Below are 144179 nucleotides of genomic sequence, written 5' to 3'. Positions count from 1 at the left end.
AATAGTATTGCAGGCCTAGGGGGAAAATTTCACTTCCTTCTTGGCTTGAGTGAAAATTGCTGTTCTCTGTGTGTGGATTGCAATCAACCAATCTCCTACTATAATTTGAGGAATAGGAGTAAATCAAACTTTTTAAAGAGAGTGGTTTTTCTCTTGCCCTATGTCCTGTTTCCACTCTTACCAGAAATGGCTGGCCGTAGCACTGGCAATTCAAAGACTATACCCATTCGTGAAATGGTTTATATAGGTTGCCACTTGAAAGCTGCAGGTGAATTCAATCCTTTCCAGTTCTGATTTAATTTCTTTTCTATTTTATTTTAGTTATATATCTGTGGTATGCTATAAATTCCGTGTATTTATGAACCTCCACTTCCCGTTAAGCTACATTAAATTATTTATGAAACATTAGAATTAATATTTGCATAATCTTTTATAGTTGACAAAGTATTTTCACAATCACTGTGCTATCCAATCCTTGTAATACTCCAATTAGTTGGATAAGGAACAGTAATTTTATTACATTCATTTTATAGTTGAAGAAATTAAGGCTTCAATGGTTAAGTGACTTGCTCAAGGTCACACAGATAGAATGTAGCTGGGCTGAAATGAAAATCTTGTCTTTGGAGTATGATGACTGTGATTGTACTCTCTTGAAATTCATTTGCATTATTACTTTATATCAAGTTTTAACAACCTTTAAGTCACCGTGAGAAATATTTTTCGTATGTATTTGTCTTCATAAATATATAGATTCCAGAGAGAAGAGTTTGGGGGATAATCTGCTGTAATCTACAACCTCTGGGAAGGTGAATATTTGCAAGCCTGTCAAAGCGACTCATTTCCTTATTGAGGGTTTTAGGTATTGAGTTCTTGATTAACATATTTTAGTCATACCTTATTAAAAAGTTATTCTCTATGTAAAATAAAAATCCACTCTGATTTATGACTGTTTTCTCATGTTTGCACTTCTGATACAATGGAGAACCACAGTATCAATCTTTTCTATGTTTTGGAGGGGAAAAATAATTCTCCGTTTTCCTTCTTCTGTCTTCCTTCTCTTTATCTTCACGCCAGCTCGTTGCTGGCAGCATTTCCCATCATGCTTCTGTATGACCGCTGTGGCCTTCACTGCGTCACAAGTGGACTACATCATGCACAGCCTCTTAGCAGGTTTCTCTGATAAGGTGCAGGCTTTCCCTCTGCACATCGTAATCAAATTGCTTCAAACCTGTGGTATAGAGAACAATGTAGAAACACCCATGAGGGGAAAGGGGGCATATTATATGCAGAGAAACAAAGATAAGAACAGCTGACTTCCATCTGGAAAGAATGCAAGTGAGAAGGCAGTATGGTTGATCTTTATTGTACAAAGTGAAAATAGAACAAAGACTGGGAGGGAAGTGGGAGGATGCTTCCACTTCTAAGACTCTACATGAAATGGTGTTTACTTGAATGTTTACTCTGACAATTTAAATATAGGTACTAAAAAACCTAAAGCAACCAACTAAGAAAATAGCAAATAGTTGTAGCTAATAAGCCAATAAATGAGATAAGATAGAATCACAAAAAATTAATCCAAAGGAAAGTAAGAAAAGAGAGAAAAGGAGAAGAAACCAAAGGAGACAAAAAGAAATCAAATAACTTTGTGTTAGAATTAAAACCAACTATGTCAATAGTTACAGTAAATGTGAACGAACTAGACACCAGAGGTTCTCAGGTTGTATTAAAAAGCAAAACTCAACCATATGCTTCCTATAAGAAATCCTCTTTAGATATAAAGACATGACTAGATTAAAAGTAAAGGGATGTATAAAAATATATCTCACAAACTCTGCTCAAAAGAAACTGGAGTGGCTATAGTAACATAAGACAAAGATTTCAGAGCAAAGACTATTACTTGAGATGACAAGTTCCATTTCATAGTAAAAGAGTCAGTTTATCAAGAGGACATAAAAATGGTGAATATTTATGCACCTAATAACAGAGATTCAAAATGAATGAAGTAAAATGGGCCAAAGACCTGAATAGACACCTCCCAAAGAAGACATATAGATGGAAAATAAGCATAGGAAAACATGTTCCACATCATATGTCATCAGGGAAATGCAAATTATAACAAGAAGGAGATACCCCTATATGTCTGTTAGAATGGCCAAAATCTGGAACACTGACAGCATCAAATGCTGACAAGGATGCAGAGTGGCAACGACTCTCATTCATTGCTTGTGGGAATGCAAAATGGCACAGCCACTTTGGAAGACAATTTGGCAGTTTCTCCCAAAGCTAAACATACTCTTACCGTATGACTCAGCAGTCATGCTACTTGGTACTTATCGAAAGGAGTTGAAAACTTGTCTACAAGAAAACCTGCACATGGATGTGTATAGCAGCTTTACTCACAGTTGCCAAATCTTGGAAACCATGAAGATTGCCCTTCAGTAGGTGAATTGATAAACTGTGACACAACCAAACAATGGAATATTATTCATTGCTAAAAAGAAATGATCTATCAAGCTGCGAAAGGACATGGCGGAACCTTGATACTTTGTTTTAAGACTTATTGTAAAGCTACAGTCATCCAGAAAAAGGAGTATTGATGAAAGGATAAATAAATAGATCAATGAAACAGAGTCCAGAAATAAACCCACTTATGTATGGTCAATTGATTGTTGCCAAAAGTACAAACATAGTTCAATGGAAAAGGGGTAATCTTTTCTATAAATTGTAGTGGAACAATTGCTTATCCAAATGTAAAAAAAAAGAACTTAGATCCACATCTCATAACATATACAAAAATTAACTCAAACTGGATTATAGAACTAAATAAACAAATCTATAAAAACTTCTATAAGAAAACAAGAGAAAATCTTTGTGAACATTGATTAGGCAAAGATTTCTTATATATGACACCAAAAGCACAATTCATAAGAGAAAAAAATTGATACCTTAGGCTTCATAAAAATGAAAACCTCTTACTCTGTGAAAGATACTATTAAGAGAATAAAGAGACAAGCCACAATCTGAGAGCAAATAGTTACATATAAAATATTTGATAATGGCCTTGTGTTCAGAATGTATAAAGAAATTTTAAAACCCAGTAATAGGGAAAATAAAAACCATGGGCAAAAGAGTTGAACAAAATTTCACCACAAAAGATATGTGGATGGCAAAAAAGCACACGAAATGTGTTCAACATCATTAGTCACTTGGGAATTACAAATTAAAAGCACAGTGAGACCCCACTGCACATGTGTTAGAGCGGTTACAATTCTTAAAAACTGTCCATATCGGGGCCGGCTCGGTGGCGCAGCGGTTAAGTGCGCACGTTCCGCTTTGGCGGCCCAGGGTTTGCCAGTTTGAATCCTGGGTGTGGACATGGCACCACTTGGCAAGTCAAGCTGTGGTAGGTGTCCCACATATAAAGTAGAGGAAGATGGGCATGGATGTTAGCTCAGGGCCAGACTTCCTCAGCACAAAGAGGAGGATTGGCGGCAGATGTTAGCTCAGGGCTAATCTTCCTCAAAAAAAAAAATAACCTGTCCATATCATGTGTTCACAAGGAGTGGAAGAATGGGGATGTGGCTGATGGAAGCATAAAATCATACAACCACTTTGGAAAACAATTGGCAGTTTCTTAAAAAGTTAAACATAGCCCTATCATCTGTTCCACTCATTTCATTCTCAGGTACTTATTCAAGAGAAATAAAACTTATATCCAGACTAAGAGTTGTACATGAATATCTTCAGAGCAGCTTTATTTGTAATAGCCCCAAACTGGAAATAGCTCAAATGTCTTTCAACAGGTGAATGCATAAATGAATTTTGGTAAATCCGTACATTAGAATACTATGCAGCCATAAAAAGGAATGATACACGCAATGGATGAAACTCAAAATAAGTACGCCAAGTGAAAGAAGCCAGACAAAAAATGGTACATGTAATATGGTTTCATTTATATAAAAGTCTAGAAAATGCAAACTAATTCATAGTGACAGAAAGCAGATGGGTGTTTGCCGGAGTAGGTGGGGTGTGGGGAGGGGCTGAAGGGAGAAATTACAAAGGGGCACAAAGCAACTCAGATGGTTGATGGTTATGTTCATTGTCTTGCTTATAGTGATGGTTTGAGAGGTGTATATATAAGTCAAAACTTATCAAATTGTACACTAAATATGTACAATTTATTGTATGTCAAGTATGCCTCAACAAAGCTGTAAAGACAAACAAAACTAGGTTAGGTGGTGGCAAACAGACAAAAAGACACCAACAGTAACAACAAACATTATTAAAGGCAGACTGGCAGTGTCACAAAGAGGGGTCTGCAGCTCCCTCTCGTCACCTTGTTCCCTCCTCTGTGATGGAAGAAGTGACTCCTTCTCGTGCTCCGAGTCCCACCCTTTGACCTTTGTCAGCACTTGGCTTCTTAGCCTTCACTGCTTTTCTTGTCACCAAGCTTTTATTTTATTCCCACCAGAACACAAATATGCTCTTGTTATCTTTCATTTTAAAAACAAAATAAAAGCCTTCTTTAACTAAATATATCCCGCTAGCAACTGTCCCATAGACACACGTACACACACAGTCACCCAAATCTGATCACAACCCACTTTATATTTTCTCCAGATTTCGTGAGTCTGGACATGATACCTCTGCCATGCAGCTTATTAAACTAATGAACCGTGAGGAAAGTAAATATACAGTGGTTACTCTGGTATACACAATTGGGGTGGACTTAGAGATCAAATCGACCTAGTTTTGAATTCCAGCTCTGCTGCAGCCTAATAATGTGATTTTGAGTAGGTTGTTTAACTCCCTTAAGAATGGTGACTACCTGTAAAATGCCTTTATGAGAGCTGTTTGATCTATTTCAAAACATGATGCAAGGATTCAGTGAAATCATGCTTCTGTGTGTGCCAGCATCCTGCCAGGAATGCATCAGACTCAGTCGATATCCAATTGCTGCACTTCTGCCTGTGTTGGCTCCAGAGACCCACTCCTCCTCCAGTTTCTCTCTTCCCCTTTCTTCCAAGGGGTTAGTTTGCTCCAAGGTGAGATGAGTCAGCACAGCTCAGCACCTCACACAGAGAGCTCACCTCATTTTCCTTAAATCTGCCCATCTCTCTTCTGGGCAGCACCCTCACCCCACATCCTCCCCCAGAACACCCGCCAGGCACCAGGCATGGCAGCCCGGCTTACTGAGAGCTTTTAAATATTTTCTCATTTTCAAATCCCAACCCAATGTCTAATATCTTCCTAAAAGATTGATTTCTTTAAAGCAATTTAATCTCCACACGCTTTTTTTAAAACAACCTTCCCAGCAGCCAATCAATACATCAATAAAATACAATACAAATAAAGTTGAAAGCCCTACTCCTATCATACTTATTACGTGGACCTCACAGCAAGGCTACTATGTAAGTGTTCTCTTGTATTAATATCATTTGTTTTGTACTTAAGCTACATAGTCATTGAGGGTAAGAGCAGTTTTCTTCTGAATTATGTAAAATTTTTAAAACAGTGTTCAATTTATATTTGTTCCATTAATTTTGGTGGTATCCCCCAGAAGGTCATAGATACCCAGACTGCCTCCTGTTCCCCACCCCCGCAGGTTTCTTTACGTATAGATTTCTCCTCTCTCGGAGTTCCTTTCCTTCTCCTCTCGCTTCTGTTCCGGAAGGAGGAGGCTCAGTTTAGACGAACCTCCTCCATGAGACTTTCTCTTATTGCTTCAGCTCGAGTTACTCTCTCCCTCCCCTGTCTGCCCGTTGTTCTAGACTGGGATTTAAAAGACTCACACGTCAGTTGCTAGCTGTGGGAACATGGGCCAGACATTTAATCTCTCTGAGCCTTGGTTATCTCTAAAATGAGGATAATGACACCTATCTCATAGAGCCTAGTGAGGATCAAATGAGGGGATGTATGTGAAATTTCTTTGTAAACTGAGCTGGGATAAACAAATGAAAGGGGTAATTATCTCTATTATGGCTCTTATCTTGCTCTGCTTTGCATTGTAGTTACTTGTCCCTGGATCTGTGACCTGAACTGGTTTGAGAAATCTTGGGAGAGTAAAGATGGTTTTACTCATCTTTGTAACTCCCACTGCGCTGTGCGCACATAGGTGCACATTAGAATGTGTTGAACCAAATGTGCTGAAGGCGTATTGGAGCCAGGCCCTTCTTGCTACAGAGAAGCAAATGTCTATCACAGCATTTGTACTTCTATAGATAGCCAAAAAAGACAAAAAGAAAAAAACCCCACATTTGCCTTTTTTTATACACCAAAAGATGATTTTCAAAGGGGAAAGAGGGAGTCATTTCCCCTGATAAATGCCACATGTTCAAAGTCTGCACAGCAAGTAACTAACACAATTCATCAAATGAGATTATAGGAATTCAGGAAACAGCAAGTCCTAATTAAACCAAAACAACAATCTACACCAGATGCACGCTCTATTTTCAAGCTCTGATTTTATACTTTATTATCCCACAGGGTTTTGGAGTCAGAACTTGGAGCAGAGGGGCTGAGCTGGGAGCCAAGAGAGGATGACAGGCCAGCTCTTGTGGAGGAGTCTAAATTGGGATGTCAGATGTTTATATTAAAAGTCAGGGACATCTTCCAACCAAGGAGGGATGGTGCTCTTAATTGACCAATTGACTTCCTGGATCCAAAGATGGAGGAATAATGTTGAGAATTCTGCCGTAAATATTCTCCTTTTATATACCTTCTTTAGGTCTTATCTGACCCTCCTGGTAGGGTTGGGCACTGTCCCTCTGTGTTCCCATCATTCTGTGCTCATCTCTGCCTAGGACGTAACACACTGTTTGGGAACAAGAATAGTCACCTGATCCATGTCGGGCCAATCAGACTTTCAACAAGGCTTTGAACATTGAAACTGAACTAGTCAGGTAATGTTAAACTTGAAATCCCCATAATTTCTTCAAGAGGAAATGTTGACTAGACTACTGGATGAAAAGCGCTGTGGGCTAAAGATGTACATTTGTGAATTATCATCATATAGATAGTCAGCCACGTGGATGACATCTTCCAGGGTAAGAGATTACGGGGAGGAGAGAGGAGAAAAGAAGAGAAGACAGGAGAAGAGAAGAGAGGCAAGGGAAGCGAGGAGGGCTCAAACACAGATTTACTGTTTATTTACTTGGTGAGGGACTTCAGGCAAGGCCTTTGATCATCCTGAGTGACAATTTTACTTTCTGTGAAAAATTCACTCATTAATTCAGTTGAAAATAGTTTTTAAAATCCTTGCTATAAGCCAGACACTGTGCAAGATGTCGGGGATACAGTGGTAAACACGATGCAGATTTTGTCTTAAAATATAACTACAACCCAGAGTGAGAGAGAGATAGATGAATGCTGCGACAGGATGCTGCCAGGATGGTTTTGGTGCCCTTTTGAGAGGCCATGGCTCAAGTCCTGGAGGATCAGGAGAGTTCTCTGGAAGAATGACATCTAAGAGGAGACCTGAGGAATAAATTAGCAGTTATCCAGGTAAAGGTTAGGAAGTGGGAGGAAGCGAACAGGACAGAGGGGACAACAAAGGCAAAAGCTCACAGACAAGAGAGGAATTGGTGAAATTTGAGGAACTATAAGCATTTCCGTATGATTTAGAGACAGAGTATGCAATGAGGAGAGATGAGAGTCAGGCTGGGTCCAGATTATGAAGCTTCTTGTAGGTGGGCTGTAGGAGGCTGACTTTCATCTCAAAGAAAGTGAAAAACTATGGAGGGGTTTTAACCACAAGAATTTTAAAAATAGAATTGTGTTTTAGCAATAGAATTCTTGTTTCACTGTGGAAACTGGGTTGGAAGTAGGAAGGTCAGTTAGGAAGCTGTTGGAATAATCTAAATAAGGGATGAAGATGTCTTGAATCACAACGTTGGTTGTAGAGATGAAAACAAATTTGGATTCTAGTGGCCTTGAGAAAGTAGGGCACAGCAGCAGGTAGCTTTCCTGGGGTGAGCAGAAGTCAAGAAAAACTGGACTTCAGTAGTGTGATGGCATTTTTCTGTGGGCCTAGCAATGAGGAGCTAATTAACCCAACCACCACAACGACCTCTGACCCCTGTGAAGTTTTATATATGTATGAATGTGTGTGTATGTGTGTTTGCCTTAAGAAACCATCAATAAGAACACCCTCAATTTTCAACCATGAAGACTGCAAAGTTACCTACATCAGCATCTCCCCATGTTTCCTTTCCGCCTGTAGAAGAGAAGCTATCCATCTTAACACAGGCCCTTCTCTGCTTCGGATGCTTTCACTTTATCTTCTTATGAACAGTTTCCCCTTCTGTCTCTTGCATATTTAGACTTTCCCTCTCAATTTGATCTTTCTCATTAGCCTTTAAACATGCTCAAGTCTTTCCTGGTAAAGAGCACTTGACTCAACCCTCATCCATCTTCCAGTCTATCTTTCTCCTCCCTTTTCCTGCCAAGTGTCTTGAAACAATGGTCCAAACTCACCGTCCACCTTTTCTCTCCTTCACCTCACTCCTCAGCACACTTCAGTCTGATGTCCACTCAGAATTCCTCTTATTTATTTTTACAAACTTTTTAGTATTGAAGAATACAAAAGAGAACCAACGACACTACAACAAATACTTGTGTAATCAACTAAAATTTTTAAAATGCCAACATTTTTCACATTTACTTCAGAACTACTTTGTCAAAAAATAAAACATTGCTGTTGCTAACAGCGCAGTCCCATTCCCTTCCTTCTCGTCCGCAGGGCAGGCATTATCAGGAATTTAAGATACAGCCTCTCTGTTTGTGTGCAGCTCACCACGGTATCTCCAGGGCCTAGTACAGTGCCCAGAACACAGGTGCTCAACAGATATTGTTGAAGAAATAAATTAATGAAAAAACACCAAATAGTTTACATTTAAGTGCTTTGAGGAAATGGGGAAGGCTATTATTTTTCTGAAAATAAGGTGGGGGAAGATAAGCTATCTGGGGAAATGGCTCCTTGTGAAAAGAGCAGGACCACGGATGAGTCTTTGGGGCTTCAGGAAGTGGAGTGCCAATCTGCAGGCATTTTTCTGGCATGGTTATAAAATCTCAGCTTTTGGGTAGAAAATGCAAGTTTTCTGGTATTCACCTCAGTGACAGGTAATGCATTGTTTCATAGAGTAACCCATTTCATTTCATACTCCTTGCTTGGAGAAAAGATTAGTTTTCACTTCGATATCTCTTTTCAAGTATTTTCTTTGAGTATTTCCATAGCAACCACTACGTATCACACAAGCTTAGCTGAAACAGAGGATTTTCTCCTCTCAAATAATGGTGACATATTTCAAGTAGGAGGGACTTGAACATATCTTTCCATGGTAGAGTGATGCATGAGAGGGACAGAGAAAGGGAAGGAAGCGTGGGGAGGGAAAGAATGTGAGTGAGAGGTACAAAGAGTCTTCTCAATGAAAAAGAAAAAAGAAAAAGGCAGGATAAGTAAAATTGGATTAGTCACAGAGCTGTTCAAATTATATTCCTCTATACATACCACTCTCACGCGCACACACACAGCGTACACACGTGTACACACACACACAGGTGTACAAGTAAGGAAAACATGCAATCAGAAGGGGGAAATCAGATTTGTGACCTTGTACCGGCTCTTAAACCCTGTGTTTCAGCAAAGTATTCTTTTTGCCTGCTGGTTGCTTGGAAATACTCTGAGGAGCTTGCCACATGCCTGTGTCTAGCCCCACAAGGGAGACACTCAGTAATGCGAATAGCATGCAAGTTTAAGAGATTAGAAAAGCAGGATGAGGGGCATGGCTGGTGGTGTAGTGGTTAAGTATGTGTGCTCCACTTCGGGGGCTGGGGTTCACAGGTTCGGATCCCAGGTACAGACCTGTACACCGCTCTTCAAGCCACGCTGTGGCAGTGTCCCACATATAACATAAAGGAAGATTGGCACAGATGTTAGCTCAGGAACAATCTTCCTCAGAAAAGCAGGATGGCCCATTATGATGTCATGCCACAGACTCAAAAAATTCTTAATGCTACACATCCAAAGAGTCCAGGTAGCCCCAGAGAAGAATAGATTGTTTTCGCTAGTTTCATAAGTGAAAGTCTGCCTGGCATCCTACTTTAGCTAGAAAACAACATCAAACAATGTATAGTTTTGTGGGCCAAGAAGTTTATGAGTAAAGAACAGATCAAGAGATAGGAAGTCTGTCTCCTAGCATCACATTGGCAACTATGTACCTGTTTGAGCTTGGGTAAGTCAGTTCCCCTCTAGGGCCCTCATTCTCTCATTTCTCGTTGTGAAATGAGAAGAGAGCACTGGATAATTCTAACAGATTGCATCACTTAGCAGTTTTTATATTGTAAATGACAAAAAAAATTCAACTTGGCTTAAAAATAAAGAAAATGTATTGGATTATGAAGTGGAAAATTCCAGAAGTGGGGCTGGCTTCAGATAAGGTTTAATGTAATGTCTCAGCAACGTCACCAAGAACCCAGTTTTGATATCAGTTCATCCTGAGACTGGTTCCAAGATGGCAGCCAGAAGTCTCAGGCCCGCATGTTACCTCACGTGGCAGGAAAGAGGGATGCATTTGCACTGGATTCCCAACAGGCAATCTGAAATTTACCCTGGTTGAACCAGCTTAGCTAGCAAATCCACCCCGTTAGCAATCACAGTGGCCTGGGGGAGAAAATGTCCTTATTGACTTAATGTAGATCATACATGCTCCAAAGGGACAGAGCCAGGATTCATTGTCCCTGGCAATACACAGATCTCTAAATGGAAATTAGAGACAGCCGAGAAAGCGGTGTGGGGAATTCTGAGGAGACAATCAACAAATGTCTACTTTGGGGTCTCTCCAGTTCTGACATATTCTATTTTCATTTTCTGCCCCAGTGGAGAAGCAAGTTGACTTTGAGCATGAAAGGAGATATCATTTGAAGATAGTTGCACGTGGAAGTTCCTACTGCCTTTGCATTTTGCCCTAACCATAACCCTGACAGGAAACTACCCCAAAACCTTTTGGTTCAAGGTCTTTTGGTCTTTGGACAGTTAATGAAAATGAAACATATAAAGAAGGAGAAAACACACACACATGGGCACACACAGACATACACATACACACTCCATATGAGAATATGTCCATTCTACTATATAGTCCTTGTCCTTTCTCTGTTTTGAACTTCTGGTCCCCAAAACTCATTTGAAGTTTTCTCTATGCTTTTAAAATTTGCACTGAAACCACTAAGTTTCTAAGAATTCCTGTAGGGAACTTGATTCTTGAAGAATAGAGACGCATTTCTCCTTCCTTCATTGTCCTTTCAACACATACATGCACACATGTATTACATTAAGGAAAAGACACCACTATCAGCAAATATGAGAATAAAGAGGTTTATTGGTTAGAACATTTCAGGCAGAGATAATAAAAGGCCAAATCCAAATGGTTTAAACAAGGAAATATATTATCTCACATAAAAAGAAATCCAGGGTTAGAACAGTTGTAGGTTGGTGAATTCATCAGCTCAACGATATCACTGAGGACCTAAATTCTTCTATGTTTCTACCATGTCTTCCTCAGCACGCTGGTGTATCTTCTTAGGGTGACTGACCTCCTCGTCTCAAGATGGGTGCCACAGCTGTAAGTATCACATACCGATAACAAATCTAAAAATAGCAAAGAGTAGTTTTTCCTTATGCTTCCTTTTAAAAAAGCAAAACAAAGTCTTTCCCTGGACCATTACCTCCCTCCAAACAGACTTCCCCTCTGTCTCTTTGGTCAGAATAGTGGCACATGCCCACTCTTATATATCCTTGGAAAGGTGAATTACCCTAGTTGGCTTGCCAATCAGATTCACTTTCTGATTTCCTGATACCTGAAGCTAACTGGGTCTGCTACATAGGATTTTCAGAAGAAAAAGCTCCAGGGAAGAATGTATGACATGAAACATTTCTCTTAAGCCCCACCCGCACTCTGCAGCAGACTTCCCCTCATCTTATTGGGCGGAAGTGGGGTTTTGTGAGATACCAGTATACGACAATACCAAAAATATGTACTGCAATCACTCCTGGATTGGAATTCATGTTCCTCTTCTTGTTACTGGCCACGAGAATGAGAGTAAATATCTTATCATCACTGAGCCTCAGTCTCTCTCTCTATAAAATGGGAATAGGATCACAAGACTATCCTCACCATATGCTTTTGAAAATTAAATGAAACAAATAGGAAGAAGTGGCACATAGATATGCTAGTATTCCATAGATATTACTTCCTTTCTTGTTTTCCCATTCTTTTTTACTTTCTCTCACCCCCTAGCCACCATCTATGGACCTAGAAAAAAGAGGATTACACAGCACAAAATGCATTAAATTTTCATGTAGCTGATTTTTAATTTATTTTTAAATTTGGGGATGCATTTATTATATGAAATAAATGTTAGCATATTAAATTTGCTCCATATTTCAGTCTTTATAACCCTGGTCTGCCTGGCTCCAGAGCTCATGGATTTGATGCATTACTCTGTCTCCCAAGTCACTTACTGGGGTTGTAGGAAAGCTGTTTATCTGTTGGTTAATAAATCAGGATGCGAACGGTTGGAAAATACGACCTCTTCAAAGGTCATAAGACTCTCTCACTTCTGTCACTTTTCTCTTACAATCTCCTATTAGAATTTTAATTTTAGATGGTTCTTTGGACCAGCGTTCATGTTGTAATTCTAAGTAGATATGTTCAGCTGGACTACGGAGATTTTGCTAAAGGTCACTGAAGCTGGAATCGAGGTAGTGAAGGCTTGATGAAAAAGTTGACTTCTGAACCAGATTTTGAAAGATGACCTGGAATTTGTTAGTAGGAAAAAGGGAAGGAGAACATTCTGGGCAGAGGAAACTACATGTGTAAAATCTTGGAGGAAAGAAAGAAAATGGCAAAATTATCAAAAGACAACAATTTCAATGCTTTGGAAGTGTGGCAGGAGATGTGGCTGGAAAACACAGCTCAAATGTTGAAGATCCTTTCATGCCATGCTAAGATATTTACCCTTTCTTCTGTCAACTATGAAAAACTACTAAAGGATTTAATCAGGGACGAGGCATGATCAGACTCATGTTTCAGTGAGACAATTCTCATGGGGGATCAAATGAGGATTTGGGGTGATTTCTGTCTATGTTTCTGGACACTTTCCCTAAGCTTCTCCAATAATCCTACTGATTTTATTGATTTTTAGGATTTAGAACTATTAAAATACTCTTTTGGTGGAAAATTTCATTAGAAACTGCCTTTTGGTTACTCTTTTTCTCTGTTTCAGTTTACCATCCAAAAAAAGTTTAAGTAAATCAGTTAGCCAAGGTTTTTCCTGGCAAAAGACAGCTACCTTTTTCTCAGGAGGTTATGCTTGCTTAAGACTCCAAAGTCTTCCTCCTCTACCAGAAATGCTATATCCTTCCTCAGTACGGAACTGACACAACTCTGCAGTCCCTAGTTGGAAAATGTCTTATAGATGAGAGACAATCTCTGGCTGTGGAGCTGTTGGTAATGATTTTTGGAGAATGGCCACAGTTTCGCAATGTAACCCTTGAATTTCTTCAAGTTCTTGGGTGAATTCCATCTAGTTTTAGTGATTTATTTACATTTAGTTTGACAATTTGATCTAGAAAATCCTGTTTATTCCTAATCCTTTTCTAACTAAGAACTAAATGATATATAGATTATTTTTTTCCACTTGAAATTAACATTTGGTGGATGTCATGTAGCAGCTGGGGTCTCATTAAGCTGTGCTCTGTAGCACATGGAAGCGTGAGTCCAGTACTTGAACCTTGATTCCACTGCAATAAGTTCCAGGATGGACTGCAGGCTGATGCTTTGCAAAGAAATGGAGAGGATCATCAAATAGGCATCAGATGAGGTGACCAAGACAATCAGACAGGAAAATGAATGGCTAATCTGTTTCTGACCATCTAAATGACTAATTTAAATCTAATACTACATGATCACCTCTCAGTTTAAAGCTTAAAGGATGCCTGAAGTCTCCTTACTCAAAGGCTTTCATTTGTCATACTTGATGTTTAACTAATTTAGTGCTAAATTTTAGATTAAGTTTATAAAGGGACATGTGAGGTCATATACATATGCAAATTCATTCATTCATTTATTTTCTTTATTCAGTCATACATTTTTACGTTATGTGCCACACACCGTATTAGGCATGGAGAATATAAACTCAAACAAGACCCTGTCTCCCAAGAAACTTAAATATGTAGCATTAAGCATCATGTTAAACTTGATAAAGATATGAATATGGAGAAAGAATATTACTAAGAAACATCAAAATCATTCCGAGGCATTGGGAAATGTTTCCTAGAGAGAGTAATGGCTGTATTTATTTTTAAACGATCAGTAGGAGATAGCTTGATTAAGAAGGTGGTGGAGCAGGGTGAGAGAGGAAATTACAGCAAAAGGAATGTTGTAAACAAAGGCAAGTGGCGTGAACAAGCAGAAGTGCAGACATCTCCAAAAAGCTTGAGTGAAGGGCAGACGGATGTGGGAGGTGGGCTGCAATGAGCTGACGGGAGAGGAAGCTATAATGGGAGCTTGAGGTCAGAATATAAAGAGTTTTCTGCTCCAAGCTAAAGAACTTAAGTTTTACCCAAAAAGCCACTTCTTCGGGTAGTTCTCCTTGGCGTCTGTGATTGATTAGGTCAAACTTCTCCTATAAATTCTTATAGCACCACAAACATCTTTTACGTGGAGTTTGTCACGGATGTTATTTTGGTTTGACTGGTATGATCGATTGTTCGATCTGTGTCTTTCCCCTTTACCAGATTGTAAGCCCTCTGTGCTTCTGCCCATTTACCTCATGTGCCGTTTCTATGTTTCCTTTACTGTAAGCTCCATGAGGGCAGGGACCCTGTTCATTTTGTTCAACTTTGTATCCCCAGAGCTTATTACAGTCCCTGGCACATGGTGGACATTCAACAAATGCTGGCTGACTGACTGAATGAATGAACGAATGTCAGCCATGGGGAGTCATTGAAAGTCCTTAGGAAATGAATGATTTGCTAGATTATGTTTACATTCTGGAAAGATCCATCTGGGAGCAGTCTTGAATGATGAGTTGGAAGAGGGTCAGACCAGAGGAGAGAAGAATAGGTACAGGAGTAGCACTGTTGAGAGTTACGTGAGAGTCTGAAGAAAAGCAGTGTGGGAGGGAGTGGCTTGAGAGAACAGATTTAAGAGCAGAAAACCGATTTATTGAGAAAAAGACATATTTATAGGTACTATAAAGCTTGGAATCTATATAGCTTTATATTGAATTGGATGAGGACACAAATGACATTGAGATGCCTAGCATGACTGTTGCAGGTTGGGTTTCCCAGGAAACAGACTCCAAGGCACAGATTGTGTGCAGGAGGTTTAGGAGGGAGCGCTTGGCATTAACACTTGGGGAAGGGAAGGGAAGGGAAAGGAAGCAAAGGGAAAGGGAGGGAGCAGGGTTTGCCAGAGAAAGAAGTTGGGTTCTGTTGCAGTCTCCATGAAGGCCGCAGCCAATCCTACAGAGAGCTCTGAAACTGAGATGGCCCTTCAGAGGAGGCCCGAATTTGGGGAGAGGCTGGAATTTTATACTTCTGAGTTAGTCGTTCATAGAACCAAGACTAGCCCAAGAAAGTGGCATAACCTTCGGCAAGGCAACTCTCTTCAGCCCAGGCAATTCTGAGGTGGTCTGATAGCTCAAGGCTGTTTGCCATCAACATTCTCAGCAGCTGGGGAAATACATATTTCAGTCAGCAAGGAGAGTGGCACATCACAGCAAGCGCTAGAACGAATCCCAATTTTGAGTAACTAAGGATATTTGAAGATAAATTTCAAGGGTAAGATGATTATTATTATTATATTAATTCAGTTTTTGAGCACAGAATTTAAAGTCTGTGGGTCACACCGTGAACCATGACCAAGAAAGAACAGTGTGGCAAAGTCAGCTCTAATCCCTCCTCCTGGTCCTGGGAGAGGAAGGGATTAAGAGAAGGGTGGACTTGAGGGAGGCGAGCGGGAAGTTCTGTCATCAAGAGATATTCAGATGTGCTTGAAAGAACAGATTGAAGAAAGCGTAGAAAGGAAATAGGACTGTCTTCCACTTCCAGCCATCAGAAGCACGAAAATGTGACCCACGCCCAGGAGACACATCAGTTTGCAGAAGGAGATCCAGGAATGACAGAGATGATGAAACTAACGAACAAGGACCTTGAAACATCTTCGATAAATATGTTCCATATGCTTAAGGATGTAAAAAAAATCCAAACATAGTGAAGAGATAAATAGAAGACATAAAAAAGAACCAAATGGAACTTCTAGAGATAAAAAATGCAATATCTGAAATAAAAATTTTGCTGAGTGACATTAACAGTGGATTAGACCCTAGGGAAAACTCAGCAGACTTGAAGACAGAGCAGCTGTTCAAAATCAATCACAAGGAGGAAAATAAAAAACAACAACAACAAAAAACTGGAAAAAGATGAGGATGGGCAGGGTTCCAGAGGCGCAGAGGAAGTGTCTACTGGGAGGTCTTCAGGGAATATGATCCTGGAATAAACTTCAGCTGGACAGGACAGAGATTGGAGTCAAGGAGAAGACATAGGCTGAAGAGCTTGGCCCTAGGATATGCGGTGGATTGCTGCCATCATTTATTTATTTTAAAAATGCTTACTAAGGCATACCACCATTTACTGAGTGATATGTGCCATACTTTGAACCAGCCCCAGGAGATCCAAAGATGTACAAGACATAGTTTACGGTCTATAAAGAGAGGCAGGCAAGTAAGCAGGCAAGGGCAGAACAGGATGCTAAGTACTATGATGCGGTGTGGACATTTAAGGAGGTCACTCCTTTTCAGGGTCATGCAAGCACAGAGTCAGCACTTGCCTGTCCTGAGCCTCCTTAAACTTGGTACCCTGGATGCTTCTCTTGTCTGGGCCCTGGGCAGGACAAGTGAATCCTATTAGAAAGAACTGCTGCCTTTAGGACTAAGCTACTCAAGGTTTCTACTGCTCTTCAATGTCATTGCCTTCATAAGGGAATCCAGGGTTTGAGGGAAGCCTGAGCGTCTGGCTCCTGGAGAAGAACTGCTCATCTGTGAACCCTCAGCTCTAGCAGCCCTCCCTAACCAGCACCATGGCTAAAAAGACAACAAACAGAAACAAATAGCCAGTTAGATGGAGGTCAGAGCTTCCGCCTTTGCAGCCAGTGTGCCTTTTACATCCTTCTGTCTTCTCACCAATAACACTTTATTGTATGTCGGTCTTTCTTACTAAAAAGTATCCTATTGAGTTTTTTTATTTTGAAAAAGCATTTTTTATTATGGCAAAAAAAATATGTAGGAAACTTTTCCGTTCTAACCATTTTTAAATATACAATTCAGTGGCATTAGTTACATTCACAATGTTCTGCAACCATCACCAGTATCTATTTCCAAAATTCAATTCAACACAATTTTAGTCTAATTCAATTTTAGTATCTTTATCACAGTGCAGAGCACAAGTGTGATTTTATCAATATTTATTGAATGAATTGTTGAATGGATGCATGAATTAGTATAACAGTCAAGAGATTGACTATAAATACACGGTAATTAACATTCCCATTGCTGCTATGCAAAAAATGACAGAGAATAGAGGTTGTAAAATTTAAGCAAGTTGTAGATAGTTAGTAGAAGTGGCTACATCAGAGGAAATATCTTTAGAAAGAGAACTTGTGCTAGAAGAATCATGGCATGCTTTTGAAGAAGAAGTTACATGAAGGAACTCAATGACCTCCACAAGCAGGTGACAAATTCCCTTGCCAAGAGACAACTTTCAAAGAAGCCGGGCCTGATGGCCTTTCGCCGGTGGTTTGACTCCTGACGCTGTTTAGGAGTACTCAAGAGTTTGACAAGGTCCCCTAGGAGGAGGACTTGCTGGTCCTATTACCATGTTTAGATCTGAAAAAAATAGATTGACAATAATAACTCTTCTCTGTGCTTTATCATTGTGTGAGTTTCAGAGCACCAGGCAAAGAAGGAAGGTAAAGAGTGACTTGATTTCATGGTGATGGCGCAGGTCTGTCTACAGGTTGAGACAGGAAAGAGGGGCAGAATAACAATCAGAAATCTTAGGTCATAAAGAAAAATCAACAAGCATTGTTTTCTTCTAGTGAAAATTTTCCAAATATGTTGAGCATACTGTCTAGTTTGCTGGGTCTCCCTGCTTCACTCTGTACTAAGAGGAACTGGTTATCTGACTGTGCTGTCTGTCAACCAGAAGGGCCTGGTGTGGTCCCGTGTAGAGGCCCATGAGTAACAGTAGCCCATTAAGACATTCCTGACAATGGGGCCCAGAAGAGTCAGAAGCACAGATGTAAGGCTCTTCTTGGCCACCTACTGGATCTATGACTTCTTTTTGGTTTTGTATGTTCATATTATACATATTTAGATAACTGTTATGACAATTATGATAAAGCAAACACCATAAATTATTCTCTGACTAACTTTTTCTACCACTTGAAGTAACTGTCTGGTCCACTCCTAACCTCCAAACAAATCTAAAAAGAGCTTATGGCATCTCCCTCCACGGACACCAGCGAGGAGATTTGGTACAGAAACGAGATTCACAGTTAACTTTAGCCCGTACAAAAGCTCTTCCCACTGTTGCAAGAGAAAAAGAAGTTTTCACCCAATGTGTTCTCAGTTACTGGATTCTCTTTCTTCATGGGAAAAAAGCCCTGCAATTATGGTAGTTGCCATCAAGAGAATAATGGTAACTAGGAGAAAAGAAACAGGCTGCATGGGCTCTGTCTAGCAATCCATCTGTACTAAGTAACACAACGAAATCCTTCAATCTCGTGTCCAGGAGACTTTTTTAGTAAAACTCAACCATCCGCTGATTCTTTCCCTTTGTGTATTTCCCCACTCCTGCTCCCAACTATCTCATATAACTCTATATGTCAGAGAATCTGGACCAGGAATCCAGACCAAAAGACAAAAACACAAAATATCAGCTTAAAGCTACTAGAAAGATAACTTTAATGTTATTTATAAATTTAAAGTTCAGCTTCTGTAGGCTTTAGCAAATATCATATAAACATACACAAAGACAATTTATAGGTTCTGTAGCTCTAAACTATTGTGGTTCCTAAAAAGATCCCGAGAGGAGGACACAAGGATACTTAGGAGCAAGGTGGGCTTAGGGCCAGGACTGACTTCAGGTACACATTTGGTGGGGAGTGCAGTTTTAAAGTTTTCTTTGAAATTCTACCATTTCTTTGGCTCCTTTTAAGATTCAAATGCCCTGTTTGAGAAACTCCACTGAGAAATTTATTACTCACTAAAGCTTCGGCACAGATTCTTTTCTCAGAGAAAGAGAGAGGCAGGACCTGAAAAGAAGAAAGAAAAAAAAAAAAGCGTAGGTGAAGGTTATGTCAGTGCTGGTATCTTTTGAAGGCAGAGGATAAGAAAGCTCTAGACCAAGGCCAGCAGGCAAGTGGTAACACTGAGAAGGAACTGCCAGCTCGAGGGCACAGTAAAGGTTAAGAAAGGCGAGGGCGCCAAATGAACTTCACTTTAGGGTTTGGCCCCAAACTAGCTTCAACACTCATCACCTTCGCCCTCCAGCCCGCTCTCGCTTTCCCCTAGCTTCTCTCCTGAGCTTTGTCTGCTCAGTGATGGGTCAAAGAACCTCTTCTCTTGGTTCTTTTTATTTTCTTTGTAATGTAAATATCCTTGAGAGGGATTGTACCTGAGTCACTGACACTTTAGTGTAAAATAATCAGAAAGCTTTCTTCAGTCACAGGAGAATTGATATGAGCATTCCAGCTGCTGGCTGGGGATGCTTTGGGGAAGAGATTGACAAAGGAGGATAAAAAGAAGAGGACAGGCACAGAAGAGGAGAAAGGGACATCAAAACATCCTCTCTGATGTAACAGGATCTCTAGCCCCACTGCTGGCCACACTCCTCAGATTTCTTCCTCTCTTGTCCTCAGTGCCACGTTTTCTGGGGCTGTTCTCAACTGCAGTGCGTGCTCACACGTGTGTGTACCTGCCCAGTAAGTGTCCTGCAGTCTAGCATTCTAGTATATAGTACATACATAGTACATAGGAAGTATTCTGGAATTCTGTCTTGTTATGAATACAGGTTTACTGTGGTCACTTGGAGAGGTGATCAGCAAAAAAGAAGAGCTCACAAAGTGTCTTTCATCTCACTGCAGAAACTACTAAAACCATGAATTTCCTTCTCCAGCTACTAAACTGATAAACCTATTTTTTTCCGCAAAAGATTAAAATTGTATCCACAGAGGCAACCTCAAAGCAGAGTTAGTTGTTGTTCTGGAAGCAGGCTGACACATTTTCTAGGATTCTAGGACAAAGGGACAATCAGCTATAAAGTTTCTGAATGACCTATTCCAGGATATAAAATATAAATCCACTTTGGAACAAGCCATTTACCTGCAGTCCAAGACAGAAAACCATCTTCTCAGGTGAGGAAAGGGAGGGAGGGGGACGCAGATGATGCAGCAGAGGAAACAGAATGCCTGCGAGCACAGGCAGTCCTCTCTAGAAGTGGCATTTGCAGCTCCCCCTGCTTCTGCGTGTTCGTTTCGCTTGAGACTCATTCTTACTCTGACACCTTCAGGAAACTTGTAGACCAACTTTTTCTTTCTTTTTCTTTTTTTTAAACTGTGCACATTTATTGTAATTTTAAAGATACATCGGGACTTATTTCTACAATTTATGTTTCTTCCTTTTGCCATGACTTTTTTTTTTTTTTTGAGGAAGATTAGCCCTGAGTAAACATCTGCTGCCAGTCCTCCTCTTTTTGCTGAGGAAGATTGGCCCTGAGCTGACATCCGTGCCCATCTTCCTCTAGCTTATATGTGGGAAGCCTGACATAGCATGGCTTGATGAATGGTGCATAGGTCTGTGCCTGGGATCCCAACTGGCAAACCTCAGGCCACTGAAGGGAAACACGTGAACTTAACCACTACTCCACTGGGCTGGCCCCAGGTTTTTCTTTTTTAATAACATGCTGCCATAAAAACACTGTATGACCTGAAGAGGAGGCAGAAACAAGCTCCTATGGGATCCTTGACAGGTCCAGCTGACCCAGGCTGTCACTTAGGTTCTATTCATTCACATTTACTCTACACTCAGGTCTTATAGCTCTGGCAACTTATGGTTGATCATTTTCCTTAGACATAAAAGCCTGTGCTCTAAAATTTTTCAAGACTCAAAATAGTATCGTGGTTGTTTCCCAGGACTTTTTGGTCCTGTAATCAATCAGTCACACTTTACAGACTGAGACCTAAATCATTTGAAGCAGTTTTGGGTCTTTCCTCCATATCTGTTATTTAAATGGAAATCCCATGAATGAGAATAGATTCTAATTCATATCTCCTCAAGCAATAATCTAAATTAGGAATCAGCATCTTTTCTTTTTTTTTTTTTACTGAAGTATAATTGACATACTCTAGCCTCTTAGTTTCAGGTGTACATCATAGTGATTTGATATTTATACACATTATGAAATGATCACCAAAGTAAGTCTAGTAACCATCTGTCACCATACAAAGTTATTACAACATTATCGACTATATTCTCCATGCTGTACATTACATCCCCATGACATTTATTTTTTATAACTAGGAGTTTGTACCTCTTGATCCTCTTCACCCATTTCATCTGCCTCCCAACCTCTCTGCCGTCTGTTAAATAGCAGTTTGTTTCCTGCATCTATGCATCTGTTTCTGTTTTGTTTGTTCATTTGTTTTGTTTTTTAGATTCCACATATAAATGAAATGAGATGGCATTTGTCTTTCTCTGACTTATTTCACTTAGCATAATACTTTCTATGCCCATCCATGTTGTCAAAAATAGCAAGATTTCATTCTTTTTATGGCTAAGTAATATTCCATTGTGTGTGTGTGTGTATATATATACACAACATCGTCTTTATCCATTTCTCTATCAGTGGACACCTAGGTTGTTTCCAAGTCTTGGCTACTGTAAATAATGCTGCAATGAACATGGGATAAATATATCTCTTTCGTTTTCTTCAGATAAATACCTTGAAATGGAATTGCTGCATCATATGTTAGTTCTCTTAATTTTTTGAGGAACCTCTATACTCTGTAGAGTATATAGAACACTATACATAGTGGCCACACCAATTTACAATCCCACCAACAGTGTAGGAGGGTTCCCTTTTTTCCACATCCTTGCCAACACTTGTGATTTGTTGTCTTTTTGATAAAAGCCATTCTGTTGGTTGTGAGATGGTATCTCATTGTGGTTTTGATTTGTATTTCCCTGATGATTAGTGATGCTGAGCATCTTTTCATGTGCCTGTTGGCCATCTGTATGTCTTCTTTGGAAAGATGTCTATTCAAGTCCTCTGCCCATTTTTTAATTGGGTTGTTTGTTTTTTTGATATTAAGTTGTGTAGGTTCTTTATATATTTTCAATATTAATCCTTTATTGGATATATGGTTTCCAAATATCTTCTCCCATTCAGTTGCCTTTTCATTTTGTTGGTGGTTTTCTTCACTATGCAAAAGCTTCTTAGTTTGATGTAATCCCATTGATTTATTTTTGTTTTTGTTGCCCTTGCTTGAGGAGACAAAAAAATATTGCTATGACCAATGCCAAAGAGCTGACTGCCTATGTTTTCTTCTAGGAGCTTTATGGTTTCAGGTCTTACATTCGAGTCTTTAAGCCATTTTGAATTTATTTTTGTATACAATGTAAGAAAGTGGTCCAGTTCCATTCTTTTTTCTTTTTTTTTTCTAGATTGGCACCTGAGCTAACAACGGTTGCCAATCTTCTTTTTTTTCTTTTTGCTTTTTCTCCCCAAATCCCCCCAGTACATAGTTGCATGTTTTAGTTGTAGGTCCTTCCAGTTGTGGCATATGGGACACCGCCTCAGCATGGCTTGATGAGCGATGCCATGTCCGCACCCAGGATCCAAACCAGAGAAACCCTGAGCTGCTGAAGCGGAGCGCGCAAACTTAATCACTCAGCCACGGGGCCGGCCCCCTCATTCTTTTACATGTAGCTGTCCAGTTTTTCCAATGTAATTTATTGAAGAGACTGTTTTGTCCCAATTGTATATTCTTGCCTCCTTTTTCATAAATTAACCAACTAAATATGTGTGGGTTTATTTCTTGGCTCTCTATTCTATCCCATTGATTGATGTGTCTATTTTTGCGTCAGTCCCATACTGTTTTGATTATTATAGCTTTGTAGTATAGTTTGAATTCAGGGAGTGGGATACCTCCAGGTTTCTTCTTCTTTCTCAAGGTTGCTTTGGCTGTTTGGGATCTTTGGTGGTTTCATACAAATTTTAGGATTCTTTGTTCTGGTTCTGTGAAAAATCCTATTGTTAATTTGATGGGGCTTGCACTGAATCTGTAGATTGCTTTGGGTAGTATGGAGTTTTTAACAATACTGATTCTTCCAATCCATGAGCACAGTGTATCTTTCCATTTATTCGTGTTGTCTTCAATTTCTGTTGTCTTATATCTTATAGTTTTCAGAATACAGGTCTTTCACCTTCTTAGCTAAATTTATTCCTAGGTATTTTATTCTTTTCGATGTAATTATAAACGAGATTATTTTCTTAATTTCTGTTTCTGATAGTTCATTATTAGTGTACAGAAATGCAACCAATTTCTGTATATTAGTTTTGTATCCCTCAGTTTACTGAATTCATTTATTAGTTCTAATAGTTTTTTGGTGGAGCTTTAGGGTTTTCTATATATAGTATCATGTCACCTGCAAATAGTGACAGTTTTACTTCTTCCTTTCCAATTTTATGGCTTTTATTCCTTTTTCCTATCTGATTGCTGCAGCTAGGACTTCCAATACTATGTTGAATAAAAGTGACAAGAGTAGGCATCCTTGTCTTGTTTATGATCTTAGAGGAAAAGCTTTCCGCTTTTCACCATTGAGTATGAAGTTAGCTGTGGGTTTATCATATATGGAAAGTCAGCACTTTTTCTGAAGAGGGCCACATAATAAATATTTTAGGATTTCAGGCCAAATGGTCTCAACTTTGCCTTTGTAGCTGGAAAGCACTCAGGGCTTAAACAAATGGGTGTGGCTGTGTTCCAGCAAACTCTTATTTACATAAACAGTTAGCAGCTGGATTTGTCCTGAGCCATGGTTTGCTGACCCCTGATCCAGATGGTTCTTTAAAACACTCTCTTTCTTTCATTTTTATGTACTCTTTATTACCACTATCTGAGAGTTATGAAAGTTCCTAAATTGACATAAACTATCTGTACATTCGTGTGATTTTCTTAAAATTGCAACATAAGAATGTACTTTTCAATATTTATTTATCATAAACTTAAAGATAAAAAACAATAAATTTCATCTGGCTAAATTCCAATTCTTTCTTTGAATACATAAGCATATTTTTATGCAGTTGTAATTTGTGTATGTATTTCATTTTTTATTTTATGATTTACACAATATCCTTTTGTAGAGCCATTGTTATATATTAATATATTTTACTTACTTATTTTTAAAGATTATGTGATAAGTATTTCATTATACTTATAAAGCTAGCTTGCTAAAAATTCTCTTATTGTTAAATATTTGGACTTTTTCCCATTAGCTAAAAGGACTGCTATGAAAATCTTTGTGCAAGTGACACACAACAAAGTTAAAATCCAAATGTAAAAGCCGTATCACTTCTGCTAGCTCTACTAATTATTAAGCTCAACTATGGTGACATTATACACTCAAAAACACAACCAGATAGTAATTTTTTTGTAAAGGCAACCAGATTATAAATTTGTTTAATTGCCCATCACATTGAATGATGTCAGAAGACTATCCTACACAACTTTTTCTAAGAAATGTGATTTGATCTTAAATTGTTTTTGGTCTGTATTCCTCTACAGATAGCATATATTCCTTCACAGATTCGATGACGTATCTCAATATTACTATACAAGCTCACATGTGCCAATGGCTTAAATACTTCAATCTATGTTCAAATACTGTATTTTAGTATTCTGTATAAGACAGTTTCATTAACATTGTCAACAACTGCATAATTAACCTCCAGATACTGTCATGCTCAAACTCAATATTGTCTTTTTCTAAAATGGGGAAAGTTGACTCTAAAGGTTGGTAGTTTCCTATTAGAATAAAAATCTTTTCCCCAGCACAGAGCTCAGATATTGCTTGGTATTTCCAGAGTCAGACATAGATTCTTGACTGTTAGTTTCAATGGACACTGAGGTCTGAAATAGCAGAGAGGGCTGAGGGGGGACATTAGAAGAATTCTTAGTAGGAAAGGGCTTTCTCAGGATGGCTCTCATTCAACCGGAGCATCTCAGAAATACAAATCCCCTACTTAAAACAACTGAGGCCACTAGGCACCCAAATATAGACGGGTTTGTAACTTTCGTTCCACCTATTTGCATCTTTAGGCACTTAAGTCAGCAAGAGACACCTTTATAAAGGACAAGTACTCTAGATCAATGCTTCTCAAACGATCAGTGGTAAAGAACCAGTGTTTTTCATTTTCAAAATGCCATCAATTGATATTTTTATAAAACACAATAAAAATAATGATCATAAAAATAAATTAAAAACATGCAAAATGCCAGCTCTCAATTTTGCATTTACTATTGGAGACAATTTTTATTTTTTTATTATTAGAATTAATATAAATATATTTACCATATTTATATTAGAGATTATATTAAATTAGAGTCAAATATAATCAGAACAAACACAGCATAGGTAAAATTGTAAAACAGTACACATTTTTCATTGAAAATGTGTGTATAGGTAAGTAGTCTAGATTTTACCTAGCCATTGTAAACAGGTCTGAGGCGTAAACTTAGGGAAGCACCAGTGTAGACGGCTTGGGCTTTAGAGTCAAGATACCTGGTCGTGTCTCAGTCTCTTACTGGCTGTGTGATCTGAGACGACTTGCTGTCTTAGCCCCATTTCTTCATTTGTAAAGTATGGATAAAAGTAAAATCAAATAGGGGGCTGGCCCCATGGCGTAGTGTTTAAGTTTGGCAGCCCATGGTTCGCAGGTTTGGATCCTGGGCATGGACCTACACTACTCGTCAGCCACACTATGGCAGCATCCAACATATGAAGTGGAAGGAGATTGGCACAGACGTTAGCTCAGGGCTAATCTTCCTCAGAAAAAATAAATAAAATAAAATAGTGTTGTTTGTGAGGATCAAGTAAAACAGAACATGTAAAGTTCTTAGGGTAGTATCTGGCATGGTAGATACTGAAAAAATGATGGCCAGGATTTCCATTATGGTGTTAGCCAGCATGGCAAAGGTTTAAGGAGACTTAGTGATGAAAAATGTAAAGAGTAGGCATGCATCTCACTTCTGGGTACCATCTAATAAAAGGAGTCAGATATACATTGAAAATCCCACAGCATAATAGACCACTAAGCTAATAAGAGTTTAGCAAGGCTGCCAGATGCAAATTCAATTTACGCTATCAATAACCAACAAGAAACTGTGATAGAAAGTGAGATGCCATTCATAATGTCAAGAATCGCTAAAGTTTCTAGGAATCGAAAAAACAAGGAACACACAAAATTTTATGGATAAATCTTTTAAATTCTATTAAAAGACACAAAAGAAGACATGAATAATGAATAAATGAATGGAATTATTTGAAACTATAAATTTGTCAGTTCTCCCTTAAATTTATTTATATATCAATATATTCCAATATAAACTCCAGCAGAAATTTTTGAGAAACTTGACAAACTGATTCTAAAGTCTACATTGAAGAATTAGGTTTAACTAATAGTTTTCAATTTTGTGTGCATGCAAACACATACACACACAAAGAGCAAACAAAATAGTATACACCAACACAACAGCAGACAAACAAAACATGGAACAGATAAGAACGCCCAGGAACAGAGCATGTGTGTAAGGAAACGACATATGTCAGAGACAGGGAATACATAAATTATTTCATAGATGCTGCTAAGAAAGCTGGCTCACTTATTAAGAAAAACATTCCTACTTCATGCCATATATACAATGAACTCCAGATGGCTTAAAGACCAAAATGAGAAACTTTAAAGCTAGTGGGAGAAAATATGATCTTAGGGTGGAAAAAGATTTTTTTAAACAAAATTCTATAAGCACAAACTATAAGGTAGAAAACTGTTGGATCTGACTATATAAACATTAAAGATTTTTATTCAACATGGGCACAATAGACAGGATTAATAGATGTGTACCATACTAACAAAAGAAGTTGCAAAGTTTAAAATCAATGGAATTAATACTTAGATTATAAAAGGAATTCCTATTAATCATTGAAAAAAGTAGGAAAGTGAGTAAAGGATATGAATAGGCGATACACAAGAGGGGAAACCTGAATGACTCAAGTTAAAGAGATCCTCATCCTCAGCCGTAGTAAGAGAGATAAAAATTAAAACAATATTAGGCCACTTAATACTCAATTGGCAAAAATTTAAGAATTAGAGGACTCCAAGTTTTCAACAAGTTGGGAAAAACAGGAATCCACATGCATAGCTGGTGGGAGTGGGAACTGGGACAGTCGTTCTGGAAGGTATTCTGGCAGCTCTTAGGACCCTACAGTACAGCAGTCTCTCTCCTGGGAACATGCCTGAAAAATTCTTGCAGAGACTCATAAGGCACCACATAGAATAATGTACACAGCAGCATTATTTGTAACAGCAAAGAACTGTCCATTATCAGATGGAATACCACGTAGCTGTCAGAAGTGATGATTTAGTGAGTATACGTTAAAACACAGTATTGAGTAAGAAAGAAATCTAATGAGACACTATTATGTAAGCTAAACGCACACACATACACAAAATACCACTAAATATTTCTCACAGATACACACATGATATTAAGAACACATGTTAAACATCTTAGAGGAGGTGCCTACTTGATGGTAAGGCATAGTAATGGAAGATGGGGGATAAAGGGGAAACTGAAATAAAACAAGAAAGGGATCTTGTGGGATCAAGCATAGTAGTGTGCCATGAATCAAGAGAGGTATTTGATTAAATCAAAGCTCTGCACCTAAAATTCAAAAATTAAAAAAAAAAAAATGGCATCCACAGTATGGAACTGAGTGTTACAGATGGCACGCTTGGATCCCAGTAGACACTTTCCTAAGCACGTGGAAACACGTGAGCCCCACAGGATAGAAAATGCAGATTGAGACACTGTTCTTAAATTCATGAACTATGGTTCTCCCAGATTGTTCTTCAGTCTCTGGAAGCTCTTTTCCATTCTGCAATACTAGTGAAGATTAGCCAAGTGGGGAGCAGAGGGCATGGTTTCTCCATCCTGAGAAGCTGGTGACAAAGCTGCCTCCTGGCTGAGGTATCCTAGAGACGCTCGATTATGTTCTTCCCTGAGCAGTATTTTCCATGTTTCTCCTCTACACGCTGGCAGTAGCAAATGTCTTACCATGGCTGCCGTCCAGAGAATTCGAAACCAGAGCTTTGCTCTGGGCGAGGATCCAGGAGAGTAATTAGGATTCCACAGCTGAAGAGCCCCAAACTTTAAGGAGGACCCAGAGGCTACACTGACTGCGTCTTCAAGCCTTTGTGAGTTGAAGAGGGAAAAAGGCTGGAAGCCCTCAGTCATTTTCGAGTCTATGTGCTGGCCTTACTTTGATTTTTGTTCTTGTTACAGGATGCCCAGATGTTTAGGAAGACTTCCAGAGCAAAAGGGGACACATTACCCAGGATAGGTATATATTTGTGTTTTAGTTCTTGCCCCATTTCCAACTGCATATGAAGATTAGTTTGGTAAAATTTTCCTGGTGAGTTCTGTGTTCATGAAGGGACTGAAGTGTGTTTATCTTTTCAGTGTGGGAGAAACACCAGGTGTTAACAAATAAACAGGATCCCACATAAGGTGACAAGAGGCATCTGAACGTCCTTCCAATCTCATATCAAACGTCCTCCAATAAACTGAAAGTCCCATTGTTCTTATTAATGGTAAAAATTACCATTTTAAACATCTATAGTGTTGTAAGCTTTTTATAAACAAAATCTTATTTCATAATTTTAACAGAACGGTAAGTAGCTATTGTGGTTCCTAGTTTACAAGTAAAGAATGGTTTCAGAGAGGTCGCTACCTTGCCCAAGGTGACACAGCTAGGATACAGCAAATCCAAGATGCGACCCAGGTCTACATGGGTCCACCTGTATAGCCTTACACCATCTCAGTATTGATATTAAAGCTTGTTAAGATACAGATGTATTTTATCCAGCAGATTGCAAGCTGAGTCATCCTCAAAACCTCAGTATTATTGATTGGTTCAAATTAGGGAGATATGGCCTAAAAAGCAGGACCTTGAAAGAATGAAGCACAGAAAACTTAAAAAGCTGCCAAGATTGGGAGCACTCACCACCTAAGAAGAGCAGAATAGTGCCCAGCGCACAGAGGAGGCCTCATCAGTGCAATCCCTTCCCTTCCTGTCTTGCCTGAGCTGCACGGCGGAATGACAGGGGGAGAAGGCTGGACGCCAGAGACCCTGGATCCTAGAAGAAGGCGCAACAAAAAGTCGAAGGTCCTCTGAACAGGTGATAAGAGACGCTCCAAGGCGGACAATCTATTTTGTCAAACACACCAAAGGTGAGCCCTCTCTATTCACACGAGGGCTGTTCCCTGTGCCATTTTTGAGTTAAGATGGATGGTCCCGAAGTGTGGCACAGGTTTTGATTCTACCTCCTTACCTGGAAGTCTACCTGAGGATTCGCTAAGAAGGAGCCTGTAGCTGGTCGTCGTTCCCCGGGCGTTTCCCTGGGTAGCCACGATGCCCTGTGATAAGTGCTCGTCATAACTGTAGTTGCAGCAACAGCAACCACTAACTAAGCACGTGGAATATGCTAGATGAAGCACCAAATTCCATACGTATATGTATCATCTCATCTGATCCTCTCAACAGCCCTCAAAAGTTGACATCATTACTCCTACTTCGTGTATTTAATACGGAATAGAAAGGTCAAGTAATTTGCCCATGACCACCCAGCTGGTGTGTGGTGGTGCTGGAAATAATTTATTTCAGACTCCAAACATCGTATTCTTGACGCTTACATTGTATTCTTTGTTACTGTTACCCTCATCATCCATGATCTGGGGAAACTGAGGCACAGAGTGTTAATCCATTAAGGTAAGTGTTTGAGATAAATTTGAGACTTAAAAGCAAACATTTGCTTCGTAATTGTCCAGCCGTTCATTTTACTAATATTTATGGTGAGAATAATTAAGTAATATAATGAATATCTACAGTGAAGTATAATTGAACATGGTAAATATATTACTAATAAATGAAAAAATAAACGTTAGTGCAATCATAAGTGTTATTTCCTTCACAACTTACTGTCTTCCACTCAAAAGCCTTCTTTAATCTCCTCTAAAGCAGGAATTCTTAGTCCTGGTCCTAAAGGCTTCTGGATAGCATCTGGGGGTGGGAAGGGGAGGAGGTACATAGATTTGGGTAGGAAAAGGTGACATTTTTATTTCACTACCTCTAATTGAAATGTAATTTGCCATCTATAAATGTTGGCAACATTGGTAGCATGTAGGAATATCTGTAACTTTTCACCAATAGAAATTGCATATTTTTATATTATTATTTTACAGCTGTGACGAATGTCTTGAAATGTCATTTGTGCTTATCTCTACTTGAAAATCACGGTAGTTATTAGACCTCCTGCTTAATCTAATCCTTTAATAAGGAAGCATACATGTATTACTTTCACATTTTGAGAAGTGCATCTCAGTGTAAGTAGTCTCTTTGGTAAGCCTGCTCAGTTTCTTTTATGTATTTGAAGACATCGAGGAGAGTCCATGGGCTTTACCATAGAAAAGTCTGAGCGCTCTGCCCGAAGCCACGCATCAGGGGGACTGTTCTGACAGGTGGCAGCTGGGTGCAGAGAGGGTGACCTGCCTGGCCTTTCCAAGCATAGGGTCTGGTCCTAAGCCCAGCCTGAGAAATCCCTTCCTTCTGCCTCGCTCAGACCAGTGGATGTGCAGAGCGGGTCCTCTCTTTGCTCAGCTCGGTTCCTCATGGTCCCAGAAAGCGGCACATCCCACCAACAGAAAGTCAGCCCTTGGCGCCTCTCCAAACACAAACTGAGGCTCAGGGCCTGCAGTGGCCGCTGGTCACTCAGGGGCTTGGTACCGACCCCGGGGTCTTGCCAGCCTTCCTGTGTGGTCCTGGCGAGTTCTTCAAGACTATGAGCTTGAAGCTCGTCTTGTCTAAATCGGGATAACAAGGTTTGATATTTGTACAGTGCTTTCTGACTTGACACCACTCCTGCATTATCTCTTCAGCTCTCACTACGACGCTGTGGGGCCACGTAAGCACGGTCACCCCGTGGCACACAGGAGGGAGCAGGCCCTGAGAGGACAGGGAACTGGCCTCCATCCCGGAGACACCTCCATCTCAGGGCTGGCACCTGGGTCTTTGGAGCCTCAGCAAAACACCCCTTCCTCAACCTGGACTCCTCACCCTGGTCCGCAGAAACAGCCTCTGGGCACCCCACTGCCAGCTGTTCCATCCTTAGGGACACATTTTCTCCGATGGCCCCTCAGTTCCTCCCACAGGATCCCTCTCCCGGCTCCACCAGCGCCTGACAGGCTGCCTCTGACCTGGCCTGGATCCCGCCCTGCCTTGTAACGCTTTTGTGCGCTGTCCCTCACGCTGAACCTCAGGTCTGCACACACTTGCTCACTGACTCTGGACAAGTCACCTCAACTGCCTGAGCCTCATCTTCTCATCTAGAAACGGGGAGAACACTGATTTCAGCGTTTGTCATGAAAGTAAATAAGATGCTTTTGCAGAACCATAAAATCCTTTATAAAGTGGCACTTGATGCTCCCAGCAACCAAAGTAAAGACAGGCTGGGAGGAGGTGAGGGGCAGAAGAAGGGGCTGGAGACGCACAGACCACTCAGGTCCTGGCTGTGACACCTTTACTTGTACATCCCTGGAAAAATTGCTCCACCTTCCTGAGCCTCAGTGCTCATCTTTGATGGAAATATTTGATCTTCTTACTAAAGTTTTTGTGATGATAAAAGGAGATGATGTATCGAAGATCTTAATACAATGCCTGGCACTCAATAACTTGTGTGGTGGTGGTGGTATTATTATTATTTTCTCTCTTGGAGCAGAGTCTTTTCTCACAAATTTCGTGTCCCACAACATTAAGCATAGTGTTTTGCCAGTAAAAGGTGCCAAAATATAATTTTTGAAGAAATGATTGATTTTTTTTAAATACTATGAGATAATAAAAGAGATAGGAACCACTGTAAATTTTTAAAAGGTCTATCTAACTATCCTGCATCACAATTTTTTCCATGTTATAGAGAAAGTGAACATGCCTCAATTCTTGGGGTCCATCCCGGTTATTTCTCCACTTCTGAAGACTGTAGAATATGCTATCTACATATATACATAATGAGAATATAACACTTCCTGGTCCGGTGCACAGGGAGCTTTCCAGGCTCCATCACTCCCATTAGATGGTGAGCTCCATGGGGACTGAGTCCACATTTACAGCTCTTCAAACCCTCCGGAGTTAGCGGAAGGCAGGGCAAGGAGAGGCCTCCACTGAACGTCTGCTGCCACCACAATGGTTCTACCCAGTCCATGGCCCGGGGTCCAGGCAGGGTCGGTGCCAAGGCCTTGAGTAGGGGACGCATTCTCCTTTCTCTTTCTGTGAATGCCTTTGAGAAAAGCAGCCCTTAGGTTTAACATAAGTAGAGAACCAAAACAGCCATTGAGGATGCTGTGATTTTTACTACAGGAGTTAATTATCAGCTGACACATGAAAAAAGAGAACTGTTTACAGGCATTTAATGTTAAATTAATGAAATGCACAGCTGGGCACTACGGGATCATCCCAGCAGATATCATGACGTTGGCCGTATACCTCTGGCTCACTAACTCTAGGAGCTCAGGATACTTGATATTAAACGACGAAGGCTGAGAAGGCTCCCTCTGGACTAGGATGTGTCTGGAGAGGGCGTCTGACTTGCGGCTCACTGTAGACGGTACAAATAGCTTTCATTTGCATCATATCGTTTGATTCTCACAACAGCTCTGGAGTGGGTGGTGTTGTCCCCATTTTTACACGTGAAGAAACTGAGTGTAAGGAACTAAATCACTGCTTAAGGATGTACAACCCGTGTATTTGCTGTTTGCTGATGTGTAACCAATTACCCCAAACCTTGGCAGCTTAAAGCAACAAGCATTTGTTCCCTCAGTTTCTGTAGGCCAAGGATCAGCAGAGCTGAGCGGGGACCTCTGTCTCAGGTCTCTCCGAGGCTGGGGTCAAGCTGTTCCTGGAGGCTCACCTGGGGGAGACCGGCTTCCAAGCTCACTCTGGTTACCGCCGAATCCAGCTCCCTGCCAGCTATTAGACTAAGAACCCCAGTTCCTCAGGGGCTGTGGCCAGAGGCCCCCCTCAGTCCCTGGCCGTGTGGGCCCCTCCACAGGACAGTTCCCAGCATGGCAGCTGGCTTCCCTCAGAGTGAGCAAGCGAGAAAGGGAGGGAGAGCTCCCAACGCAGAGACATAGTCGTTTACAACCTACTCTTGAAAGTGACACCTGTCCCCCCTGCCGCGTTCTGTTCACTAGAGGGGGTCACTAGATGTGGGAAGGGGTACAGGGGCACGTGAAGCAGGAGACGGGGTCACTAGGATCGTCTCAGAGGCTGCCCACACAGCTCGTTAGTGGTGAGGAAAGGACTCAGTTTAGATCAGTGTTTTGTCTGATACACCGTGTTGCTCCAGCCAGGATCCATTAATTCTGCAAGTATCCACTGCAGGGACTATTCTTGACACAAAGGGCGCAAAAACAGAATGTGTGACCTGGGGAGACTCGCGATACCCGAGTGAAGACTGACGGGACAATCACAGTCCACCGGGACGAAGGCCGTGCCAGAGGAACGCATGCGGCCTGGTGGGAACGCGCAGTGAGGCGCACAGCCCGGCCCTGGAGGAGGAGCTGGCGTCTACACAAGTGTGGACGGACCCCACAGGCTGGCAGCACGAGGGGAGGAGACGTACAGAGAGGCGTTCCCAGCACCTGTGAAAGGCGGACATCTGAGAGACACTCGCCCATTCCACCAAGTGCAAACTCTTCTCTGCAGCTGCGAAGAGCAAGCCCTTCATGTTGGGGCTGGAGAGTTAACCTGTGCAGTGGTTCTCACCCCGATTTGTTAGAACCACCTGGAGGGCTTTTAAAAGGCCTATACCTTAAGGAAATTAATGAAATCGAAGCTCTGGGGGTGGGGCCTGCGCATTGATTTTTTTGGGTTTTTTTTTTTTTGACATTTGTTGTGTGGCAGCCTTTTTAATCCTCGTATCCACCCTTTGAGACAGGCACTATTGTTATCTGCACTTTACAGAAGATTTACTTTTGCATACTTCCTTTTACTTCTCAATGTAAGTATGTGGTATCAAACATGTGATTTAAATACCCTTGTGTCGCCTCAAGGCACCCATCACAGCACCACGCAAACGGTGTTTATTAAAGCAGCTGCCGCATTCCGGAAAGCCATCGTGGCTTGCTATAAAGCCACGACACTTAGCAGGTTGGTTCCACAGGCTTCTCCACGAACAAGGCTCTGATACCAGGGATGCCTGGGTGCTGCAAGGCTGCAAGGGCCTGGCCCTCTGTCCTCAGTCAGGATGGCTCTGAAGGGCAGAGTCAGCCCAGAGCTCCCGCGGGGTCCGGGGAGGCCTTTGCTGACATGACACCGTCGCTCACCTTCACCCGTTTCCCAGCCTGCTCCCTGTACTCTCCCACAGGTCTGCCTCTCAAGGGCTCTCCCCATAAACTCGTTCCCACAGACTTCCACGTCTCCAGCGTCTGCTTCCTGAAGAACCCACCCTAAGACAAAAGGAGTACAGATGGGCCACACCTATTAACTTTATTTTACTCTCACAGAGACTTCCAGAGTAGAAATTGTACCTGCTTTATAATCAGAGAGACCGGAGCTCATCAAGCATCGTCTCGGGGAAGTTGCTTACTCTCTCTGAGCCTGTCCTCTCATCTCTGAAGAGGGACCTTACTAGGATTACACAGTTCACCTAAGGCTCCTATCATGGATTCCACAAAACACAGGCTCTGGGTCCACGGAGGCCTAGCCATGGAGTTGAATCACCAGGAGGCTGAATTCCTAGGACACATCTGCTCAACCCATCCATACTGCTATCTATTAAATCACTCCAGGGGACTCCAAGATGCTGTCGGGGTGAGCACTCTTGGGTTCTATCGTGAAAGGACCTTGTTGACTATGCTAAGACGTTTACGTTTTATTTTCAAAACATCAGGGGAGATTTAAAGTAGGGCAGTGACTTGATTAGATTTCTATTTTAGGAATCTTCTACCTATCCAGTCTAGAAGAGAAGAAACTGGAAAGCAGGAATCAAGTGCAGAGGCTATTACAATAATCCAGCTTAGAAATGACGACAGTTGGAAATGGTGCACCAAAACGGTAGCAGTGAAGATGCAGAAAGTAGAAGAGATTAGGGCCATTTAGGCAATAACTTGATTGCATGTGGGATGTAAGGGGGAGGGATAAGCTATGGGAGACTGGAAGTTTCTAGCTTGCAACAAGGGGGAGACGGTGGTATGATTCCTCAAGAAAGGGATTGCAGGAGGAGTGGCAACAATGAGGGGGAAATGCTAGAAACTGAGTTCATCTGGGACAGGCCATTGAGGTGGAGATGTCCAACAGGCCACTGGAATGATGGTCAGGAGCTGAAAAGAGAGATGGGAGCTGGAGATCTTATTTATGGATCAAAGAGCCAAGGGAGTGGATGAAATCAACAAAGAAGGAAATTAAGGGTGGGCTCCAGAGGGAGAATGATGTTTCAAGTGTAGGCAGAGAGAGGGAAGCCGTGCTCCAAGACTGAGAAACAGCAACCTGAGACTTGAAGAGAAAACTAGAAGAAAGTAGTGGCACCTAAAGCAAAAGAGTTGAAACTTGCATTGGAAGCAGGTAACCAACAGGGATAAACCCTACAGAGAAGTGAATAACAATTACAATTGATGAATAACCTTTTTGGCTCTGTTTTGATCAGCAGTTTGCATCAGGCTTTGCACAGCTCTTTCAATAAGGAAGTTTTGGCAGTAAATACAAAATCAGTCCTGATTTAAATCATAATAACAGTTATTTCAGATATTGAAAAGTCTACAGAGAGAAGGTTCCAGAAATAGTGTGCCTGAGCTGATCAGATGTTCCCCTGAGCTGGGATAGCGTCACCAGCCACCTGTAAAAATGTAAGATTCTGTTAACAAGTAGGAAGGAGGAAATGGATGTTGTGTCTGCTGCATAGGATTTCCTGCAGGAATCCTTCACAACAAGGGTGCACAGCAGGAGTTACTGTCTCCTTTTTCACAGATGGGGAGCCCATGGGAGGCAGAGGTGAGGACCCTTCCAAGAACGCACATCTCGGACATGGAAGGTCCATGATTCGATCACGTCTGTCTGATTCCCAAGCCTGTGGTTTGGAAACAGTTGTAATGGAAGCTCCTTCTCTAGCTCCCTGTACAAGGGCACACTGTCCTTTCTTCATGTGACTTTTCCTCAGGCCTTTCTGTCCCCGTGCACGTATTTGGGAAGGTCTTCTCTCTCCATCAGCCACTGTGACCCTACGTGTCTGAGACTTCACTGCTTGCTAGCTAAGTCTCCAACTAGTCAAGATTATTCAGAATTCTGTCTGATTCTGAAAGGTGTTACTCATTCCTTGGAACTCAGGATTAACTAAAGAGAGAAGCACTCTCTCAGTGACACCTCTCAAGCTGTGACTTCAGTCCCCTCTGTGTGCTGGGTGACCGGGACCACTTTTTGAGCACGAACTGGGGTGCACACAGCTCACAGTTAAATGGCCTCTGGGCACTGGGTTTCCCGGCTCGTTAGCCTGTTTGCTGTGGTGCAGTCATGTGTCCTACTGCTGATAAGATGGGCTGTACTTGTTACGTATTTTATCTGTAGAGTCCCCATCGATCTACACAGAAGCACATTAAACTGATTTACATGAAATGGTTTGCAAAGCTGGTCTGTGATTGCAGAGAGCTGTGACCGTCCACGTGTTAGCAGATCTGCCATCTCACTTTCCCTAGGGTCTTTCCAGGAACCAGGTCACAGTGATTGATCAACCACGTCCATGAAATCTTTCTTCACCTTCCCCCGTTTCTCTCCATCTTCTTTCTTCCTGTTGTAAGAGCCAGATCTTAAGTTAACATGAAGGAAGCCATCTTAGGGAAAAGAAACAATATTGTCACTGACTCACTAGTCCCTGTGAATACATTCTAGCCTGCATGTAGCCTAAATGATTATGCCCCTCTCGCTTTTACCAAATACATGATCGTCTGGTTCTATGACTCTTGCTTACGTCTATCTCCCAGCTGTAATAAGACAACTTTGTTCTCTGAGTTCCCCAGGAACATGAAAGACCTCCAGAAAGACAAATTCCACACTGGTTCCCATCTCAAATGACAGAAGAGAGAGATAACGTGGCGCCTTGAAGTTCGTCACAGTGAATGGTCCACATCCCTAAGGCCCCTCATTTCCTACCCATTTCCCGTATAACTGCCTCAAGATTCCATACGATTGTAAGATGGTTCTTCAGAACACTAGTCTGCCATCTTCCAATTATGCTGGCTAATCTTATAAATTTTCCTTTCTCAATCACTGGCTAGTTTGCAATTGATTTGGCACCTGATTGCAGCGAGCAGAACAAGCCCCTTCTCACTCGGTTATGCTGTGACCATGCACCTCACCTTGTACTCACTCTCCTGAATTTATTTCCCATGAGGGGTTTAGCTAAGTCTGCCCTGGAGCCATGCTCAGTGATGAAATATGCACAGACTTGAATACTGGATTTTTGGTGGATTATTAACCTTCCAGCTTCTACAACCAATGCCACCCATGCATATGTCTGTTCCACATTCCAAAAAGGAAAAAAGAGCAAATGAAAAGGGCGGGCACCAGATCTAATAGAGTTTAAGGTAGGATAACTTGATTTAGGTCCCAGTGACCCCGTTGGCCAGTGGCTTGTTCCCTCCTGCCCTGCTCATGAACTGTTAGTCCTCTCCCCCAAGAAGGACAGCTCCAGGATATACGCAAGATGAGCGTACCACGGGAAGCTGTTGAATGTCTGGAGAGCTGGGGGTAATAACAGCTACGTTGACTGAGCGCTTCCCATGTGCCAGGCCCTGCCCTCAGCACTGTCACATACCTTAACTCTTTATCTTCATAACAACCCAGTGAGGGGTGATATGAGTATTAATACAATAATACTCCTGTATTATCCCTATTGCACAGCAAGGATTCTGAGGCTAGAGAGGGTAAGTAATTTACCCAGGGTCACCCAGCCAGGTAGTGACAACCTGAAATTCCAGTCCAATGTTTTCTGTCTTCAGAGATAGGAATTCTTAACCACTCTGCCACTCTATCTCCCAGATGCTTAAATGAGCAACAGCAATCTCCACTTGATTCATTCATTAAACTGAAGTATACAGAAATTTTGTCACTGTGTGCCCAGGACTTGGGTTTAAAAAGTGATAACACTTTATCTGTTCTCTTGGGTGCATACTTTCTTAAATCCCCCAATTTTCCTCCGTGGAGTGGGTAAACCCACCTTGCTTTATAATGGAGCTAAGAAGTCTGGGGAAGGCATTCGGTGGGAGAGGCTGGCTCAGTTCTCACCAAGCCTGGACCAATCTGAGCTGGAGAGAGGGCCTCCCAGGAGAGATGGGATGTGAGCACCGAGCCACCTGTGGGAGAGCACAGGCGGTAGGGAGCTACCTAAGTTGTGTGTAAGAAGGCAGCTAATTTTTTTAACAAATTGTTAGAGGTCAAGTGGAGGCTACTGTGAAAAATGGAACCCCGAGGAGCCACAGACACTAGGGGAGGTTTCACCCACTGAGAGATTCTTCACTATGGACATCCACTGGGTGCTCATGAGAAGGACCGGAAGCAGGGCCAGGGGCCAGAGAGAGCATCTCTCAATGGTGCAGGCCAGTTGCAGGTAACGCATGAAACATCTCTCCCCTAAGGAACAAAAGCCTTAAGAAACTTGTGGGAGGACAGCTAACCCTGGCGCCCCCCAGGTCACAAGTGAAGATCCCATTAGGGCGTGGAGAAGGTAAAAGAAAATAAAACTCTACCCCTGGAGGAAGGTGAAGGAGGTCCCTCTGGGCCAGATCATAGAAGGATCCCACTGCTGGGGGTGGGGCAGGATCAAAGAGAAAGTCCCACCCTAACAACCTGAGACCCAGGGCAGCCTAAGAGCAGTCTAGTCAGCCTCTGGCTTCAAGCATCAGCAGTCTAGTTCTGGGGACAGGGAGAAAGCAAGGAGGGAGAAGCTCTCAGATGGGCGAGCCCCTGGAATGCAGGAGGTCTGGGCGGTGCAGGGACACTGAGGAACTCTCAGGCAGCCAGCCCTCACCAAAGCGATGCTAGAAGGATCTGAAGCTGGTGGTGTGCTGAAGGTGACCACAGCAGCAGCAGAAACTCCAGCTTGCCTGGGTTGCATTTGGGCTCTGAAACTGAAGGCTCACATCAGTCACCAGTCCTTAAAAATGGAGTTGTCCTATCTCCATTTTCATTCTGGTACCTGACTAGCCTAAGTTACTCATCTAGTCCCCATTGTCCACACTTCTCCTGTTTTCCATCTCATTGTGTCTCTGTGCTGCGTCCTGGCTCATTTCTGCAAACCTGTCTTTCATCTCACTTATCCTTTCAGCGGTGTCTAATCTGCAGCTTAGCGACCCAGTGAGGGCTTCAGTCTCACGTATCACACTTTCTTTTACAGACATTGTTTGATCTCATTCGAACTCCCTTGCCATTTTAATAGTCTCTTCTTCCTTGATCATACGTTTGGCATTTCTTTTATATATTAAACATATTAAATGTACACACTTTATATCCTGCGACTAATAAATCCAATGTCTGAAGTCCTCATGGGTCTGATTCTACAACGTGTTTGTTCTGCTGGCTCTCATTCATGGCAGTTTGTTTCTCCCACGGTTTTTGAGTGAACGCTTGTCTCATTTGACTTCACGTGGGAAACAGTCCTAGTGAAAGTTTATTCTTCCGTAAAGAATTTGTGTTGCTTTAGCCAGATGATAGGGGGCTACTGATGGAATTTGAACTTGCTGTTTTTGAATTAAATACATAATATGCATTTGGTATGAAACCCCAAAGAAGGCCCACTTTCAGTTAACAATTCTCAGGGAGCAACATTTTTTTCCTCTCCTCCTATGGCCGAGTTTAATGCAGACAATTTTTCCCTGGACCCTCTTTCTGGAGTTGTTGGTGTTTTCCTTTTAATCTAGTCTATTCTTTTGTAGAGAACAGACGATCTTTTAGCGTTCTGGCTTTCTTTACCTTCCCTAATTTGAGTGGCTCCTACAACATGGGTGGTCATCAGGGTCGCCAGGAATTAGCTGATTTCTCCAGGGTAGCTAGTGGTTTAAAAGCTTACTCTACTTTTGGATTCCTGCTTTTACTTTGTTTTCATCAAGTTGAAATTGCTTATAAAAAATAAAGGAGCAGAATGTCCTTACGGTGCCTGTTAGTCTATTCCTGGGTTTGGGTCCCAGCTCTGCTGTCTTAATCATTATGCAATCTTGGGCAATCTATTTGCTTTTCTGATTTTTTTTTGTCCTTTGTAAAGCATAAATAATAATATTTATTTACATATCTGACTGGGTGAAGACTCAAGATACTGAAATCAAAGTGTCTAGAACAAAGTGACTTTGCCTGGCACTTAACCAGTGCCAGCTGTTATTACGAGTTTTGTTAGGAGATTTGGGACAAATGTCCTGAAATCTTTAAAAATTAAATTGGCCATTTCCAGGTAGGCCTGCTGTCCACTGAGCCGAGTGGTAGTCACAAAAAAGATACTTGGTTTGGAGTCCATGGGTCTATATTATATTATGGGAGAGGATAGTAATAAGGGGAATTTCTCTTTTTCTCCATCTTCTGTGTGTCATTCTGTGTCCCAATAAGAAGTAATCCAGTGGTATAAATGACACATCTCTAATGTACAAATGATTTCCTCTGATAATAAAATAATAAGTAGGATAAGGAGAATCTTAACCAAGAGACCAAGTACTATTATTATACAGAATCTTGAAGAATAATTAGGAGTATGAGCTCAGTGGTATTTGGGCTGTGAAGCAAGCATTCTGCATCTGCCAGGGTGGTGGTTTTAATGATTGTATACACAATGTCCAAAGGGTGATTTAATTCACATATTCCTGATCCACTTACACTAATACAATTTGAACCGGGCCTGAAAGACACTGAGTAATGCATGGACTGTCCTCTCTTCTTTTGTTTAATTTTGGCAAATGAAAATTAATAAGAACCTAATGTCCATTTGAAATTCTTGGGTCTATTGGCTTTTACCTGTGGCAAAGCATCGTTACTTCTAAAGGATTTTTGGTTTGTTGACCAATGGTTATATGACAGTGGTCTCTTTGGACTGTTTTGTTTACTGTACTCTGCAGAAATCATTTAAAAGTCTGTCTTTCAAAGAAATAATACGTTGTGGCAGCATCATTAATTGGAGGCTCTCCTGTATCGAATGAAATGTTTGCCTATGAAACTATGGAAAGGGACCACAGCCTCCATTCCTTGTCTCTCTTGAGGGATGTTTATATTAAATGGAACTGACTCTGAAGTTGGCAACTTTGCCAGCTTCCAATGTTCATTCAGCTTTCCACAAATATTATTTGAATGCTACAACGAGTATGTTAGCTTGAGCTCCTCAGAAAACAGACTGTGAAATATAGATTTGCTGGCAGGTTTACTGAGAAGTACTTTGGGGTACAGCATCTGTACATGAGTGAGGAATGCAGAGTTGGGCAAAAGGAGAAGCTGAGTTGTGACACAGTTTCAACCAAGGGGTCACCTGGTCCTACTGAGAGTTCTGGAGCAGAAGATGGCCCTTCAGAGTTGATCTGAGCTGAGGCAAGGGGCCCATCCTTTGTAACACTGTATTGACCAGTTCTTGAGCTACAACTGTAGAGGAAGCAGACCTTTGGGCAAGAAACTTATCTCTACCAAGGACAACGCCTGAGAAGGCACTCAGCTGTGAAGCATCAGTAGCCAGGGCTGTCAGTAGCTGGGGGAAATGCACGCCTCCCTCCTGAAGGCGGCACCTGGGCAATGCATTACAGCATCCCCTACCCAGGGATACGTTGATGAGCAAAATCAAACCCAGTCTCCTGCGTCATGGAGCTTGCAGTCTAGTGAGTATTCACAGTGTTTCTCTATTTCCTTTGTTTGCCCTTAAAAAGTCACCACTCGTCCTGTCCTTGGTGGCCCTGCCCCTGCTCAGCCTTCAATCGCTTGTTCCAGCTTCCTTTCACCCAAAGACTGTGGAGACAATTATGATCCTAATTAATAATGTCTAGGTCAGCATTGAGCACCTTGCTGCATGAGGGGAGAGTTCTATTAGCTCAATGATGGGTCCCCACTGGTTTGGTTTTACCCGTGATCTGAGATCATAACTACAACATGAAGCAATTTAGGACTGATCCAGAGAATATTCACTTTCCAACCTCTTCCTCCCTCCAGTGTCCTTTAGAACTGACTCTGGAATAATTGGTCTTAAACTATTGTGAGCATCAGAACCTTTTGAGGCTATTTTTAATGATGCAGAGATACCTGACCCCAGAGGTTCTGATTTAGCAGGTCTAGGTTGGGTGCTGGTATCTGTAATTATAGAAAGATTCTGAAGTTGTCCCCACACCTTTCGAGTTTGAGAAGCACTGCTCTGTCCATCTGTTGTCTCTGAGTCTCTTCCCGTCGCTCAGACTTACACTCATGACTTGAAGACTTTTCTCCTCTGGCCAAATTCTCCACTCAAAAGATGGGGCTCAAGTGTCACCACTGTGTTTAAGGGCAAAACAGCTCCATGATTGAGTGTGGACTCTGAAATCAGACACATGAAATCAAATCTCAACTTATTTACCTGATATCGTATGGGACTAAGTTTTCTTACCTGATCTCTCTGAGCTTCAGTTTCTTTGTCAGCTCCATGAGAATAATAATACTATTATCTCCTAGGGTTGATAGGGATGTGATGAGGATTAAATGATACATGAAAAGCGTTGCGTACGTCACCAGGCACATCCTAGGTGTGAGTTGTCACTTCCTCTGGGAAGGCAGCTGAGCTGGCAAGTGAAGTTCTTCATCCATATTGGTAAGAGATGGGACCTTGGACAGTGTACATAACGTCTCTGAGCCTCAGTCCTTCTTTGTAAACTTGGAGTAATAATATCTATCTCAAAAGATTGTTGTGAGGATTTGAGAAGACAATACCTATAAAGCGCTTTGTACTTTCCTGGCATTTCGGCAGCATCTCAGCAAATATCTATTATTATTATTCTATGAAGATGTCCTTTCCTGCCACTCACGACGCAGAGTTTACTCCTCCTCTTTGGTGCTTCCATGAAACTTTGTTCATACCATTATGAAAGAGTGCACATTACTTAACTATGGTCCCCATGTTTCTTCATAAGGCCTTGTTATGTCTCACATGTTTCTATTTCTAGCTATTGATCTATCTATCCACATGTGTAAAACAAATACCACCTCAGCTCAATAAATGCTAATAAATCCCTAAACCAATTCAAAATACTCAGCTAAATTTTTGATTAGATCAACAATAAGTTATTTGAGGTGGCCCATAAAACGGCCAGAGAAGCTGGCCGATATGTGACCTGATTTGTTTTTGGATAACTACCACCACCCCAGACTCAAGTGTGTAATGAGAGACAGGAAGAGTGTTGCTCTCCTGGAACAGCGTAATGAAGTCCTCAGTGTGTGATGCTAAAAGGAAAGTTGAGAAAATGGATAAATTAATTCTTACCAAGAACAATAAACTCTGGAGGAAAAAAAAATTGTATAACAATATAATAAGCCAGGCAGTGGACTCAGATTACTTCCGTGCTACACAGTGGGGATGGAGGCACGGCACAGGCATAAACTTCTCCTCAGTCTCATGCCAATGAAGTGGTGGCAATGATAAACACAGCTACAAGTTATCAAGAATTTACTATTTCCCCTCACTGTTAGGCCTATTATAAACATTATTGCTAATTCTCACATTTACCCTGGGAGGTAAATATTAGCAAACTGAGGTTCAGAGAGGTTAAGTGACTTGCCTAAGGTCACATAACAATTAAGCGACAGAATTTGGGACCAGCCTGTCTGATTCCAGGACCCACGCTCTTTGATTCCATGATCCACTACATCATGCCCAGGCATTCTGATCTGTGGCCTAGAAGATGTGGCACTGTGGGATAGGGAAACAGCACTGGCTTTTAAAAAGTCTGTGAGTAAAATTTCAAGATTTCGGAGACTGGTGCGCGGGAAATGGTTAAAGGTGAATTTAGCTCCGGGTGAAGGCTGCTACGAAACCAGGTGTTCTTGGTTTAATGAATGTGATTAAGATCAGCCAGACGTGGGCTGACAGTGAAGAGTATAGGGGCCCTGCTCTGGTTCAGTGGAGGGAACGGTGCAAGGGTCCAGCCCTCGGCTGGAAAGAATGGTCCCTCCCAAGGAGTGGGCACTGCTCTCCTTTGTTTGACCATCCCGCAGAGAAAGCGTGAGGGAGCCGCAGCCAGCTGGTGTGGTCTCGGGAAAGGCACGGACCTCACAGGCGGACAGACTGGGTTTAAACCTCAGTTCTGTGTTGTCTCGACTGTGCCTTGGGTAAGTGACTTCACCTGGCTGAGCCTCAGCCTCCCAACTGGGAAATCAGGGATAGTCTGATCATCTCCACAGCAACGTGGTGAACATGAAATGAGAAGGTTTAAACAGAGCAGGTATTTTGACCTTCCAGCTCTGGAATGGCTGGGACTTAGACAGCCAAGCTGCTTCACCGGGGCATGAGGTATGACCGAGGGCAGCCGAGCTGGTTTGCTGTTACCAGCCCAAGGCAGATTTTGCTTTTGTTCCTCCACAGGAAGGAATGGGGGCCATGGTTCTGGTCACCGGCTAGTGCAAGGCGGTTTCCACCTGGCTAGCTTAGAAGAATGAGGCCGTGGGTACAGGAACTGCTCCAGGCGAGACTACCTCCCCAGGGAAACAGCACCAGGTAACCCTGTTCTTCCCAGAAAGCAGAACCTGCAGGTTAGGTTTGTAGAGTCCTGCAGGCGCTGGGAATGAGTGGGAGAGAAATTGCAGGCCTCGCATTTTCCTTAGTCACCTGTCCCCTTGAGCAGAGCATAACACAGCACCCACCGTGCCAGGTGACCTTCTCATGTTTTGCCTGATGAGCAGCAGGCTCTCAGGGGCACGGCTTTAGAAGAGTGAGGGCTTTCCAATTCCAGACTAAATGGAGCCGACGCGGCACCAGGGCCTCAGCGTTTACTATTCCTTGGGAGCCTTGAGCTCTCCTGTAATTTGCAGTTAACATGGGGAACTGTTTCGCACTTGTCGGCAGCCTGGACTGCATGCCCTCTCACTGCAGAGCCCGGCTGCACAGCAAGGGGCCTCAGAGTCCTGACTTTGAGGCACACAACCTGCTCCACTGCTTAGTAACTGACTTCGAGCCCCCTGAACGTCTATTGTCCCATCTGCACGCTGCCCCGTGTTAACATACGTGTGATGCAAATGAACGAACACATTGTCAGACACTTTCTCTCATGCCTGGCACTTGTTAGACACACAATAAATGCCACCAATATAATGAGTAATAGGATAGTTGCATTATCAACAGGGTCACGATGAAAAGCAAAGGAAATACACTAGAATGAAATACACAGATTCCTTAGCTAGGAAGATGCATGAGATGTAGAATTATGGAGAATGACCTTAAAGGCATTTATTTCAGACAGATGGCCATACTGTTACTGATAAAAGTCAGTGAGCTCTAAGGGGGCCTCGGCTTTAGAACTGCATTTTAATGAGAAGGATTTTTAACTTAGTTATCATATGGCTCAGGGGTGTTGGTGATAATTTCATTCATTCCACAAATATTTTTACTGCCTACCATGTGCAAAGTTTTCAAAATAAAATCGCAGCCACATTCAGACTAGAGTGGTACACAGGATTTCTTGTGAACCGATTGGAATTCTTTGAGTGAAACTCAATAGAAAGCAGTTTGCCCTGTGCCTTTGCCACTGGTTCTGTCAGCATCCCCCTTGCTCCAGATGCCTCTCCTCCCACCGCATCCCATCTCGGCACAAGTGGTCCTAGCTGTTTCTCAGGTCTCTTTCTCTTCCTGATGTAAATCAGGACTTATGGTCCTTGCTCATCCTGTGTTGGGTTTCTTCAAAGCCCGGGTCTCAGTTGTGAGAAATTGAACTGGGAGACCATATTTCACATTATATTAATTATTGTAACCCCATTAAAGTCTTAGCCATTCCAGAAATATTCACAGTACAGAGAGAGAGAGGTTGGAAACTTAACTCTTTGGCCCAAGGAACTGAATTGAATAGAATTTCATACACAGCACCAAGAGGATGAGGTACACGCAGATATTTTTGCTTCCTACTCTGACATTTTTGCCAAAAGATGGAAAGAAGGAAGAAAAGAATTTGCAGGAAGAAAAACAGGCCAGCTGCTGACTTGGGCTTTGGAAATATGTAAATGAGTAAGACAGTCTGAATAAACTTTTAAATAGAAGAAAAGGATGTGATTTGGAAGGAAGATACTAAGATATCTAATACTTTCTCTTCTAAGTGGAGATTTTAGTCATGTTATGATTGTGACCTTTTCTTGTCATTTTTCCCCTTTCTTGAGGTCCCCTATGCTTGTCACCTCTCACCTCCCTATCCGACTTGTCTCCTGTTTGACCTATTGAATCAATCCTTAAAATGCTTACGTTCGCTAAGTAGATTTTTTAAAGTGGAATTTGTGATCATATCAACACAGTGCTTCTAAGTGGTCAGTCCTTAAGTTTGTTTTCCTGACATTCTGAAGCAATGGTCATGTCAGGGTGGTTCCTTAAAAAAAATCAGGCCCGTGAGGTTTCACCGATGAACCCTAGTTCTTATCAAACTGCGATTATTTTATTTGTTTATAGTCACAGTCTGGGGTCAAAATATTTTTTCCTGGGGAGGAATCTTTCAAATCAGAATGAAAGTAGAAAGTTTGATTCCTTAGAAAAATTTCATTTTATTTACAAATAGACAGAAAAGAAGACATAATTTGAAGTTAATTAAAATTTTATACTGCATGGGTTAAAAGTCAGGAAATACCAGATTTTAACATTTTTATTGTGAGATTCTCTGGAATATTGAATTTAAAGTTAGTGTTTCTGAGGGCAGAAGCAGTGCTCTTGTGGGTTACCCCCTCCTGGTATGAATTCATAGTCATAAAATATTAGTAAAGAATCCTTTAGAGCAGGGTCCCACGGTGTGTGGATGGATTTAAAGTGTCCATAGATTCCCTAAAAATGTATGGTAAAAGTCTAACGTATGTGCTTTCTTCTAGAAAGAAGGTGTACAGTTTTCATCAGATTCTCAAAGTTGTCTTAATCTTCAGCATGTTAAGAATCACCGTCTTGGAGATAAGCTACATCGTCCACCTCATTTCACCAGTCGAGAAACTGCCCACCGCCTCCCAAACCTGAACGGTTAAGCAACTTGCCTGACATTCTCCATGAGTGTAAGGCAGATCCCAGGCATGGCCAAAAGTCGATAGACTTCCAGGAACATAGGAATTAGAACCATCCCCACCAACACCAGTATCCTCTGGACCTTTCAGGCCAACGATAGACACTAAATTTAGTTTTTAAAAATATTGGTTTTCACCATAACTTGTAAGTGGCTCACTGACATTGTTGAGGAGGCAGGATTGCATCAGAGAAACACTGCATTACTCGGGTTTACCATCACCCAGTTGGCCCTGATTTAGGACAGAGGCTGCGTATGTGCACGAATAAACACTCCCTTTCTCCCGTACTGCATCCTGCTCACGAGTTTGGTGCCTGTGGCAAGTGTTTGGTCTCCTTTAATGAAGCCCTGGAGTTGGGGAGATGCTGTCTCCTTTTGTTTCGTGGAGGAGTGCTGCCATATCTAGCCCTGAGATCTGAAACCTCTACCACAGTTCTCGTCCAACACGGCTTTCAGGTGCGGGGCGTTTGCGCAACAGTCTCTTGGACGATAATGGAGAAGATAGAATTTCACAGATCAGAAGGAAGTGGTGTGAGTGGAAACCTGCAGAGGTTGAGTTTCCATGCTCTTCTGCCCTCACCTCATCTCCACCCCTCTCCGGGTCTGTCCGTGGGATGCTTGTCCGCACACGTAACTACAAACTGCAAAGTCTGTAAGTACTTGTTGTCAGCGATCCACCAATTAACATGTATTCTACATATACAGTGTGTAAACTGCTTTGTCTTTAGCTAAGTGAGAGTAAATAAAGTTCGATTTAAAGGTTAAACTCTGTCAGCAGTTGCGTGCCCTTGATTCTCTTTTCTGGCAAACCTGGGAAAAATTGCCCAATTCATCCATCTCACTCTCCAAACAACGTGTTTAATTATCACTAACTCTAAGAGTTGATGAAGTCCTTTCATTCCAACACATAAATATTTTTCTCAATGTTTTTTCTAGTAAGACAGAATTTTTACTTGTGTGATTCGATGACTTCTCACCCTTAACCAATGTCCCAACCACCCCTGTCAGGGTGACAGTTAAACATGATTTGCTTCTTGCTGTTTGAGTTGTCATTTGGGGGACATAGCACCTCTCTTCCTAGTTACTGTGTTTGGCAGAAGGAGTTTTCCGTTTTAATTCTTCATTTCAGTTCAGTTCAACAACAGCTTTTGAACCTCCACTGTGTACCTCACCAACCCCCCCCCAACAGTGAGGAACTCATGGCTGCAACAAGCAGTCTCTGTCCTCAAGGAGTACACAGGTTCATATGGGTGTCTCATGTAAGGTACTAATTTTAACACATGGCAGCATGACAATTTCATGCTGAAAAGAAATACAGGCAGTGTGTTACGGCAGCTCAGAGAGCAGTTACTTCTTGGTTGTGTGCTCAGGAAAATCTTCAGAGAGGAGGGTGCATTTGAGTTGAGGTCTTATTTAGTATCTATCTAAAACTAGTTAATAGATACCATTTATTGAGTGCTTACTACCAAGCATTGTGCATTTTCTCATTTTATACTTACGAAAATCCTATGAAGTAGACGCTGTTATTAGCCCTACTTTCCAGCTGGGAAAATACAGGCTTAGAGTTCAAATAGCTCCAGCTGCCAAAGGCCACTCTTGCTGACTCCAGAACCCCTGGCCTCACCTCTCTCCCATGCACCTGCTTGTTGAGTAGATTTCTGACGTGCAGAAGCAGGAAAGATTCCAGGCTGCACTTCCGTGGACAAACTGGACAAACCGCGGAAACGGAGTCTCGAGGCAGATCTGCGGCAGCCTGGAGAAGAGTTTAGGAGTGATTCCCAACTCCTGAGCAGTCACTCTGTGGTGCCCGGCATTGCCTGTGTTCCTCACGGACACTGTTATTTAATCCTCATAATAAGCTTGAGAATTGGGTATTATTATTCCAATTTTTACAATAGAGGAGACTCAGAGTTGTTTACTATTTTGAGGCATCAAAGAATGTTGCAGAGCAGGGATTTGATCCAAAGTCCTGATGATTGCTTTCTGACCTCTCTAATCCATTTAGAGGAAGAGGGGCTCCACAACCCTGATCAGAGACTTCCATGACTGTACCTTCACCTCCTTCCTTTCTCCATCCCAAGACCGAAGGAAAAAAAAAAGAAAAAATCAATCCTAGATTCCTTCCATCATATTCCCTTCCTATTGTCAGTTGCAGTGTCAGCAGTTGCATTGTAAACTGGCAATGAGAAAGAAATGGGAATAGAGTGACTCTCACCATAATTCCCCAAGATGAATATTACTTTCCACATTTTACAAATGAAAGAACTTATATGCAGAGAGTAAAGAACTTTGGTTAAAATCAGATAGCAATTAAGATGCAGTCAGGATAAATGCATCATTGGTTGATAGTTACGGAGATTATCAAGATATAATAATTTATATTCAGATACTTATCCCTGGCCTTCTCTGGACTATTCTTTTAAAGGACTTAAAGCTAAAATCTGTAGATGGGTCTCTTTCCTCACAATTGGATTTGGGATGTTTTATTCCTTGTGGGGTTTGGGGAGCTTTGTATTGGACTTACCATAAATGGTAACAAATGATCCTTTGCCATCCTCTCATGAAGTCATCTTGGAGCAGACCCCATCTGCGGTCACTTTCACAGATCTGGATCATCTATACAAAGGAGGCAAGGAAGAGTCCCATGATTCCATGACCTTGGGGAGACACTGCAAAATGTACTTCCTTCTCCATTCCAGAAAAGTGAAATGAGCGTTTTTCTCAGCTGGTCATAGGGTGAGTGCCCAAATGTGTGAACAGCAACCTAACAGCATGCTGGTGATTTATAGGCAGCTCTCTATGACAACAGGCGCTCAGAGGAACCACCTGACAACGACAAACATGAACATGCCACTCAGAGGTACTAAAGTGTTACTAAACTGCTGACAATCGAAAATGGCTCTGAGTTCGGAATTCTATAATAGCAACAATAAATATTTATTGAGCACCTATTATGGGCCAGATACTGTGTTAGAAATGGGATGTAAGGATGAATAACATAAAATTTCTCTTTCAGGGATCTTACAATTTAGAGGAAGTTTCTAAAAAATAAACAGGCAGGCACACTAAAGTTTTGGAAGTGAGAATATAGGGGCACTTGAAACAGGAATGCACAGATAGGGCGCTATCCTCGTGGAGGGTCAGGGAAGGCTTGCCAGGAGAGGTGCCGTCTAAGCTGCAGTCTGCAGGGTGGGTTGAGATGAGCCAGGTGAATGGGGAAGAGGGCATGGGGAGCATCTTGTGCCACTGGAAGACCGTGCAAAGGCCAGGAAGTAAGAACGATCATGGTATTTTGGGGTACCTAATAGTAATTCATGTGGCTGACTCACACAGCTCTGGGAAAGAAACGGGGCAGACCATGGGATGACAGACCATGAGATGACAACTCCCAATCTTTCTCAGTAAACAATTCTTTTCCATAACCAATAATTTAATGCTGACTTGAAAGTTTCAGAGACAGAAGCTTTGTGAACACTGGAAAAAGTATTTATTTTTTCAAGAATAAATTTTAACTGTAGAATCAGTAAATGTTAGAGCTGGAAAGGCCCTCTCGTCTAAGGCAGTCCCCTTGTTTAACAAATGAGGAAACTGAGGCTTAGAGAGGTTTGATGACTTATCCAAGGTCCCCAGCAACTTTAATAAGTGCTTTTGCTTTAATAAATGCTCATGTTATATTCCTGGATGAGAAAGACGCACTATCAAAGCAAAAACTTCTTCCAGATCCAGGTATAGCATTCATACAGGCCCAATTAAACTGGCAAAAAGATTATTTGTAAACAATCCAGCAAAAGCATTCTAGGAATCAGTGGCGCTTGCGTGTTCAAGGCATTCAGGGTGATGGTCAATTCCATAGTACATGCCAGAACACTCCAGACAGAAAGGTAGGATGGAAGAGAGCTGAACCGTTTTCTCCTAACACACGAGGTCAGGTACTTTCGTATGGTATAGCCCACTTCCAATGAACATGAGTACACTGTAAGAACACACCTTCAGGGGCCACGTTCTCATCCTTAGCGCTGTCTGTCAATCTGACTGAGGGCCTGCAAGCTGGCATGAAGGTGAGCCTGTGATAACGCCTGCAGTGAAAGAAAAGCAGCAAAGCATTGGAAGTGAGCCTGACTCCAGCTCTCCAAAGTACTGACTCTCTCAGCCCTTCGCCCTTCCAACAGCGATAATAAGTAATGCTTACATAATGGCTCTTATCCCAGGAGCTGAAGGGATTTACTAACATTACAGTGCTTAGTTCCTTTCTGATTAGCCATGGGAAAACGTCAGTTCTTGTTGCTCAGGAAAATTACTGCCCTTCCCGGTACACCACACACAGCCTAATTCCTTATTCTCAGGCCGGGAGAGGGGGTGCCTGCACCAGAAGGGCAAACTCGACCGAAACAAGGGAAGGGCTTCCATCCAGCGGTGGGATGCTGTAGCTGAGGCGCAGTGTTTGCAGAGGGCTCCGACCACACGCGTGAGCAGCGCTGTGGAACTTCTGTGGTTTGAGGAGCCTTGCCCTCCCGGCTGCCATCCCCAGCTGACTGCGATCTACCTGAGTGTTGTCCTTTGAAACCCTAGGCTTCCTGTCAGCCACCTGCTGGTGTTTCATGAGTCTGTTTCAGATGCTAGGTGCTGTGTGTGTGCACGTGTGCATGTGTGTGGCTTCTAATTAACAGGACGCGTCAGTGGACAAGGGCTGCAGGGTAGGGGACCCCTCCTTTCAGAACTATGCAATCTCACTTGTAGGGTGTCCAAGTAGTTAGACAAATTCCATGACTTCTATGGAGAAATTGCATTGTCTACTCCACCCCTCTAGCACTTTTCCATCGCTGTAATAAGCCTTTGGTTTGGAAGCTAAACTCAGGCTGCCTCACAGTATAGGGAAAGACGATACGATGAACTTGGAAGGCAGAATTCTTGGGTTCAAATCCTCGGTGCTCTACCACCTGGCTGTGTGACCTGGGGCAATGACTAAGCTATTCCCTGTGAAACAGTTTCCTCGTTTCTAAGATGTGTATAATCCCATCTCAGAGAGTCGCTGTGAGGATTCAACGTGGGGAACATAAAGAGCTTAGCTTGAGGCCCAGCACGTAACCATCAGATGGCAGCTTTCGTTACTCCTGGAAAGTGATTGCTGCCGATATACTTGCTCAGAGTTACATCAAGTATCCTGTGTCTGTAAAAAGGAAGAGGAATTTTTTTCTCTGTTATGGTAATTTGGATTTTTTTTAAGAACGATTCATGAACTGAGACACAGCAAAAACGATATTTACTTTCTCAAGTCCTTTTCCACTAATAACTCTTCCCCCACATGCTGTTTCTTTCTTTATTTTTAATTGGTTTTTTTTTTTTTTGCTGATCTCTTTAAAGTAAGATATTTATATAATTATCAGATTGTTCTTAAAGGATTAGAATTTAATAGAGAATTCTTATTAGCATTTTATGTCAAAACCAAAATCTCTTTATACCCTATAACAGTTAACATTATTCACTACTTATTATGTACCTGGCACCTTTCAAGAGCTTTATGTATGTGGACTTGTTTACAATTCTCACAATAATTGTAGGAGGTAGAAACTGTTAATTTTCCCATTTTACGGGGGAGGAAACTGAGGCACAGAGACAGTAATCCATTTGCTCAAGTTATGCCACCCTCTTTTCCCAGGGTCTGCTAAGAATCAGCGCCTGAGGCAAAGACTAAAATGCTGAGGCTGCGTTTGGGAGATGCAAGTCTGGGTGAAGGTGAGGTGAGGAAAGAGGAGAAGCATGGCAAGCATGCTCCCCGGGGGTCTGGGCTTGTCTGGAATGTTCTCAAGGAGAGAGTGTAGCTTGGAGCAGTCTGTGGAAGGGAGGGAGGGTTAATCATCCACCCATTTCCCTCCATCTCTCATCCCTTTTGTGGAGGTGCTCCTCCCCTCCTCCCTGAGAGCTCACGGCCCCTCACCTCCAGGGTTTGTCATGCAGGCCCTCAGCTCAGCGGCCACTCAGGAAGCCAACACTGCGATATTCCATCCTAGTTGAATGTGGGGGCTCGCACGATGCAGATGGAGTGCTGTCAGAGAGAGAAAGAAGGTGTTTGAAGGAGACTGAGAAGGCTGGCGAGGATTGTGTCTGATACACGCAGGTGGAACTAGAAGAGTTACTGTGTTACCCAGGTGGTAGAATCCTCTAGAACCCAGATGTATTCGTTTCCTAGGACTGCCACAAGAAATTACCAGAGACCTAGTGGCTTAGACAATAGAAACTTATTCTCTCACCATTCCAGAGACTAGAAGTCTGAAATTAAGTTGTCATCAGTGCCATGCCCCCTCCAAAGGCTCTAGGCAAGGCTCCTTCCTTGCGTCTTTCTAGCTTCTGCTGGCTCCCAGCCACCCTTCGAGTTCCGTGGCTTGTAGATACATTGCTCCCATGTCTGCCTCTGTCTTCACATCACCCTCCTCTCTGTGTCTCTGTGTGTCCTCTCTTCTTATAAGGACACCAGTCACTGGCCCACAGGCCCACCCTAAATCCCAGATGATTTCATCTTGAGATTCTTAACTAATTATACCTGCAAAGACCTTTATTCCACATAAAGTCACATCCTGAGTTTCTGGGTGGACAGGAATTTTGAGGGGGGCACTACTTCACCCACTATGCCAGGCCTTGGGGAACCATCGCTGCTTTTGGTTGTAGTGAAATAAACTGAGTAAGTGTGCCCCTGCCTGAGACAAAACAAGGACTGTCTGATGCCTCTGAAAGGCGTGGGGTCAAAAGTCTTAAAATCAAAATACCTCAGAGTGTATTGATAACTTGGTTTACTGAGCTTATCAGAACAAAATCACTTGACAGCCACTCAGGATTTTGAGTTAAAGTGAACTTTCTTTGGGATGCCCAACTGAAATGAGCTGTCTGATCTAGCCACACCATCACAAAAATGGATTCTTTGATATAGAAAACATCTAAGTAGGTTATGGACACAACTGTACACATACATGCACACATAAACAAAAAGTGAGAGAGACTAGTTTTTACATGACACTACTTGTGGCATCACTATATACACACAGCCGAAAAGACCAGAAGTCCTTTGCATTTTTGTATAATTGGAGGCTTTTCTTTTGGTCAGTCTCGTTAGTTACTTTGGTTTACAAAGCGTGGCATTTTTTATAGTTTTGCCTCTTCACTCTACGAATTGTATTTTCTTCCTAAAGCCATCTCATTTTGGATATTGCTACATGGTGTGCTCTTTATCGTTGATCACTTTCTCTGTAACATCACCAGCCGGAAGGGCACATTATTTCAAGTCTTGCTTCAGTGACTCCTGGAAGCATTTTTGAGGGGAGAGAGTATGAACTGAGGAAGGAAGAGTGGAGGGTGCCTTTACTTCATTGATGTTGGCATATTTTAACCCCTTCACGCAAGAAAAAGTTGACTCAGCATCTCCAGTGAATGCACCAGTCCCTGTGTTGGGCTCTGGGGTACAGTGGTGAACTCAACAGGCATGTTGACTGCTTTCAGGTGGCTAATCGTCCAGCTCACCAGACAGCAGTTGCTTGGATAGCCTGGGGTCATCTGTTAAGCAATGATGAGTCAGAAAAACCATATTTTCTGAGCCACTTCTTGATCTGAATTTGATGTCTTAGGAGGCAGCAGACAAAAAGAATTCATTCCTTGCTCCTGAAGTAGATGTTTATAGGGTCAAAAGGCTGAAAGGCATGTCAGGGGTTATTTGGTCCAGTCTCATGATTTCAGTCAGCAGACATCTGATAAACATTCATTGAATGTCAACAATGTACCAGGCACCATACTAGGTCCTGAAGAAACAACAGCGAGGGAAGTCAGGCACAGAACTTGCTCTAACGAAATGCATCGTCTAGTGGAGGAAGTCAGACGTTATCAAACAATTACACAAATAAATATACAATATGATTGTGATAAAGGTTATGAAGAAAGTGTATGCAGCACCACGAGACCGCAAGATGAGGAATTTGTCTGAGTCAAGGAGGTCAAGAAGGCTTCCCCAAAAACTAGGCTTAAGCTGAGATCTAAACGAGGAGAAGTTTTGCAGGAGCAGGCAAGAGGAAAGAGAATTCAGGCAGAGGGAACAGGCAAGTTCATGGTGGACTCCTGTTCCAATCTCTTCTCCAGCCCTGCAGCAGGCTGTGAACGGGGCCAGGAATCTGCACTTTTTGCAAGGTCTGTAGGCGATTGTGATGCAATCCTGAGAGATCCCTCAATTTGAGAGCACAAGCTTTGTGTTCTAACAGACTTTAAAACAAATCATCTCCAGCTGCTGGGTGACCTTGAGCAAGTTTCTCTCTCAGCATCAGTCGTCTCCTCTTTTGACTGGGATAAGGTGTCCCTCAGAGTATGGAGATGACATTCAATATAATGAGTGTAAAAGCGTGTGCCACAGTTTGACACGTGAATGTAAGTATGCAGGTTGGCAAAATGTCACTTTCCTTTGCTCAAGATCTGCAGGGACAAAGATTGCATGGCCTCATGGGAAAGCCTGGCTCACACACATAAGGACAAATCACAGGGACTCCCAATGTGTTTCCAGGACAAGATTTACCTTTGACATCCTGAAGGGACCATGTTGCAAAGGTGGAATTTGGACAGAGGGAAGTGAGAGTTGAGGTGGAAGAATAGTGGGTGAAAGTGGGGCTGGCTCCACATTGAAGAAGGAACCATGTTGATGCTTCCCAACCTCTCCCAACTGGGGAGAGCATTCTTCTCCCCATGAGTAACCGATGACCACAAGCAGCTCAAGACGGATGTCCAGTGCTGGGGACAGTCACATTATTTCAGAATTTTCCTTGTATTGAATCCAGCAAGTTATCTCTTATATCAGTCAGGCCCTGGCAGGAAACAGGTGCATACTCAAGTGGGGCAACTGGAGGGAATGAATGACAGAGCTATGTACAAAAGTGTAGCAGGGTTAGGGGTGAACACTCTGGGGCCAGCTGCTGCTGGAAACCACTGAAACACCACCCCCAGGCATGAAGAGGCAGGGTGAGGGGTGGTGTGGAACCTAGCCATGGAAGAGGGGCCAGTAAACAGAAGCGGAGGCTGCATGGAAAGAAACCCAGCCACTGCCAGCCAGGGCTTGGCAGGCAGGGAGCCAGAGGAATTAATATTTGACCCCTCTCCTCTCATCCTTTAATACTCTGCTGGTGCCTCCCATTGACCAAGCCCAACCAAGAACCATAGGGCAAGAGAGCACATTAATGCAGCATAAAGCTTCCCAAGGGCACAGTGCAGGAAAGAGAAGAGATCAGAAAGTGAAATGGGGAAGATCCAGCTTATTATCTTGCAAAATAACTTTTGTTTTGAGTACCAGGCTCTGTTCAAGCACTTTCCATGTATTGTCTCCTTTAATTCTAATGATAGACTAAAAGTAAAGTATGTGCATATTTCTGTGAGTGCAAGAATGTGCGCACACACACGCACATACCCTGCAGGGCCCTGGCAATACAGCAGAAACGCTGCAGCCTCTATTAGTGCTTCTAGCTTAGGTAAAGCAACCCCACTGTCAAAGAAAGTCGAATTAGTTTGGTGGGTGCCAATATTGGAGCACTTCAAAAAGCTGGGATAGAAAGTAGAAGTCCTCAGTGTGCAGCTTGCTCAGCCCCAGGCCGTTGACAGGGAGGGGAGGAAGGCTGAGTTGCAGCCTTTGCTGCAGTTCTCAGTTCTGCTCTGTCACTGTCTGAGTGGGCAGCGTGTGAGCAGGAGCGGGGCAGGGGGCTCCATGAAAGCAGGATTATGGTGCATAGCCCTCGGCACATCCCACGTGCCATAGAGCCAGGAGCACACTTGGACCCTGACGAGCAGCCAGGTAGTTGGCAGAAGAGCCTTGCCTGGTCTGCCTCCTGCTCAGGGAAGACTACAGAATCAAAAACATTCTCAGGGAATGAATGCGCCTTCGCCTATGGTTCTAGACTTTGGTATGCACAAAAGTCATGGGGAGAACTCATTAAAAACGCAGATTCCAGGGCCCCATCTTCAGAGATTCCACTTCAGTAGGGCTGGTGGGGCCCCAGGAATCTGCATTTAGCACATTCCTCCGTGATTGTGCTGCAGGTGGTCTGAGGACCTCACTTTGAGAAACACTGATTTGGAGTGGGTGTGTGTTTTTAGAGCTGGCAGAGACAGGAGGCTTCCTGGGAGACCAAGTCCAGCCCCTGGATCCCGTAGAGGTTAAGTGACAGTACACTGCCAGAAGGAACTACAAATGTGTGCTGCAGGAATGGAGACAAGAACGTGACTCTTAGTTAAGGGTGGCCAGGTGTGACCACGGGAAGCAGCAGACAGAAACAGTGCTGGGGGAAGCAAATGGCAGAGACCGTGGAGATACTGTCTCCCCTGAAAGGGAAACTCACTTCCTGGGAGGCCACTTCTGCTAAAACCCAGCCCCTACTGCCTTCAGAATGGTCAGAGGGAAGGGGTTGGTAACTGTACGACTGGATCTCCCAAAGCACTCCAGGACGGTCACCTTGCATCCCCACAGGACACATCTGCCAAGGCTCTGGATGCCAAGCCCTCCAGACCCCTGAGAAGAAGCAGGGCTCCCTGGATCGACTTTCAGACAGTGTGCGGTGCTTCAGGCTCCGTGATCGGGAACTACGAGGTGTGGGACCCCGTCACCAATAAATACGTCTGTAACTTTGGACATCACTCTACCTCTCAGAGACTCCATTTCCAAACTGGTAAAATGGAAACAATAAAGCCAGGTTTCCCACCTCTGTCAGTGCAAAGATCAACTGAATCATGTTAGATCCCTGCCAATTGGAGAGAATAAATATTTACTGAGTGCCTACTACTTGCTAGATTGCATGGTTTATGTACAAAGATTTAAGCGTTTATAAAACCAATTTCAAATTAGAAAATCTGGCTTGGAATGACACCATTTAAGTGCTTTCTGATTGAATTGTTTTCTTTTTCCCTTTTTATCCAAATCTTCCCAATGGGACATTTCTTCAGCATGTTTTCTAGCATGTCATGAGCTCCTGATTATAACATGTATTCTGATTTCTGTTGTTCTACTTATGAGCACGTAATATATTTACTAAGGCAATATTTCCAGCAGCCTACATGTCTCTGGACTCCATTCATCCTCACAGATCCTAGAACACTGATTGGACCTGCGAGCTTCCTTCCATGAGCATCTCAGAGCAAACCCTGCTTTGTTCCCCAAAACAATTCTGGTTCGAGCGCCTCCTGGTTCTTAAGACCTCCTTCTCCACCATGAAAGTTCCTCCTTCTGCCTGCTGCTCCTGAGCATCCTGAATTCTCCCTCATTTTCTGCCTTTAGTGCCCAGCCCTGTTCTCTGGACATCTCTTCTTGCAAATTCACTCTCAGTGACCTCTGCCATCCACACTCATCCATGTGGATTAATGGAGCCCTTGAGAGTGGTGTGAAACAACACCCTCCCAGCTCTGCTCATTTCCAAACTAATTCCTCCAGTCACTCCTCTGCACAAGAATACTCAGCAGAGCCCTGCGCTGCTCCTGCTCGTTACACTGATTTGCATGATGATCCCGTCAGTGCCAGTGTCTAGTGTTCCTCTGAGGCGATAATGACAACCTACGTTTGTGTGGAGCTTCACAATTTACAAGGCTTTGCAAGACCATTATTTGAGATGATGCTCACAACAGCCTCATGGTGTGAGAGGGGCAGGTATTATGATTATGCTTCATCTTACAGATGATAAGACAGGCTTTGTCTAACTCAGTGGTTCTCAACTAGACGTGATATTACCCTCCAGGGAACATGGCAATGTCTGGAGGCGTTTTGGGTTGTCGCATTGTGGGGACAGGAGATACTACTGGCCTCTAGTGGATAGAACCAGGGATGCTGCTCAACATCCTACAATGCACAGAACAACCTCCACAACAAAGGATTATCTGGCCCAAAGCATCATGGTCCTGAAGTCAAGAATCTCTGGTCTAACCTCACTTAGTTTACTTGTAGATCCAGGATTCCAACCCAGATATTAGGATTCCAGGAACCCCTGCTCTTTTCAGGATCATCTGCCCCTTCTCTGAGGTCCTGGCACGAGTGTCCAGTACATGGGGTAATATAATCTTCTAAGAGAAACGGACTGACGAATTCAAGTCCCCCTTGGGCCTTGTGCTAGATGTGAAAATTGGGATGAATTACCAATTTTCTCTGAACTTCGTTTTCCTCAACCATAAAATGGTTATCCTACAACTGTTGGAAAATGAACCGGCCTATCACATATAAAGCACATGGTTGAGTATCTAGCAGACAGTAGGTACACTTTACTCTACCCTTCCCAATCTTCTCTCCTCTCTCTCCTTGATTTCAGCACTTGTTCTTTCCCCTGCTGCCTCCAAAATGAGCATTTTTAACTTACTGGTAGCTCTCAGGGCTAACCTCAAGTGACATAAAGGGAGCTCCACAAAACATCTTAGGAAAGCAATGCATCATGCAAAGAGTGTGAAGCTTGAGGAAGAGGAGGACAGCCAGCGTATGCTGAAGCTATTCGAGACCTTCCTCAGCTAAACTGTGAAGCTGGCAAATATTCTTTTTGGAGGGAGAACATGAATGTTTCAGCAGACCCTTGCTGTGGAGTTCCTGACAGTATGTATATAAAAATCCTGTGCTTTGGCCACATAGAGCTGCAGCCAAATCCTCATTATACACAGGAGTTAAAAGGGAAAAAAGAAAGTGTGCGAAAATGGAATCCTCCAATAATTTCTAGCCAATATTTCAGGGTGAGCACCTGTTTATCCGTGGCTACCACCTTCATCCGGGCACTAGGAAGAGCCATGCCCTCTGCCCTTCCAACAGCTTGTCCACGGAGCCAACAGGTCATACCCAGAATACTCCAGTGGATTCAGGTCTGCTCTATAGTGACACCAAGAGTAAACACTGTTCTTCCTGCCAACAGTGAACAGGATCTGCCCCAGCCCTGAAAGTGGGAAAGTAAATCACGCAGAGGGGCGAGTTAATTTTAGAGTTATTCTGGGCCCTCCCCATGAAGATCAGGCCAAAGCAGTGTGTTCAGAATTTCTCAAAAAGGCATTATATCTGTGAGGAAGCTTCCATATAGGAGTGGATCCAGGCTCCAAAAAGTGTCACCAGAGTGGCTGTGGGCTTTCCACAGCTTTCAGTAGAAGCCAGGCCTAATAACAAGGATCGGTGAGGGTACAGAGAATTAGAACATTCAGACCCTGCTGGTGGGAATATACAATGGTGCAGATGCTTTGGAAAACAGTCTGATAGTTCCTCAAAAAGTTCAACAGACTTACCACGTGGCCCAGAAACCCCCCTTGTGGGTACATTTCCAATGGAAATGAAAACATATAGCTACACAAAAACCTGTACATGAATATTCAGAGCAACATCGTTCATAATATCCAAAAGCTGGAAACAACCCAAATGTCCATCAGCTTATGAGTGGATAAATAGCTTGTGGTATATCCATACAGTGTGATATTATTTGGCAATAAGAAGAATTGAAGTACTGAGACTAGCTACAACATGGATGAACCTTGAAGACATTTGTGCTAGTAAACGACTAGTCACAAAAAGCCACACATTGAATGATCCCATTGATATCAAATGTCCAGATTAGACACATCCACAGAGTCACAAAGTAGACTAGTGGTTACCTAGGGCTAATGGCTACAGGATTTCTTGTTGGGTGATAAAGATGTTCTAAAAGTGGTTGTGGTGATGGTGATACAACTCTGTGAATATGCTAAAAGCCATTGAATTATACACCTTAAATGGCCAATTGTATGGTATGTGAATTATCTCAGCAAAGCTATTAGAAGGACAAGGAAGAAGAGGAGGAAAAAGAAAAAGAAGGAGAATCATTCAGGCTCTGAGATGCTCTGGCGAAGTCTCTCTGAAACATCTCAAGCTCATTACTGCTAGTAAGTGAGACAGCCCAGTGATTGCACTGTGGGCTCGGGAATAAAAATGAAGGAGTTGGGCTCAGATAGGCTTCAGTATCACTATACGACTCCTCACCAAGTGACTCCTGGAATTTGGGTAGAGTTTTCTGAGATACCTTCCATGTAGTGGTTCTCATCAGATCGCCTGGAGGACCTACTAAAACACATATTGCTGGGCCCCACCCCAGGGTGTCTGTGTTGGTGGGTCTGGAGTTGGGTCTGAGAATGTGCATTTCCAACAAGTTTCCAGGTGATGCTGACGCTGTGGGCCCTAGAACCACACTTTGAAAACTACTGATCTAATACTTAGTTCTTGAAGTTCCCCAGGGCCTATGGAGCATATTTTACCAATAACAGCAGAAATCCATAGAGCAAATTAGTTACATGAGTGTGTTGATATACATAACCGTATATGTATGTTATTTGGCAATTATTTCTAAATGTTGTTTTATAAGTAGTGACTGCAGTTCAGATGAAATAATAAAGGGAATGGCAGCACAGGAATCAGAAGACCTAGAAGGCATAACCTTCCAGTAGTAGGAATTTGAGCCAAAAAACTCCCTGACTGTAGATTCCTCAGCTGTGAAAAATGAATCCCAATAATGTCTCACTCATATATATCATAAGGTTGTGACAAAGATAACATGATAACCTAGTTGAAAGTGCATGGTTAACCATAAATGTGTTGAAACTCACCTTTTGAATGTCTGCTCAGGGAACCACTCTCCATGGGGCCTCAAGCAACCGGCTCCAGGCCTCAGCCATTTCTGGAATCCTGAGACATTGCATGAGTTAGGATGCTTTCAGCTCTGAGTAACGGGAATCTGCACCCGAACTGGCCTAAACTATAAAGACGTTTATTTCGGCACGCTGTGTGGAGTCCAGCCGTGGGCTTATAGTCTAAGCTGTATGATAAGAGAGGTCTGCAAAGAAATGGGTACAAGGCAGGGCCTGGAAACTGTTTAAAAATGAATTTATAATAAAGATAAGTGCCCACAATGATTTGCATTGTCTCTTGGAGCTCTTTAAGGTTTAAGATTACTCATAAGTCATACTCAAAATGTAGGCTGTAACTCATGAGCATCTGTAGAGGTTTTAAACCTCTCAACCTTGGCTACACGTGAGAATCATACAGAATTGTTTTAAAGGGAACTGTCATCTGGGTTCTGCTCAAAAGCTTCTGAGCTGATGGGTCTGGGGTGAGGCTCAGACACTGATGTTTTTCAAAAGCTCCCCAGGTAATTCTTCATGTTGACAGGGTTGAGAATGATGGCTCCGGCATATTATAAAGCAAAGTGGTCGCCCTAAGCTTGGAGGAATCCGGTTGGCAGCACTGGGGACTTACATGGGGACAGAAGTGATAGGAGAAGATGGTACTAAAAGCAAAACTGAGACTCATATACCTGTTCAGCCCAGAGCTTCTTCCCCTCCGTTCAGTAAACATTGATAGTCAGAGCAAATCACAGGCCCGATACACACACACAGGTGTTTGCTCCTTCTCATGTGTGACTTCTCTCTCCTTCAAGTTTACCTTGATGTTTAATCTAGGCTGAATACTATCTGGTAAATGTGCCATAGGTTGAGCAAGAGGTAAAATTTATGGTGTGATTTTTCTCCCCAGTTCCACACTCCTTTAAGAAAGTGGTTCTTAAACTTTGGTGTGAATAAAAATCACCTGGAGAACTTTTTTGTAAAAGATTGGCCCTAAGCTAACATCTGTTGCCAATCTCTTTTTTTTTTCTTGTCCCCAAAGCCCCCCAGTACCTAGTTGTATATCCTCATTGTAGGTCCTTCTAGTTGTGCTGTGTGGGACCCCACCTCAGCATGGCTTCATGAGCACTGCTAGGTCTGTGCCCAGGATCCGAACCGGTGAAACCCTGGGCCGTCAAAGCGGTGCACATGCACTTAACCACTCAGCCATGGGGCCGGCCCCGAGAACTTTTTCTTTAATTGCAGATACCTGGGCATCCCCTGTGAGGCCGTGATTTAGCAGATCTGGAGTGGAGCCCAGGAGTCTGCATTTTAACAAGCTTTGCAGGGGCTTAAGAGATCATTGGTCTACAACCACAATTTTAAGAAACTTCCTTAAGGACAACTCTGGTGAAAAATGGGAAAGACTATGCACTTAGAAGGTACCCAAAGGGCTCAAAAATTTGAACAGCCAATCACCAAAGAAGACATAGAGATGGCCAATAAACACATGAAAAAATGCTTAAAATCATTAGTCAATAGGGAAATACAACTCAAAACCTCAATGAAATACCACTGGAGACCTATTAATCTATTAAAATAACTCAAATAAAAAAGAAATAGCAGTTTTCTAGTAGAGGTAGACAATGGTTCAGCCACTTTAGAAATAGGGTTGTTTCTCATGAAGTTAAACATGCACTTGCACTGTGATCCAGCAATCCCACTCCTGGGTATCTGCCCAACAAAATAAAGATTGGTCCACACAAAACCCTGTTCGTGGATGTTTATAGCAGCTTTATGCATAATTACTAAGAACCAGAAACAATCCCAATGGCTTTCACACGGTAAATGTGGAAACATCTGTAATGCATCCATATCGTAGAATGCCACCAACAAAGTATGAATTAGTGACATGCACAACAACAAGGATGAACCTCGAAAAGATTATCCTAAGTAAAAAAAGTCAGACACAAAATACCACATATTGTACAATTCCATTTATTTGACATTCTAGAAAACGCAAAACTATAGTGACAGAAAGTAGATTAGGGGTTGCCATGGGTGGGGTATTAGGAAAGATTTGACTACCAAGGGGCATAAAGGGATTTTGGGGGTTCGTGGAACTGCTCAATGTCTTGATTATGGTGCTGGTTAAATGACTCTATGGTAAACATTTAAAAATATGAATTTTATTATATGTAAATTATACCTCAATAAAAAGAAAACTCAGCATACAGGGAAAAAACATCGAAGGATGAAAAGTGGCTTTATTCACATTAAACTTATTACATATTTGAGAGCAGAGCACAGTTTCCACGTATAACTAGGACCAATTTCGGCAGTTAAGAAGGATGCTAAGAGTAGAGATAAGGTCCAACTCATCCCTCCGTGGGCCCGTGGTACTTCCATATGTGACTTAAGAATTCTCAGAGCAGGGGCCGGACGCAAGGCTGAGTAGTTAAGTTGGCTCACTCCGCTTCGGTAGCCCAGGGTTTTGCCAGTTAGGATCCTGGGTGCGGACATGACAGAGCTCATCAGGCCATGTTGAGGCAGCACCCCACATGCCACAACTAGAAGGACCCACAACTAAAATATACAACTATGTCCTGGGGGGATTTGGGGAGAAAAAAAACAATAAAAAAAAAAAAGATTGACAACAGTTGTTAGCTCAGGTGCCAATCTTTATAAAAATAAGAATTCTCAGAGCAGCCTTGCAAACTGATCCACCATCCTTACACCCAGGAATAAAAGATGCTGGGCTGAGAGCTTAAAAGAAACCAGGCTTCCAACCTTGCAGAAATCCTAATGACGTTGTCCCTTCATCCTATTATTTTGGTGTTTTGAAAGCACCCTCTGGATATTTGTGAGGTCCTGGAAGGCAAGTTTGGAGAACAAATATCAGGGTTTGCTGATGTGGGGTGGGGGGTGGGGTGGGGCAGAGAAAGGTGAGGTGCTGAGAGATGAGGAACAAATACGCTGCTTTGGTCAGGTGACTGTCTCTAAGGAGTGTGAAACTGTTTGCTTTTAGAATCTATCTGCAAAATTGTTCTTTCTCTGAGGAGTTTCTTCCATTTGTATGGTCCTTCCATTTTCCTAGAATTCCACCTTAAAAAAAGCTGGATGTACTTACCGCCAGGCTCTCCGTGCCGAAAAGTTTTGCTTAAACGATGACACACTGCAGTTGGAGCCTGCTCACCCACATCTGGAAGCCACATGTCAGCGGCAGCTGTATAAAACGGCCAGCCCAGCAGACCTAGGGTGATGTTTTCTGCCAGAAGCCCAGGCAGCATGGACCTCACTCTTTTGTGGGTCCTTTTGCCACTGGTCACCATGGCCCAGGGCCAGTATGGTGACTACGAGTACCCATACCAGCAGTACCATGACTATAGCGACGATGGGTGGGTGAATCTGTTCCGGCAGGGCTTCAGCTACCAGTGTCCCCACGGGCAGGTGGTGGTGGCCGTGAGGAGCATCTTCAACAAGAAGGAAGGTTCTGACAGACAATGGAACTACGCCTGCATGCCCACGCCCCAGAGCCTCGGGGAGCCCACGGAGTGCTGGTGGGAGGAGATCAACAGGGCTGGAATGGAATGGTAAGGGGCAGCCCGCTCCACGCGGGCTGGGAACATCACAGCATAGCCCTCCCCTGGGGGCTGCGTGACCCTCAGGAACGGCAGTCACTAAAGACCGGGCAAAACCTACCAGAACCTCCCCACTGCATGCTCTGGGCGGGTCAGACTGCTGCCGAGCAGACCACAGAGCAGGACAAAAGCTCAGGATGGGGAGTGTCCGTGGCAGATGGACCCCTCTGTGGTCTGTTCCTTCCAGAAGCAGCCCTACTCTCAGTTTGATCCAGGGACTAATGTGAGTTTGTGAAATGTTTATGAGCCTGCAAAAAGATAAGTACAGAAACAGAAAGAATTTAAGAAACTTCATAGCAGTTGAACATTGTTGTGATGTCCAAATGGCATTTTAGTTTGGTAGTAATACATTTTTGCTGTTTTACAAAAGTATTGGTTCACAATAGTTTGGGGAAAATAGACAGTTGGACCCTGAGCACAGACGGTTTGAGAAACACTGATTTGGAGCAAGCAAACGAGGGAGAGGGGACAAAGACATTTAGGCAAAGAGAAGTGAAATGAAACAGCTCTCTGCTGCCCCACTAAAAGTGCTCTCTCAGGAGCGTCCTTCTCTCCGTCTGAACTGAGAATGGGATCCGTTGCTGGAGAAGAGTTTACTAAAGGCTCTGAGGGAGAAGTGCCATTCTCACCTGACTGGGCTTTGCCGGAGTAAATAGCATGGAAACGGCCCGAGCCTGTGCTTCACTGTGGGATGACTATCTCAGCCTCAGTGACTGGTCAGGAGCCCATCCAAGTAGCTATTGACTGGTAGGCTGGATGGAGACACAGGGGCAGAGGGGAGAGGGGAGGGAGGCCCAGGGAGGAGGAAGCCCAGTTGGCAGGCTGCTGCTGTGGTGTCTGTAGAGAGAAGACTCTGTGAGGGACTCTAGCAGGCACACAGTAGAGCCGGGTTTGGGGGGTGAGGGGGTCAAGTATAAAACTCTGGGGGTCGCTCAATCAGCAGACGGAGCGATGATGGGAGATCAAGAGGAAAAGACACTGATAGGTAGAAGATCCAGGCAAGAGAGGGGACCTCTGAGAAATGTCAGTTGCCATTTATTGAGTGCTTACCTTGAGCAGGCGCCATGCTGAGTGTTTTATATGGATAATCTCATTTAATGCTTAAAACAAATCTATAAGTCATTTCATGGGTAGATGAACTATGGTCTAGAGATCAGGAGTTTCCTCAGTGGAAAGTGGTAAGCCAGGATTTGGATCCAGTGAGTCATACTTCCAAGCACAGGTGCTTAGCCACACTGAAGCACCGCTTGAGAGCTGCCACCCCCGCCCAGTGTGGGCTCTGTCAGCAGGGCCAGGGCCACCGGACTGGGCTCAGGACAGTTCTTCATCCTGGGGAGAGTGGGGACGTGCAAGATCACAGCAGAAGCCCAGCTCTGGAGGTGTGGAGACCAGCTTGCTTACTATGACTGAGGAGGGGCTCAGCCAGCCTGTGGAAGGGGTGGGGAGGGGGGGTCACACGGGCAGCTACAGGTGGAGGGACTGGGGCTGCCAAGGGTGCTTAGACCGTCTTTACTGAACCATCCTCCCCCCCCCCCCCCACACACACACACACTGCCTCTGGCAAGCAGATTTAATTACCCAAACCCTGTCTGACAGATGCGAACTCAGAGTCCAACCTCGCCTTGATGAAAGATAGTCTCAAGGAGCTCGCCACAGCTGGGCCCATGGCCTGGCACGGACCATGGGAACAACCTAGTTACAATCATCCATCTAGTCCTCCTATCTAGGGGGCCATTATACGGGTGGGGCCCTTTCTAACACATATTTTTAGAGCCCACAGTAAAACAGAGCTGTTTCTTCAAACCCCAAGGGAAGAGCCCTGGGCTCTGAGTCAGGAGGCCTGAATTTGGGTCCTTGTTCTAAAGACGACTTGCTGTGTGACCTTAGAGCAGGGGTTCAGCTCTCTGGTTGGAAAATGAGTGGTCAGACTGCGTGATCTCAGAAGGCTCCACGGCTCCGATAGTCCAGGCTCTGCTTGGCCTGAAAATGCACTTGGATTTTTCTTGCATTCTGTTGATCCTTGTGTTTATCGCTGCTGGGGAGAGAAGGCAAATGATGTTTAGTTTTAAACTTGCCAACGTGTGACTGGTTTGTCATTAACTCCCAAACCATTTGAAGAAAACCAAAAGCGGAAGGGAGTGGAAATTGCATTTCCAAACATTGTTTGGCCAATGGGAGTCAAGTGAGAAGCTGGCAGGCAAGATGTCCCTCCACCTTCTCTTCCTCCACATTTTTGAGTATGCAGAGTCAAATGATTGATTCTTTTCCCCTGATCTTGACCCCCACTAATCACAGGGTCAAAAATGCACAAAAGTGAAAAACAGCTTCTTTACAATAGGACTCAGCCTCCCCAGGACTGATAGCAATTACCCCAGAGGCATTTTTTAGATGATTATTGCTTTGGATTTAGACTCCCGTCTCAGTGAACAATCTGGAAGGAAAGAAATTACTCATAGGCTGTGGAGCAGTTACATTTTCCCGTCACATAATCTGTTCTGGGGGAAGAGTTGTTGATGGTTTTGTGCAGTGTGGTTGCCTTGTATAACTAAATTAGCTTGCAAGTTTATTTTAAGAGGAGGGAGGAGTCTCAAACCCAGATTTGACCACGGAACATAGGATCTGCTAAAGACGCTTGCTAACTGGAGCAGTCTTTGAAAGATGCTTCCATCATGGCTGAGTGGCTTGTAACACTGCTGTTTGCCACGGTTTCTCTGTTGAAAACTCCTACTTCAGGGACCAGATTCTGAAGTGTGTGTGCTGGCTCCACCACACAGGACTCCCAGCAGGCTTTCCCTGGGTCCCAGGAGTGGCATTTTGCCATCCCAGTGCATGCCTCGGTTGTTCTCAGGGAACCTTCTCTAACTTGAGTTGACACAGGCTGTAGGGCATGTGGGTCCTGTGTGGAACAAGATGAGGCTGGAATTCTCAGTGAGCTTGAGCTGTGGCGTGGTGGAAGGACCTTTGGTCTGGGAATCAGGAAGCCTGGATTCATAGCTCCTGTTTCTGTCATCTCTTAGCTCTGTGCTTGGGCATTCGGTTCCTCATTCTGGCAAAAAGAGAAAAAAAAACCTGTGACAGCAACCTCACTAGTTGTCGGGGGGCATTACTGTGATGCTTACAGGAGAAAGTATAGGAGAACTCTGAAACAAATCTAAATCGAAACTAATGCCTGGCACGTCAGGGGCGCTCAGCCAAGGCTTAGTGAATCTGGGATTTGGTGAGGCTATTTGGGGTAAGCCAGCTTCACGTGGAGTCTGAACTCAGAGGAACAGTGTTCTGCCTATTGGCACCCGCTTTCTTCCCTGGGCTTCAAAGAATCCCAAGACATTTTAAAAGGCAGCTCGTACTAGAGCTGACTACTCAAATTTCTGAATTCACCAAAGACAAGCCGCAGGACAGAGAAGAGGAGAAAGGATAACTATCCCACAGAGCTATGTTAGCATCAAGGTAAACTTGAAGCTGGGCGTGTTAGGCATAATTTTCCATAATCTGACTCTGACTGAGAGCAAGGCTCCACACGGTATGGAGCAATCCTTCTGATTCATGGTTCTGAGCGTTCAGTACCCACAGCTCCCACCTCCTCAGAAAGGCTTCCCTGGACCACCTCCTCTAAGCCAACATCTGCCACCCTCGGCTCCCAACCTGTTTTGTGCTTCCTGAGGTGCACTGGTCATTACCTGATTTGAGTTTGTATCTCTTTGGTTCCTTCAAAATAGAAGCTTCATGAACATAGGAACTTTGTCTCATTCAGTGAAAATTCCCCAGTGCCCAGCGTCAGGAGACGCACCCGCTCATAGCTAGCGAGTGGCAAAGGTGGAACCCAAGCCAGATGGTCTGATGCCACAGCGCTGCAGGTGGATGTTAAATGTTGGCGTTATTTTGTTCTTGGGTAAAGCCACAGGGAGAGCTGGGCTAAAGAAGCTGTCACCTCCCTGTAGGAATGACTTCTGAGGCAAGAAGCCTGAGCGTGCAAGATCAGGGTCATGGCAGATCCAGGATTCTTGCCCACTTTCCCTCGAGGTCACTCTCCTAAGTGCTGGGACTCAGTTGCGTGAGGAACTTGAGCTTTGCAAAGATGGCTCTTGGTTTTGTTCAAAAGGATGGCAAAGGTTCACTCCTCCCGCTGGGGGGTTTGTTTCTGTCTGGGTGCTTGTCGGACATAATCTTCCCAATAAATAAGAGAGTTCCACAGAGTTAGGATACCTTCCTCTGTGTCTGTGTGTGTGTGTCTTTGAGGTCTCTTGAAGTAATGGAGAGATTATGATCTTTGGCGTCAGATAGAACAATTCTCAAAATGCAGCCCCACTACTACCTCCAGGCAAGTCACATCAGCTTTCCAAGCCTCAAATTCGACATCCGGAAAGACAACTCCCCAGAATCGTCGTGAGAATTAAATGAGATGATGGATGTGCCTTACTGGCTGTGTGTCCTTTGGGGGATTACTTAACCTCTCTAAACCTGAGTTTCTCTATGTATCAAATGGTAGGGGCAGCGAGCTGATTATCTGAGCCCATTTCATAGAATTGTTTTGATGATTAAAATAATTAATGCAGGTACAATGCTGAGTACAATGCCTGGCACATGGTGACCTTGATAAAGGTTACCTATTCTTACTATTATGACTACTATGTGGAAACCGAAACTTAAAGAGATAAATATCACACAGTTGGTAAATTACGAAGCTGGAGTTGAAATCCAAATTACTAGATTAAAAAGGCTCCTGATAGACATTGTTTTGTTTTTGGAACATGTACTTCAGTTACAACCTGTAAATATTAAGTGAACATTTCGAGTGCCCTGAGTACTTGTCACATTTTCAGATAGACACTGAGGCAGCGTTAGACCTCTCGGTTGACAAATATTGCGATACCTGATGTCTGTGAGCGCCCCTGGGTTAGCCTCACGCCCCTGCATGACCTGGACTTGCTCTGAGGCCAGAACTGATCTCGTGAGAGAATCTGGATCTTCTCAGAGGCCTTGGGGTGACCTCTACTGCTTGTACTTTTCTAAAATGGGGCAGGAGTTTGTATTTTAGGGAGAATTTATTTTTCTCCTCCTGTCCTGTTCTGTGTCTTTCTATCCAGAGAAGCTGTGCAGCAGGCCATTTCTGCTTTACCTTCTTAAAACCTCGTGGACAGAGAGGCAGACTCGAAAAACCTGGACTTGAAGAAGATAGCAGAACTCTTACCCAGATGCAGGCAGGAAGTAACTTTTTGTGCTCCCTGAGAGCTCCTGAACAGGAGCTTTGGCCTCAGAAAAATCTGAGTTTGGATCCCGGCTCTTCTAGTTTCTATCTTGGCCAGGAGTTTTGCAGGCATTATTTCACTTAATCCTCCTAGTGACTCCGGCGAGGCTCCACGCAGCATGTGAATGTCAGGGCTAGGACCAGAACTCACGTCTGCTGATTCCTTGACAAGGGCTCTTTCCCCCGATGCCATCGCTTCTATGTTTTACTACTGCAGATAGAGAAGAAGGTTTTCTGTCTTTGCTTTCAGGGTGATGGCCCTGAGAAAAACCACTTTCAGAAAGGCCACTTTCTCAGAAAAGGTCTGTGAGTATTGTTGTCAGAGGAGGAGTAACTAACGGCCTTGTGATTTTCCTTCTAGAAAGTTCCTAGTGTCAGGTGGAGCAGGGCTAAAACAATGCTCCAGTTTGTGAAACAAATTGAGTCTCCAGCGTTCAAAGGGATGATGAGAAAGAAAGTACGTCTTCTCAGATGGAGAGGAGAGAATCTCTGAAGCAAGGCACCCTCGTGCCCGAAACTCTGAGGGAATGTTCTTAGGGAGTCTGTGCCTGTGCTCAGCTGGGGTCCCGTCACAACTCATCAGGAGAGCTGCAGTCCTGGGCTCATATTCTTTTCTGTGGCCATTCTGGGGCAACACGCAGGTGCTGGGAAGTGACGCAGAGCCCCAGGCATGTTGCTTTTCCCTCCGAGTCATTTTTTAAAAATTGAATTTGAATCACTTTGGCGATGCAAACTCTCAGATCCCCTCCCAGCCACAGGCTGCCCTCACTCCCCTCCTCGCCTGCTGGCTCCTGTATGGCCTAAGGTTTAGGGGAGGCTTGTTAAATAAGGTGCTTAAGGAAAAGTGATTGAAAGGGAGAGGAAGGGAGGAGATGAACGCTCAAAGCTGTATTCATTCTGCATCCTCATCCTGGAGCAGGCTTTGTTCCTGGGGGAGAAGGTGGAAGAGGGAAGATGAAGCACTCACCCGAGTTACTGGAAACTACTTGGAAGGAGTTTCAGGGCCCTTCCTGGATTTGAGTGATGGGCTCTTAAAAGTCAGTTCTGCCTCTGGTAATGGAAGATGCCCTGATCAGTCATTCGTTCATTCATTCTTCCGTTAAACGTTTGCTGAACCCCAGTTTCAGACATTGTAGAGAATTCAAGTTGAAGATTAAATGACCTTTTCCCTCAAGGACTCTACCATCTACTGCGGGTGATACGTCACACTAAAGTATCTATGCGACAAGGTGGGTGTGCCAGCAACCAAGGCAGCCAACCTCCTGAGCTTTGCTTTAGGAAACAGCAGTTCAGAGAATGCATATGAGTCCACCAGCTTTCCACTGGCTGGAGACTGGGGAGCCAAGGGTGGCTTTCGCAGAGCATACTCACAACTGCCACGTGAACTAAAGGAAAGTATGATAACAATAATATGTAATTTATTAAGCATTAAAAGACACTATCCTCAGAATTGTATATGCATTGCCTTCTTTGGTCTTCACAGCAACTTCAGTAGGTATGTGCTGTTATTATGCCCGTTTTACAGTTGAGGAAACTGAGGCCATTAGAGGGTGTGAAGCCTGCCCAAGGTGACACAGCCAGGAGTGGTTGGAGCACCAAACCAGTAGCACAGCCCTGCTCTTAACCACCCTGCTATACTGCTCGCCACATGAGTGTGAAAATGTACCCCTACAAGGATACACTTCTGGAAGGAGTAATCTCATTGTGTTGGTGACGTACTCCCAAACTGTAGTGCAGGCTCACTCCGCCAAAATGTGCAGACAACGGGACAGAAGCTGGGGAGGGGAGTTCTGTTCGGTTATCTAACCTTCACCATATGTTCTTAGCCCCTGGGTCTCTCGTGTCCAGATAATCTTTACAGGGCAGCCTTATCTGAGGTGGTGTGTGAGAGAGTGACACACACACTGCCCATCCAAGAGCGTGGGGCCAGCTGCCTGGCTGACTGCCGGCAGAGAATTCATGGAACTTGGATTGCCTTCAGAACTGGTACCCTGTGAAACAGGTCCGCTTATCTTGCTCCATTTATTTTTACTTAAGGGAACTTACCACCGTGGGAACACTGTCCCCTGTGGTGCTTCGAGTGCACAGGACAAACGAGAACAATGGAGCAATAGCTCCAGGGAAACCCCAGGCCGGCTCAGTTTTGAAAAGGCTGTTTTAGAGAAAGGTGCAGTCTTAGTGATGATAAGGAGGAAGATCACAGAGACCACCAGGATGCGGCACTGTCTCTCTCTGGACACAGATGAGCTTTGTTTACGATTCTTAGAGCTTTCTGTTGAAGTTACGTCCCACCCACATGGCTGGAATTAGGACAGAACAGACTATCCTGGAAGATCCGCCCCCAGAGCTACCCTTCCACTGTCCCAGACCCTAGTGGTCCCTCCCAATCACGTGGCTTTCTGAAATGTTGCAGGTGTTTTCCAAAGTGGTAATACTCCTGAAGAGATGTGGGCAATGGTGGAGTGAAGAAGCCTAGACCATCGAAGGGCAGTGGTCTCAACTTACAACTTCATTTGCATTATTTTTTAAAAATTATTTTATTGAGGTCATATTGTTTATAACATTGTGTAATTTCAGGTGTACATTATTTTATATCAGTTTCTGTATAGACTGCATGGTGTTCACCACCAATAGCCTAGTTTTTAACTGTTGCCATACATATGTGCCCCTTACCCCTTTTGCCCACCACAAACCCCCTTCCCCTCTGTTCTAATCTGTTCTCTGTATCCATGTGTTTGTTTATCTTCCACATATGAGTGAAATCATATGGTGTTTGTCTTTCTCTGTCTGGCTTATTTCACTTAGCATGACACCCTCAAGGTCCATCCATGTTGTTGTAAATGGCACAATTTTGTCTTTTCTTATGGCTGAGTAGTATTTCATTGTATATATACCACATCTTCTTTATCAGTTGTTGGGCACTTGAGTTGCTTCCACATCTTGGCAACTGTGAATAATGCTTCGATGAACAAGGGATGCATAGCTCTCTGGTGGGAGTGCAAACCGCTGCAGCCTCTATGGAAAATAGTATGGAGATTTCTCAAAAAATTAAAAATAGAAATACCATATGATCCAGCTATGCCACTACTGGGTATTTATCCAAAGAACATGAAATCAACAATTCAAAGAGTTAATTTGCATCATTGTATCAACTATATCACCTATACCTGAGCTCGCTAAGGTCCGTCAGAACTTCTGACAAGTCCCGGGATGGGGAATTCAGGCTGGTTTGCATAGTTGACCAAGCACAAAAGCCATGTCTCAGCTCTTCTCTCAACATGGAGGCACAGTGGTTGATACAGGATAGTGGTAGAGTGCAAGTTGTTGAATGGATGAACAAATAAATAAAAGCATATTTGAATGAATATGTACATGAATGAATAAATGAATAATAAATGAATGAAAAGGACAGATGCTTTCCGACCAGAGACATGAAATACCTTTAATGTCTAGTTTTGTCAGATCCACAAGATCATTTCCAGCAATTAAAAAGAATAAAATGAAATCCAGTCACTGATGGATTTACAGTTTGTGTGTCACAAGGTCCCTCTCAGCTATCAGCACAGGGTACTTACTCTGACTTTATCTATCGTATTTTCTGGAAACTTATCTTTACTTGGAAAACAGGGTTGTATTCCAGCAGCTGTTGGGCCACGACACATAGACAACTGCCTGCACAGCTCAGACATAAGAGGGAGCATGATCCGTGGCCAGGTGGGTAGGAAATGCAAAGAAATAGGGCGCTACAGAACTATTTTGGAAGATCTCACTCCACATGAGCTGGGAGCCCGCTGTGGCCAGGTGGAGAACAGCATCCTCATCATCACAGCAAAAAGCGGCAAGCCTTGAAGCAGCAGTGGGGTTTGGAGCAGGAGTGGGAGAAAGCAATGCTGGAGACAGAACAAAGGAAGAAATGATTATATTGCTCTAAGCCAAAGCTTGTTAGGAAGGCACTGGGAAGGTAAAAGGTGCCAATTCCTAGACCAGATAGAATGAAAGAGTGAAAATTCACGTGCCTGCGAGGAGGCTCTGTGGACCAGAGAGGTGGGATTGCTTTCTTTGAAGAATTAGAACTGAGCAGCTAGGACAGGAATGGGGCCCCTAGAGCTTGTTTGAGGAGTTCAGTTGGCCTGTTACAAATCTATAAGAAGTGCCTCCAAATGCCAGAACCCACAGTGGGTACTGGGGATAGCATTTCAACCAAAACTCTCCCTCCCATGTAAAGTTTACATTCCAGTAGGCAGTAGAAAGATTCCTGGGTAAGTAGTGCAAGCCTGGGGTTGTGGTCCCAGCTTCCCCACTGGGTCGCCCTGGACAAATCACTGGGCCCACGTGGACTCTGCCTACAGTATGGAGTAGAAGGAATGAGCATCCTCGTGCTCAATTTCCAGGGCTCTGCTCTTAAGCAGGAGAAACATTTGCTTGAAGTTCATCAATTCATTGTGTTTCTCTTTTGTCTTCTTTTTATTTTAAATTCTAGCAAAATGAATTATATTATCTTTTATTTTAAATGACATGAATAATATAGTCTTGCATTTGTAAAATTCTAGGTGGCTCTACATCCATCCATTTATGCATTCTTCCATCTAACAATATATTCATAGAGGTCTAACAGGAGCAATGTTCTCCAAATTTCCTTCAGTTGAAAGATTCTGAATCATTTGAATTTTAATGTTGAAGATATGTCATTTTTATAAATATCACAAAGTCTTTATTATTTGCAGGAAAATGGGATAAATTGTTAGGGATCTACGTCAGTGAAAAGAGTGGCCTAACTCAGTAACTGTGGGAGCTGGGGAACTGTGGGGTCCTGGGAAGGGGTCTGTCTGTTCGCGTGTCATTGTCATTAGTTTACTTGCAGTTGTTCTCCTCTCTTCAGGTACCAGACATGCTCCAACAATGGACTGGTGGCGGGGTTCCAGAGCCGCTACTTTGAGTCAGTGCTGGATCGGGAGTGGCAATTTTATTGCTGTCGCTACAGGAAGAGATGCCCATATTCCTGCTGGTGAGCCTGGCAGCCAAATGTGACTCCTAGGGCTGGAGGGGAGCTTGGGGGGGTGCTCTGGTCCATATTTCTGGCTTCAGATAACCCTGGGCTGTCATAAACATGCTTGGAATGCAGCAGCTAGCACATAAAAGAGAATGAATGCATGAATGAATGAAAAGGCTAGAATAATATTCACACTGGCAGAGACCTTACAGGTCATCAACCCAATGCTCGCACACCCTTCTTTTGGGAAAAAATGAAACAAACAGAACAATAGAACAAGGAAGTGACTTTCCTAAAGCCACCCAGCTGTTTCATGGGGGTGTCACCTCTAGAGCTGAGGTCTACTGACTCCTGTCCCAGGACTCTTTTCCTTCTATCACACTAACTTATCACATTTAAGGCTGCTGGACCTACTTGGGAGCCTATTTTTTCCTGCAGAGCTTCTTTGGAAGAAAACAACCCTGTCACAGGTCAGAGGGACAAACATAGGATATAATTATAGACTGAAAAAAGAGGCTGGTGTTTTCTAGATCAATTTGTAATTCCAGTCTGTGAAATTTTGTTCCTCTCCCACTCCCTGGGCTGATGCCAAATATCTCCTGACATTGCCCTTGAGTTGACTAGAAGAATGTGTACGTGTTTATTTACCCTGATAACTTATGCTGGGTGCTGACAACATGACTTGTCCCAAGTTCTTCAGTCCACAAACAATCCAGGCATTTCTGCCTTGGACAAAGGGATCCCAAAGCATCCACATTTGAAAGCTGGCTCACTCAAGTGATTTCTCTCTCTACAGTGTGATGCTTGGGAGGGCAGCCTTTGGGTTATGCTTATTCTCTGAAACCAGACAGCCTTACTCCACAGACGCCCAAATGGGGCACAATGTCTCTAGGGACAGGCAGCTCCAAAAGCTGAACATTTTCTGTGTAAAGGAATGATGAATAGGGAATTTGGAGCTCCAGGTCAGCTGGTATCCCTAGCTATATGATAGAGCGGAGACCTCCTCCAGCTCTCCAAAACTGCTTGCATAAAGCAGCTCTCACCCCACCACGGCAGGTGAGCAGTCATGGCTAGCGCGCAGGATATAACCAAGAGGTGCTGAATCAAAGACCTAGAGATCTCACGCTGCAGGGCAGAGTGGAAGGAGCACTGAGGCGGGCACAAGAAACTTGAGCTGAAGCGTCTGTGTTGACCCCTCCTCTCTCTGCCTCCCCTCCTGCCAACTTCCTTCCTCCTCTTCTCACTGTAACTGTGCCATCACTAGAACGTCTCTTTACTTCTAGAAGGAGCCTCAAGTCCATCACTTAAAATGATGACTACCTTTTCTGGGTCTCTGAGATTTTTACGAATCTGATGAAAGCTGTAGACCTTGTCTTCAGGAAAAAGAAAATGCACTTAGGCATGTTTACAAGAAAGGTTGCAGACAGCCAGGAGCCCTCAGGCTCCCTGAATACCGCTCAGGGACATGCTGGATCACAAGGTGAAACCCACGCACTAAAAGATCTTTGGGTTGTTTTGAGCCATAAAAATGTCTTGACTCCAAAGGTGCTTTTGGGAAGGGCAGTCTAGATGCCCAGAACTGTTTTCAAAGAGAGGGTGAAGGTTCTAAAGATTCTTGGTCCCCCCCCCCCAAGAGAGGGGAGGGCAGGTAGGGGCCTGCCTGCTGCCACCGGAAGCTCGGCCTTCCTCTCATCATCCCTTCCCCAGGCTGCCGAGGGATTGGCACTCCCTCAGTGACATCCACCCCCCTTTGTTGCAAGGCATTAAAAGCCAGCTGAAAGGTAAATAAATTATCTGAAAGAGTAAGCAACAAACTAGTACTCAGTCAGTTAATCCATTACCATGTTAGCAAGACTTCCCCTTAGTCAGTCTCCAAAGAGATACATCAGGGTTGGGGGTACACTGGGTGGACCAGAGGGCCCTGTTCGGGAAGGAGAAGGGGTGAAAGAGAAGTCAGCCCAGAGTGGCTGCAGCGAGGAGGATGGACAGCCTCGGGGCCGAGGGAGGCCTGGGGCTGGGGGCCCTGTCCCCAGCCCTTCAGGGATGCCTCTGTTACAGCTCTCAGTACACTACATTTTAACTATGCATGTACGGTGTCCTCTCTCCACCTCGACTGGAAGCATGTGGAGGATACGGGAGCACATTGATATTTTTGTGCTCGGCGCCTAGCAGAGTGCTTGCCCAATGTCTGCTTAATAGTTACTTAATGAATCTTCAAATTAATGATTCTGGATGGCATGCAGAATAAGGTGAAGAGGCCCAGAAAATATAGTTTACTTATTTACGCCAAACATTGCTGTTTTTTTTTTTAAATCTGCCTCCACCCTCCCACCTTTGCCCTAGAATGTAAGCTCTGCACAAGCAAAGATCTTTGTATTGATGTCTTCTAAACCCCTTAAATAATGCCAGGCACATAGTAGGCTCTCAAGAATATTTGTTGAATGAGTGAATGAATAACTTCAGCCTGCTTCCTAGTTTTGTTGTGAGGATTAAATGAGATAATAGCCAACTGGTATTGCCACTGGCTGTGATCACACAGGGCTGGCCCCTACACCCTCCCAGCTGCAGCAGAGACCCAGCCTCCCCACCAGCTAACAGGCCTTTCAAAGGAGGCTCCGCCCGAGGTCATCACAGTCAGGGGTCTGGTCGCCTTGCAGGAGGCAGAACCTGTGACTGGAGCTGGTTATGCAGAGGAACCAGAAAGCGTCTCCGTGGACAGTCTGCTGGGGCTGCAGTGACTCATTCCCTCCAGGCAGAGGAGGAGAGAGCTGGAGCAGCTGAGGACTGATCCCAGCGAGGCCCGGGGCTCTGCCAGGATGAACGGGAGAGGCTGCCTCAGCTGGTCACACAGTCAGTGGCTGGCCACTGGCTCCTGGCCAAGCAGGCAACGACAGGGAGCAGGCGTAGGCTTTTGATGACCAGGCAGGCAAGAAACTGAGGCTCAGTGGTTTTATAAAAGTTGTCAAAGGGCAGAGATAGGAGGCGGGGGAGTGGAGATAAGGGTGGGATGAAGGGGAAAACATCTAAATCTTCCAGAGTCCCCACGTTCCACGGCTTCTGTGATCTATGTCACCACCCTGAGCACGGCTGCTTGAAGCTTGCCCTGTTTATTTGGATTCTGAGACTTGAAAGACCCCCAGGTCTGTGTGTCTCGAAATTCTGCTGATTTTCTGATGAGGTCCCAGGCTTTCAGTGTTCACTTGGGGGCCGGTTCCAGGCTACTCCTGCTCCTCAGGAGGGCTAAGTGTCCTTCCTCTCACGCACTTTAAAAGTGACTTCTCAACTTCCCTTCCCTGCAGCCCACCAATTGCTAAGATGCCAAGAATTTAATGAACATGGAGCTACATATGTGGGAACACCGTCCCGAGGTTAAAGACTGACAAATAGAGATGAGCAACTTTTCTTAAGTTGCACCAGACATTCAGGCCTCCAAGGCAAAATCTACTCCTAGTCTTGGACTGCAAAGTTCTGGGCACCCTCACCCCCCACCCCCCACCACACCCTCACCCTTCCTCATTCCACCCCATCCCCAGACATGTCACTGATGGTCAGTAGAACCAAAGGGTCGGGTAAATGGGAGAGAAGTACTCGGAAGGACATGGCAAATCAACTGTGAAGTGAGTCCCGCTAAGGAAGGCATCCCTTGGCTGCATCTATGTCTGGTGGCATGGTGTTAGAGCTGAGAGTGACCGCAGTTGTCAAAGGCATGGTACTTTTCCGAAGGAAAACTTTGAGAAGCAGCAGCAGGAGATTGCAGTAGGCACCACGGTATGCGGTGCATGACTCACTCTCCCACTGGTGTGTCTAGACATTTTAGTGGCTTCTTTAAATTGCCTGAGTCATGATGTTATATTATATGTCTTTCTAAATTGAATGAAGCCTCTAGGGCATAAATTAGGTCTTGTTTCTTCAGCATCTCAGCATATTGCCTGGCACAAAGTAGCCCCTTAATAAATTCCTCAAATGAATAACTGAATGTTGCTGGTCCCTGGGAACAGTAACAGTGGTGAAACCTGACATCGACTTGATGTTTTATAGTTGAAAAGGGCTTCTTTCACATGCATTATTTCACTCGATCTTTCTAACAGCCCTTCTGTGTGAGAACTGTTTTCTCTCACCTTCCCACAGAGAAACTGCGGATAACCCTCCTATTTGAAACCTTCCCTTCCATCACGTTAACCAGCTTGAATTACCTCCCAGGGAACTGGAGGCGTGTGGGTGGCGACATCTTTCTCTTCCCACTTTGAAAGCCATTCTGCAGCCCTGAGCCCGACCCTGTTCTGAAGTAGCTAAGTGAGCATCTATCGTCTCTGCTCCTGCAAGCATTCAGTGGCTCAGAAATAGCACCACTGCCTGCAGGACAATCAGGTCATCCAACCGACTCCCAAATGAGTGCGGGATTTATTTGCTTGGTGGGAACCAAGGTGCTGTTCTCATCTGAGTCTGTGCAGTTTCTCCTTAGATTTTACAGCATCAGTGAGCTCTAGCAAGAAAGTGAATTCCCAATAGATGCTGACACGCTGTCACTAAACGGCCCCCACAGGATTAGATGCATGTGTAAATTTTACACATATTTTTATATATATTTATATTTATATAAATATTTATATATGAGAATTAGAATTCTCCGTCCAGCCGTCTGCAAACCACAAACACATGTCACTGAAGAAGCCGCAACCCTTCAGAGACTGTTTGTAATAACTCCCCAGGCTCCCAGCGGCTCCAGCTGCTGTGTGCCATGAACCAGACTGTCCCCTGTCAGCATGCTGAGGCTGTCCAGGCATGGAGTATGGGTCTGAGGAATGGATGGTTTTGAATTCAGTATCTATTTCCTTTCCTAAATGGTTCTTCTCAGATCTGTGGCCTTTAATTAGGTTCATTGGATGATATGTTTTGACCGAAAAAGTAATGTCCTTCCTCAAAATCAACGTGGATGACCTTTCAGTTCTCCTTCAACCTTGAGATTCCGTGACTCAGACATTGCATTCTCCATGACGTAGCTCCCCTCTCCCTTAGGCTCAAGGCATAAGCCAGAGGATGGCTTTTCTTAATTCCTAGATAGCTCTAGTTAATGACAACAACAAGAAAATCAGTTAATCAGAACATTCTTCTCTACTCTCCACCCCAAAGCCCTCAATCAAAGCTAATCTTTAACTCGTACTCTCATTGTTCAGATTTTAATACAAGATGAGTAGTGTTTGCATGACCGGTCCCTGTAAAATCATGGCAGGGACAAGAATGACCTCATAGGCACCTCCATTACAGTGTCTGTCACCCCCACGCCAGCTCAGATGCTGCTGCAGCTCTGCTCCCAGAGGCCTGGTGAGAAGGGCAGCTTGTATGCTGGTTCCTCTCTGAGCAAGCTAGAAGGTGTTATTAGAGAGATGGAGACGCCCACACTTTGAGAAAAGAGGACTGGATGTGACTCTGTGTGTGTGTATGTGTGTGTGTGTGTGTGTGAGGAAGGTTGGCCCTGAGCTAACATCTATTGCCAATCTTCCTTTTTTTGCTTGAGGAAGATTGTCACTGAGCTAACATCTGTGCCAGTCTTCCTCTTCTTTATGTGGGATGCCGCCTCAGCATGGCCTGACGAGTGGTGCTAGGTCTGTGCCCAGGATCCAAACCTGCGAACCCTGGGCCACCAAAGCAGAGCATGCAAACTTAACCACTATGTCACTGGGCCAGCCCCTGAATGTGACATTTTACAGAAGCTTGCATTGAGTTTAGATGTGTCTGTGCCCTACGAACAACCACTGCCTTGCACTGCATGACGCACGAAGCACTCACTTTGGGGGACAACAGCCCCTCTGAGCTTGAACAAAATCGATCGCACCTATCATCAATCACAGGGGCCGTCACAATTACTGTGCCATATTTATAATTTAGAAATGTATTTGCTGCCTGCATATTGGTGATGCCTCCCTCTCTGTGCTCAAATTTCAAAAGCAGAAATTTCAGAGAGGTGTCTGGTTGTCTGGTAAGTATTGGCTGGCCCAAGGCCAGGCCCTACCAGCTACTTAGAACAAGATAAACCTCACAATCACAGACCAAACTTGTTGCTTCGTTCTATCTAGTCTGCTCCCTTTTACTGGATTCTAGAGACATCATTCATCCCTCTTTTATGAATTCATTTAATCAGTCAGTGAATGTGAATGGACATAAAATAAGTACAATTCATAGACTTTGATTTAGTTCCTGATGATGACGACGGTGACTTTTATTTATTGAGTCCTCCCATGTGCTCTGGCGTTAGCTCACTTGCTTCTCATATATGGAAATTATGATACTATTACACCGATATGGGAACTGAGGTGCAGAATTGTGACTTGTTCAAAGTTCCAAACTTGATTCAAACGAGTCGACCAGCGCCCAAATCCCATGCTCTTTGCACAGCAGTGAGCTCTCTCCATCTAGATGAGGAAATAAGACCCGTGCGGGTGAAGTATTAGCTAACAACACAGTAGGCATCTAATAGTGAAAACAGAAAAGAAAGTTTATTTTAGCTGGAGGGGAGATGTTGGGGGTAGAGTTGTCCCCCCCAACGTGCAGGACCAGGGTGACCATGATGTAATGTGGCTGATGAAAACCAGCATGAGTCAAAACAAATGTGCTTGCTGACCAGGTGGGGACTCGGACCATGAGCCAGAAACTCAGTTCCAAAAGATCTGGAAAATCCTCAGGGACTTTCCTCTTCTAATTTAAGCCACAGATATCTCTGGAACTGTGTTCACCTGTGTTGTGATACATATTATGAACTCTTTAAAATATAAATCTCCAAAATGCCACAAGAGGACAGACATGAACATTTGACACTCTTTCTCACATCCCCAGGGTTCAGGCTGTCTCTGTGGAAAAGGCATTTTGGCGACCACAGAGGTCCTGGTCATTCAGTGGCTCTTGGCCGGTTTCCCCAGTCCTTTGGTCAAGAAGCGAGTGTGGCTGTTTCTTTGTGGCTGCTTTCCTTTATGAATAACTGCATTTGGGTTTTGTTTTTCTCATCCTTGCAAAAATATTTCAAACAGGTTCTGATGCAGCACCTACTGGAGATGCCAGGCCTTTGACAAAGTAGTCTAACCTGACATATTTCCATTCCTTGTTGCTTACCGGGAAAAGCATTATGCAAGAGGATTGATCAGAAGAGCTTCCGTTTATTTAGGACACTTCTCAATGATTTGCCTGTCAAAAAGAGACATCTTTTAGCTGGATGTAGAATGTAGGCCAACTTCAACATATCAGTTCTACAAATGTTGAATTTCTTCTCCATGCCACTGCCATGTCCTAACGGCCCCTCAAGGTCTGTATTGGTCATCATCATGAAACAAGATGCCATGGTATTCTATTTTTTTTAATTTTATTGACGTCATAATAGTTTATAACATTGTGAAGTTTCAGTTGTACATTATTATTTGTCAGTCACCATATGTAAGTGCCCTTTTACCCCTTATGCCCGCCCCGGACCTCCCTGCCCCTCTGGTAACCGCTAATCTATTCTCTTTGTCCATGTGTTTGTTTATATTCCACATAGGAAGGTATTCTATTTTTTTAATCAAACCCTAAATATTTGGTGCTGACAAGTAATAGGACATTAGACTAGGATATTTAAAATAAGGTACTAATTGAGTAGTGGAGAAAATAGGAGCAAAGCAGAATCAGAGATGGGGTTGACCAGAAAATACTTCTCTACGATGTTGTTTGAGCATGGGGTGAGCTCTAGAGAATGGATCAGAAAACATGCTCAGCTTATCTTTATTTTGAAAAAAGCTGAAGTATGGCTTCCTCCGGTACCCCATTCTGATTTCTTAACATACAAATACTGGGGTTTTCTTCCATCGTTTATAGTAGGGGATCTGTAGTGTATCCTTTTCTGGTATCCCACACAGCAGGGTTACGTTGAGGTTGAGGCACTTATTGACCTGGGGTCGTGGGGCAAGGCACGTGGCCTGAGAGCGGGGCCCCCAAGGGCGACTCCAAGGGCTCCAGCGCCCCAACCTCAGCAGACCCCAGCACAGCCAAGCTTAACTTCAGGTTCAACCACGCAGTAATCAATAATGCAGGTGGATTTTCTCACTTTCTGTTGAGGAATAGATTCAAAATTCTTCCCTTTAACTATTAAAAACTGAATGAGTCCTCAACCTCACCTTCAACAATAGATAAAATTGGCCTCTTTATCTAACTAAACTGTGTATCTCCTCCCCTTTTTAAAATGCGTGTGATAACACACATCTGAGCTAAGCTCTATGATAAGTCCTATTCTCATAGCAAAGGAGCCATGAGTTCTGAGCCACAGCTCGGTCTGGGGCAGTGTACTGGTCAGCAATCCTTTGTTGAATCTGCTTAGATCTGTTGATAATTTCAGTGCTTTCAGAATGTTCGATGAGAAGATCCTATATCAATCTTAAAAATCTCTTCAGTTTGAATGGGTTTTCTTCAGCACATAACTAAGATATTATTTAATTTCTTTCCATCTCATTCAACCTCATTTAACACAACAAGTTGTACAGGTGGTTCTATGTTATCAAGTTCTCTCTTAGCTTTGGAACAACTCTCTGTCTCGTCTTGTCTACAAATGGCAGAAAAAGTATTCTGAAGTGAGAAATTGTACCCCAGTAGTCACTCGTCCAAAAGAGGTGGGAGGAACATACACACACGCACACGAGCAGTTCTTTGTAAAGGGGTGTAAAAGGTTCTCGATAGAAGAGCTTCGATAACAGACTCATTTCAGTAAACTGGATAAAGGCACCTTTCTGACCTGCCCTCACCCTCATCTGGCCAAGCTGAAGGCTTGTTTGATTGTTTTAATTGATCTAGGAATGTACGGCAATGCTCAGTCTGAAGTGTGCTTTGCTAAAAAGCTACCTGAAGTGACCTAGTAACTCACAAGGAAGCTGGAGCCACAGTGAGCTCCTCCCGGGCCGCGCTCAGGAAGCCGATGCCGCAGTTTATGAAACCCTGATCTTCTGCTTCCTTGTAGCCTCTTTTAATTTCCTGACAAGTCCCTATGCCCTTGTCGCAGTGTCTAGTTCTGAAAGTCTAAATTCTATTTCTTCTCTCTAAGGAGCTATTGCTGGAGCTTTCATTTATTAGGACATGTTGTCATCAAGAACTAACTGGAGACACATCTGTTTGGTGCTAAAGTTCAGAATCCTGGACCGTGTTGAAACAGCAGTTCCCCCGTGGTTGGTGTTTGGGAGGCTCACTTTCTACCGATTGGGGCCATTTCTCCCTGTGTATTTTTAGTTTCATAAAGCAGGGATAATCATTTCCATCAATATCCAAACTCCTTCCCTAGCCCCCTTAATCCAGGCTTCTGCAAGATAGTCTAAACTTGCTCTCATGATTTTATAACAAAAAGGAAACAGAGCAACAGCAGCAACCAAACATCAAGTTAGACAAAAACCTGGGACCAAGATTTGAGCCTGGGTCCCAAAGGTTGGGGCCAACATGGAAATGTACCAGTGAGCAAGCACCACGCTTTCTCCAGAGAGTTCTAGAAATTCACTGGACAGCAGTCCCCCAGAGAGAGGCTTTCCAGGCAAACTGTCCTGTTGAGCAGGGGACCTGTGTCTGGTCACTATCAAAAATGAAGCAATAGAAAATGCTAGTTAGAGAAAGCAATGGATAACTTTTTCCCCCGTTGAAGCTTGAAACTTCATGATGTTTTTCTTTAAAATTAAAATGCAAACCTCTCTTTCCCACTTTATTCCAAATGTATTTAGCTCTCCAAGAAATCTGAAGGCAGATCAGTAAAAACTTAAAAAATGAAAATCTGGCCTGATTATTTGCAAATAGTTTCAGCAATTGGATTTGGCCTAACGCAGTATTGCCGTGTGCAGACTCCGCCTTAGCACATAGAACGATGTTTGGCAATCAGTCTTATATATTGTGTCCAAAGAGAACTTCAAAAGTTCTGGAATATATTTTGTGTTCCCTGAAGTAAGGAAACACCTCCTACCGCATCTCTTTTAATTCTAATTTGCGTTATTCACATTCTCAACAGATTCCTCTTTCTTTGGGTGAACTTTAGTCTAGCACTTGTTAGAATCCTTGTGGACCATAAACCAATGGAACTCAAGTGAGGCCCCATTAGGTCCATCTATGAGTCACTTAACAATTTCACTAGAAAAAGGAAGACCTAGTTCTGGGTCTCTTTAGAAGCACAAAAGAGATTTCTGAATTAGCAGAACTTTATTGCCCTTCATGAACACGTTAAGCAGAAACATATGTAGCCCACTCTGGGCTGGGCTTGGCATCCTGATAGAGCGTAATTGCGCCTTGAGGAGAGAAAAATTGGAGAACGAGGACAACTGCACAATGTGGGAGAAGGAATGAAAGTGAACCAAGAGAGCGGGGTTTTAAGGTTCTGGCTAATACCGGAGCTAACAGGATGCTCACATGTTCGCATCTTGAGCTCACATTGATCTTGCTGCATCTAAGCACCGAGATCCTCCAAAGAGATCTTCCAGTTTATAAATCAATCTTTTCAAGATTTCATGACAATCTTTGCATAGTAAGTCTACACAGCAGAAGATCTTTCTGTTATCAACATACAGCAACCTGGTGAACCTAAATCAGATGAAATGACTGACACTTGCTAACTAGTCGTTTCCCAAGCAGCCCTGGGGGTACAGATAAGGACTTTGGGGCACCCATTTCATACTGAAAGGGCTATTTTGGTCTTGAAGATCTCCAATGGTAAAGCCCTTATGAGAACCAGAAGATTCTAGATTTATTCCAGGGCAGAGCAAAACGAATCTACTCGTAGAGAGGCCCAGGATTGACTTAGTCTTGGAGGAAAAAGGAGAAGGGCGAAGAAGAAGCAAAATTGCTGCTAATTAGTGTATCACACATATTTGTATTAGTCCCAATGGCAAACCTATAAGGAAGCTTTTGTTCTTCTGTAGACCAGGAAACTGAGATTAAGTGACTCTCCCAAGGCCACTTATTTATTCAGCAAGTACATGCTTACTATGTACCAGGCGCTGTTTTAGGTGCCAGAGAAACAATGGTGGACAAGGCTAAGACTGCCCTTGTGGAGCTTACGTTTTATTTTAATAATTTTCAAACACTGTTTTGATCATGACTCACAGTAAAAAATACATATTAAATATCACACAATACATACATCATATAAATACACACATGTATATATTTGAAACAAAATTTTTACACACATACACAAGAACTTACTTTTAGTGTGTACAATGCATTCTCTGATATTTTATATTCTATTTCTTCTTTTTTAAAGTTCATTTGGTAATAATCAATTAAAGTGATTTCATGCTCCACTAGTGAGTCAAAATCCACAGTTTAAAAACATGGTTCCAGTTGACTTGAATGGGATGGACTAATATTGATATTAATCAATATTTCCTCAAGTCCTGGTGAGTTACCTACATCTTTTTCAGAGAATAGATTAATGGCAAGATGAAGTGGGAGGAAGCCATCCATCTTTTCACAGCCTGGAATGGTTTGCTGGAGGCCATCTAACTCCCATTTGGGTCTCCCATGATGGTCGAACTCCATCTTTTTTTTATAGCATCTCTCCTGTTTGTCCCTAGCAATAATAATGTGCTTGTCTTTCTCCTCTAACCTGTTGTTCTTCTCACATAGGCTGACAACAGAATATCCAGGCCACTATGGTGAGGAAATGGACATGATTTCCTACAATTATGATTACTATATGCGAGGAGCAACAACTACTTTCTCTGCAGTGGAAAGGTAAGCCTTCCCCGTGGGCTAGGGGTTTGAGGAGGCAGGCATTAGCTCCATGCAAGGATCATGTCTGCAGGAATTTCAACCTGGAGTTTTCCCTGTTGCAGGTTCTTGGCAGGTCTAGGATTAACTGAGAGATTAACTGGACGGTGGAAGGCAGTGAGAATTGAGCTATGCTCTTAAACCTATTTCATGGGGCAGCTCACCCTTGTGGATGAGGATGGATCCCAGCCTTCTCTGAGCAGGAAATCCTCAACGTGGTATCTCATGATGTTCTAAGCTCTTCGTTCTCTCAATTTCAAAGAGCACTTTTTCTTACCGAACATCAGGAGGAAAGACAAAAATTGTTGAAGGAGTACCCACTGTCAAACTGGACCCTCTTCAGTGCCGTTTCTCTACATGACCCCTACTTTGGGTGCTGGGAAGGGAGAGAGAGGAGAAGGGGAGGGGACTGAAGAGAAGAAACACACAAAGCTTATCAACCATATTTAAAATGAAAGAGGAGAATTTAAATAACCTAAAGGAAAAAACAGCACTCTTTTTTTCATCCCCTTTCTCTCACAATCAGCTCCCCAATCCTATCACAAATACATCAAAACAAAACAATAGGAAGAAAATAAGAATTCTTTTCCCTAATAAAGAGAGAAGTGTGAGTAAATTCAAGTGTTAAAAGATTGATTTGATCTACTTTTAGTCAGATGATGATCACCTTACACAGCAAATAAACTCCTGAAATGTTACCAATAAATGTTTGCAAACTGAACAAAACTTAAATTAATTCATTAAATAATGGACTATAATGAATTTGAGTGTGACTTATCTTTTGTGTATATTTATGTTTTTAAATGAAATGACATCTCACCTAACTGAAGTTAATGCTTAATATGGCTAGTAAAAAACAAAATTTAAAAATAATAATTTAAGAAATAAAAACAAAACAATAAAAGAAACATTAAGTAACTGAAAAGGGACAATGCATATTGCCATTTCCATGAACAAAACCCCTTGTGTTTACTCCTAGGAAAACCCCTCAGTTCTCGCACATTAATCACTTTATTTTAAATACATTCTAAATTAGCTTAGTTACCTAGTTGCTAGGAGCAGCAAATTAAAAAGTGAATGAGGAAGATAGTAGTTAGAATAAAACTCACTTCACCAGTGAGAAGAAATCGCTGAATGACATGACACCCACACAAAACATATTTAAGAAAAGGAAAGATCTAAGAACTCAAAGACCATGGAAGCCTGGTGACATTTAGCAGGGGAGAGTAGCCCCAAAGAGCAACACTGAATAACGTATAGCCAGGTGCTCAATGTTCCTAATGATGTCTCCAAGTCAATAAGAAAATTAGTTCTGCATTCCCTGTTTACGAAGGCAGGAAAGAATAAAGAAAGAGTACTACCCAAAATTATTACAAAATAAATCTATTTTGGCAGTGAAAATGTCCAATTCCTATTGGCTTGGAGATTTTCAGTTATGTGGGTTAATGCAAAGTCTTGGAAAACTGTGATATTATGTCATGTATTTGTTTAAAATGAATATACCCATGCAATTTTGCTGCTGTCACTGACAATCAGTGGCTTAAAGATGTCTGACTTGGGTTCCTTCTGCTCTGCTGAAAGACGTTGAGGCCACCAACTCGAAGAGATCTTGTCAGTGCGGGACTCGCTGGGCAGGAGCTTTCCTTCCATATGCAAATCTATAGTGGTTTCTTCCTGGAATGGAGTTGCCCAACCTGGGCAATATTGACATCTGGGGCCAGATCATTCTTTGGTGATAGAGTCTGTCCTGCGAATTCTAGATGTTTAGCAGCATCCCTGACCCCTACCCACTAGATGGCAGTAGCAACCTCCCCTCCCCCACTGTTCTGACAACTAAAACCCCCTGGGGTTTAGTTTAGCAATTGAGAATCACTGTCCTGGGAGCAAATCAGAGACAGCCTGACTGAGTCCCTTCGTCCTCTTAAGACCAAGTCTAAATTTTGCTCAGCATCACTTAATAGCTTCTTAAAAGAATAGTGTGAATGTCTGCCTTAAGATCTTATTTATCTGTGTCTGTTGGAACACAGATTACAAATTATAAATTATAAAATTATAAATCATACTTATAAAGCCTGCCTTAGGCCATTTGAGCAGTATATCCCATAGCTGCTGCAAGAGCGATCTGCCGGAACTGAGCCTGGTCAGTCCCACCTTCCAGCTCGGAGGCTGGCTGGAGACCTTATCAGTGCTAGTGTTTAGGATGAACTGAACTGGGAAGATGCCACGCAGAATGAAAAAGGAGAAGAATTCTAAGGTTAAAAGGCATTGCTGTGCTTTGAAGGAATTGCGTGATCGTACATGGAATGACTCTTTCTTTTTGCCCATTTTGGAACTTTGCAAGGGATGTGACAGTCATGTCCTCTGATGGGGTCATGGGTACCTAGTTACGGAGGCATTGTGGCATAAGAGAAAGAGCAAGATTTAAGTTTGACAAACTTGGAATCTGAAATTTTCACCGAATTATCTTCAAGAAAACCACTTATTTCTCTGAGTCTGCCTCTCCCCCTAAATAATGAATGGTTTGAGGATTAAACAAGGAAACATGTAAGGCACCCAGTGCAAGGCTGGATGTATGGGAGGTGCTCAGCAAACAGTAGTCGCAATTATTGTCTTTGGTTCTCATCGCTCAGCCCTATCAGCCCAGAAGAGTGCCATGCAGAGTAAGCCCTCAGTAGATATTTGTTAAATGAGTGAACAAAGAACGTAGACTTGTCCTTAGCAAAGAACGTTCCTTGAAATGTATCCACACCATGTTTTTCAGAATTGAGCAATTCTGTGTCCTTTCACACCCGTGCCCGGCCTCTTAAACAAATACGCGATTCCATTTTTCTATACAGGCATGGCAGGCATTTTCTTTTCCGCTTTATGGGGTTTTAGCGTTGGTTCCCCTCACTCCACTTCCCTGTAGGAGCGTTTTCTGAAGGGAACCACACTGTGCAGTATGGAGCCTAGCACACAGTAAGTAGTCAGTAAAAAAAGAATAATGAGCAAATGGTTGGCCTATTTAAGAGAAGATTCTTCAAAATGCAACGGAGACAATGTTAAATAAACGCTTTCATTGCAAGCTGTTAACCTACAGGTCCTTGAGGTACCTTTGGGACAGAGACCTGGTGGGCGGGCCACTGGTGATGGATGGGACCTCCACACAGCCAATAATCTAGCCAGTCTCCTTCAAGGTGCAACCTGAACTGGCTGAGGAGGTGTCCAGGACTCCTGACCTCACAGGTGACTACCTGTGGGTTTCTGAGAGGCCTCATCCAGATGTCTTCTGGGAGCAGAGTGAGACTGGGTGTCCCTGCAGGTCCGAAATTCTCTGGGGGTCGTTCGTCACTTTTCCCTCAGCAGCGATTCTTCCCGTGGTGTCTTCTCACTGACATTAGCTTTCTGACTCTCTCCCCACAGGGATCGCCAGTGGAAGTTCATAATGTGCCGGATGACTGACTATGACTGTGAATTTGCAAATGTTTAGACTTTCCACGCACCAAATCTGGGTGAAGGGAAGGGGGCCAGGAGACCTGAGGATGTCCACACGTGTTACAATCACTTGGAACTCCTAAGTGGTTTCTGCAGTTCTCTTTCCTTCTCCCTGAGCTGGTTGGTAACTGCAATGCCAGCTTTCTAGGTCTTTCTGACTAGTATCCCACTTACAATAAAATCCACAGTTAAATCATGTTTTTCCCTTTCCACACATTCCATAGCACCCGGTTTATATGACTGACGATGACTGTCTTGCACTCCACATACACAGTGTGCGTGCTCACAGCCTGAAAAAGAGCCTGGTTCCTGGAGCACCTGTCATAGTCTTGCTGCTGCTTTTATTACCAAATGAGCTGCAAGCAGGCCTGGTGCTGAGCAGGATCTGTGAGGAGGGTCAAAGTAGCAGAGAGAAGGGCTAGAAATCGAGGAAGGTGGCAGTGAACGTTCTGTGCAGCTGTGTCTGTTTGAATGAAACCCAGCATCCTCACCGAGAGCGCGCCTTCTGTCTTGAGCGACATGCTTCTACCCACCCCTCCACATGAGCCATGCTTGCCTAGCAGCTCTGGTGCATAGTTCTGCATTCCAGGAGTGAGGAGACTGGGAGGAGAAATAGGGAGATGGAAACGGGGGCAAAGCTGAAAGATTTAGGATTGGAAGAATTTCCTGAAGGAGGAAGATTGTTGGCACACGCAGTAATGAAAATGAGTGCCGGAGCCAGAGGAACCTATGAGAATTGGTCTCACGTAAGACAAAAACAGGGAGAGAGAGGTCAGAGAATGGGACTAGGATTAGGAATTTGAGGGGCAAAAGAGAGTGGCTAGGCTGCTTTGGGAAATGGAAAAAGGGGGTTGAGTCACTGGTATCTGGAGGCATAGCTGGGACTCCTAGGAAGGTGGGCATGTGCCCCATAGCCATGGGAGTTACTGGTAAATGCATCTGGGTTGGGATGGGAAAGGCTGCCCTGGGGATCCACTGCCTTCTATGTGTAGTTTTAGGGGTGTCTTTGCAGAGGGGGCCCTATCTTTCCTCCTCCTGTGATGTCTCTGTCCCCATCCCTTAGTACTTACTTCATCATAAAAGGAATAAAAATATTAACATTCACAATGCTGCAAACGTTGAGTCAGTTTTTGCTCTCTACCCGGCCCCTTTCCGATTATTCATCTGTCTGTCTAGACGATGTAGCTTAGCGCTGTGGTTTGTGCCAAGCACCATGCAAGTCACCAGGAATGCAATGATGACAATGACAGAGTATGTTTGGGGAATCCAATAATTAAAACATGAAATGTCAAATGCTTTCATTAAGGATTGGACAAAGGGTGGAACCACATTTCTTTGCCCTTGAATCTAACCTGATTTGTCCTCAGCACCCTTCAGGCCTCCTCACACCAATACGCCACATGCATTTTTAACACAGGGAGCCCCTATTTCCTCTATCCACACAGTTTGACTTTTGTTTTCAGATCTATGCTGCCCTTCCCTCCTTCTCTCTCCTAGTGGACGCAGGAGATCAGGCAGCCAGGCAAAACCACAGGGGTCACCCACCTTGTTATGCACCCCATCTAGGTGGCCAGGATGGTGAATCTCAGCCAGTGGTACTTCATTTTCCAAGGCGAGACTCCAGGATTCGGAAGGGGAAGGCAGAGCTATGGACGTCCTCCTATGCCTTGACTCTGAGGCCCTTTCTCATATGATGGTTGTGCTTTATTTCCTACATTTCCTTGTTTCCACCTCTTTGGCAATTTTGACTTACAGCAAGCTTCACTGTGTTATATTTCACAAAGGGAGCCATTAATATTTTAGCAATTGCAGTGCTGGTTCAGGACGGCAGCCAGGAAATGGCCTTAGTTGGGTGTATGAGCACAGCTGGAAGGGAGACGAACAATGAGGATAGGCTGACTCGGCAGCCATGATGAAAGCAAAAGGCTGATGAGAAGATGGGGAGCGCGAGGGAGTGGGTGGCCAGGGCTGGAGAGATGTAGCTGGGAGGAGCAGTCCAGGAGACTGCAAGAGGGCACAAGTCAAGAAAATTAAGATAAAGCAACCCAATAAGATGTGCCTGTGCCAACTAGAATAAATGGAGAGGTTTTTACTAAGAGAAAAACTGCTCTTTGCATACAGGCCAAGGACAATGACAGTAAAGACATCATCAACTTGGTTTGAATCTAAATAATTTATACTTTATATCGTATGTCAGTCAGTAAGAACTAAGTGTCAGAGTGGGGCCAAATCCCTGGTCTTCTGACGACAAGCTCTCTCTCCATGCTCTCATCACTCCAGTCTTTCTACTCACTTGCTCCACAGCCTTGATAAGCCACCTCCCCATTCTATGAGGACATTAGGTAATCATTGTGGTTTCTTGCAATTCCAGAATTCCGTGAACTCTATCATTTGCCCCAAATTGTTTATAAAGTGCTTTGCTAAGACATTTTCTTCCAGAGAAGCAGCCTGGGAGGAGAGCTGAAAACCTGTGATGGAGGGTGGCTGGGTAATATTAGACAAATCCCCAAGCCATCGTTTCCTCATCCGCCTGGTACCGACAGGAATCCCCTTCCCGACAACTTCACAAGATGGCGGCCACATAAAACAGGAAGAGGAGAGACGTGATTCCAGCCTCACAGGGCCTACAGTCTAGTAGGGAGAGATGAGAAAATAGACAATGAAGACACAGGTGCAGGAAAGTTTCCTGAGGAAGCCAAGTCTGCGCTGGGCCCTGAAAGACAAGCAGAACTTCTGAGGTGAGTGGAAAAGAGTGTGGGCTCAGGATTCAGTCTGTCTGGGCACAGATCCCGATTCTGTTACTTACTAGTTGCATGACCTTGGCCTAGTCACCTACTTTCCCTGAGTATTTCCTTACCAGTAGAGAAAATAATAGTACCAACATCCCAGGGTTGTTGTAAGGACTAAATGAGATCTCATAGTGTCTTGCACATAAGTGCCCAATAAATCTAGTAAGAGGAATGGGAATGTTATTAGTATATATTAGAAATAATGTTCCTCAGGTAAGCTGGATATTAGTATAGGTCAATAATAGGAAGAGTTCATGAAAGAGGGGGACCTAAGTTTGGCTGTCATTCATGCATTTATTTGTTCAGTCACTGAATCAATAAATTAAGTGCTTATTAAATACCAACCACCATACTAGGCACAGTTCCTGCATTCCAGAGGATTATAAACTGAGAGAGTTAGACAAGCACACAAACCATTTCAGTGCAGGTTGATACATCAAGGACAGGGAGCATTTCAATAGAGGGTGGTAAGGGGTTAGGTTTGGAAAGGGGACAGTGGCATTTCAGGCAATGGAAATAATAAGGAAAGATGTAAAAGGATCTCTGGGCTTAGGAAAGGTTCCCCAGGAAACAGTGATGTCACCAAGGGGGTCTGGGAGGCCCCACATGCAGTCATGGTGGCTTAAGGGGAGCTTGGTAGCTCACAGCAGCACCATCAGGCCTTCCACTGTTCGTGCACATTAATTGAAATTTCTTGTATCTATCTGGAACTCAGATTCCAGCTGGGTTCTCCTGGAAATCTAGGGGGCGGGAATTCATCAACCCCTCCCTCCCCATGCCTCACGGCTCCCCCAATACCATGGCCTGAGACAGTCCTCTCTCCATCCTAGGTCTTCATCCACACATATTGTCTTTATGATTAACTGCTTTGACCCAGACATGAGCTCAACATTTTTTTTTTTAGCTCCTTCAGAAGAATTTGTTCTCACAAAAGCACTAGTGAATGCAAAAACTCAAAAAAAAATCTAGACATTTCTTTCTTCCGGGTTTTTTTCTTGCTCACCTTGCAGTCGGGGGTTTTCCCTCTCTAGCTGGTTTCCATTCTAGCTCCCCACCTACTTGGCTCTATTCTCACTCTCCTGGATTCTTCTCCTCCTATTAATGAGAGGAAATGTTGCTCTGTGCAGCCCGTGCCCAAACAGGTGTGCATATGCAGGTGGCCAACACAACCGAGGCCATGTAGCCAATAGCATCCACTCTCCTTACAAAGCCTCAATAGATTTTATTCAAAACACTTCTGTTTAGTTCTGTTAAATTAAACCACCTTGTTAAGAAACGGTACCTGAGCCTAGTTACCATTCTGGGATCCAGAGTCAGCGAGGTCAGCAAAACCCTTTGCAAATGGGGCCTGGACCTACACGGGTGTGTCATCCCTTACCCATTAACTTGGTAAATTTATTTTGTCAATTTATTCCTTTACAAGCAAGGATAAGAAAACACAGCTACCTCAAGAAGCATTTTAAACAATAATAATAATATAATAATATATTCACACACAGTTCAGAATTTCACGGGGCTTACAACTTTTCACAGAATGGAATGTCCATATCTCCTAGAAACTGAAAACCAATGAAAACTCCCTACGAATTTTAGAACCTACGTCTTAGATTCTGAAGTGCTCTGCTGAACACTGGAAACCTCCCACTGTGTGACCTTCTCTTCCTCAGGCACCCAGAAGGAGCCCAGTTACCAGTGGGAATGAATGACTGTCTGCATCAGTGAAAAATACTGAATAGAACGTTCCAAAATGCAAACAGTGATGTTCTCTGGATGGTAGTGGTACAACAGGACCATTTCTTTATTCTTCTTTATACTTTGCTACCTTTCCCAATGTTAAAAAACAATTACCATTGATTGCGTTTATAATCAAAACAGAAAAGTAATTTTAACCTTATGGAACAAAAACAGTGGCCAGCTGTCAAGGAGTTCAGCCCTAGGACTGTGTTCCAGCTGAAAGGTGAGCATATGCTGACTTCACGGAAAGAAAGACATAATAAAACCAGACCCTTTCATCTAACTGGCCGCATGGCGGGTTATAATTTAATATGCAGAATACCTGCTCTTTCCAATGTCTCTCACCATCCCCAGAGACAACGGAACAGATGTTCACTCTGTCATGGCCAATGAGAAACTCATATTTAAAACTCCTCCGCTCACCAAAGTCCTTCATGTCCTTCAGGGCCAAGCATAGACTCAGCATCCTCAGAAAACTTCCTGCGCTTTCTAGGATTGGTTCGAGGTCCTTTGCTTGCTCCCTCAGCACCCTATGTCTTCATTTTTGCTCCCCTGAGGGCAAGAGTCCAGTGCCTCTTATTCACTGGCAGAGTTCTAGTGCCTAGCAAGGTATTTTACACATAGTGGGTACTCAAGACATATGTTTTAAAATTAATCTGGATTTCTGTTTGGTTTTCAGTTTTTATCAGGAAGCCTATCAAATCTGTAAGCAATCAATAATTGAAAATACGTGGAAAAGCACTTTGAAAATTATGAAGTCCTATAAAGAGCCACTGTATTATGATGATGCCGTGGTTTTGATGGGGGTTAATGTCATCTCCTGCTCTCTTTCTCCAGCATCATTAAGTAATCATTAATTTCATTATTTTAGGAGCTACTCACTGATGAAAGGTGAGTCAGATAACACAGAAATTGGCCACAATTGTTACTTACATGTTCCGAAAGTGTAGGTCACCATGCTAGGTCCCTGAATGCCAATTTGGGTGCTGTTTTGACCCTGAACTGTTTTGATGTCAACATCTGAGCAGCCAGCACAGGACTAGGCACTTGGTGGGCATGAGATAGAGCCTTGCTAACTAAGCCCTGAAGAGACCTGGGGACTGAAGGGCAAAGGGGTACAGGTCGCTACACTAGGTGGAACCCAGTAGGAATTTGGATGCTGTCTGCAAGTCTTATAACAACCTCTGAGCAGAGCTCTGGGGGAGGCAGCAGGGACAGTGATTTTTGTTTGATGAATCCTCTGCACCGCAAATATTTGATGAACACATAAAAGTACAGCCCTAAGACAAACTCCAACCCAGACTACAATTTCTTGAATATAGACTTTATGATCCTTGTTCTTTCTTGTTACTCACATTAAGAGTTCACCTGGGGGATTAGCTAATGATTAGCTAGACTGAGGCAGTGAAACCAGTTTCTCAGAATTGGGCTGTTTCCTCTTTATATGGCTTCCCGGTAGGCATTCATAGGCCACGCTGGTGTCTGACATCTTTCTTCTACGTTCCCGGAGGATTTCAGCTGACCTGGGTGTCTCCCTGGGTCTCTTTTGTTGGCAGACTCAAAGGTGAGCTCATTAGCCATTACTCCTCAGAAAGATGTTCTTGGAAATCAAACACACTCTGAGTCATACCTGCCTGTGCCCTACCGAGACGGCACAATTTCATGCAGATTGGTTCTGCCCATAGGCTTCCAGGAGGAAGGAATTGAAAATATCTCATAGTATAAAACAGCACAGCTCGAGTTGGAGTAGGACTTCACTCCACAGAAATTTGGAGTGAAGGGAGGCCCTTAGTTCTCTACATGTGTAGGTAAGCCTTGAGAAATTTCACAGGTCTCTGCAGAGGGGTAGAAAATAATGGAGAGAAGTAGACAGGTGGATTGCTGAGGCAGGAGGACAAGAATCAGCCCTTCCCAACGGCAGCATTGCTTGTTCTAAATCCATAATCTCACACATCTGTGCTTTTGTACATGTAATGTGGACTGTTACCTCAACAAGGTGTCATTAATCATCACTTTGTTCCTAGCACAAACTGAAGGAGAAGAAGAGCATAGGACACACTCTTTTCCTCAAAGAGATTTTTGTTCTAGATAGAGAGACAAGAATTAAACTCTGGGAAGGCAAATTTCAAAAGGCTGCTTACGGCCAAGCGCAGAGTGAGTGATAGTCAAACGCACAGTGAGCGGTACACACAGGAAATCTTCTGCTCTTGCAGAGGTAGGAGGATCAGTATGGGCTGATGAAATAGAAGACATTAGAACAGGAAAAAGAAGAAGAAGATTCAAGCCATTAATGGAGATTGCCTGAGCAAACCTACACAACTAAGGATGCTCCTCAAGGAGCTGAGGACAACCTTGGGGATCATGAGTCCAATTCTTACAGCATCCCAATGGCAAGCTGGAGTCCACTGAGGTCAGCGAATTGCTCAAGGACGCCCCATGAATAAGTGGTGGAGCCAGATCTAGAATTCAAGACTCTGGGACCCTGCCTTAGTGCTGTGCTCTGCCAGGTGCCTGTGCAGTGGTGTAGTGAGGTGAAGGGAGAAGAGATCCAGGCCCGTGCACTCATGCTCTGATAGTCTTCCTCCGTTAATACTCTCAGTTACTCTAGACAGGCTCGCTTGCTGCCATTTTACAGACTGGTTCAACGGCGTCTGAAATAGAAGGTAACTTGCCCAAGGTAACACAGCTAGTGAGAGTGGACTTTGAACCCAAGTCTGGCTGTTTTCAAAGCCCAGTTTCTCTCTGCTGTGTCAACCTGCAATAAGAGTAAGGAGAGAGAGAGAGTTTTTACAGCCTGCTTTTTATAGTTCCTAGCTGAATACTGCAAGATATGAAGCAATGATTCACAGGGTTATTCCAATATTTTACACATTGCCCTTGAAGGGAGAGATAGCACTGTAAGGCAGGCTGGAGAATGTTGTTGGAGATCTGAAAAGGCCATGCAAGGGGTCTGAAAATCATAATGCTGCTACTCTGCTTTGTCATATTGACATAGACCTTGCTTATCACAATAAAATCAGGAGCAGATCCGACCTCTCTTGCAGTTACAATAACTCTTGTCTACCTTCTAAAATGATTCCCACATAACAAACCCTCAATTCCATAGACCCAGTCTAACCCAAGTAAGCAAAATTACTCTGACAACTGAGGCAGTAATTGCCTTTTCCGGGTCCCCTGGCCTCCGCAGTTGTTTCGGCTCTCCAAACAGGCACAGCCTTGTTTCTCTTTGCTGTGTGCGCTCTGGGAAGCTTTCTTGCTGGCGAATCAGTGTGTTCAATAAGCACTACTGTTCCCTTCAGTTGATTAAACCCCAGGATACCCGGCCTGTTAGCAGAAATATGCTAGGCTGATATCAAAGCTCTAGCCCACTTCATCTCATGAGGTTTTTTCCAACATGATCTTGGAGTATGCAGGTTACCTGCATTATAAACCAAATGGATCACTGGAATTTGGTAGCTACCACAGATTCAGTAGGCACATTAAGGAATCGGATTCTAACATTCTGTGCAGCCTTGACCCACACTAGCCTCAATGATTTCAGAGTTGCCGTCTGTCTCCTGACATATCCAGGTCTTTGATTTATCTGTGGCTCTAAATATATGTACCAGATCATATCGATGACAACCGCTGTTTCCGTGCATACCCTGAATCAGGTGCCTTACTTAGCCCTTAAATGCACCTCATTTGAATACTCATAGTAGACTTACAAGATGGCTATCATTATCCTCATTTTACAAATAAGAAAACTGAGTCTCAGAGAAGTTGAGTTACCTTCTCAAGGTAACACACCCTATACATCAGAACTGACTCAGGCCTGACTGAGTCCATAACGTGAATATTACAGTATAGACTGTGCTATCCTGAGACTCCAGTATAGCCTGTGCTCTGCTGCCTTCTATAGGCAATGCCATGGACTGCTGATGTTGTCTTTTCTCTGAGGCCTCAGCCAGCATAGGCACCGAATCAATTTAACGTGAAAGTCCATCTGAAACCAGGGGGCCAATCAGACCTTCCCGGGTACACATGGTTTATTACTGTATTCCCAACACCTAGCAGAGTACCTTGTACATTGTTAGAGATCAATACATGTTTGTTGAGTGAATGAATGACTTACTCAGTTGATTATTCTTGGCTAATGCTGTAAGTGGCCACCGCTTTATTCATCTGTTCTCTCTCATACTCCATTTATATTCTTCCAATCATTCTCTTTCATTGTTGCTCTCCTCCTCACATCCCCAAACACCGACACCATCTCAGTTCTTAGAACCTCTGTTCCATGGCTCATAATCAACATCATCATCATCACACGTCTTTCCTCTTTTCATAGACTCGTACCTCACCTCCTCGCCTCAAGTGAGTCCTGCCTTGCCCTGCAGTCCTCTTGAGTGGGGGCCTTATGGTCACGTAGTCTCTGAGTGCTATGGAATCATCAGTTATAATTTTCACTTTTCAAGCAATTCTTGGATTTGACCTCTTTTATCTATTCTCCAACTATTCCCTTTATTCAGACCCTTTTCGCTACTTCCCAGTCTCCTTAATTACAGTCTTTTCTTCAGGAAATCCATCCATCTGCTGGGAAAAGATTTTTCCAAACATAAATCCAGCATGTTGCATCCTGCTTAAAATCCTCTTGTAATTTCTAAACATCTTTCAAGCAAAACACACATTCCTTTCAATGACACCCTGCTCTTCGTACTCTGCCCCCAGATGCCTCTTCTCCAGTCATGCAAAATTATTCACTGAAGGGACCGCATCCCTCTGTACCTTTGTGCCTTTCAGATGCTATTTCCCACACCCGATGGCTGTGTACCTGCACCTCCTTCCCCTGGCTGCCTCGCAGTGCTGTATTCCCTGGTTTCCAGGGTGAGTTAGAATCCCTCACTGGTGCTGAGATAATACCTAATTATGCCTGCTCCATAGCACGTGTCAGACTTTGCATTTTCCTGTTTTGACAGAGACTAAACGTTCTCTTTGTCCCTTTGTGCTCAGTGCCCAGCGTACAGTAGATGCTCATTAACTATTAATTATATAAATCTTTAAAGAATAAAAGAAGTGCCTTCCAACACTCGAGAGTCTACGGTTCCATGAACAATAACTACAGGCAGAACTCATCATCTCTTTCCCAGATGACTACAACGCTCTTCTATTAGTCTCCTTGTCTCCATTCTTGTCTCCTTCAAGTCCCACTTATGCATGGCCACCAGAGTGATCCAACATAATGAACCTTCACTCTAAGGCTTCTGCTTTCCATGCTGCCCAGAGTGCATGAGTTTAAGTCCCACTTCTTCATGAAGCATCAATGCCCTCCAGGGGAGTGTCCTCTGCCTCTCGTCTCCCCATTCCCTGCCTTCCTTGATCTCTCCCAGGCTGGGTTAGCAGGGCTTCATGGAGGATCCCGCAGCTGTGTGCAGAACATCATCACAGCCTTTGCCACAATGCTATATGATTACTATTTAAAATGACATTCCCTTTGGCAGACAGTAAATTCCTTGAGGACAGGGATTGTGTCATATTCATCTCTGAACCCCTGGTAGCTAGCACAGCTTCTGGCCTATAGCAGGTGCTTATTAATAGGTATTGAATTAATAGTATTTAACAACAAACACAGTAGAGAGTTGGCAGGAAATGTGTTGCAAAGGAAAGCAAACTTTCGGACAAAGATCAGGCCTTCCAGCAGACTTTAAATTTAATGTATCAGATATATTTCTCATCAAAGGTTTTCAACTGAGGACAACATTTCATGAATATCCTTTGGTACAAATCAAAATGTGCATGAAAGATAAGTAGAAAATGAAAATGCAGATAATCTTCATAAAATGCAGTGAATTTCATACAGCAAAAGTTTTTAACATGCATTTTCATAATTAATGATACGTAACATTAACATCATTGCATTTATTTATGCAGCTAATTGCATTCCATCACACATTCTGTCTCCCTGTTTGCCACCGCATGATGCCCCCCATCATCAAGCAAGGTTTCAATCAATTGATCAACAAGTATTTATTAAAAACTTATTGTGAGGACAAGACTGCATTGGGTGCAGTGTTAGAATAATGAGATAACAGATTTCTGACTCTCAAGCAGTTCACAATTTATTTGAGGAGAACAGAGACACGAAGAGTAATAAAAAATAATCTGTGAACCCAAAACTCAGAAGCTAACCACTGCAGATATGATGAGAGGCGGCAATCACTGAAGCCTTAATGGAGGAAGTGGAAAGGATTTGGATAGTTATAAATAGGAAGAAAGCTCTTACAGGATTTGAGAGTCAATATATGCTTCATTTGTTTGTCTTTTCATTCATTTACCAGATATGCATGGAAACTGAGAGTCCGATGCAAATTCATCTCCATCTCCAAGGGCCAATTTGATCTCAGTGGTGTGTGTTCTATTCATGATTATTACCAATGAACACACATAAAAAAGAGCCATACAGTTCTTCTGCAGGCCCCTGTAGTAGTATTATTGGCCTTATTTTACAAATGAGGAAGCAGGCACCCAGAGATTGTGACTTGCCCAAGTTTACATAGCTACACAAGACAGAACTAGGACTTGAACTCAAGTCTTCTGACCCCAAAGCCCAAGCTTTTCCCAGTACCATGCAAGAAGCAAATGTCCAGTTTTGCCAAACAGCATCAATAGTCCTTCCAGCATGCGATTTTTCAGACCAGCTCGGTAAAGCAGATTTAGTGTGTTGTCTAATCTGAAAAGTGTGTAATCCTCTCTAGACTGTATTTATGGGAACCATCAATTCCACCATAAATCAGCCATTACAACTGAATTGTTCCATCAAGCAACCAATCAGGGCAGTGAAGAAATAAACAATGCATCTGATTTACTTAACCAGATGATATGAGCACAATAGTTAAACTGTTTAAGAATGAAAAGAAGCCATACTCTTAACCAAGCTTAACATTACCTCATTCCTTCCATGTTAAGACATATAATATGCTGGACTCCTGTTTATAAATGGCACCATGCCCTCATTAAAACTGCATTTTGGCCATTAGAGTTTCTAATAAAATTCATTTTGGCTACTCAGAAACATTCACATTAATCTCTTCTGGCTTCCTTCATATCTCTATACTCTTATACAATATCCTACTGGTTTTTTAAAAATTTTCATTAAATTGCTGAATGTGTTATTATTGCTACAATTTGAGCATTACACACTTATTAAATGTTCATGAAATTCTCCACTCTTCTACAACACTTGAAGTGTGTCTTAAACCATTCATCTGAATCACTACAAAGAGAATCTTTGAATGGCTTTTGGAGCTTCTGATCTCACATTTTTTTCCTTGGTGGGAAGGCAGTGTCAGACATTTGAGGCAAATTTTCAGTTTCTATTTAACTCCTATACGGTCATCCTTTCTCTCCAGGGTGAATCCCTGAGAAGCAGGGACTGTGGCTTGCTTCCTCAAAGCACCACCATTAATGAGAACAATTTCGAAGCATCACAACGAGAGAGGCCTCCTAAGTGCGGCCCAGGGGGATCGGCCTCAGATTCGCCTTCAACAGCTGCGTGTTGGAGACAGCCACTACGATGCCCATGCTGCATCTGCCACTTGCCTTCGACCCTGTCCTGACTGCTGAGCCTGGGCGCTTGGTGTCACTGCTAAATTCCAAGACAAACATCCTCGCCGAAGAACAACATTTTAACTTAGAATACAAATAGTCTACCCCTAACCGGGACCACAAGTCTATGTCAATTTAATTCAGGACGAAAAAGCAGGAAAGGAACTTCTTTACAATGAGAGCTCTTGCTTCTAGGGCCAAGTGTCTTACCTCGTGCCTTGGATCAGATTGTATACAATAAAGAGGTAGTTTTGTAGATAAATATTTCATCAACCAGGTTGGGAAGACAGCAGCGCAGCACGATTGGGAGAGTGTGGCATAGGGAGTCAGGAGACCTGGTTCTCGTTCTGTCTCTCCAGCGTTCAGTCTGCACAACCTTGGGCAAGTAACTCAATTCCCATGAGTCAGAGTCTTTCTCTGTGAAATTAAGATAACTATAATAATTCCTCCCTGCTTCACTCACTTATTGTAAGGGCCAACTTAGACACATTAAAATACACTATCAATACCGTATGCTGATTTGTTATTAGTTTTAATTCCACATTCTTACCTGCCATTTGGAATTGCCTGAGTAAATCCTTCTTTTCAGATTTTCTAAATGCCTTCAGCTGTGAAATAGGAGAGTTTGTAAGCAATTATTCGTCAAGCACCGGGTGTGAGCCCCACACTCCGCTAAGAGCTACAAAGATTAACAATAAATGAAAAATGTATGTATATGATAATCTTAACCTTAAGGACCTCATAATCTAGTCATGAAGAAGATATGGATACAAAAGAAAAACACACTGAAAAAACAGGACAACGTAGAGTTAAGGCCAATTAGGTGAGAACACTGCTGGATGGATTCGTATATGCCAGAGGCAGAGGGTGGACAGTGCTGAGGTCTGGCTCTGCGAAAGAGGGACAGGAGCCAGGTAAAGACGTGGGCATGTGGAGAGATTAATGTATATTAATGTATATATACAAAATATATATATATATGTAATGTATATATACAAATGTATAAGGAAACATGCGCAGTGAAGTTGACTTCAAGGCTGAATAGAAAATTCTAGGTGCGTTGATTGACAAGCACACACATGCTTGTCAAATATTCATGCATGTAATTCTATTACACAAACCAGAAAAACGTATTTTACTAGAGGATTACATTTCATGTTTCCAAGTATTCATACCTTTGTAAAAATGAGGAACATTTTTTGCGTGTGTAACACACGCAAAATAACTGTCCTAAGCTCTTTCCATATATTATCTAATTTAATACTACTACCCAATGAGCTAACTTTTTATATCTCCATTTTACAGATGATAAAACTGAAGCTTAGAGCAGTGGATTAATTTGCCCACATGAGTGGCAGAGTTAGGATTCCAAGAGTCATGTTTTCTTTTTTTCTTTTCATTGAAGTATAACTGACAGACAATATCCTACTAGTTTCAGGTGCACATCATAATAATTCGATATTTATATACATTACAAAATGACGACCAAAATAACTCTGGTTGCCATCTATCACCATACAAACTTTTTACAATATTATTGACTATATTCCCAAAGTGGTACATTACATCCCTCTGACTTATTAATTTTATAACTGGAAGCTTGTGCTTTTTGATTTCTGCTATTCTGCCTACCTCCCAACCCCTCCTCCTCCTGGTAGCCCCCACTTTGTTTCCTATATCTATGAGTCTGTTTCTGTTTTGTTTGGATTGCTCATTTATTTTGTTTTTTGCAATTTCACATATAAGTGAAATCATGTGGTATTTGTCTTTCTCTGTCTGATTTATTTCACTTAGCATAATACCATCTAGGTCCATCCACATTGTCACAAGTGGCAAGATTTCATTCTGGCCGAGTAGAATTCCATTGTATATGTATATACACCACATCTTCTTTATCCATTCATCTATCGATGGATGCTAAGTTTGCTTCCATATCTTAGCTATTATAAATAATGCTGCAGTGAACATAGGGGTGAATATATCTTTTCAAATCAGTGTTTTTGTTTCCTTCAGATAAGTACCCCAAAGTAAAATTGCTGGATCATATGGTAGTTCTCTTTTTAATTTTTTGAGGAACCTCTATACTGTTTTCCATAGCGGCTGCACCAATTTACATTCGCACCAACAGTGTACCAGGGTTCCCTTTTCTCCACATCCTCACTCACACTTATTATTTGTTGTTGTTTTTTTAATAAAAGCCATTCTATCAGGTGTGAGATGGTATCTCATTGTGGTTTTGATTTGCATTTCTCTGATGATTAGTGATGTTGAGCATCTTATCATGTGCCTGTTGGCCATCTGTATGTCTTCTTGGAAAAATATCTATTCAAGTCCTCTGCCAATAATTTAATGGGTAGTTTTTTAAACATTAAGTTGTGTAAGTTCTTTATATATTTTAGATATTAACCCTTTATCAGATGTTTGGTTTGCAAATAACTTCTCCCATTCAGTAAGTTGCCTTTTCCTTTTGTTGTTGATTTCCTTGACTGTGCAAAAGCTTTTTAGTCTGACGTAGTTCCATTTGTTTATTTTTGCTTTTTGGCCCTTGCCAGAGGAGAGTGGTCCAAAAAGATATTGCTAAGACTGATGTTAAAGAGCTGACTGCTTATGTTTTCTTCTAGGATTTTTATGGTTTCAGGTCTTACATTCAAGTGTTTAATCGATTTTGAGTTTACTTTTGCGTATAGAATAAGATAGTGGTCCAGTTTCATTCTTTTGCCTGTAGTTGTCTAGTTTTCACAACACCATTTATTGAAGAGACTGTCTTTTCCCATTGTATTTTCTTACCTCCTTCGTCATAAATTAATTGACCATGAATGCACGGGTTTATTTCTGGGCTCTCTATTCTATTGCATTGATCCATGTGTCTGTTTTCATGTCAATACCATACTGTTTTGATTACTATAGCTTTGTAGTATAGTTTGAAACCAGGGAGCATGATGCCTCCAGCTTTGTCCTTCTTTCTCAAGACTGCTTTGGCTATTTGAAGTCTTTTGTCATTTCCACACAATTTTAGCATTCTTTCTTCTAGCTCTGTGGAAAATGTCATTGGTATTTTGATGAGGATTGCATTGAATTTGTAGATTATTTTGGGTAGTGTGGACGTTGTGACAATACTAATTCTTCCAATCTGTGAGCATGAGCTATCTTTCCGTTTATTTCTGTCATCTTCAATTTCTTTCATCAAGGTCTTATAGTTTTGAGAGTACAGGTCTTTTACTTCCTTGGTTAAGTTTATTCCTAGGTATTTTACTCTTTTTGATGCAATTATAAATGGGATAATTTTCTCAATTTCTCTTTCTGATAGTTCGTTATTAGTGTACTGAAATGCAACTGATTTCTATGTATTAATTTTGTATCCTGTAATTTTACTGAGTTCCTTCATTAGTTCTAGCAGTTTTTTGGTGGACTCTACCATTTTCTATATATAGTATCACATCATCTGCAAGTAGTGACAGTTTTAATTCTTCCCTTCCAATTTAGAAGTCTTTAATTTCTTTCTCTTGCCTAATTGCTGTGGCTAAGACTTCCAATACTATGTTGAGTAAAAGTGGCAAGAGTGGACGTCCCTGTCTCATTCCTGATCTCAGAAGAGAAGCTTTCAGCTTTTCACCATTAAGTGTAAGATTAGCTTCAGGTTTGTCATATATGGCCGTTACTATGTTGAGTTATATTCCTTCTATACTCTTTGTTGACAGTTTTTATCATAAATGGATGTTGAATTTTGTTAAATGCTTTTTCTGCATCTGAGATGATATATGATTTTTGCCCTTTGTTTTGTTAATGTGGGTATCACATTGACTGATTTGCAGATGTTGAACCGTCCTTGTATCACTGGAATAAATCCCATGTGATTGTGGTGTATGATCTATTTAATGTGTTATTGAATTTGGTTTGCTAATATTTTGTTGAGGATATTTTCATCTGTGTTCATCAAGGATATTGGCCTGTAATTTTATTTTTTTGTGATATCTTTATCTTGTTTTGGTATCAGGGTAATGCTGGCCTTGTAAAACAAGTTTGGAAGTGTTCTTTCCTCTTCAATTTTTGGAATAAATTGAGAAGAATGAGTATTAACTCTTCTTTGACTTTTTTTTAAGGTATGCTTTTTTCTCATGAGGAAGATTGGCCCTGAGCTAACATCTGTTGCCAATCTTCCTCTTTTTACTTTTTTTCTCCCCAAAGCCCCGGCACATACTTGTATATCCTATTTGTACATCCTTCTATTTCTTCTATGTGGGACGCCATCTTAGCATGGCTTGACAAGCGATGCTAGGTTCTCATGCAGGATCCAACCCGATGAAGCCCAGGCCACCAAAGCAGAGCATGTGAACTTCACCACTACACCATCAGGCCGGCCCCTAACTCTTCTTTAAAAGTGTGGTGAAATGCACCTGTAAAGCCCTCTGGTCCTGGACTTTTGGTTTTGGGGAGCTTTTAAATTACTGATTCAGTGTCATTGCCTGTACTCAGTATATTCAGATTTTCTAATCCTTCATGATTTGGCCCTGGAAATTTGTGTCTTTCTAGGAATTTATTCATTTCTTCTATATTTTCCAATTTGTTGACGTATAATTGTTTGTAGTAGTTTTATGATCCTTTGTATTTCTGTGGTGTCACTTGAAATTTCTCTTTCATTTCTGATTTTATTCATTTGGGCACTCTTTTTTTCTTGATGAGTCTGGTTAAAGTTTTATTGATTTTGTTTAACTTTTCAAAGAAACAGCTTTTAGTTTCATTGATCTTTTCTGTTGTTTTTTTAGTATCTTTATTATTTCCTTCCTTCCCTTAACTTTGGGTTTTGTTTGTTCTTCTTCTAGTTTCTATAGGTGTAAAGTTAGATTGTTTGAGATTTTTCTTGTTTCTTGAGATAGACTTGTATTGCTATAAATGTCCCTCTTAGAGTTACTTTTGCTGCTTCCCATAGATTTTGGAATGTAGTGTTTCCATTTTCATTTGTCTCAAGGTATCTTTTGATTTTCTCTTTTATTTCTTCATTGACACAGTGGTTGTTTAGTCTCCACGTTTGTGTTTTTTTTCCAGTTCTGTTCTTTTAATTGATTTTTAGTTTCATACTGGTGTGGTTGGGAAAGATGCTTGATATGATTTCAATCTTCTTAAATTTATTGAGTCTTGTTTTGTGCCCTAACATGAGATCTATCCTGGAGAATGTTCCATTTGCACTTGAAAAGAATGTGTATTCTGCAGTTTTTGGATAGAATGACTATAAATATCTATTAAGTCCATATGGTCTATTATCTCTTATGGCCAAAGTTTCCTCATTGATTTTCCATTTGGAAGATCTATCTACTGATATAAGTGGAATATTAAAGTCTCCTATTATTGTGTTGTACTCGATTTCTCCCCTTATGTCTATTGCTGTTTACTTTATATGTTTAGGTATTCCTATGTCGTGTGCATAAATATTTGTGAATATTATATTCTCTTCTTGTATTGACCCCTTTATCAAAATGTAATGCCTTTCTTTGTCTTTGTTTTAAAGCTTATTTTTTCTGATATCAGTATTGCTACTCCAGCTTTCTTTTTGTTTTCATTTGTGTGGGATGTCTTTTTCCATCCCTTCACTTTCAATCTGTTTGTGTCTTTAGATCTGAAGTGAGTCTTTTGCAGGCAGCATATAGATGAGCCTTGTTTTTTAATCCATTTAGCCACCCTATGTCTTTTGATTGGAGCATTTAGTCCTTTTACGTTTAAAGTAATTATTGATTGGTGTGTGCTTGTTGCCGTATTGTTAGTTGTTTTCTTGTTCTTTCTGTAGTTCTTCTCTGTTCCTTTCCTCTTCTCTTGGTCTCTTCCCTTGTGGTTTGATGGTTTTATTTAATAATATTTTGGGGTTCCTTTTTCTTTACTTCTTTGTATCCACTGTAGGTTTTTGCTTGGTGGCTACCATGAGGGTTGTGTATATCAGCAGTCTATTTTAAGGTGATAGTTGCTTAAGTTTGAATGCATTCTAAAACACACTACATTTTTATCTCCCCCAATGTTTCATGTTTTTGATGTCATATTTTACAACTTTTTATTTTCTGTATCCCTTAACTACTTATTGTAATTATAGTTGATTTTACTACTTTTGTCTTTCAACCTTCATATTAGCTTTTTAAGTGACTGATCCTTTGCCTTTATTAAATATTTTCCTTTACCAGTGAGACTTTTTCTTTCATCTATTTTCTTATATTTAGTTATGGCCTTTTCTTTTCCACTTAAAGAAGACTCTTTTACATTTCTTGTAAGGTCACTTTAGTGGTGACGAACTCCTTTAGTTTTTGCTTGCTAGGGAACTCTAACTCTCCTTCAGTTCTGAACGATAACATTGCCAGGTAGGGTATTCTTGGTTGTAAGTTTTTTCCTTTCAGCACTTTGAATATATCATGCTACTCCCTTCTGTCCTACAAAGTTTCTGCTGAAATATCAGCTAATAGTTTTACGGGGGTTCCCTTGTAGGTAACTTGTTGTTTTGGTCTTGCTGTCTTTAAGATTCTCTCTTTGTCTTTAACTTTGGCCATTTTAATTATAAATAGTCTTGTTGTGGATCTCTTTGGATTCATCTTGTTTGGGACTGTCTGTGCTTCCTGGACCTGTGTGTCTGTTTCCTTTCTCAGGTTAGAAAAGCTTTCAGCCATTATTTCTTCAAATAAGTTTTCTGTCCCTTTCTCTCTCTCTTCCCCTTCTGGGACACCTATAATGTGAATGTTAATATGCTTGATGTCATCCCAGAGGTCCCTTAAACTATCCTCATTTAAATTTTTTTTTTTCTTTTTGCTGTTCTGATTAGGTGATTTCCACTATTTTGTCTTCCAGATCAGTGATCCATTCTTCTATACCCATCTAATCTGCTATTGATTACCTATAGTGTATTTTTCATTTCAGTTATTGTCTTCTTCAGTTCTAATTGGTTCTTATATTTTCTAACTCTTTGTTGAAGATCTAACTGTGTTCCTCCATTACTCTCCTGAGTTCAGTGAACATCTTTATGACCACCATTATGTGAACTGTTTATCAAGTAAATCACTTATCTCCATTTCAGTAGGGTTTTTTTCTGGAGTTTTATCTTGTTTTTTCATTTGAAACATATTCCTTTATCTCCTCATTTTGTTTGACTTTCTCTGTTTGTTTCCATGAATTAGGCATAACAGCTATGTTTTCTGGACTTAAAGGAGTGGCCTCATTTAAGAGCAGCCCCTGTGTAGACTGCATGTGCAAGACAGCTTTGGCAGGCTGACTGGAGCTGGAGTGGGCACAGACCAAGGGGCCCTGGGGCACACTGTACTGGGGCTGCCCTGGTGGGATGACTGGAGTTGGAGCAGGCACGAGCTTGGGGGGGTCCCATAAGGCACTTCACTGGAGCTGCCCCAGTAGGACAGCTAGAGCTGGAGGCGCATGGGTTAGGGGGTCCCAGGGCATGCTGCATCAGGACTGCCTTTGTGGGATGGCTGGAGCCAGAGTGGGTGCAAGCTGTGGGGGTCCCAGGATGCATGGGGGCAGCTTTAGCAGGCCGGCTAGAGTGTCTGCACCATGCTGCTCCCCATGCTGTCAAAGTAGAGAATGAACACAAAACAATGGAGCACACCAGTGCTTCCAACCTCAGAGAGAGTCCCAGCAGTTCCCTGCCCATTTGGCAAATGCTCTAGGGTTAGTAAATGTATTTCCTTCCTGTATAGTCTAAGTGTCCTTTGAATCACTGTTCTTTCACAGTGACCCAGGGCAGGCAAGCCTGAGTTCAGACCCCCTCAGTGCTAACCCTCCCTGCTGCAGGTCACTGCATTGGGGGTGGGATTCCCATCAATATCATGTCTTTGTCTCTCCTACCCATGTCTATAGTGGCCCCTCTATCGTTTGTTGTGCAGAAGCTTTTCAAGCAGCCCTCAGTTCTTTAGGAGGGATTGCTCTACATGTGGGTGTAGATTCAGTGAGTCCAGGGTCTTCCTACACCACCATTTGGACCCTCCTGCCTCTTGTTCCAATTTTTAACCTAAAGTCTATTTTGTCTATATAAGTATAGCTACCCCTACTCTCTTTTGTTTTCCACTTGCATGGGTTATATTTTTTCATCCCTTCATGTTAAGCCTATGTGTGTCCTTAAAGCTGAAGTAAGTCTCTTGTAGGCAGCATATAGTGGAGTCTTGTTTTTTATCCATACTCTATGCTTTTTGATTGAAGAACGCAATCCATTTACATTTAGAGTAATTACTGGTAGATTAAAGACTTACTAATGCCATCTTATTAATTGTTTTCTGGCTTTTTTGTAGTTCATATTTTCCTGTTTCCCTCTCTTGTTTCCCTCCTTTGTGAATTAATGATTTTCCATAGTGGTATGTTTTGATTCTCTTCTCTTTATCTTTTGTAAATCTACTGTAGCTTTTTGCTTTGTGATTATTGTGAGGCTTACATAGAACATCTCATAGATATAATAATCTATTTTACACTGATAACAACTTAAATTTGATTGCATACGATTGCTCTATCCTTTTACTCCTCCATTTGATGTTTTTGATGTTACAATTTACCTCTTTTTATATTTTGTATCCATTAACAAATTATTGCAGCTACAGTTTTTGCTTAATTTTGGGGGTTTTTGGAGGAAGATTAACCCTGAGCTAACATCTGCTGCCAGTCCTTCTCTTTTTGCTGAGGAAGACTGGCCCTGAGCTAACATCTATGCCCGTCCCCCTCCACTCCATATGTAGGACACCTGCCACAGCATGGCTTGACAAGCAGTGCACAGGTCTACACCCAGGATCCAAACCAGTGAACCCTGGGCCACTGAAGCAGAATGCGAGAACTTAACCACTGTGCCACTTGGCCAGCCTGTACAATTATTTTTAATAGCCTTGTCCTTTAACCTTTTTACTAGAGTTTAGCAGTTAGCATTGTACCATATTGTAGTAGTAGAGTATTCTGAATTTGACTATATTCTTACCTTTACCAGTGTGTTGTGTATTTTCATATAATTCATGTTACTAAGTAGTGTTCTTTTCTTTCAGCTTGAAGAACTCCTTTCAACATTTCTTGTAAGGCAGATCTAGTGGTGATAAAGTCTCTCAGCTTTTGTTTGACTGGGAAAGTCTTTATATCTCCTTTATTTTTGAAGCACAGCTTTAACAGGTAAAGTATTTTTGGTTGGCAATTTATTTTCAGCACTTTGAATATATCATTCCTCTCTCCTAGCCTATAAGGTTTCCACCAAGAAATTCACTGATAGGCTTATGTAGGTTTCCTTGTAAGTTATGAACCTTTTTTCTCTCTTGTTGTTTTTAAGATTCTTCTCTTTGTCTTTGATTTTTGACAGTTTTATTATAGTGTTTCTTGGAGAAGACCTCTTCAATTTATTTTGTTTAGTGATCTATGAGCTTTGTGAATTTGGATATTCAAATCTCTCCTCAGACCTGGGAAGTTCTCAGCCCCTCTTTCTTTAAATAACCCTTCTACCTTTTCTCTCTCTCTTCTCCTTCTGGAAGTCCAAAATTTTGCAGATGGCTCTTTTGATAGTATCCCATATATCACATAGGTTTTCTTCTCTCTTTTCCGCTCTTTTTTCTTTTTGTTCCTCTGATTAGATAATTTAAATTGATCTATGTTTGAGCTAACTTATTCTTTCTTCTGCCTGGTCTAGTCTGCTATTGAAGCTGTCTATGGAATTCTTCAGTTCGGTCATTATATTCTTCAGCTCCAAAATTTTTGTCTGGTTCTTTTTCATGTTTTCTATCTCTTTTGTTTAACTTCTCATTTTGTTCTTGTATTCTTTTCCTGACACCGTTAAATTACTTATCTGTTCTCTTGAAGATCTCTGAGCATCTTTAGAACAATTATTTTGAATTTTTTGTCAGATAATGCCTGGATCTCCATTTCCTTGAGGCAGCTACTGAAGGTTTACTATATTCCTTTGGTGGAGTTATATTTCCCCCCTGCTTTTCTTCCTTGTTCCTAGTGGTCTCTACACATCTCAGCTTTGCCAATCTGGGTGGGGTGAAATCAAAGTGGGACCTTCATGTGGTGCCCCAAAAGACTAAGGAAACTGGTCACTTACTCCACTCTTTCTTTCCTAGTGAGAGGAATGCTTTCTAGCTGAGGAGTTCCCTCAGGGCACTGAGCAATGCTGGCTTGGGGGATGAAACGATGCAGGCAAAGTAAAACTGGCTTCCTTCTCTTCTTGTGCGGTTATTCTCAGGTTTTTGTTCCACTGTATTGCTAAAGTTTCTTAGGTGGACTCTTGAGCTCTCTCAGAGCTGTTATTGTTCATAGAAAGCTGTCTAATTGTTAATCTTTTTGGGGAGATGGAAGCTGGGGTCTCCTTGTTGTTGTTAGTGGTGTCCAGTTAATTCCAGCTCCTAGCACCTCTGTGTGCAGCAGAGTGGAACCCTTCCCAGTATCTTTGCACCATTCTCTCACCTTCCAGCGCTATATCAGCCAATGCTCCACTGCTGTGTGGCCAGGTCCTTCTTCCTAGTCTAGTCTGCCTTAGTCAGGAAGCTCTGCTGAAACCTGTCCACCATGGATGATTCTGCTGGTATTTGAAATTCCGGTGGCATAGCTTTCACCATCACAGCAACATGCAGCCACTACAGTCTGACAACTGATAGATGGGTGGTGTGGTTCCCTGACCAGGAAACTAACCTGGGCCATGGCAATGAGAGCACCAAATGTCAACCACTAGACCACCAGATCTCCTACATAACCATTTTTCCAGATGAGCCTTGAGGTGACTGCAGCCCTGACTGACAGCTTGGTGACAATCCTCTAAGAGACCCTGAATCAGAGGTACTCAGCTAAGCTGTGCTGGATTCCTGACCCTCAGAAACTATAAGATCATAAATACTCATAAATTTGGAGTAATTTGCTACATAGCAATAAACAACAAACACAAGACAGTACTTTCTCTAAGTCTTCCTGCCATCGACCTACTTTGTAGCCCATCTTTTCCCTCTTTCCTCTCGTCACAATGGAGAGATGTTCCACTTGTCTAATTCAAGTCATCCCACCAATGCTCTGAATCCATCTCCCTCTGCCTCCGTGGGGACCTCACTCTACCTATTAGTTATTGCCTCTTTCCTGAATCTTTAGAATCTCCCTCTCTGATTCCATTGTCACAACATTTAAAAATGTTCAAAATTTACTCATGACAAACCCATCCTCAGCTGACATTTCCCTCTAGTGACTTCTCTATCTTATCTGTGGCTTCAGAGTTGACCTTCTTAAAACAATATCTCCATTTCTTCAGCTTCCATTCACAAACATTACACCACCTCTGTCTGAAAGATTCAGTTCCTGAACTACATAAACTTTACTCCAGTGGCTCATTGTACATCTTCCATTGGATGTCGTACATTCACCTCAAACTCAACATGTCTGAAACTGAAATCATCTTTCTTCACAAACTTGGTGTTCCTCTTGTTCCTATCTCAGGAAAGGTCCCAGCATTTACAGAGTCTGATGTCTTCTTGTCCTTCTCTCTCTCTCTGACATCATATGTTTGTCCTAACAATTACCAAGCTAAGCTCTGTCTGCCTTCTTACTATCTGGTGCTTCCATCATATCCAGGACTCCAGACTTACATAACTACTCATAGCCCCTGAACAAACTTTCCGTATTCTCTTGCTCTGGGGTCTTGTACACGCTCCTCTTTTCACCTCACCCTTTTCCTCCTAACATTCTCAGAGGTTTTCCCTGAGCACCCCAGACTGAGTTGAGCTCCCCTGCCCTGTATTTCCACAGCTTCTTGGACTTACTCTTATCATAGAACTTATCACATCATGTGATAATTATTTTATTTTGTTTCTCTGGTATATTTTGAAAATATATTTTGCTCACTGTTATATCCCCAGCACCTAAGACAGTGCCTTTCACAAAGAACAAGCACACGAGAAGCGCTTATTTGTTTTTATGAATAAGTGATGTAAGCCTATGCACTACTCTCTTAGGGCTGCCCTAACACACTACCATAAACTGGATGGCTTAAGAGAACAGAAATTTCTTCTCTCCCAGTTCTGGAGGCCAGAAGTCTGAGATCAAGGTGTGAGCAGGGCCATGCTCACCAGGAAGACCCTGGTGGAGAATACTTCTTCTCCTCTTCCAGGGTCTGGTGGCTCCCGGCATTCCTTGGTTAATGGCAGCATAACTCAGGTCTCTGCCCTCATCCTCACATGGCCTTCTTCCCTGTGTCTCTGTGCCTCTTCTCCTTTTCTGTCTCTTATAAGGACACTTGTCATTGGATTTAGGGCTCACCTTAATCCAGGATGATCTCATCCCAAAATTCTTACCTTAATTACATCTGCAAATACCCTTATTCCAAGTAAGGTCACATTCTGAGGTTCCGGGTGGACATAAATCTTGAGAGTCCACTATTCAACCCACTGCACTCTGCCCTCTGGCCTCCTAATTCATGTCCATTCCCTGTGCAAAATACATTCACTCCATCCCAACATTCCCCATTAACTCATTACAACATCAACTCTAAGTCCAAAATCTTATCTAACTATGGTCAGCTCAAAAAGTCCCCTGTATCATCATCTAAATCATCTAAGTCAGGTACGGGTGGGATTCTGGGTACGATCCATCCTGTGGCAAAATTATTCTCTACCTGCAGGCCTACAAACTAGAAATAAGAAGTCTACTTACAAAATGCAATAGTGGGACAGGCGTAAAATACATATTCCCATTCCAAAAGGGAGAAATTGGAAAGAAGGAAGGGGTCACTGGCCCCAAGCAAGTTCAAACCTCAGCAGAGAAAATTCCTTTAGATGTCAAGACGTGGGAACAGTCCTCTGTGGCTCGAGGCTCCACCATCTGGGCACACAGCTGTATCACCTCCTGCGCCCTGGGCAGCAGCCCCTTTGTCCACTCTGCCCTCAGCAGCTGCTCCATCACCCTTGGCCTCTCGACCCACAGCACCACCACCTGAGTCATCCTTCCTTTTTCTTGAAGAGTAGCACATGTTTGCAGCCTGGTAGCTGTATCAGCTCATTTCATGTCTGTCGAGTTTTGGAAATCTGACCACCTTTTAAAATTTTGTCCAGTCACTGTCCTTTTCAGTCCAAGCTGGAAGTGTTTCTGCAGGTATCCCCGGAAACCTCATGGGCCTCCCGTGTATGTCCAAGGGATCCACGCTTTAGGCAAGAGAGCTCTCCATAGATTCTCTCTGGATAACTCCATCTCTATTCCTGGCTTCTTCTGAGACAATCAGTTGGGTCTATAAGCCACAGACCTAATCTCTTCAATTGTCCAACCGTACCCTTGGACTTCTCTCCAGAGTACATTTCATCAACAGTGAATTTCCTAATTTTACCATCCTTTGCAATCTAAATAAGTTGAGAACCTCCCAAATCTTCAAATGCTGGTTCTTTTTTGCTGAAGATATTCTTCTTCAATTTATCTCTAGCCTCTCCCAATTTACTACAAGCAACAAAGAGAAAACACGCCCCACCTTTTATGCTTTGCTTAGGAATCTCCTCAGCTAAATAGCCAAGTTCATTATAACAAATTCTGCTTTCCATCCAACTGCAGAACACAATTCAGCCATTTTCTGCACTTTATAAAACGTATTGTCTTTCCTCCAATTTCAAATAATATGTTCCTCATTTCCTTCTGGGACCTCCCCAGAAACACATTTAACTTTCATATTTCTACCAATAGTCTCTTTATGGCAACCCTGGCTGTTTCTATCACGCTTCTCAAAATTCTTTCAGCTTTTATTCATTACCCAATTCCAAAGTCATTTCCACATTTGTAGGTATTTGTTGCAGCAACTCCCCATTTCTCAGTACCAAAAAATAAATATGTATCAGTACATGTTCTAGCAGAGACATATATATATATATATATATATATATTCCTTTAAAGAAAGAATGTGATTATAGGGACTGGGTAGTCCAATACGTAGGACATGCCAGCTGACGGGAAACTCTCAGGCAGGGACTGACGCTGCAGGCTACAAGCAGAATGTCTCCTACAAGGAAATCTCAATTTTGCACTTAAGGCCTTTCAACTGACTAGATAAGGCCCACCATATTATTGAGGATAATCTTCTTTAAAATCAACTGATTGTAGATATGGACGACATCTACAAAATACTTTCACAGCAACACCTATATTAGTGTTTAATTAAATGACTTGGTATTATAGTCTAGCCAAGCTGACACATAAAACAGGTTATGTCATTAGTGAAGTATGAAGTTGCATGAAGAATTTAGTTCTCTCTGGCTTGTACAGTCCTTCATATGATAATATAAAAATATTGACTCACGAAATGAATATATTTGACTGGCATATTTGATATTAAACACACCTACATAATGCCATGTATAGAAATGCACATTTTATGATTTTGTTCATAAAAGAATATAGTAAACCCAAAAAAATGTATCATTTACATTATTGTTATCACTTTGCACTGCTTCCCCTGACTGGCAAACGAAAAGAACCTGGGGTGAGGGGTAGGCTCATATGTTGTCCCTCAGCCCCTTGAGATGGCATCTGAGTTAAGTATTAGATCCATTGCATTACTGCTCAAGATACTACAGCCAAAGTGTTCCTTTAAATTCAAATGTATCACATAGAGAGAGCATTTCCACATTTCTCAAATTATGGAAAAATAGTAATAATTGTAATTACTAAAGTATCAGGATATTTTCTGTGCTGCTTTGGAAAGAAAGCTTAAAGAATTGGGCTGGCATTTTATTGGGCTGGTATATTTTATTAAGATGGTTTTGCCTAAGAACTTTCCTATGAATTCTCTGGTTTTAATTTGGTTATCAAGTCAATTTAAAATATATAAGCGGGGCCAGCCCCATGGCGGAGTGGTTAAGGCCCAGGGTTTCACTGGTTTGGATCCTGGTCATGGACCTAGCACCACTCGTCAAGCCATGCTGAGGCCGCATCCCACATAACACAACCAGAAGGACCTATAAGTAGAATATACAACTATGTACTGGGGGGCTTTGGGGAGAAAGAAAAGAAAAAGTGAAGATTGGCAACAGATGTTAGCTCAGGTGCCAATCTTTAAAAAAAATAATAAAAATAAATGAAATATATGAGCTACATGCATATTCCTGTTGTATTTAAATAAATGTTCTCAGTGATTACATAAAAAGGGATTTTTGCAAAATTAGAAGAGGCCACTTGTCACACAAGGTAAGCCAGCCAACTTCCCTCATAAATATCAAAAAAAAACACTTCCTTCGGTGAGTTCTCTGTGGCTCAATTTGGGCCTTTCAGCTGCACGAGCTCAGAGACTCCATCTCTTCAGGGCCCTGGAGTCAATTTAACTCAGGAAACTGATTCCAGCTAACTCAGCTCACAAGAAAACAATTGATAAAACCAGAATATCAGTGTGTTAACTTAAAGTAAAACTATCCTAAGTGAACTAGATGCTTCCACCCACCTGACCACCCCTTCTTTCTCTGTAGAAAAGACTCATAAAAAGCCTAGTTCTTAAGCAGTTGCTTGGTGATCATAAAATGAGTTCAAGGGAAACTGAAAGAGTCAGATACTGAATGGACCTCAGGCTTTGCTAGCTGATGCTTCCATTTCTACACTAGGATTGACCTGTCAGAACTAAATACTTGCTTCTGTCTATCCAAACCTCTCTTCCTGGAAAGGACTTGAATGTAGCATTGTAAATATCTAAATCCACAACTCAATTTCTACAAAACTAAGGCGGATGACCTTCACATACAAGCTAATTGGCACATTCTTCAGATATGTTAACTTTTTCGATCTAGTTACCGTCAATAGTCATGTCTGCCCGTGAGCCAATCAGTTTCTCTAAGATGTGGTAGTAGTCATTATAATGACCCCTTCTGAGCACATGCGCTTCAGAGCCTCCTTGAGTTTGGTGGGACCATGTAACTAGTTCTGACCAACAAGTTTCCAGTGGGAGAGTTATATGTCACTTCTAGATGGGAACGTTTAAATACCAGTGCAAAACTCTCTAGAGTTCCCTTTATCTGCCAAGATACCCAACAATAGACAATGCCCAGATAGGGTCTGCTCTGGGTCCCAAAGGGAAGGAAATGTGCCTCCAGATAACTTGTGAAGGTCACATACCAGGAACAAGAAATGAACCTGATGTTATAACATGGAGATCTTGGAGTTGTTTTCACTGTAGTAGAATCTTGCCTATCCTAACTGGTAATATGGCATTACACATTTTATCGGTGTTATTTGGTTATTTCTGATGGTGATTTTATTTCTCTTTTCAAGTTTTTTAGTGAACACCTCTCTGTTGCTTATCTCCACATGTCACCTATGAAGTCATAAATAAATAAATCCTATCTATGTAGTGTTTATGAAGCTCAGGGATTCTTAGCCATCTGACCCCGGTTCTGCATGTATACCCTGCACTGCCTCAGAAGACCCATTACCTCAAACATTTCCATCCAGTCATGATTGCTTAAATAATTTGAACTTTTCAAATAAAGCATCATTTACCATGTGCTTCTAACAAAAGAACTCCGAAGGAACTGGGACTATGCCCAATTAGAATTTTATTTGTGTGTCTGGGAGTTTGTTGTTAGGGAGATCTGTAAAGCTATCAGGCTAGCTCCTCCTGGCTTATACATGACCTAATCCACCTTCTCCTCCAGTCACCAGACTTGACCATCAACCCTGACCCTCGAACACTAGGAAAGGCGTCTCAAATCCTGATCATATCCAGATTCAGCCTCCCGTGAAGGAGAACTCTGTGTGCTTGCAGATAATTAAGAAAGGATACTTAAATCTTTGTCCCTTACCCTTACCCTGATGGCAGCTTCAGCAACACCATCTTTTTCTCTTCTGTCTGTTTGTGGAAGAAAAGGGAATTGGGAAGACATCTTGAAAGGAACTCCAATCAAAGACTCCAATTTGCTACAACTGAATCAGGATACTACTCTGACTCTCTTTTCAAAGAAACTTCAGCTCTGTGGAGACATAAAAGGAGGGTATGCAGGCATTTGGGATAAAGCACTTAAGACTTGTGAGTCCTCTATAAATGTTATTTCTCATTTTGGGGGACTGACAATTCATAAGTCAGAATGTAATCAAGGTATACATTGTCTTCAATGTGCAATTTTCAATGTGATTGTATTCTAAGTCATATTATATAAGGGAAATTAGCTTCTCCTTGCAGCTTCTTGCTTTTCTTTGATAAGTTCCTTTGAGGTGACTTACTTAGATGCTCCAGAAACTAAGGCTGTAAATAACAGTCACTGCAGAAGAGAGGGGTGCTGGGCGTAAGGCCTTGGGAATGTTGCCACCAAGTCACTAAGTCCTTCACCTCCGTGTCTCTGGTCGGCATCTAGCCAATGTTGGCAGCATGCAGAAAGCACACCCCTTGTCCTATTACCATGTTGTGACCTGTAAGAGATGAGTCAAGGATAATTTTAATCAATTCCCAGTGATTTACATACTAAGCATTCCTCTTTCATGACTATAATACAAATTTAGGGTTAGAATGGGCCAAGGATCAAGAAAATATTGAATTATAAGGGTGTTTAAAAAATCATCTGGACTAGTCTCTTAGCCAGCAAAAAATCTGTTCCACAGCATCCCCATAAGTAACATTTTAAAGGAATTGGGTCTTATAAGCAATAGTTAATAGCTATGACAGCTATCATTTATTGAGTTATTATAAACTAGGGAATGTGTCCTTACCCGAATCTAATGAGAAAAGTAATTTTAGTGTCCCAGTTTTACGAACGAAGCTCTTGAGGATTAGAAGAACTAAAGAATTTCCCTGAGATCTCAGATTCCTTGAAGACATCTCTGGCAGTTTCTAAGTTTTGTGATTATAACCCCTAATTTACATTGCTCTTATCAGGTAATCATTACAGACTTTGAAGTTGGGAGTGACATCATGAGCCTTTTCTTTGAAGATGAGTTTAATAGCATAGAAACAAGAGAGTTTATAAAAAGCCAGAGAAACCCCTAATGTCAAAAAAGGAGAGGGAAAAAGCAATACATGATATCAAAGTCTAGGTGAGAAATCACCTGGAAAACAACATTTGCACAAAATCTTCAGATTGGAATTTAACAATGGGTAAAAGGGGATCTAACTGAAACATATAGCATTGGCTTTTGTAATTCATATGCCTGTGTATTTCCCCTTGACCTCATTTCCTTACCTGAGATCATTCCTGTTCATCATTATAAACTCAATGTCTGGCATATACCCAAGTGACATAGACACTAAAAAGTCGTTAGCTGACAAATGATTCAGAGTGGCATTTACTTCTCTATTGTTCTTTGGCTGTGTGATTTTTTTTAACCAGCATTACGCTTGCTTTGAGGAATCCTATACTGAAGCCCTACTCTGAGTAAATATTACCCTCACTTACATTTTTAAATGATGTTTATTATACTATAAGCTCATAACTACCAAAATGTTATGTTGAAAATAGATTTTTTTTTTTTAGGAAGATTAGCCCTGAGCTAACATCTGCTGCCAATCCTCCTCTTTTTGCTGAGGAAACCTGGTCCTGAGTTCACATCCGCGCCCATCTTCTTCTACTTTATATGTGGGACGCCTGCCACAGCATGGCTTGACAAGCAGTGCCATGTCCGCACCCGGGATCTGAACCAGTTAACCCTGGGCCGTGGAAGCAGAAAGTGCAAACTTAACCGCTATACCACGGGGCTGGCCCCCTGAAGACAGATATTTTTAAAACCCCGTCTTTGGACCCTTATTGTGGACGGCACTGAATAAGTTAGGAGCATTTATACTGATAAGGGTACATTGAAACTTCTCCATCTCAGCCCTCAGATGGAGCCCAGAGTCCTCCAAGGACTTACTCTGTTCCTCTAAAGCAGTTGTTATCCCTCAAACTCCAAACAGTTGAATAAGTCAGACTCTAAAGGGCTTTTACACATCTCTCTCAAATGTATATAGCAAAGGAAAATAGCAATAGTAAATCATTCTGATCAGAGAAACCGTTCAGAAACAAATAATAAAATTCAAGGCATATATCCTTTTGATGTGGGTTGGTATTGTCATCTCAGTTTTAGGAAAGAAAGATAGCAGGCATAATTCCCCGCGATGCACCATGCATGCCTATGCATGGTGAATCAGCACGGGTAACTGCGCTAAGGAAGTATGCCAATGGTTTTTCACAAAGTTAGCATCCACTCTTTGGACAGGATGATTGGATACATGTAGCCAAAGCTTCTGGAATCCTATTAAGTTGTGAGTCACTGGGCTCATCTCTAAGTAATAGTCTTGATGTTGCAGGATGCTGTGATCATATAAACCCAGAGAGAAGAGTGGAAAATTATTCCTTGGCTGAGACATAAAATATTTAGAGACACCAGGATTCAATATGGTAACTGATGTCTTTTGAGACCCATACTGCCCTAAGAAATAAATGCCTCTCCAGCTGTCTCTCCACAGATAGGTCAAGTGTATAAATGACCTTCTGAAACCATGTTACTTCAGCTAGAAAACATTCGGCCTTGCCTTCATGAATTGTTTGTTCTATTACCCTCGTGTTTTAAAGGAAATGTTTGCTCCTCCTAAATGAGTCCCAAAAATAAATGATTGATTTGACCTATTCAACTAACTAGCAAACTTAGTGAGTAAACAATTAAAAAAAAACAACACTTGAACAAGTAGTGAAGATATGTATGCAGGAATTGCCCCTTCAAAGCCCTTGCTTCATTCACATGTGTATGGAGTAAGACAACATATAAGCACAAAGAAATCACATTGCCATATAGGCAGAAGGTCATCATCCTCCCAACATGAGCACAGGGTCATCGCACTCTACATGAACACAAGGTCATCACCCTCCTACATGAGTACAGGGTCATCACACTCCCCATGTGAGTACAATGTAATTTACACAGCCATGTAAATCCACAGTTGATTGGTTCAAGGATAGATAACTGGCCCACACCAATGAGTCTATTTCTTTGAATTTCTTTGTGTACTTTGGGCAAAGGTAACCCAGTCCCTTTCAGGTGACCAAAACTATATGTATAAAACTAAAACATTGTCCACAGCCATATTTTCTCATCTACGGAAAGCCTGATCTATGGTGAAATAAGATAAAAAAGCTGACATATAGAATAAAAGCAGAATTGAAAGAAAGAGCCCTAAGCACATTTCAGTCTTTGGCTTCATTTCCTCCTAAGGGTCTGATGCATCCAGGCCCTTTCATCGTTTTGGTAATTCAGCTTTCCCATGCAACCTATTCGATAATCTCCATGCTTCCAATGAAATCTCCTTTTAATATAAGACATTTACAATTTGGTTCTTTCAGCCTCCAATGACGGTTTTAATTTCTGTATCAGAAAAAGTATAAATTTTGTTGAAGTAACAAAGAAACTTCAAATAGCTTTCAAATATAACGTTTCATGTTTTGTTCTCGTCTGTTTGCCGTAGAACTCAGATTCATCGAGCAGCCACCATCTCAAATACGACTGGTCACTGTGGCGAAGGGAAAGAAGATTTTTGAGAGTCTCACTTTGTTAGCAACTTATGGGTCTGGAATAGCGGCAGACCTACCCAGCCACAAGGGGCCTGGAAGTGCAGTTCCACAATGTCACTAGAAAGCAGAGAGCCAGAAATATTGGGGAAATATCTCTAATCACCACCACACCCACATTTCAATGTCACCAGAATGAAACCTGGTATTATAGTGATCAAATATAATACGTACTGAAGCAAGGAGAAGTCACTTGTGCTGCTCGCGTTGCGGTGGGCTGCAAACGTTCACCTCCGCACCAGTGAGGTCAGCTCTGCTGAATAATACTGGTGTGTTGGCACCAGTACCCTCAGGATTCAAGTTTGGTGATTTAAAAAATAAGACAGTTTCAGCTGTGAGTTCTTTTCTAATTGTTTGAATGAAGCTAATGATAAGGTTAAAAGTGAAAATAAATTATTTGGTTACTTTTTGAGTTTTGATGGCAAAGTGCTTAACATGCAGACAACACAACTGATACTAAGGTTTAAAATTCTATAAGATACCCAGTAACCATAATCTAATGCATTCAGATTTTTGGATTGCAGGAGATGAGAAGCAAAGCCGCCCCCCAATCCAGCCAATCTACGTTAGACATATAGTGGGAGCAAAAAAATAGAGCTTTGTATTTAAAAGCATTTGAAGTTTCTTAGTTGCTTCAGCAAAATCTATATTTTCTAAGTGATAGAGAAATTGGAACTGTTATTGGAGGCTGGAAGAATGCTAACAGTACAAAGCACTTGATAAAACTGTTGCCCATAACAACTTGGAAGGCAGTGAGACCCCTGGTGAACTTTCACACATCAGAGAAGATGCTGTAAAAAGGACGTTAGCAGCATGTTTGTTAAGTCAGCTGAATTCGATAAGGCACAGCAAGAGGAAGAGAAGCTCTGAAAAAGGAATAGAGAAAATCCAGGAATTGGGGTAGGGGTAGGGGTAGGGATGGAAAAGGTAACATCTTATTATGTTAAGCACTAAAAGACGAAACTGAGAGGATCTTTGAGCCAACTAAAATTCAGCCTTGAATTAAGGGTCAAATCAAGGACATGGCCATAACACCCATTTGTTAAAACCTCTGAATGAAATAAGGTGTCTCAGAGCAGAGATCCATTTAAGTTCCTGGTACCCAGTAGACATCTTCAACTGAACACAACAGTTTGGAGAAAAGAGATTAGACATCTGGTTCTCCCACTGAAGCCTGATAGACATAGAAACTCACAAAGAAAGAAGGGCATGAGATCAAGAAAGCAGAATAATATAACAAACACAAGAAACGTCTGGGAAAAAACTGCAGGTGTGGCTATTGGCACAGAGAGTTGACTAGGATCAAATAAATGAGAATCCTAGTGAGTTTGTGAAGAGTTATATTGCCAAAGAAACTCTGAGCCTGGTCTAAAAATGTTTATGGCTATTCAAAACCCAAAATGACATTTGGATTCCCACCATGGAGAGGAAGCTGGCTAAGAAAGCCATTCAGATTCCAAGAAGGGCATGTTCTGAAATATCATTTCAAATTTGTCTAAATTGAATTATGGGAAAAGAAGAATTTCCCGCAGGGACAGACACAGGGAAGCCCCATGAGAACATGAGTCAAGGGAACTAGTCCAAGAGTGTGAGCTAATCAAGAAGTATTCCCCACTCCCAGAGTAGAGGGCCATCACAACATCTGGCTAGTAAGAGCTCAGAATTGCTACACCCCCAAATCAAAGAGTTTATTTCAGTTATCCTGTCTCTATTCTACTATTGTATATTGGGCGTGAGGGCGGGAGCATGTGGTGGGTTGAACAGTGGCCCCCCCTAAAAGATATGCCCACACTCCAATCACCAGAAGCTGTGAACATGACCTTATTTGGAAAAAAAGGGTCTTTGTAGATGTAGTTAAGAATCACTGACAGCTTGGACTGAAAGAGACAGAGACAGGAAAAACTGAACGAATGCTATTGGACTTCCAAATTTCTACAGCCAGGAAACTGGCTGATAGAGCTACTCTGCTGCAAATGCATGCTACCCTTCAAGAAAAGGAAGGATGACTCCAAGGGCAGAAACAGAGCACAGAGGCCAATGGAGCCATCAAGGGCCCAGAGGGTGGAACCTTGAGCCATGAAGGCTTACTCTTAGGATTTGAAACCTGATGGAATTCGCCCTGCTTGATTTAGAACTTGCTTGGGACCAGTGACTTCTTCCTTCCTTCCAATTCCTCCCTTTTGGAATGGGAATGCCTATCCTATGCCTGTCCCCACATTGTGTTTTTGGAGCAGGTAACTTGTTTTCTAGTTTCATGAGTCCTTAAATGGAGAGAAATTTAACCCCAGTCTCATCCATACATGTTTTAAATGATTTAGGTGATGACCATGGGAACTTTTTGAACTGATGACATTTAGATGAGATTTGTGACTCCAAGTTGATGTTGTTATAGATTGAATATTTGAGGATATTGGATGAGGTGAATGTATTTTACATGTGGGATAAATATGAATTTGGGAGGCCAGAGGGAAGACTATAGAAGGTTGAATGGTAGCCCCTCAAAATATACATCCACCTCTTAATCCCTGAACATATTAGTGTGACCTTATTATGGAAAAAGAGTCTTTATAGATGCAATTAAGTTAAGGGTCATGAGATAAGATCATCCTACATTATCTGAATGGACCCTAAAGCCAATGACAAGTGTCACTCACAGACACCAGAGTACAAGGCCATGTGAAGATGGAGGCAGAGATTGGAGTTATGCAGCCACAAACCAAGGGGCACCTGAAGCTCCCAAAAACTGGAAAAGGCAAGGAAGGATTTCCTCTTAGAGCCTTTGGAGGAGGTACAGCCCTCCTGGCACCTTGAGTTCAAACTTCTGGCCTCCAGGATTGTGGGAGGATAAATTTCTGTTGTTTTTAACCACCAATTATTGGTAATTTGTTATGGCAGCCACGGTAAACTAATACTGGACATTAAACTTGCCTTGTAATTTAATTCATCTAGTTCTGCAACAAGATGAGTCACATCCAGACCTGATGTGGAGCATTACCATCTGAGACGGGGACTGCCGTGCATCACCCAGAGCCCCTAGACTTTCAGCTTGATGACATGTCTAAGTAGAATTTGGGTGTGTCTCCCATGAGGAAGGGCAATATAAATAGTGCTGGCCAACAAGTTGGGAGTGGAAATGACATCTGTCATTTCAAATGTGGGACACTCAAGACCCTTCTTCCTTTACGATAGTGAGCACTAACATTTGAGGTGGTGGCTGCTCCCTCAGCCTGGATCCCAGCATGAGAAGATGAAAAACAGAGCTCCCAGCCAACCTATGACCGACATATAAATTTCACTGGTATAAAAAATAAGACTCGTTTTGCCGTTGCTGCTGCTGCAGCATCGCCAGCCTTCCTGACTGTCAATCTTAAAGATTCAAAAGTTCAAGTGAGCATCTACTGTACGTCAGCACTGGGATGGATATAAAGACAACCCAAAAGGCATTTAACCTTTTCAAGGAATTTACAACCTGGGAAAATTTCGAGCCATATAGAGCAATCCGTATTTGTGCATCAGAATTACCTATGGAGCTGTGCACCCCACGACAGCCCTACTGAGTCAGAATCTCTGGGGAAGAGTGGAGTGGTTTACAGCTGGAATCTGCGCAGTTTAATAAGCTCCACGACGTGCTGTTATTACAGCTCAGATTGAGACTCAGGGAGCAAGACTAACTATTATCACATGTTTTCGGTCACAGAACTCCTTCAGATGGCATCCTGTTCAGAAGCTCAAGATGTAAAACAGTAAAGGTGGATTTGTCCTGGTTGAGTGGAGTGGAAGCCCCAACCTCACGTTTTCCTCGCTCCTAGGTTGAGCCCTGAGATAAGGAACACCCAAGAGACTGGAAAGAGCACAGTTTTAAAATAGTGACTAACATAGAGTATGATAAATACAGTTAGAGTAAAATGTGGCATTTGGGAGATTCAGAAGACAGTATAATCATCTGGATCAAAGAAGGCTTCATGGAGGAAGAGGCATTTAAGACAAACTGAAAGACTGATCGGGCTTTAACAGGTAACAGGAGTAGGGGGATGAGTAGTAGAGGGTAGAGATCAGTGTCCCCCTCCGTGACTGCTCATTTGCAGAGTCCCATAACTCTTCACGAGCCGCTGGACTCAAGCTCCGCCAGAGCAGCCTCTTCATCTGTTTTGTCCACTGTTGCAAACCCAGCTCCTGTAACACCCGAGGGGATGTTCAGTAAATATCCATTAAATAAAATGAAGGCTGTCTGCCAAGTGTCACTTACCTGTAGTGGCGTGTCCTTCATCAAAGTTCTCCTTTTGGCTAACCTTTCAGTTTGAGGTGGCGAATCTATGTAACTGTGCACAATTCAACTTCAAATATGACAGTATAAGCGCTAATTTAAGTCCTTCCATCTTCAACTGGTAGTCACTGATCCAATCTTTATTTACAATTTTAATATTTTTTTCATGATGGATTTTTATTTAAAAATCTAGCATTAAACTATTATTTATCTTAATTATTGAGTTTTTTGACGTTCTCTTAAATTTTGGGCCCCAGGAAAGTGTCACACTCACCTTACCCTCGTCCCAGCCCTAGACTAGCTACATTTACTTGTATTTTCACTTTGCTATAATGAAATCCAGTGATGGTTGGAACCATGCAGAACAATATTAAAATATTAAAGATAGTTAATCACTCATGTTCCCGGATAAACTACTCATGAGTTCTCTCACACGATCTCAGAACAGGATTAGTTCTTAAAAAGTGGCGAAGTAGGTAGCCTCCTGCCATTTCCTCCTGTTCCAGGACCTTAAGGCCCCTAAGACTCAATGTGGACTGTTTTAAATATGATGGGTAGCATTAGAAACTAGTTTTCTCAAAATTTAAAATGCATAATACTTACTAAGGAAGATGGTTTAAAATGCAGAAATACAGTACACACCACCATCGGCACCAGTGCTCACCCAGCTGCCCCTCCATCACCATGATTTCATGTGTCTGGGAGGAGGTATAGACATCCAAGGTATTTTAACGCAGTTGGTGTATCTAGTGTGCTCTGAGGAGGGTTGTGAGCTCTTTTCTGCTGCCATTTTAACCATTCTTTAATACTAATGGAAACTAATTGGCAGTCATGGTATTGAAAGTGATTGATGGCTTCTTATAACAGATAAACACCAAAGTAGCAGCAATTTAACACAACATAAATTTACTTCTAAAGCACATAAGGCAGGAACTAATGCTGATGGAGCCTCTGTCATCTTCAAAACGTGGTTTCTAAGATTGCCCCAGAAGTCTATATCCAGGGAATCGGTCATCAAGGAAAGAGATTTGAGGCATTCCATGGGAGCTTTCTGTGGATCAAGCCTACAAATGGCATACATCACTTCCACCCACGTTCCATTAGACACATGGCCACACCCAGATGCAAGAGGTTGGGAAATATACCCCTTGGTTACGTAGCCACTTCCCAGAAAACTCTTTCCTGTGGAGAAGGGAGCATAAACCATAGGTGGATAGCTAGTTGTCTCTGCCACAGACATCTATAAAGGAGAATGAGGCCCAGGCTAGGGCCGTGATGAGTGGGGCAAATTCCAGGCAAAAGTGAGGACCCAGAGCGAAAAAATGGTCCCAGGGACCAACATCCACCACCTGTCAATTTAGGCAAGATCAGCTTTAGGACTACAAGTTAAGTTTAAGGCTATAAGATTAGCTTTCTTTCAGGCCACATTGAAATTTGGAATACCTTTCCAATTGATGTAAGACATAGCATCTTAAATCTCATAGCCAGAAGGGAATTCTAAGTAGCACAGTTCGAGTGGTTAGAGTGCTAATACTGTTATTCCACGGATGAGGCATTCGAGGGACATGGAAGTCTGGAAAATGGCCCCTCAAAAGATACAACATCTTAATCCCTGAAACCCATGGATGTTACCTTATACGGCAAAAAAAAAAAAGAGTCTTTGTCGTGTGATTAAATCAAGGATTTTGAGATTGGGAGAGTATACTGGATTATCCAGGTGGGCCTGAAATGCAATCACATGTATCCTTACAAGAGGGAGGCAGAGGGAGATTTCACACATGGACACAGAGGAGAAGCTGATGCGAATGTGGAGCAGAGATTTGAAGATGCTAGCCTTGAAGGTCTGAGTGATGCAGCCACAAGCCAAGGCCTGTGAGCAGCCACCAGAAGCTGAAAGAAGCAAGGAGGCATTCTCCCTAGTACCTGCCTAGTTCCTCCTCTCCAAAAGGAGGATGGCCCCGAACATCTTTACTTCAGCACAGCGATTCCGAGTTCAGACTTCTGGCCTCAAGAACTGTGAGAGAATAAGCTTCTGTTGTTTTAAGCTATTAAATTTCTGGTAATCAGTTACAGCAGCCCATGAAACTGATACAAAGCCCAGGGAGGTTAAGTGCCTCGGCTAAGGACTCGCAGCTAATGAAGAGCAGAGAGAAAATTAAAATACCTTTGTGTTTGCAGTGCTCTCTGCGCTACAACATTTACACTGAAGGCATTTTTATTAGATATGCAAGGGCTCAAGGTGGAAATGGGGATGAGAAGGGTTAGAGATGAGCATATTAGAAAATGTCACTCCAGCATTTCCCGGCTGTCTGGCCTAAGCGTTTAGTGCCTTTCAGGACCCCAATTTCACAATAGGAGAGCAGGGTTTCTAGGGCACAGAACTGGCATCCACTCCTCTAGCCAAGAGCATGAGTCAGCCCACAGCAGTGAGCATCGCTGGCCAAGACTGCGTGATGAGCCAGCTGTTCGGGTCTTTTCTTTTTTCTGTTCCAAGTTTGCAGGTGGATCAGCATATTTTTTGAACAGAAGAAAGATTCTGGAGTTTGGCAGGAAAAATCTATAGAGATTAACGGTCATTTTAGGCTGAGACCTAATTAATTGACTAAAATGATGAGTGAGGCTGACAGCTGCGGTTTGCTGCTCCCAACTCGCTGAGCACACCCTCATCACGGTAATCTTCATCGAGTCATTGACTCCTCAGCCAGCACAAAGCATGTTGCCCTTGCTCTTTTCAATTCACAAGGATAGTAGGATACATTCCATTAAAAAGCTCAGCATCTAAGAGGAGCATCTGATTGGAATTCAGAGCTTCTTATCCCCAGGGGAGTCTGAGGAAATGGGAAATCATCAGCCGGGCTCAGGAGTAATATGGTGCATATCAATGAGAGGACTGCTGGAATCTCTGAGCTCCAAAATTACTGTGTGTCCCTACACACAGGACTCAGTTATCAAGTGACTGCAGTGGAACAGCACTAGGAGTTAGGGGAACTGGCTTAAGTCCCCACTGTCCTAAAATCAGTTTGGCAATTCATTTGACACTTTTGAACCTCAACTTTCTTACCTGTAAAATGACAAAACGAAAGCCTTTAATGTTCTTCCTAGGGAAGCCTTGTGCACTGTTGGTGGGAATACAAATTATTACAGCCACTATGGAAAATAGTATAACGGTTCCTCAAAATATTAAAAATACAACTGCCACATAACCCAGCAATCCCGCTTCTGGATGCATACCCAAAGGAAAGGAAAACAGGATATCAAGAAGATATCTGCACTCTATGTTCACTGTGGCATTATTCACAATAGCCAAGATATGGAAATAAAGCAAGCGTCCGTCAATAGATGAACGGATAAAGAAGATGTGGTGTGTACATATATATATATACACACACACAGTGCAATATTATTCAACCATTGGTAAAAAGGAAATCCTGCCACTTGGGACAATATGTTTGGACCTTGAGGACATTATGCTAAGTGTAATAAGTGAGACAGAAAGGCAAATACTGCAGGGGTACCACTTATGTGGACTCTGAAAAAAAAGTTAAACTCATAGAAATAAAGAGTAGAAAAGCGATTGCCAGGGGCTGGGGGTGGGGGAAATAGGACAAGGTTGGTAGCAAGGCACAAATTTTCAGCTGTAAGATGAATAGGGTCTGAGAATCTAATGTACAGCATGGTGACAATAGTCGATAACAATGTGTTACATAATTGAAATTTGCTAAGGGAGTAGAACTTAAATATTCTCGCCAAAAAAAAAAAAAGGAGATACGCATGTGAGGTGATGGATGCATTGATTAACTATATAGGGGAATTCTTTCAAAACGTACACATGTATCAAATCACCATGATGTACACACTAAATATCTTACAATTTTCTTTGTCAATTATACCTCAATAAAGCTGAAATTTTAGAAAAAGAAAAAAATGCAAATCGAAAAAAAAGTTCTCCGTGGCTCTACCATCTGGGACTCTACATCCAGGCCCTGGACATCTGGACAGATGGACACATCCATGCCCCTGACCACATCCTTCAGGCCCAATGGGCATTAGGTAGACAGGGACTGGGGACTCCCCTATGTGTGACTGGAGTCTATCAACACAGTGTTCTCTGCTTCGCAGCTATTTGTAAAGCTGTATTATGAATCTCATGAATTCACATTTATCCGTTACTTCCCAGCAGAGATTGGCCGCAGTGTGAATCATCAATCTATCTATTTTAGAAGTACCTATCTGCTATGTTGGAAGACAAGAGAGACATCAATATAAGTGAAACCATGAAGGTCCATACATACGTAAAGAATTACCATCAAGAAAGCCTTGTTTTCCGAAAAAAGATAAAATTCTAAATTCTATACTCCCCTCCCTAGCTACTATAAGGAAATTCTGAAGAAAACATACAATCCCATGCAATTGATAGGCAAATGAAAACTTGCGTTCAAATTCCAAACTTTCATTGTCCTAAGTCAACAAACGAACCTTAGTTTGTGGACGGAGGCATTGTGGGTTATTAACGGGAAGCGCAGGACATTCTTGATTTGAACCCAGCTCTTCTATGTAATAGGAGTGACAATGGGCAAATTAATTTTCTCAGACTCAGTGTTCTTATTTATAATATGGGGATAATAATGATTCTCTCAGTGTTGTCAGGATTCAAAGGAGATAGTCAACGTAATAGACTTTCTGTAGTGCGGGAATATCTAAGTTCTCAGTAATCAGTAGCTGATTTTGCCAAAGATTGAGGACAGCATGGGTAACTAATATCAATGGGAAAGGTGTTTAAATGATTATTTCAAGCAGGTTGGCTAAAAGGAGAAGAGGAAAGGAGAAGAGAAGCTGAGCTTGTTGGGGAAGATTGCGGGAAGTCGAAGGTGTCCTTGCCTGACAGCCACAGTACCCTCCACGAGGTAGGGATTGAGGTTTTCTGGGCGAAGTGATGGCTGGATGCTCGAGGAGAGTCATGAATGTCCACAAAGTTGCTAGGAGAACAACTCATAACAACAACAAAGGATGAGTTTGTTTGTTTGTCCCAAAGGAGTGCACCTGGGACACACGAAAGACTTGCCAGATGAGACAGAGGGCTCAGTAGAGGTTGAAAACCAAATTTGTAGGATACAAATCTACAAAGCTATAATAACTTTTCTCCAGCAGAGAAAGAAAGAAAGAAAGAAAGAAAGTCTCAGCCACCAAATTTAGGAATATAGAACCTGGGTCATCTGGGTGCGTCAGGAATGGAGTCTTGCTGAGTGATTGGAGGAAAATGGCAATACTACTCCTGATCATATTGCCATGTGCTTACTCTACGCCAGAGAGAGGAGTGTAGTTTGGACAGAGTTAGGCATCATAAAATGGGAATAATAGTGTCAATAACAGGACATTTTTTGTTTATCATTATTACTATCCTAATACACAAAAGTGATTGAAAGCTTAAATGTGGAGTTTGTCTTACAAAGCTGTTCACACAGGTTTAAAAATGGTGTTTTTAATTTCCCTACCTCAAGACAGCTCTTCCTTCACTCTTTCCCACCTCTGTGAATGCTGCCACCACTTACCTGTTTGCTTACACCAAACCATCCTCACTCAGGATTCCTCTTTCACTGTCCCCTCCCGCCTCCACGTCCAGTCCAGCAGCCAGTCCTGTTTGCTCTACATCTGAAATATTTTTTTAATCCAACTGCTTCTTGCAATCTCCTTAGTCCAAGGCTTGGCAAACTTCTTCTCTAAGGGCCAGATGTGGTCCTCAGGCTATGGTTTGCCAACCCCTGTCCTAGTGTAAGCCTCATCATTTTTCATCTTTATGCTTTGTATACCTTTGTAAAGTATCTCCCTGATGCTAACTTTGCTCCCCTATGGGCCATTCTCATAGTAGCTAGAGAGACCCTTTTGAAACAAAAATCAGATTATCTTGCTTAAAATACTACCATGGCTTCCTGTTATATTTAGAACAAAGTCAGCTCCTGGCCTCGGAAGAACTCATGATCTGGCCCCTGCCTTCCAGTCCCTCCACCTCTCCTTCCATTCTCCCTTTTGCTAACCATGGTCTGCTGACATTGTCCATTTTTCTGTTCCTTGAACTCCCCAAGCCTTTTCTGGACTCAAGCCTTAGGCTTGCAGTGTCCTCTGTTGAAAGGAACTTCTCTGGGCTGGTTCTTCTCTCTCATTCGTACTACACATCACCTCCTCAGCCCTCCCTTCCCAATCACTTTGTGACCCATTAGTTAGTTTCTTCATAACACAACAACTTGAAATCCTTTCATTTATTTACTTATTTACATGTTAAAGTCTCCTCCATGCCTATCGACTCCATGAAGGAAAGGATTTCATCTCATATGTTGGTGGGTCTGTAATCCCTTCAATACTCCTGGCAGATAGCAGGTACTCAAAAATATTTGTTGAGTGAACGAAAGAATAAACAAATGCATGAATGATCAATATTAAACAGTCCGAGGATGAAATTCAATGCCAAAGGCCTCTCTTTGCCTCTCAGCATTTTTCCACACTCTCATTGTCAACAAATATTTGAGAACCTTTTTAGAGGCTTGTGGAACTACACTGGAGACTATGAAATGTGCATCAAGAGAAAGAATCCATGCTAATAATTTAGTTGCCTAATTAATGTTTCCCTTCCCAGTATCACCATTGTCATATCTTAACTCAGGTAGCGATTCTAACTTGGAAAAGTCAAACTCTGGGGCCAATGGGAATGGGGGCTTTTATTGGTCCTGTGGGCCTTTGAGCATTATTCTGAATCAACAGAGAGGACAGTGCCAGGACAGCAGGATCTAGAGTCAGAAGACCTGAGGCTAAGCCCTGTTCTGCCGTTTACTGGATGTGGGACCATAGACAAAGTACTCAACCTCCTTCATACTCCACTTCGTCATTTATAAACTGGGAGAAAGGGAAGATGACTCCATAGATGTACCATAAGGATTAATTTGGTTCTATGTGTAAAAGGGCTCTGTAAGTTCATGCCGGGCTCATAGGAGGAACAGAGAAATTGTGTTCTCTTTGCCATAACTTATAGTGGGCAGCACAGCAACTGCCTCTTCTAGTCTAGAGGAAAAGGAGCCCAAAAGAGAGTGTCCTTCAAGAAGCTTTGAGTTCAAATGGGATGAAGGGGGATTTGGAGGGAAAGATCAGAGCTATGGGTTGATGCCTGGGGCAGGAACAGCCAGCTTTCTGTCGGGGGTGGGCAGTGGGGTCCCAAGTGAGGATCTGGAGTCTGAGGAATAGAGAGGAATGGAGCTAACTATCGTTTCTCAGATCTCCCCAGGGTGTAGTTTTTACAAGTGACTTTTCCACCTTACCCAGAACAAGAGAGCTTGGGAAATCTCCTGCCCAACCTCCAAATTCAACATTGACTGACTTACACCTATCTCTGGAGTCAGAGAGAAGGTTTTAAAAACCCAGGCCCCATTCGGGCATGAAATCTACCTAAATGTGCGGGACAAGAAAGTGCCCAGCGAGGCATACACACTGCATGGTAGGTTACAGGTTACACCAGATCTGGTGTTTCAGATTTGCTCAAAGGATTGCTCTAGTTCAGCTGGAGGCTGCTGCTGAGTGGTAGAAATAATTTCTAGTTGACAGAACTCTTTCTCTTTGCTTCTCTGTGAAATTTCTTCCAAAAGGAGCCTAATTGTTTCTTCTGATTAATTTCTAACTATATATACTTGGTAGAATTAAAAATAGGCAGATGTGCCATATAAGGAGACATCAAATGAGCTCCATCCTAAAAAGAACATTCTTTTTTCAAAGACAGAGTATGACTACCTAAGCAAACCTCATCGGAGTCTACAATAGCGAAAAGAAAGCAATGAAATCTGGACTGGCCTCAAGGGCCCATAAAGCATTGTCATTACTGGTGATGAGCCAATGTGGCCCCTCTCATGACGCTGAGGATGGCACACTGGCTTGGTCTTACTCACCAGGAAACCTGGAGCATGGCGAAGCAGCTCAGCTTCTCATTAAAAACTGAGGACCAGGGATTGCTGGTCCTGGGTTAGGGATGAGGAATGTCTGGTCTGAGCCCAGTGGACAATATGCTCAAGGGCTGTGCACCTTGGGTTCTCCGGATCTGAGACGTGTTACAGGATGTTCCAAGCCATGAACAAGATTGCTTCCGGAAGAACAATTGTGTGTTTAGAGCCAGCAACCCCAGGTGAGGCCCTTGTAACATATGTCTCCCCAAAATGCCTCCTCTGGCTACATCTGCATAGCGCTAAGCAAAGCAGCTTTTGAGTGAATCATCCCAGCGGCTGCCTCAGATCTTCTTGGGAAGGGGGACCTGAGGATGATTTCTGCAGGGTCTGGTTTTTAACTGCCTTGATGAGGAACTGAGAAAAGAATTACCTGGGAGGAATGGTCTTTCCTTCACCATCTACAATCCCTGATTTCATGCTGAAGTAAGGCCCTAAAATTGGGAGGTACAAACTTGCGTTTTGGTAATGCTGTGAAACAGATAGAACTGGTGTCCTACACAGACTTCTGGGCTCTAGGCTGGCAGACTTGAGGTCGTGACCTGGTGCAATCCTCTGTTCGGATCAGAGTTGGCTGAGGTGATCCACTACTTATCTTAAAAGCATTGACCTCTTGGCCATGCACACAGACATCTAAATCTTATTTCTCTTAAATCTTTAAAATGCTACATCAGATACGATTCAAAGGTGGAAGTACCCAGACAAGAAGGAACAATGAACTTAATTATTCTACCCGTCCACTTAGATTAGGTTATGATTCATACTCACGATAACAAAATTCAAACAATGCCCAAATCAGTCTCCCTTGTACCTCAGTCTCCCAGTTATTCATTTTCTCCTCTGAGAAAACCAATATTACCAGTTTGTCCTTTTTGTGCATCCTTTGAGAGAGCTGGTGCTTATAAAAGCATCCTTTAAAAATGCTAGTGGTAGTATAATATGTACACTCTTCTGCGTTTTGTTTCTTTTCATTTACTAATCTATCTTGGAGCTAATTTTATGTCAATAGGAGATCTACGTTACCCTTTTTAATGGGTGGATGTTGTGTAGATGCCTCTGTTGTAGGGAGGTACCATAATGTTTTTAACTAGTCCAGCATTGGGGAGCGTTTAAGTGTGTCGAATATTTTGCTATTACAAGCAATGCTGCTGCTTGGATGTAGGAGCGGGTGTAATTTTGAGCAAAGGTGAATGTGGTCAGGCTCTTAGCCCCCAAACCATCGGTCAGTTGCCCGTCTCCACAGTGTGTGCCGGAAGGCATCTGAAGCACAGAAGATTCAGTGTTCTTACCCCCACCCATGCCCACACACAAATAATAATAATAATAAAGGGGGTGAGAAGAAACTTTGGGAGGTGATGAATACGTCTACGGCCTTGATGGTGATGGTTTCACAGGTATATACTTATCTCCAAATTCATCTTTAAATATGTACAGCTTTTCACATGTCAGTCATATCTCAATAAAGTAGTTAAAGAAAAAAGAAGCACAAAAGATACCCTGACCAAATAGAGCACCCATGTGCTCTATCATGGGTGCAATAAATTGCTTGCAAAGATGGCTGCAATAATTCCACCCATCTCCATCTGGACACTTCCTTGCAATGGACCTTGCCATTCCTCCCACTATGGGGGAGAGTCTATTTCTCTATGCCTCTATCTGACCTTGCCTTGTGACTTGTTTTCTACAGCAGAATATAGTGAACATGACATTGTGGAAGTTCCAGAGCCTAGGTATCAAGACGTTGTGTCAGTCCCAGCCTATCAGCAGTGATATTCTTGGCTGGGAATGCCAGAACTGCATTTATTTTTGAGCCCCACACACATTCCCCCCACGATCACTGGGGCCATTGCTGTGGCCAGACCCTTCCCTGTGGTTCTTATTATGATTGTAGGACACATCTCAGCAAAACCATCAGGGAACTTTGAAGAACAAGATTATGGACTCACAGGTCCCAAGGCTATAGGTAAGCCTGAGGGCCACACAGTGAGGTCAAGGTCACAGGGAGAGAGGGAGGGAGGGAATGCGGACTGGGGCTCTGCCTTTATTAGGGTCCAGGGATGGGGTAGAGTTTCATGAGTTTACTCTTTATTGGTGAATTTGAAACATGAGAGCGGGAATTAGGGCATGGGAGGGGAGAAGCGGGGTCATTCAAGATGTCAGTTAGCTAAGTTACCCAGGACTTTATAAAAGGGGAACTTCATGGGGCGGGAGGCAGCCTGGTTCCTCATCTGCTTGGTTTGCTAGTAGCTGTGTCATACAGCTGACAGTGTGTTTCTTGGAGATAGATGTCTTTGAAAGGGATGCCTTGGCAATCAGAAACTCGTTGTCAGGCGCTCACACTGCAGACACCCTGCAGCTTCTCCTCCTGCCCTCTTAAAACACTGCCTGACACCCTGCAAGGAAGCACAGAGAGGCCTGGGGAAGGGGAGAGGCCACACGAAGAAGGCCAGCTGACAGAAGCACCAGCTCCCACGTGTGAACAAGGTCCCATCAGACCGTCAAAGCCAGGTCAAGCAGCAGGTGACTGCAACTGCCTGAGTGACCCCAGGCAAGACCCGCTGACTCTAGCCCGAACTGCTGACCCACAGGATCATAACCAGAACATGGTTGCTGCTTAAGCTAGTAAGGTTCTGGTGGGTTGTTAACTAGCAATAGACAATAGATTCCAGTAGCTAAGGATTCAGCCCAAACCTCTATTTCCGCCTTTTTCAAATTGTGTGCTCTGGGCTCTCGGCTCCCTGTGACAGAACCACCTGGACTGCTGTTTTAAAAATTGCAGATGCCTGGCCCTGAATTAAAATTCTAGGGATAGGCCTAGGAATTTCCATTTTAGCAGGTTCCCCAGATGGTTCTTTGTTAATGTAATATTTGAGGCATAACTTACCTGCTACATTTATGTATTATACAAGGTTATGAAGCAGAATAATAAAATAAACACCCATAAACCCACAATCATCTTATGATGGTAAATTAGAACTTACCAGCACAACGGTATCTATCTTTACTCTCCTTCCCTGTTCCATTCCACTGTCTCCCAGCTAGAGAGGTAACAACATCCCGAATTGGGAGTTCATCATTCCCTTGCATATATATAATATGTATGTACATAAAAATACTATATATACACTATATATACAGTATGTGTGGAAGGATGTGTGTATGTGTGCATGTATACATATATACATAAACACACATATAAATACACCAATATAAAACCAATATATTTTGTTTTTCTTATTTTTAAACTTTATTTAAAAATGTATTATACCACATGGCAAAGCAGAAGATTGGAGTGATAAGGGTGCGGTCTCTGGTGTTAAGCTGCATGTGTTCCAGTTCCAGCTCTGCCCTTTAGCATCTGTGTGACCTTAGGCAACTTACTTAACCTCTCTGTGATCTGGCTTCCACCTCTATAAAACAGAAGTGATAATAATATCTACCTTTCAGGGTCTGGGTGGAAGTTAATGAGTTAGCATATGCAAAGCAATTAGAATAGTGCCCTACCTGGAGTAAGTGCTCTGTAAGTATTACTATTTTTATTTTGCAATTTTCTTATTTCACCCAGCACTGTGTGTGTACGATTCATCCTGCTGTGTGTAGCCCTGCAGCTCATTCATGGCTCACTGCTCTATAACACTCTAGGACATGCCCATACAACAGCTCACTTAGCCATTCTCTAATTAATGACTGTTGTCATTGTTTGCAACTCTGCTTTCACAGCAACGCTTACTATGAATATTCTTTTACACGTCTCCTAGGGGATATGCGGCATTTCCTCTGGGGTGTATGTCTTGGAGTGGAGTTGCTGGGTCACGGATGACGAGAACGTTCAGCCAAGAGATTTCCGCAGTGGTGGTACCAGGGTACAGCCCTGTACGCCTGTTGCTTCATATCGGCACCAGCGTTTGATTTTGTCAGACTTCAGAATTTTAATGCATTTATGTTTGAGCCTTAGAGAAAAACTCTGGCTCAAGGTTTTGGTGAAAGTAAGGTATTCCCTTTTGAAAAAAAAAGTTTAATAATTTGACTTTGTTGACTTCACACTTGGGGAAGCCAAAAGGCCTTTCCTCAGTCCTTCTTAGACCCCCCACAGCCCAATTCCCCCATCACCCCTTCCCTATGGCAATCTTCCTTGGTCATTTCCTGAACAGTATGTCGTTTGTGTTCTCCCCTTACGTCCCTGACCACTCTCCCCTTTTCCTGCCCTCTTTGCGGATCTCGTTGATTCTCTGCTGCCCTTTCAGGCTGCCTGGGTTTGAATCCTGACGCTTCTACTCACTGTGTAACTGTGGACAGGTTCCTTGATCTTGCTGTGTCTCAATTTCCTCCACTCTAAAATGGGCATGATAACAGTATCTACCTCACCCAGGAGCGAGGATTCAATGTAAAGCACCCGGAACAGAGTCTGACAAGTATCAAGTACTCACTAAATGTTAGCTTCCATTGTTCCCCTCCATCTCAAGTCAAGTTTCCTGGGAAGCAGACTCTGAGATTTGCATGGTGGGTTTATTGGGGAGCATCCTCTGCATCAATACGCTTGAGGGTTTGTAGGAAGCAGAGATGGGCAGAGAACCATGAAGCAGTAACAACAAAGGTCTCAGCCCAATCCTACAGGAGCTCTGGAGCTGGACAGCCTTTCAGAGCTGCCCCAAATTGGGGCTGGAGGTCAAGTGTTTACTATCCCACACCCAACGGTCGCTGGATGCCGGCTGACCTGGGGAAGGGGCTGATAGGCAAGGTGGCCCTTCAGCTGAAGACAAATCCCAAGAGACAGCCCAACTGGGGGTGGCTGGCTACTAACACTCCCAGTAGCTGGGGAAACAATGACTTCAGTCCTAAAGGTGGTCGGGAGAGGTTATTCAGGGGTATACTGCGATACCCACTATACTTTCTTCTATGTTTTCTCCCATGGAAACCACTCAGGTTATTTCTTCTTTTCAAATTATGCTCAACTTTTTCCTCCTTTGTCACAAGTTACCACATGGTATCAAAAAACTTGGTTGATAATAAGTCATTTTAAGGACCGAAAGAGTAGAATATTTTTGGCATTTTATGGACTAAAATCAGTTGCAGATTGACTTTTCTACCTTCTGGCAGTGACAGTGGTATTGTGAGAAGTCAGTCAAAGTCTTTCTGTACTGCGTGTATATTACATTAGTTAACAACAAACAGAAACGCACAGGCCTTCAGCAAAGTTGCCGTTCATTGATGCTGAGCTACACCAACCTATTTTTTTATCTTCCCTTTCAAATTGCAGAGGTATCATAGTGCAAAGGATGTTACTTAATGTTGCTGAGACTCAGTTTTCTTCATCTTCAAAATGGCTAAAATTTACCTGTCTTAAAGGATTCAATGGAAAAAAAATACAAAGAGAAAGTCCAATAAAAAAAATGCCGACTCTCAGTGTAAGGTGTTACATCGTCACACAGGTGACAACAGCACCTTAACTGCACACGTATACAGCAGAATTTAAAAACTCTAGTACCTTAGAACCACAGCGACCACCAGCATATAAGGTGACAGCAGAGGCCACTCAATGTTGAGAACTTTCTACAACAGACTCATTTATGCAGCCTCATTCATGAAGGGAAAATTTATCTGAATCACTTCTCTTAAAAAAAAAGAATTGTTCCGATAAATGTCAGTCTGCTAGTAATAACCAAAAGCTGATTAAATATTGAGTGCCTATAGTCCAGTTTGAAGTGTTTGCTCGCCTTTTGTGCTTTCTAAAAGCTGATCAATAAAAATAGACTTTGGTTTTTGAGGTGTGATCACAGGTGATGTCAAGACATCCTCTGACCACAGGAGTGCCAGGCATGCTATGGCATTCACCGATCTGCCTGATACCCAACATCCAGCCTGAAATTAGCACTAGGCGAGGATTAGGCTTCCTTACAAAAGAAAATACCAAGGACATTTTAGAACCACCTCTAAGGGAGAGGAGGAGAGCAAAGAAGGTGAAGCTGTAGATCTTTCTAAGGCTTTCTTTCTGCAAACCCACTCATGAATGGCTACAAACAACCATGGAACATTTTTCCTGCCTTCCGCTACCATTTCTCCTAGGTTAGCATGGTTTCTCAACATAATTTCCCCCTGTATTTTTTCTCTTTTCTCCATTTTCTCTTAAATAAAGAGGAAAAATCAACCAATTTATTTTTCAACAAAATACAACATAAGGAATGAACTGAGAAGAGTTCTCTGCCCAAGAGCCTCAGAGATCCTTTCATTTACTCAGGAGATTACCCATGCTTCTTGGACCACCGCCCCTACCCCTTGCTCTGGTAATAATCATAGCACTTGGTTCTCCCCTCTCCTACTTCTCTTTGTCTTAACACATTGAGCCAGTCGGGCATTCTTTGCTAAATCACTAGAGGATACGACCAAAGAAAATGCAATCAATGCCGCCAAGTTTCCGAAGTATAGACTCCTTTAAAAAGCAGTAAAGGAGTTGCTGACTTGCCATAGTCCAGCAATGCAACAATTAGAGCCACATTTCAAGAACTCTACTGAATTGTTTTCTATTTCCTGCCTGTTGCCCATGTGACCCCCAGGATCCATTTTCTTTCTTTTCAACCAGGACAGTGATCTACCTGGACAACATTTTCATAAGGACCATTCAAACTACCTTAAAATGAAACTTGTCATGGTTACCTGCTCAGGCTCTGCCATTCAGCTTCTGTCTCTGCTCCAAGAAACGTTCTTATTAAATAACTGACAGTGATGATCAACATTCTCCAGGAACAACGTGACAAGAGCTCCCCTGGAAGTTTCTTGTCTCTGCTCAACTCCAGGTCTTTCTGTGAATACACAGGTAATTCTTCTCAAAAAAAAAATAATCTTTAGCCTTTCCAATGTCTACCCATTACAATTTCACAGCATAATCGTAATAACTATTCACTGGACACATGTGCCAGGCCCTATCCTAGAAACTTGCACAAGGTGACCCAGTTAGTAAATAATGGAGCTGGGATTTAAGCCTAGGTCTCATTGACTCTAAAGCCATGCCCTTACCCACCACATGCTTTCTCCACTTACTTGCTAACAATTAGTACATGAGATAATGTAGATGAAGAGCCTAACACAATGTATAGCCCATAAATACTTCCACCCTCTTCTGCTCACCTGAATCATACAATAACTATAAAAAGAGTGAGCCAGATGTAAGAAGAGAAACATGATGCCCCAAATAATATACGGAGAATTAAAAATAAGGTGGTCACTTGGTTTAGCGAAGGGATACTCATACGTGGATTTTTTCCAACGTTAAGCCAAGAATATGTTTAGCTCACCTTGATGTCAGAGATTAATTAAGGAACACAATAAAGGAAATAGCTGTTCTTAATTACTTGTTGAATATTACTTGTTCTGAGTGGGTAGATAAGTAGCTTATTTTCAAGGCCATGCTTAGTCAGATTACTAATGATAATAATTATAATGGTTATCTTTACCTTTATTAAGCATATATTATGAGCCAGCTGCTGTTTGAGATATTTTATATATGGTATCCAATTTAACCTTTGAAAAAACCTTGTGAGATCGGATGTATTACCCATTTTTAGACAGGTAAAAATTAAGATTCTATAAAGGTATGTGTCTTGGCCAAGATCACAGGAGAGGCAGATACTGAAGGTAGAATCAGAAACCAGATATGCGTGACTCCAAAGTCTTTCCTCTTTGTATGTTCTTCTTCACCTGACATTTATTTGCACATATATTTGTGCGTACCTATTGAGAGTCACACATTTGGCTAGGCTGCAGGGATACCATGCTGAACAATACAGATAGGATGCTGACCCTCATGGATTCTTCAATCAGGTAAGAATGCCAGTACAACAAATATTTCTGTATGCTGAATGATACAAAAGGGGCATATGAAGTGTTGTGGGAACATAATTGTAGTGGGGGTATCTAACCTAGTTTAGAGAGTCAATGAAAACTATACGGTGAAAAAAATTTAATTTGAAGCTTAAAGAATGAGTAGGAGATGACCACAGGAAGGAGGATAAAG

The 144179-nt window shown here is 42.6% G+C and overlaps 1 protein-coding gene and 5 long non-coding RNA genes across 6 annotated transcripts; 4 read left to right on the top strand and 2 right to left on the bottom strand.

Moving 5' to 3' along the window:
• Positions 1–9990: 9990 nt before the first annotated feature.
• On the top strand, positions 9991–32126 carry LOC106783126 (uncharacterized). The gene is made up of 5 exons (XR_001380689.3): positions 9991–10232; positions 11562–11621; positions 28686–28743; positions 28863–30171; positions 30645–32126. It is a non-coding gene; the product is annotated as an uncharacterized lncRNA (long non-coding RNA).
• Positions 11359–20621, bottom strand: LOC111773440 (uncharacterized). Its single transcript, XR_002807827.2, has 3 exons — positions 20446–20621; positions 19329–19376; positions 11359–11647 (listed from the first exon to the last, which is right to left on the bottom strand). It is a non-coding gene; the product is annotated as an uncharacterized lncRNA (long non-coding RNA).
• Positions 32127–44244: 12118 nt separating the features above from the next.
• LOC138924205 (uncharacterized) lies at positions 44245–47615 on the top strand. Its single transcript, XR_011438967.1, has 3 exons — positions 44245–44751; positions 45005–45136; positions 47479–47615. It is a non-coding gene; the product is annotated as an uncharacterized lncRNA (long non-coding RNA).
• LOC138924206 (uncharacterized) lies at positions 47141–50418 on the bottom strand. The gene is made up of 2 exons (XR_011438968.1): positions 50185–50418; positions 47141–49725 (listed from the first exon to the last, which is right to left on the bottom strand). It is a non-coding gene; the product is annotated as an uncharacterized lncRNA (long non-coding RNA).
• Positions 50419–65407: 14989 nt separating this feature from the next.
• DPT (dermatopontin) lies at positions 65408–92460 on the top strand. The gene is made up of 4 exons (XM_001494376.4): positions 65408–65842; positions 76015–76140; positions 87736–87843; positions 91282–92460. The coding sequence occupies exons 1-4, from the start codon at positions 65511–65513 to the stop codon at positions 91346–91348; spliced, it is 633 nt and encodes a 210-aa protein (XP_001494426.2). The 5' UTR covers positions 65408–65510; the 3' UTR covers positions 91349–92460.
• A 4288-nt stretch (positions 92461–96748) lies between these two features.
• Positions 96749–121856, top strand: LOC138924204 (uncharacterized). The gene is made up of 3 exons (XR_011438965.1): positions 96749–97440; positions 112460–112580; positions 120056–121856. It is a non-coding gene; the product is annotated as an uncharacterized lncRNA (long non-coding RNA).
• Positions 121857–144179: the final 22323 nt, after the last annotated feature.

This window comes from Equus caballus, chromosome 5, assembly GCF_041296265.1.
Source record: "Equus caballus isolate H_3958 breed thoroughbred chromosome 5, TB-T2T, whole genome shotgun sequence".
In the NCBI taxonomy this organism is placed as follows: Eukaryota; Metazoa; Chordata; class Mammalia; order Perissodactyla; family Equidae; genus Equus; species Equus caballus.
This window is presented reverse-complemented; position numbering and strand designations above follow the sequence as displayed.

Excerpts from the sequence above, each read along its gene's own strand:
- DPT (XM_001494376.4), top strand. The coding sequence starts at position 65,511 with ATGTTTTCTGCCAGAAGCCCAGGCAGCATGGACCTCACTCTTTTGTGG. Across the intron at positions 65,843-76,014 it reads AACAGGGCTGGAATGGAATG|GTACCAGACATGCTCCAACA; the intron begins GTAAGGGGCAGC and ends TCCTCTCTTCAG. Across the intron at positions 87,844-91,281 it reads ACTTTCTCTGCAGTGGAAAG|GGATCGCCAGTGGAAGTTCA; the intron begins GTAAGCCTTCCC and ends CTCTCCCCACAG.